Raw genomic sequence first — 141337 nt, 5'->3', positions numbered from 1 at the left:
ACAGTATAAAATGGACTGTATATATAAATTGTTTCTTCTTTGAATATTATTCTAAAATTAATAGATTAATGCATTTAATTACTTTTTTTCTAAAATTCATAAATTTAAATTAGCTAGCTAGACATGTGATGTGGCCAACAGTACTGCCAATTATATAGATGTATGGATGATGGATGATTCTACGGCCAGCTTGGTCAGTATCATGATGACATGCATGATTGGGTTGACACACTTCTATGCACTCCGAGATAACGGTAATGCGAACTTGAAAGCAATTAAGCAGCTATATAGCTCTATGTGTAGGCTAGAGCTGCAAACGACATATATTCCAAATTAACCTTACCTCTTTAATTACTGATAACCACCGCTTTATTCCTCATCTCAATTACTAACAACTATTTATAATTACCTAATATTCTAATTCCTTCTTTCATTGCTTTTTTGTTTCCCAAAACAAAGGAGATCGAGATCATCAGAAAGATAATATCGAAAGAAGGAAGAAGATCGAGTTCATAACAAGCCTGGAATTACAGTTAATTTCTATTTTATTAAGAACCAATAACTATATATATATATATATATATATATATATATATATATGTGCGCACATGATGATGGCGCCCAAAAAAACCAAAAATGATTCACTATTTAGCTATGTTTGAACACAAAGTCAACTCAATCCATCTCAAAATAATTAATTATAAATTCTATTACTTTTTAACTTTTTACAAAAAGTTAAACTTATCTCAATCTATTTCATATATTTTAAGGAAAAAGTTAAAGTCACTGAGATAATGTCCCGATGAATTCTCCCGACACTTTTATTTATTTATTTTTTACTTATTGATTAAAGAAGTATTTTTTAATGATTTTGTATTTTTAAAAATTTTTAAGGATATAAAAAAAATGAATGAAAAAAATAAAAAAATGTCAAATGGCTTTATCGGGACCCATTCTTGGGTTACACCCTCGATGGGTGTAGCACGACTCTACATTTAAACACATATCTGATCAACCTATTTAATTACATTCAAATATATTTTAATGGAACTTATAAAATACTATTATTTATAGATCAATTCAAATTATCTGAGATCATCTCAACATCCAAATGCAACCCGATTCGACTTTATTACAAGATTTATTTTATTAGCTAACATGTGATTAAGCATGCCAATCAGTCTGCTAAGAGGGTCAATAGGAATAAATGGAAAAAGAATAAAAAAAAAGAAGAAGCTATATATGTACGTGAGTAATTGCTAATACCAAGATATATATCAAAACGTACACTTAAATTTCTGTAACGAGGGAAAACCTAATTAAGCCGCATGCAAATTAATCGTTGAAAAGCTGGTAATTATTTAAGTTATTAACTGCAGCTCATGAACGTAGCACAGCTAGCTAGCTAGAGCCCTCCACAATCTTCAGAAATGTGTCTAGCCGTCTAGGTATACACATTAACATACATGCGTGTGTGTGTGGTGTACGTGTGTCCCTAGCTAGCTATCAGTTTCTGATCTCTCCAGGCAATGCATGTACTCCAATATCAACAGTAAGTACTGTGCAATTCTGTTGCCCTAGATCAGCAATATTAAATGAAATTACCAGGAATCATCAATATCAATACATAAAAGCTATTTATTCACAAAGATTTATGACCAACAAAATAGACTGTAAGAAATCAGTAACATTAATTATAGACCTGCATGCCTCCTCAAGTACTTTCCCTGAATCTTACCGACCCTTATCTTCTAATTAATTATTAACATGCTAGCTATCTACTATACTTCTTCTTCAACTTTTCCTTTTTTCTTTTTATTCAGAAATTAGCTTTTATCTTTTTTATTAAGAGATTAGAGTCAGTTAGAAAGAATTATTCTATTTAAAGGTCTTTATATCACATATTAAATATATATGATATATATAATTTAATTTTAAAAATAAATTTTAAAATCTAAATCTTACGAATCAAATTATGTTATGTAGATAGTGTGTGGTGCAAAAACCTTCAAAAATTCAAATAGCATTATTCTGACTAAGAATAATAAGATCAAGACAGGCTATTAATGATCAAAGAAAAATTTTATTCATCATCTCTATAATATATCACACTTTTTTTAAAATTTTTTTTCTCATACCAAATATGTGATATATGGATTATGAGTAGAAAAAATAATTAGTTTAAAAAGAATAAAAAAAAAGTGTAGTATGTGGGATGATGATCAGTAAGTAGCAAAGCTCTTGATAAAAAAGAAAAAAAAATGCTAGTATGCTGCCTAAGTTTGTCTCCTCACCTTGACCGTTTATGTATTTTATTTTATTTTTCTAATTTAATAATTAAAAAAATGATTTTTAATATAATGGGTTTTTTTTTAAATATATATATATATATATATATATATATATAAAAGGATCATTGCTGGGCTACTAAAAAAAAAAAAAAACCATAAACTGGCAAACATTAATAATAATGGTTAATGTCTCACCAAACACAAATTAAAATGGAAACGTCCGGAAATTACTGTCTCATACTGAATGCGTATCTACTGTATTTATTATAAATGCAATAATTACAGTGGGCTAAAAGACAGCGCGTAATAACAACCAACTCACGTCCAGACCGTGAACTCGTAATTGCTCATGCACTCATCATGTCTACCTATACGTACGTACGTACTTTCAAAAACTTAAAAAAAAAAAAAAAAAAAAAAAGTGGTTCGATCACAATTACTTTAAAATTAAAAGCTTGTAAGGACAGATTGATCACGTAATATTTTACGTGCATTGAATTCATTCTTATATATTTATTCACCATTTACTTCGTGTAAAAGATATGCTAGCTTTCAACATGCACCGTATAGTTAGTGGACATAATTGTCCCTCCCTCCTCACGAACATTCAATAAAATTTATGTCCCACAGCTTCATATCATTTCCCCCACCACCTAAGTTCTGACCAGAGTTACTTTCTTAAAGAAAAATTTTAGACATAAATTTTACATTCTGTACATTATTTAAAAATATATAATTTTATATTTTTATCTTCATATTTTTAAGTGGTGTGCAGGAATATGAAGCTTCTGTGTAGGATGACTCTTTCTTAAAAGCCGTTTTTTTTTTCCCAAATATCTTCAATCCGTAATTTTCACTTATTATTAAAACAAGCACGAGCATGAGTTTTATGGTGCAACAATTGGGCCGGGTACAGTACCCATTTCCTAGAGCCCAGACCATTGCAAATGCAAGCCATTGGGCCGAGTAAAAGTTATGGGCTCTAGTTTGGAAAGGGGTTCTTCCCTCGTTTCAGAGTGATGCACAGTGTGTGTTTGGTTCCTTCGAAAGTGATGCCCCTCTCTACAGCTAATTATCTCTTCTATCGACGAGTAATTAGATAGTCACAAATTTTGTTAAGCGCTATACATTCCTCTTGAAAAAGAATAGGGCTCAATATTAAAAATTAATTTTTTTATGTGAATATCATATTTGTTCACTTTTTTCAAAAAGCACGTCATTTGTGCACTTTATGACTACTGCAAACATCATTTCTTATCTTATAGTATATAAGGTGTACAATTATAATTAAGGATAAAATGGTGAATAAATATTGTAGTAGTAGTAGTAGTAGAGTAATGCTATATACATAATCGTTTTGAAAAAGAGGGAGATTCATTATTAAACAATTATTTTTTTTCTTATGTGGATCCAGTATTTATTCATTTTTTTCAAAAGAATTGCACAACTCTTATACAATCTACGACTACAAATATCATTTCTCTAATAATAATCGGTTATATCGTGTTTGATGATTTGTATTAGCTCAAACGGGGCAAATCAAAGAAAGACAACATGTCCGAACAGATAAGCGGGATTAACAATTCTAAAGGGCCCAGACATTCTTTCGCATTTATTAAGGAACATTGCCTAGGAACTCTGCCCGCAATCAGGTCCCACCAAAGAAGAGAGAACCACAACGCAACTTACCATGAGTTTGGGGTGGTAGAAAAGCAAAATTGGCCAACTCATGTTTGTTGAGTTCGTGAATTGATGATCATTGAATGCTGGAAAATCTTGCTGAAAGCACACAAACACATCTTTTTAACTAGATATAATAATATCGGGCCATAACTGCAAATGAGAGGCAGTAAAATCAATAATCAGTACAGATCTCGCTCCAAGCATGAAGGCAACCATTATCGTAATCAAAATTGCCATTGCTTTCGTAGAATGAAATATACATTAATGAAAGAATGCATATCTTTACTCACTAAATTGGAATATTTTGAATGAGCAAAAAGAAAAGAAAAAGAATTTCAATGGAGGTGGGTCGGGTACCCCTCAAAACCTACTGTTCTCTGCGCTGGCTAGAGAGTAAAAAGGACTCGAAAGCTAGCGAGCTGGCTGGCTACGGGTGGTAAGCTGCTTTATCTCTGCCCCACTTCCCTAGTGTATGTATATTCAGTAAAACTAAAAGTAGGAACAACCATTCTTCATGACTACCCTGATGCTGCTCGAAAGAATTAAGCTTCACCTCAATCTGCAAATGCCTCTTCCAGTTCGTGGTCTTTGAAAAATGGTTTCAGTAACCGTGTTACAGTGTTAGGAGTTCCAGAATTATACTTGAGTGTTTCAGATTACATGCTTCCTATCCTCCAAGTGACTTCTGCTTGTAACCATGCTTCATCCTTTCGAACAGTTTCTCTTTTGTTTTTCTCTTCTTGTCCATCTTCAGCCTATATCTCTCTTCCCTCTCCCTCTCATAAATTCCTTGCCAATGTACTTCCCCCGTTAATGGCCACAACCACATGTTGTGTGGATGGTCATCATCATCCGCAGCCTCTGCTAAATCCTCATCCATACTCTTCAACAAAGTAAAATTAAAATATTTCGCCCACATGAATCCCTTGCGTTGTTCGATTGGGTGCTGCTCTTCCAGTGAACCAGTGTGTGGATCTATATATACCATCTTCCTCCCACTATGATATGCCCACACATTGACCAGGAGTTCCAATATGCGGCAGTAACAGTGCTTTTTTCTGTTGATCATTAAACAAACCTAAGTGAGTTATATTAGGCTCACGCCAAGACCTGAAAATCAAATAAATCCATGCCCTTACTACTTGCCTCGAGCGCTGAGGATCCCAGTAAGCATATATTGTTTTCTGTGGGATTGGTGTGCAAGGAATCAAGAGAATCAGCAAACATCCTGCAATTTAGTAAGAAAACCTCAATTGCTTTCATTTAAAATCTGCCTTCAATATAATGTGTTTTGCTAAGATGAAATTGAAAACTGCAAGGTCAGATATTCCAGATCCTGATTCTCTGCAAATTACCGGGAAAACATGATGAATTCCAGAAAGGAAGGGGTTGGCATCACCCAGCTATGAAGAGCAGACCAGTGGCCACCATCTTCTGGCATGGGTGGTAGAGCTTCTACATGCATTGGCAATGCATACGTCTGGCGGAATGCATCTTCAAAAGCAGACCTATAAGCATATGAATTAAAAAAAGGTTAACACCCAAACAACATCCTTCTTCTATAACCAAACAAAAAAGAAAAGAAAAACACTAATGCTGAAATCACGGGCGGTTCCACGTGATTTTCATAGGCACACACACATGAACAGTGCCCGTGAACAGCTAGTTTACTTTCCACGGGCACAGTTCCTGCATGTGCGCCCATGAAAATCACGTAAAAACTGCCTGTGATTTTAGCATCTCTCAAAGAAAAAAGAAATGAGACCCATAATTGGGGTACACGGTACACAATAGTGAACATGGCTAGTCCAATTACAATGGGTTTGCGAAAATGGCAAACCACTACCCTTTTCTATCCCCAATCTAATCACTATTACAGAGAAGGTGGCACTTGCCCTTTCCATGCATGCTTAAAGCAACTACAGGGTTTAAAGGTCATCAGTCTGCAGCTTTATTGCATACATAATTCCAATGGCAACTCAAAACCATTCTATCATCAAACTGGTTCCAAGTACACCATTAGCAGCCATTACTTCACTTATATAAAACCAACAGACAACAAGACTTGCATAACCAAAACCGTCCCATACCACAGATGAACACAAATGGACATCAGCAGGTCAGACAATTCCTTGACCTCTCTGTAAGTAACAATCATATACAACTACTACTAAACACATGCCTGCAGTGTCCTCCATTTAAGATGTCACACATTGACCAAAAAGTGAGCACGCCATTACTTCCGGTAGCTCCATCCATGTTCAAGCGCACCCAAAAGTATATAACATCTCCTCTAGTGTTATCTTGTATTGTTTCTTCCAAAACCTTTTCAGCTTTTAAGGACAGTGAAGCCTGCCAAAAAAATCATTAAAATAACGCAAATGGTAAAATTTGAAGTAGAATATACCAAGGTTCAGCAGCATTTTTTGAAAATAGCAGAGTAATTTTTCCCTATGAAAACTTTTTTTTTTTCATTAAATGTTTTTCTGGTAATAGGAGAATAAAATTCTTCTGTTGAAAGGGTCACTTCAGATAGAAAATTTTGAAAACCTTTAATTTCATACGCATATCTACTTATCAAAAAAAAAAATTCATAAGCATAACTAGAAATAATTAAATATTCAAAGGAAAATTTTGCCACCACAAGAAATACCTTCCTACCAGCAGCACGCCATGATTGGAACCCAATCCAAGGTCTTCCGTGAATGTTATCCACCCTTTTTGCAATAGAGAACATCCCCCCAATCTCACAGAGAATATCCCGATAGTAAGAGTCATTCAAAATGGGAAGCCGCCCAACTGCATCAACATCATCTGATCTCAACCTCCGTCCTCTTGAAGACTGCCAGATTCAATGTTTGATTGTTTTAATATAAATGAGTATGAATCAAGTTCATTATAACAAATTGATCATTTTCAACTTCAACTTATATTTGAGAGAAAATAACAAACAAGTTAGTTTCATCAAACATTCACTGAAAAAAGGAACATTGAATGGAAAAATATTACCATACAGATAAAATGAACTCACAAGACTTAAACCACGATACAAAGAACCATGGTGCAAGAACGGCCAGGACCCAGCTCCACTGTAAATCTCGTAAATACACACCGGCTGACCAGTCCTCTCAAGCTCTCCCTCATCCCTTTCATTTGCTTCAAATTTAAGTTTTTCAGATCTTCGAGCATTACGATAAATTTCATCCCAATCCCAATGTTTCTCTCCACTCTTTCTTCAAGCTACAGATCAAGAAAATCAATGATTCAGCTATCTTTATTATTTTAGAAGGGGGAAAGCGGGGGGGCGGGGGGCAAAGAAGGCACTAAAATTATAAATGCCATACCTCCTCCATTTCTACCCTCTCATTTTCTTCAGAGCTCTCTATTTCCCTTAAAACATCCCAATCTAGTTTAGTGGGGATATCTTGTGGCAGAATCCCAGTTCCATTCTCAGAGGCATTTGTTGAATAAACAAAATTGGTGAACTCTTCTTCAAGGGCATGAACAACGCTAATCTTCCCAAAGAAAGTAGCCTTCCCATCACTGATTTGCTTCTCACCAGTACTCAATTCTATTTCCTTCCTGAACAGATTCCATTCCCATGCTCCCTGCTGAAGCTGAGAAATAGGAGCCGGCAGCATCGCATCTGATGAGAAATTGAGTACATTTTCCAGTATCCTTGCAAAACCAGTTACGCATTCTGATGCCAGCATGTTCTTAGCAAGCAGTCTTCCAGAGGCAGCAACTGCTTGAGCAAACTCGGAGAGTTTTCCACTTGAAATCAGGAGTGAGAAAGACGTCATCAAAGCATCAGGGTTATGTTTTGGAAAAAATATCCCATGCACACCATCAACAACCTGTTATTTCAAGGACCACCTCACAAATGTAAGAAAGAGAAATGTAGCAGCCCCTGTAAACTCAAGCAATCATTGAAGCAAGTGGGAAACAACTTGAATGAACTCACATATTTTCTGAAGATGGGCAAATCGGGTGCGATAACAGGGATTCCAAAGGTCATGGCTCGGATAAGCAAAGAAGGAAAACCTGTAAATCTTGGTTGGAAGCATAGAGAACAATGTCAGCCATTAATAACACACCGTTCGCATCACTATTCAAGCCATAGTGCCTTACAGAACCATGAAGAAGTCCTAGACGTGAAGCCACCCCTACATGAAAAGTTAGAGAATCAATTCACAATCCACAGAGAATACTCAAGCTACAAAATGATGTCATGGGATGAGTTGCAAACATAAAAGATTGACCATACACAAGGTAATTTCGATTGGCACTGTAATGTGATAAATTATCTTCATCTTTCCAAGGCTTCAATAGATTATTCTCTTTTCTTGTATATTACTCATTCAACAAAAAAGAAAATAATTATATTTTGTGAATGCGTGTATATATTTATTAAGGTACTACAAATGGTAAGTTTCTACGACCAAGTGCTTCCAGAATTTCCTTACTAGGCTTTGAAAACAAAAGAGATATTAAGCTGTTCAGTTTCACAAACCACTAAAGCTAAATAGACTGAATTAGAAACTAAATTTAAGCAGAAAATTGCATATATACATTGTGATCAAATCATAGACTAGTTGAAATGCATCTCATCCAATTAAAAAGTTGAGGCGAACTTTACAACATTGAGCTGCAATCGTTTAGCTTATTGGACAGATGCCAGCCATTATGCTGAATAAGGTAAGAGTGTCATTCACTTATTTGGAACGAGTGGCACTTACAGATTTAAAGAGCAGCTGAATAAGGTAAAAGAGTGATATAATAACAGTAAGAGCACAATCTATAATAATGCACCAATGAGCAACTGATACCTGTAAAGAATCATCATACCCATCAGTGGAATTACCACACAGAAACACAAATTTAAAGGAGCCTCCAGAATCATTTTTCCTTGCATACTTTATTAGCAGTGGTCCTATGACATGCATCGCTACAGCATAGTCCCATGATAGGTCATTGTAGAAGAAAGAACTTCCAATAACTAGGACCAGCAGATCATCTTTAGTAAATCCATTGTTCTGCCTTAATTGGTATTTGGACTGGGTCTTGCTGTAGCTTTCAGCAGCCCACACATCTACTGGTGATCCAGGAATCACGAAGAAGTTTCCAGTGTCAAGCACACTGTATAACATCTGATACAACAGGAAGGAAGAAATTAAAGAAACAGGAAAAGAATATCCAACAAAAATCCCTTTAGAAATGAAATGTGGTAGGAAGATATGTGTGTACATAAGATCGCAGACTTACCGGCAAAGTGAAATCTGGAAACACAACGACACTAGCTCTACTAAAAGCAGTTTTCCAATGAGAAACAAGATGCTTCCAATCCATTTCCTCATACGCAGGAAGACGATTTGCAAGTGTATCCTCTTGAATTATCCATACGAGTGGTACTGAACAAAAAGGCTCCTGCATAAGGCTGCATGCATATGAAACTCATCATAGCATCTTGACTAAAGTAACAGAATGGATATATTTCTTCTGTTTATAAAAACTAGAGAGAGAGAGATGTAACTGAAAACAACACTTCTGTCAAATTACACCATAGTCAAAAGTGAAACTAGAAGTTTCATGTTTCTTCCCATAAAAATGCACTTGCATTTAATGTCATTTGAAGTGCAACTGAGATCAAAAGTCCCAAAAGTTCATGTCATCAATCACAGGAAGTACCCGTATTTTGGAGATGTCTACAAAAGTAAATGGTGCAATGCCAAAGCACATCAAGCATAATACAATGTAGGCATAATACAAGAGAAGAAGTCTTGGAATAAGCTCTAGTGGACTAATAAAGAATCTCAACAAACCTTGAAATTGCCTCTTTCACTTCAAGAGAATCAACAATGATGCCTTCAAAACTGTATAAAAAGAACAGATCTTCAACATTCCATGCACAAGCAAACTAGTAGTCAATGATGTCAAAAGACGTCTCTGACCAAGAATAAATTGAACTTAATATAGAGCCATAAAGCCCCCTCCCCCCCCCCCCCCCCCCCAAAAAAAAAAAAAAAGAATAAAAAGCAAACATACATTAACCAATCTATATGACTATATCGCTCAGGACTTAAAATTGAAAGCTGTCCACCAATTTGTTCCCACATTGAACGTGCTTGTCCATCCTCTGTTGCAAAAATCTGTCATTGTGAGAATGCATAAGCTTTTCAGAACTGGAGGCTCAAAACACTATTTATATGTAATGCAAACTTTATTAGAAGCCCAAAGGGGCACAACCTGAGTACACAGGATGCATATAAAGGCTATACCCAAGTAGCAAGAAGAAGGAGAAAAGAAGCAAAATTCCTTGAAATCTAGTAGGCTGGAAAAAATTGTTCAGAACATTAAAAAGCTCGATGCCCCCAATTATATTTATAAAATGATATATCTTAGTGAAGGATCAGTGCATAAACTTTTACCAACACGCCCCTTTCACACCGAACTGCAACAACACATTAAATAAGTGTTTAAACATGTTTCTCTCATAAATCTAGAAAGAATTGATTGTACATACAACAGTGATCGTATAAATAATACAAAAATGTAAAAACCACTCACCTTAAGCACATAACCTAGTTTCTGTAAATTCTTCATCACTGTAATCAACATCAAGGACTGTGGATTTTTCTTCATGTTTCCTAAGATCTGACATTCATCCAAAAAAAGATTTTTATAAAAAATAATTCTTCATTAGTAAGTGCATAACAAGTACACAGGAAGTATATAATAGACATGCCTATCTAGATGATAAAAGATACAAGAAAATCATGTCGATTTAGCCCATTGAAGTCTATGGAGACAGTCTGAGATAAAAGAGTATTGATGAAAAATCTTTTGAGCTCCTCAGCTACCACATCCAAAAAAAGAATATTTGATTTATAAAGTGAAATCATCTTAATGCAGGAAAAAAGCCCCATGCAGAGTTTGGTTTTGAAAGATACTGATGCAGTTAGCCTCCACATTCTGGATCAATGAAGTGTTAAGCACTGAACTAACCAAAATTATCAATATCATCTACTTCTAAACCTCAAGATATTTAAGTTAATTAGTTCACCAGAAAACTGCATCCCAAAGACAAGCCACTGCGTGGTTAAACATACAGGTATGACAATAGGAACCATAAGGGTCTCAAACAAAGAGGAATTTTATCTGAGACAGCATTACAACCACAAATATCATAGGCACATGCTGGTTCCAAAATTTATAAACTTGAAGGAATGCTCCTATGATATCAAGATGTTTATTGACAGTTATGAAGGTCAATTCAATCAAATAGGTTAATTTTTATTTCAATTGACCTGCCATCGATATTGATTTCCAGTCTAGGAGGGAAATAAGTTAACCTTTTGGATTTACTTTTTGCTTTAAAAATAAGTTTACCTTTTGGATTTACTTTTTGCCTTAAAATTGCTTATTTCAACAACAATCCATGGTGACCCTCCTTTTCATTTTTTGCCCGGAAAATAAGCATTTTTCTGCTATAATTGTAACTTATTTTGAATATTAAAAATATAAAACCCTAGTGGCCTTTGCAACTTCCTTACTATATAAGGACTCCATGTATTACAAACTAACACCAACCATTTTGCTAGGGTGGTCATAAACTTAGGAGATTTACGCAGCCCAGTTCATATTGTAAAAACCATTATCATGAGACATTAAGTCAAAATTTCAATGTCTTATCTTTGTTTTCAGTTTTCCCAGAAACCAAATAAAGCATCAATGCGGGTTTGAATTTTTCTTTTTGATTAGTAAAAGAATTTTATTGACGAGACCTAGGCATAGCCAATGCGGCTTCGAGATTCCAACGCACTAACCAAATATATGGGAAGAAAGAAAAATTCCATTCTAGGAGAACTGAAGTCGCAAATACTTATAAAAAAGGACTGAAGCCACAACTAGCCGTTATTCATTTTCATCGATAGGATGGTTGAAAAAACACTAGTATCTGCAATTGGCTCGTGAATGAAATTTTCTATCGAGAAGCAAATAAAGTTCGAATCAAATAATGAAAACAAACTCCACGCCAAATATAAAATTCCAAAACCGAACTCACTAGAGCGAGCCTCGGTGCCCTAACCCCAATCCTCGGTTCCGATCGCAACGAATCGAGTCCATCTCTCCGCGAAACCACAGCCGACACGAACTTCAACGTGCTCCCGAACCTCAATCCCTCCCTCAGAGACCTCCCTCTCTCGCTGCCCTGCCTGAACACCGACGTTATCGAGCTCTGCAGCACCATCGAGGCCATCGCGAACAGGAACACCGCGATAATTACAACGGAATAGAACGCCGACCTTCCCTTAAGCCAGAGGAAGCCTTTGCGGTTGAAACGGCCGTGGTGAGATCGGGCGCGGTGAGGCGGCGAACGATCAGAGTCAGACTTGGAACGGTTGTGGTGGTGGCTGGAGTTCCGCTTGAGAGGGAAGCGATCGCGGATGGACTGGAAGGCCAGATCAGCGCCGGAACCACCGACACTTCCGCCATTGTGGAGGGAGTCGGATGGAGATAAGTTGAGTCTCATGCGAGAATACTCTCGAGAAAGTGAGGGAAAAGGTCGAAGGAGCTTAGAGACGGGAATCGGAAGAGAGTGTTGAAACGGGACTTGTGAGAGTTGGCGTCGGAGTTCGCCAACGACCAACGTGAATGAATGAACTCAGACCTCGATTGTCGAGATAGTTTAGTAAAATAAAATATTATTTAAATATTATTTTTAATATTATTATTATTTTAAAATTTAAAAAAATTAAATTATTTATTATATTTTATACGTTAATTTAAAAATATTATAAAGATAAAATGAAATAAATTGATGTGATTTGCTTTCTAAATTATTTATCTTTATTTTTAATTATTATAATTATATTTTTAATTATTATAATGATTTCATTTTCTTTTCGCTGTTCTCTTGCCACTTTGTCTGTGTTTATTTTCTTGGAAAATCAACCTTCCACAACGCGCATATAAAATACAAGCTGTCATAGCGCATCATCCACTTTCTTTATTAATATACGTTCATTCATTTTAGAAAGAACAATTCTATTCACCTGCACCGTCAACTTATTTTTATTTTTTATTTTTCTCTTCACAGATATATGATATAAAGATAAAAGTAGAAAAATTATTTTAAATAAATAATATTTACAATTTTAAAGTGTTTAAATTTACACATTTCCTTTAAAACATAAATATATTTAAAATTTACATAAAAATTATTTTTTTAACGATAGACTTTATTTTTTTAAAAAAATAAAAAAAAAATATGCATAATTTGCACCTTTTAAAATGGTATCTAACACTACTTTTTATTTTAATTTGTAAAATTTAAAATTTATCTTTTAAATTAAATTTTACTTACTAAATAATATTCTGCACAATAATTCTTTATTTATTCATACCGAAAACTTCTTCGTTAAAAGAAATTAATTGTTTCTCAAACACGAACGCTGAACAAAATTTAAAACAAATATCTATTACATTTATTGTACTTAAATATAATATTTTATAAATAAATATAAGACTCGATCTGAGATTAAAATTAAAAAATAATAAGGGTGATTAGAATAAAATTTTTTTAAAAAAAATCTAAAGAAATATATACAAAATATATACAAATTCGATTAATTTGAACAAAAGAATTCTGTAGAAAAGGACTGGTTCACGATAATTTTGAGTTACAGTTACATCTCCAACGTCAGAAAGAGCTTCCAACCCAGAACAGCAAAGTTTGTTCCACGGAAATACTTTCTACAAAGGCTTCTCGCTTTATTTTGTTCCATGGAAATACTTTTATTTTCTTCCCACTTCTAATTTTATGGTGGGGGCAGGAGGACTTCATGCTATTATTGGTGACATTATACAGCTTGAAATACCTTCACCATTTACTGCAAATCATCAGAAAAAGCTTCAAGCAACTGTCTTATTTTCAGTCGTTCATACTTTGTGAGATCAGGATCATCACCGGTCAACCTCTTCCTCAGCTCCCCACTAAGACTCTCTGGATTATCATCAAACACCTGCAAAGGAGAAAAAAATGAGATCACCAATGGAGTAAATACTATACTAGCTTTACATGAATAAAATGAATCATGGATGATTTTGAGAATGGAGTCTCCGTCCAAAGATCACTTTGTTTTCATTTGCAGACCACTTCAAATAATCCCTTTAACGATAACATACAAACAATCCACAGGATGCAAAAGCTCATTTCTTCGGGCAAGTTAGATAACCTTCTCTCCCTTTTTTTCTGGGTATCATGGCTAGAAATTTGGAACTTACTTCCATGTAATTGTTAATATGTCCATCTTTGTTGACGGAGGTTAAAAGCTCATTCTTACTGCATGTCCATTCACCATCAACAACGTACTTGTACTCGTAGCGTCCTTCCTGTTGAAGCAAATGTCAAATGTTAGCACTTTTTTTCTTTTCTTTTTTTTTTTTTTTTTTTTGTTTTTTTGTGGTGAGGGTGGGGGGAGTACGTGCATCGGGAAGAAAAAAAATTGAGCAAATCCAAGTTAGATTATCCAGAAAGGATCCCGAGCAATTTTGTGTTCGTGATAAGTGTGTGTATAAAGAAGAAGATCCAAATTTTACACGATCAACTCCAAAAAAGACAGCCTAACATATGTGCCTGCAAAATACAACATCTTGAGATGAGGTTCAACTGGTACAACCGAGGATGATTCTAGGTGCATTTCTTGAGCACAACTTTCGATATCATAATAGAATCATTTCCATAGCTCTTGCTTCTTGAGTTAAAAACATGTAGATGGTTGGTTGCACACCACTTGCTAACACAAGAAATTTGACTCAATAATGCGCCAACATGCAGAGGACTTGCAAGTTTTCGCCTTTATAAGAACAAATACAAGGCCTATCATGAAATACACTTACTGGCAATTCCCTCCTGAGAATCCACAAACCCTGTTCCTCATCAAATTGTAAAGGCGATCTCTGCAAAAGGTTCACAAGACAAAAGGATTTGTTAAAAAAGGAAGCATGAAATCATAGCCCTACAAGCTTTAACATGAAATATATCATGATTCTAATGGTAGAAAACAAAGCAGCTATGCCAATCCACATCCTGAGGACTTACTAGAAGACCTTTCTCCATTTGTCCTTTACATTGGCTAGACAAAACAAAATAAACAAATTTGTATGTTGCTACAACAGAGTAGCTTTACTAGTTGCCCATACATGAAGACGAAATACTTTCCAAGGCAAAAGTTCCTAAAAGAGTGACATCCACATACAAGACACTCATAGATCAAAACAAGCTCAAGAATTTCCATATTTTACACAAGCCACGCAACCCTTTTTTTAATGCTTTAATCAAGAATCCCCGAAAAATTGTCGTAAGTCACAAAACTGATAGTATGTAGATGACCATTACCTGACCCCATCCAATATCAAGTCCAGATATTTCAACCGTTGAGCAATTAAGATCTTTCCATGTTAGAGTGACAGCCTTCTTCCTGAGGCCTGTAAGCTTTTATGATGAATGAGCATGTAATTAAACATCACACATTCAGAAATAAAAAAAATGACATTAAACATCACACAAGAAATCACATTACCAACATAATATTTTAAATTATGGCACTCAGGAAAATAAAAAATAAAAAAAATAAAAAAAAAAGAAGAAGAAGAGGAACAGCGCTGCTGAAAAAACAGACATTATTTTCATTCATAAATTTAAAACCTCCGCTGCATACCTACGTCACCACAGTGTACTCAATCAATGACTAGCATTAAAGAAGCATAGAACAACCTAATGCTCCTCATCAATGTAAATATTGGTAAACATCATAATAAACTACAGAAAACCAGTTATCACTCCAAAGACAGGACTATCATCAGGATATTTCAAAGCTAATCTCATTTTAAAACAAATACACAATATGATACACATGTTGCCAGTGAATATTTGGAAAACAAGGAAAGGTTTGAGCAAATTTTATTAAATAAAATTCATAGTGAATAGTGCATAATCTACTTTATGATTTGTGTTTATTTGGTCAGCACTGAAAAAAAAACTGTATCAAGTGAGAATCCAACTTGAAATTTTGCCAATGACCATGTTCGATAAGGATGATAATAATTCAAAAAGTTCAGATACCGGAATAAGATTTAAGGCCACTACCGCACTCAGTAATATATGAGAAGGGAGATATGACTCACAATATCAGCAGCCGCATTTTTTACAGCATCCAGTTTTGGGAAGCATGACCGCTTGCTCTGAAGGCCAGAAACAATGAGATATTTCAGAAACATGGTGAAGATTTGAGGCTATCAAGGCATTCATTGGCCTCTTTTATCATAATCTTCAATAATTTACGGATAATTATTGAAGTTAACAACAGCAATAACTCAATAAAAATGTCACCAACTCAAAATTTAATGAGCTTGGTTAAGAAATCTAATATGCACCCACTTCCTGTCATGCCTATGGAAGTCCGCAATTAAAACTTATTAACTGGATGTCTGCTATATTCTTGACATAGTACATACAAGTGTGCAGAATATTCACTAATAAGAAGATACAAAACAGTTTTAAAATACATTAAACAAATAAGTGTTTACCTGCAGCAATTTGTGAGCTTCACCAAGTCTATAGCCCTGAACCCAGAACATGTATGCCAACTGAAATTCAAGACAAAATTTTCAGAACAATATGAATGAAAAATCAATCATGGATTGGTACAGATGTAGAGATAATATGGGTAGCCCTTCATGAATGTGATGATGAGTATTTAAAATTAAACATTACAAACAACCCTTAACATCCACAATAGTTCCAGAAGATGCCCGAGATTAGAGCTAAAATAAGAATGGCCGGTCAGAATGAAATCACATTTAAGGAATGAAACTGACATGCATACCGCAACTGCAGGAGCTCTTCCAAGTCCAGCAGTGCAATGTATATATGTCACACCTCCATTTCGGTTTATCGCCTTGTATAATTTGCTAACAACAGCCGGAAGCCGTTTCCGTAAATCAAATGAATCAAAGTCCCTGCTACATCAAACATTAGGGCAGTACAATGTAAAGAATGGCATGAGCTCACATGCACATCTACGACATGTACACAAAGCACTGAAAGAAGCAATAATTGCTACGTGCACATACACGGTATAAATAAGAACCAAACCAATTTTTCACATAAAGAGATTTTAGCACCGAGCAGACACATTGCACAATAAATATTTCAGGCAGATCAACCATAGCAAAAATTTTGAGCTAGAAAAAACACGTTTGTATGAGAAAGTTTAGATGATGGGCCAGCTGTAGCTCTTCTATAATGCTGAAACTGCCATACAACAAAGAAATGGCTGGATAAAAGTGTTGACAAAGTAACCATCTTTCAGTATAGGAAATTAAAATATCAGCACAAGTACCATAAACTTTGATGGGTATATCCATTACTCGACACAACCAACCTTATCTCAGCACGCAGGTGTTCAATGTCATCATATGTTTTAGCATACTCTTGTATGGCAGTAATGTCAACCCCAAAATATCTGGATGCACTGGTGAAGGAATTTGAAGTATGTATCTTGCTCAATCAAACATTCCAGTAGCTATCTCGCACACTCCATCGTAACCAATTTAGCAATTAATATTTGATGTAAAAGGTATACAAGCAAACAATTATAACCTCCAATGGAACTTAACAAGAAAATTTGTTTGGATACTCCAAGTCTGGATCTTGCTGCAAGCAAAAAATAGTTTTCACTCCAATACCACGAAGTTTGTCTACATCTTTGGGAGTCTGGAAATTAGCAGTGGCAAGAAGCAAAAATCATATGGTTTATTTAAAAATGTAGAATTATTCACATTATTAAACTTTTTTTTTAAAAAAAGGATTACCTGTAGGCATGATCCCACAATCAAGTCTGGACGAATGAAGTTGTAGTTCATTCCTACTTCATGCCTGTAGGTCAAGACTGTAGCAGACTTTGTTAGAAGGGAATAATGAGATACAACTAGGGAGACTCAGAGAGAGAGAGAGAGAGAGAGAGAGAGAGGAAGCAGGAATGCCAAGGTTAGGCAAATATACAGATTAGCCAAGAAAATCACAGGCACCTAGACTGCCAGAACATCTTTTTTTATTAGCATTGGGTGTTTGAAACAAAATCTCAACCAATCCAAGTGGTGCACAAGCCCTTGGAAAGGACTTTCCCGCAAGTGCAACTCAGGTAATTCAAGGGGAACCACCAATCTGAAGGCCCCTAGAAATTGTTTGCTTAGACTTGTAGAAAGCATACTACCAAGACCAAGGCTCGCACCACTTGAGCCAATCCATAGAGGTTGCCAGAATATCTTAACAGTTAACACAACATGAGGATAATATAACTTTTCAGCACTCATAGCCCAAAACTTCTATTATGCAAATCAATAAGCAACCTCTAATATGTAAAGACAATATACGTTAACCAAATTGTCTCGTGAAGCTAGAAAAACAGCCAAACTGAACTTACCAGCACCCATAGCTTCTGTCATATTGTTACTATATGTGTCTGACTTTTCCTCCTTTACATTGGCACCACTTGTCTCAGCACTGGACGTGGGACCCGATATTGCCTACGAAAAAAGATGTCAATGTTCTTCTCCATCAAAAGCTTGAACGCAATCAAGCAGCATGGTGACTGAAATATTAAAATCCTCACTTCTCACTGGAAAGCAAATTATGGCCTCAAAAACCATAAGTCATGCTCAAAGCAACTATCTGGTACAATTGAGACACAGCACCATCAGTTCATGACTGTTTCACATGAGGTTTTCATTAATTTCCTTGCACAGGCCACAAATATCCTAGCAATTTGTGATGCATGATTATTGATCTGATAGGCCGATAGGTTATCTCAAAAGACAGATTTCTACAATACAAAGTGGAAACTAATTTCCATCTAAAGAACACATCGTCCCATTCTAACTACTAGCTAAGAAACCTACATAAGCCGCAACCCCTTTTATGCACCATATAACAGAGAACTATGTCCCAAGTCATATGGGGAAAAAAAAATGCACAATGGATCGCTCGTCCCATCCTTCATGGGGGGAGACTCCAAAGTAAACATGGGTTTTAATGGTTTGCCCATGTATTGCACCATGAAACCTACCATGTTATGAAGGCCACGCACTGTTGTAGAAACGTCAAAATTTGGCTCCACCCGAATCAACCTGAAAATGGCTAACCCTAAAGGACACTAAGACCCAAAGACAGTGTACTACTCTATCCTTATCATATAAGAACGTGTTTCCAGAAGCAGACAAAGCAATATTCGACCAAATCAAAGATCCCCAAGATATTTCAGAAAAAAAAAAAAAAAAAAATACACGATCTAATACCACACTTAACAACATCATACATATATCAAACCAAGAAAAAAAAAATCTAAAAGTACAACCAATAAAAGAAACTAAGAACTGTTACAAAACCAAACCAGGAAATATATTCCGAAGTTACCTTGACCGTCATACTTCGTTGTAGACCAGCACTACTCATCACTCCCTGCATTAAAGAATGGAATTTGCCATGAGTACATAGACACATGCATGAATACAATTATACTAGTAAATATGGATTTATGCATATATATATATATATATATATATATTGGAAACACGCGTAGGTGGTAGAATTTGAGTGTACCAGTGTATTGACAGAGCAGGGAGTCTTTCTCCAATGGCCTTTGAAGCTTTGCAAGGGCAAGGCAGAGGATCTGAAATTGGAAAAGAGGAAAACAAACAGAAATTTTTAAGAAAATAACGGATAGAGATATGTTGAAAGGCAGAGAATCAGAGGATGAAGGAAATGTTTAAGCAGACCTTGGAAGATTCTGAAGACAGTTCATATCTGATCGGAGAGGAATGAGAAAAAATCTAGAGAGAGGACACTGTGCTGAACTGTTTTTTTAAGTGAGATTTTTATTCTGAAAGTTTTTATATAGGCGTTGGGTCGTGGAGTAGAAAACAGAGCACCTTTCCCGATATTCTCCGGAATGCCATTCTCTTTTCGCTCTTTTTACTAAATTTTGCAGTTTGGGCCCTGGGATGTAAGCTATTTGCGATTACACCTCCCGAATTGTTTTCTTGTGACACATCCCACCCACAAAGTTTGTTTTTTTTTTAAGAAATCTCAACCACAAAGTTTGGCCAAAATTTTGAAAAGAATTTATTTTTATAAATTTAGTTAGCAATTTTTCAACAATACTAAATAATAAACTCTTCAAATCTATCATTATTCTATTAAAATATTAATTTTGACCTTTTCATTTATTTTAATTCTAATTGTAATTTAAATATTTATTCATTATTTAAAAAGTACAAATTAATTTTTTAACGTTCATATTATTCCTAACGGATATAATTTTTTAACAATCTTTTGTTACAACGGTCATATTCTTTCAACTGATTTATTTTTTTAACAGTCATATTTTTCCAACGATTATATATTCACAATGGATATATTTTTTCTACAATATTTTTGCACTGGAGGAATAGCAGGCAGCGGGAAGATAATTGTTTATAGTGAAAATAATATTTAATTAACCCAAGGGGCTGGCCAGATTTGGCCAATAAATAAATCTTGGACTAAAATTACTGTTCATTTGTTGAATCTATTATAGTAACTTTTTGTGCAACCTAGCTAAATTTTAATCAAAATTTGGCTATGTTGAATCCATTACTAGTGCTCTTATATTCTAGAATACATGATTTGTAATCATAGTCCAAAATTAGACCTAATTATATTCAAAAAATTATATTTATAAGCCGGTTTGGATCACTTATCCAATAAAGTGCTTACATGACATAATTGGATTTGAAAAATAAATTTTAAGATTTGAAACTAATAAATCAAATTTGATCATTTTAGTGGTGTGAATAGTATACTCTACACATTAACTTGAAAATACAATAACTCGTTATATTTGGCAGGAATATATATAGTATCCAAAAATAATCAATATATCTTATCAATTAAGGTAGACGCCACATCAAAATATGTTAAGAAGATGGTAATTAAAAAGATAACAATAGTATTTTTCATCAATTGTATGCCCAAGCTATTACTTATTAAATAAGTTGTTTTCTTAAATAATAATATTGTTATTATTATGTGGTTATCAACAAAAGAAGAAATAAAAGAAAAGGCAATGGGACATCTATATCCATGCTATAAGTTTTCATACAGTATGAATTCAAGAAAAAAAAAAAAAAAAAAACTGTTTTTAATTTCTATCAAATCTATCTTAAAATAAAAACAACTTCATAACTTGATTCATAATTTGAAGTAATATGTCTAACAGATAATTATCCCAAAAAAAAGCCTTCATTCAAGAGTTGATAATTACTGTCCAAGTTGTTAAAATTATCTAAAGGCATAGGCTAATAAATAATGATATTTATAGTTTTAAAGTGTGCAAGCTCTGCACATGACTTCTTTTAAAAGAAAATTGATAAATTCGGGTTCTACATGAAAAAAAATTATTTTTTTAATTATAGACTCTACTTATTTTTAAAAATAGTATACGGCACTTGCACACCTTAAGACTATATTTAATATTACTCTTGTTGTCAATAACTTAGGGTTGATCAAATGTTTGGGCAGGCTTATAAGGAACTCAACCATCTGGAGTTATATCCACGAGCCTTTAAATCCGTTCAATAATTTTGACCTCATTCTCTCACCTATCTTTTCGTCTCAAGCGAGGGACCTCTAAAGTTTGACATCACATTAGTACATAAATAATTAGAACCAGCAAATTAAAAGACTTGGACGACAAACAAAACTTCATATTCACATGCCTTTGATCGAGTATATTCATAAAACTACATCACAAGAACAATACAAGTCCAGCATAAAACAAGATTGGTCGAAACAAAAAGTTCCTACAACTTGCATACAATCTCAAAAGTCCTTAGGGTTTCTTGGTGGCACGAGCTGCTCTGTACTTGGCAGCATATCGGTGAAATAAAGTTAGTGCATTGGTAGTGGCTTGCGCCACATTCAGAACCTTTCCCTTAATCGTGGCCTTCAACTTACCCATCTTGCGCGCAGGAAACTCGTCCAAACAAGTGCTTACATCGGTCAAGGCAGCACTGACCCATGTCTCCACATTATTAATGTGCCAAAAGAAGTCATCTCCGACAGGTTCAAGTCCCAGGTGACGAAGTTCTTTAATAGACTGGCTAAGTTGCTGTATACTATCATTGATTTCAGCCAGGCAATCTTTCACAACTTGGTACCCCTGATCTTGCTTGCCTCAAGTTCCTTAGCCACTTTTAACATGTATTTCCTTGTGTAAAAAGCACGGTAAATGCTCACAGACAAGGCAAGGCGTGCCAGTTGCTCTGGACTTTGTATGCTAGTAGAGTTGGCATAGCTAGAGAGGTACTTTGTACAGAGAGCAGGGTACCGGGTGGTGCGGCACGAGGCCTCGATGTAGGCCCTTGATCGGGAACGTCTTGCAAAGGCTGGTTTTGCCATGGTTGATATGAAAAGGAGACTGCATAAAAGCTTGAGCAGCAAAGAAAGGCCTAGTCTGGCCATTGTAGTTGCCAGTTGATGGCAAATGTGATAAGAACTATATCAAATTCAAAAGACTTTAATTGGAGGAAGTGACATGGATTTGGAAGCTAATTATATAGAGATTGTTGTAACATGGTGTACATATATTTAATTAATTAACGTGCAATTTACGTGCATTACTCACAAATAAATAATGGTCCCAAAAAAATTAGCGCTATTCCATTTGCATCTGGTCGGTCAAATTAAAACAGATTAGCATGATCAAGTACGCATTGCTTAGAATCTTGGGATCCTAAGATAGAAGTAACAGATCTGCCTTAATAAAAATTAGCTGGACTAACCCCAAGTGGGTCAATATCCACCCTTATCTAGTATATATATGCAGTGTTTCATGGACAAAGCACGTGGGAAATGCAGGTCAATGTCTGTGTTTTACGTTTCGGTGTCCGACTTTCTAGCTTAATAAGATAACCACGAACATCAGGCGAACAAATTCCGAAATTCAAGGTGCAATAAAGGAAACATTTTTGTAGTTTTTTAGTCATAGATCGATCTCCTCAGTCATTTCCCATTATTTATCATCTTTTAGTCTGTCATCAAATAATTTGCAAATAAATAAATAATACAAAAATTTCTTATCATCGATAATAAAATAAATAAATAAAAAATAAAAATTGAAACGATAATTCATAATGAAACGATAATGTATGGTATTCGTATTTCTCTAACGAAAGGAAAAAATAAAATAAAGGAAGTTATTGGGTTTAAGTTAGGAGGTTCTAGAGAACTATAATAAAATTTCAACGATATCCCGTTTGAAGTTATACATGGCAATTGGTGGCAAACTCCTTAATAACGTGGGGGCAAAGACTAAAGAGTGATCTTCTAACACAAAATACCTAAGGTCCACTTTTCCGTTTGTGCAATTAAACTATTCAAAATCAACCACATTAATATCCATTAAAAAAAAAGATATTGCAATAACCTCTGAGATCGTGCCTGTTAATCTGGTTGGATTAGCTAGGATGGGGCGGCAGATATAGCTTAACATTGAAAGAAAAACTAATAATTACTATTATATTATGTCATGAACTTGTTCTTACGTCGGACCAAACAAAATGTAAATTAATAAGATCAAATCTCAATCTATTTATACAAGTAGTTCGTTGTTACAGGCAAATATGTTTTTGCACCTAAATAGTCACCACAGTTCACCTAGGTGAAACCATTGACTCGTACAGAAGCAGTTTGCAATACATACCAACTAATGTAAAATCACCTTCTAAATCATACACTGGCTATGGTCAATGCAACTGCAACAAGTATGACACGATGTTCATCAACACACTCTTCTTCCAATTTTCCATTTAGGCGTGAATCTGCGAAACGAGTTGTGAATCTGCCAAAACTATCATGCACGCAGGAAATTAACAGCTCATTCCCATCTACTAATCAGTTATTACAATTGCAGAAGATACACACACAAACACAATATAATATAGGAAAAGCAACACACAGACAATATCAAACACATCGCTTACACATCTGGACAGAGATTTGCATATACATGCCAAGTCATTCAGCAACCCTCATGCCCGAGAGATAAACTTGACTCTGAATCACACTGCCCCCAATCCAGAAACCAGGCATAACCATTAGCCCAACCTTTGGCTTTTGATCACCGTCATCCATGACCAAATTCTTCACAACACTTTCCATATAAACGTCCGAGAACTCGGTCCCTCTCTTAACCTGAAAGACCTTAACATTGGGATCAAATGAATAAGCCAGCCTATGCAAAAGCCAGACTGACTTCGAAAGTTTTAGGAAAGCCTGGTAAAACGGAGTCCTTGGATGCCCACCCCCATTAAATAATTTCTCTGATCTAAATTTCCAAAGAACGAAACCTCCATCTTTGGGTGAACTACCACTAGGTACTTGCTCCTGCAAAATTTCCCAAAAATGGAATCTGGATTTTGGCCTAGCATGTCCAATGGATCCATCTCCTTTAGAGAAAGAAATTGGTGGAAGAAGCTGTCTTTAGTGACCGTGAGATCGTCCGATTTGACAGAGAAGCTTGCTTGCTGAAACCCACTGAACATTCTTTGGCATATATGGGATTCAAATGCATATTTTTTATGAGCTCTTTTTGCATAAATGACATTAGGGTCAATTGAGTTTGCAGCAGCATCAAGATCCCACCCAGCTGCTTTCATCATGTTGATCAATGGCTTAGAAAAATCGTGAATGGCTTTGAAAGTAGCTTCTACAGCAGATGTAAACAGGTCAGGGGATAAATCTACAGGCAAAAATCCATTTTCATCTGAGGAACCTTCTGATTCTTTTGTTGACAAGCCCCTGAGCTTAAGATTCTTCTCCAGTTTCGCCCGCCTCTGGTTCGCCTCATCAATCTGATGCTGCAACTGAAGAACCTCAGAATCTTTATTCTGAATTTCAGACTGAAATTTCTTTACCATAACCTCATAGGTTTTCAGCAGGCTCTGTTGTTCCTGGATCTCTGCAGCTAAGCGGGAGTCCTGTGGGGCAACACATACTGGCTTGGGGTTTTTTTCCCTGTAAAAGTGCTTGAGTTCAGATAGGTTCTTCAGCTCAGAAATTACAAGTCTATCAGCAGCTTGAATCTTATCAGGGTCATAGGGAGTATGAGCAGCTTGCAGTTGTATGTAAGCTGATTTCAAGGAGGAAATGTTGGTAAAAATCTTGGATATCAGGGCCTCCACAGCTTCGGGATTCTGATTCATGGCCTCTTCCATAGGTTGTGGGTGGACCTTCTGGCTGTTGCTCTCACGGAGTTGGGAATCTTTTGCCCCAGTGGGTAGCATAGCGACTTCCAATGATGGGCTAATTTTTTAGGTTTCCTTTGGAGAGAACACCAACGTACAACCTGCAAATTCCCACAGAAGTGTTATTGGCACCTGTTGAAAGCCAAGAAAGTTATAAAACAAAAGCAAAGCAGTTCTTCCAAATATGAGGGCACGGCTGATGCATACTTATGTAGCAGCCATGTCATGTGGATTAGGTGGCTACATTGCAGACCAATAGTTTGTTTGAGTGCAGCCACATGAAAATCATTTCAAAACTATTTACATAAAGCAACGCTTTGTTTTAAATATGGCTAAAGAAGGCTGCTTCTTACTAATCCTGATCCTTTTCTGGAGCTCAGGAGTAACCTTAGACTGGCTTTGAATGCCATCAAAGGAAACAATGAAGTTCGTAAAACTTTAAAATATAAATGCAAAACCTTTTAGACAAATGAACATCAACCACAGGTAATAGATAAAATCTTTTACCGAAATCACAAGTAAAATCGTATCTTATGTAGGTACCCACTACGCCAAAAACTCTCCATTACATATCACTTTAAACTCTCCATTATCATTCACTTTTGTAAGTACGATACAAAATCCAGTAAACTAGCTAAATTATACTGCAGAAGGAAAGATAAAAGGGCTGAGCTGCCTACCTATAAAGACCGCAAACGAGGCATAGAATTTCTTAGCAAGCATACTACCCTTTAACCTGAAATTTAGCGAACAAATAAATAAAGAAAACATATAATTCAATGATTTGCAGCATATACACGAATTTATTGTGTAAAATCATTCTCAAATTCCATTCTTTCCACAGCAGCTGATATGAATAGGAACAAAGCGATAATTCATCCGTTTGTCTTCCAAGAATGTGCTAGAAGAAGAAACGAGAAATCCCTTTTTTTTTTTTTTGAAAAAAAATAAGATTCGAATCGACAAAGACTACATTTTTCAATCGAGCCTAACGAAAATTTTCAATGCAAAAATAGTCGATTTTTAGATCATTTCTACTGGATAACAGACGGGGGATTTGAAGTTGATATTTTACCTAGTCGGATATCTCGCCAAAGTAAAGACAACAGCAGGGCTGCAGGGGTGAAAGCTCCTTCAATGTTTAGCCTCTCTCTGACAAATGTAATTTATGTAAACCCTAAAACTAAAGGGAAAGTATGCGATTATTCCTTTTCCTTTTTCTCTTTCTTTCTTATTATTATACTTCATTCCATTTCTTTACAGTACACTTTTTATGTTTATCAGTTTATGATTACAATTTACAGGACTTATTTTCTTTCAAAAAAATTATATAAGATTTTCATAACTCAGAGAAAAAAAATATATATATATATATATATATATATTTTTCATTTTCGAATATACTGCCTGGAAAAGTGACAAACTCAAAACAAATAATAAAATAAGAAAATCCATGGAAATATTTTATTTCATAAGGTATAATTTTTTTAAAACATATTGGTATGGGAAAAGAATTTTCTCTTTTTAAGCTGGATCGGAAGAATTTTCTTTAAATCAATCTATTAAATTATTTTGGAAGAATACATGTTTCTCATATATTTATAAACTAAAAATCTAATTTTCGAGACTTGAATCACTTGTGTGTATTATATACACACACATTAATTAGAAGTTCTGTAAATTAATTTCGAAAATAATATACCGAAATTATACACACACAAATAAGTATATTATTTTCGAAATTAATATACTTATTTGGAGATGATTTAGATTTTATTCCTATAAACATAATAAATATATGTATGTTCCTTAAATCCTCAACAAAATCGCCTTTTATATATTTTGGATAAAGAAAGAGTTATGTATGAGTAGTGATAAACATACAATATTTTATATAATACATTATAAAATAAAGATATTTTTATAAAATGATGTTAGTTTTATAAGTATTTTACAAAAATATTTATTTTTTTAAAATATTTTTATATAAAGTACCGTATAAAGTGTTGTGTGTTTATCATTTTTCGTACCGAAAACACCATCATATGTCATGATTGCACATCATTACTTAGTCTGCACCATTAATGAAAAGTAGAAAAAGGAGAGAGAAAAAAAAGATTATACCCTCAAGCTGGAAACAGCATTCCTATTGCCTTCTAATTATCAATATGTGAATCGTTAATTTTACTGTCATTTTCTCAAGGTTTGTCTGCTTTTCCTTTCGGCTGGAGATGAAGTAGAACGTGCAACAATATCATTACTGGTTTTAACGCAAATCCGGACAAATAAACCCTGTTTTTTTTCTGAAATCAAAGGATTAAATAATGTTTGGTATGCTGGAAAGCATTTAAATTGCAGGGCCATGGGAGAATGTTAAATTACTGTTGAAAGGAAAACAGGGTTTTTATTATAATTTTTAGATCTTGGCAGTGAGTTCTCTGACCAGCTTGGCAGCAACCATGGCAGTCATACCATCAACAGTGTCGCGCTGAGGGTTGAATTCGACCACATCTGCAGCAACAACGTTGCCGTGGAGACTCTGGAGGATGTCGAGAACATCACGGAACGAAAGACCCCCTGGCTCAATATGAGACACACCTGGAGCAAATGCAGGATCAAGACAGTCCACATCTATGGAGATGTACACTCCTTCGACACCTTCCCCTAGTTTCTGTCCAACGACAAAGTAGACACTTAAAATGGAAGGTAATTATTAGGTTGTCTCGACACGTCATATTCTACAAATAAATTCACAAATTGATGTGGCTTCATAGAATTTGTTAGATCTACTTTATAATAAAAATAATTTTATAAACTGACGTACTATATCAAGTCACATCAGTTTATAAATTTACTTTTATATAATTCGCTAAAGTATTTTCCATATAAATAACTTTAATTATATGAAATGTTGTGATGAGATAGGAATGTCTATTTTCTATGAAAGATACATGTAATATAAAATTCAGGGCTCTAACAGGATTTATGTAGCGGTTTAGGCTTTCACAAGACAACTTATCTGCAATAGGATTTTAATGACATTTTCACAAGACACCTATCTGCATTAACGTGCATAGATGACTGCTGCAAGGCAAAAATCCCGACTTTTCATAGTTCATATCTACATTGTCAATTTATAGGATTTTATATTTTTCAAAAATTAACATAGAATGTATATTTAATCAAATCAGGAGAAAAGAAAAAAAAGATAAGCGGAGGCAGAGAGAGACCAGATTTTGCAAAAGGTGGCGATCTCTTGAAAAGGCTCGCATTTCAAATTGCTCCACTCCAAATCTTTTGGCTTGTTCACGCCAAAATAGCAGATTGCATTCAGACATGGGGGAATTTGACCGGATGCAGACGTTTGCCAATGAGATCTTCCAGAGAATCTTGTATAAATCAACAGTCAAGGACACTAAGTGTTAATGATAAGGTCTTAATGCTGCAGTTTTTTATTTTTCTTAATCAGCACAGCAGCCATCCGGTATGAGGCAATCTTAACAATCATTGTTCCTTATTACTCACTACGTTTTTAATCCCTTGTCACTGATATTCAAAGGCTATATCTCCTTTGATGATTATCAGATTCCAGGACTAGTAACACAGCCAACAACTAATCGCACCCAAGAAAATGAGGCGTGTCCTTTGATGATTTTACTTGGAGTCGAGACCATTTGAGAAATTTGGGATGCCATTGCTTGGTTTTCCATTTGATAAGGTTCTGCAGAACAGGGAGTCTGGAACATGATTTGATTTTTATGTTCTCATTGAGACAAAGGGCCTAGCTACATCCGTCTTATTGATCAGTTCTTGCATTTGATTTGATTAATCTCAATTTTCAGCTGCAGATGCCAATACTTGCAGATGACTACGTCAATATCTGAGCTACACTAGGCATGTCATTTGACACATTAACTAGAGGACCAGTTTTGACAAAGTCATGTGCAAGAAAGTTATGGCCTTGAAAATCAGGATGTCAAATCAAACCACTCAAATAGGTATTTGGGTCAATATAAATTATGATAACGAATGATAAAAGTTAAGTTTACCTGCAAAAGCCTCCGCGTAAAATCACCCTCCATGATTCGGGCAAAAGAAGAAGCATGTGAATACTTATTTCCTTCAAAGGCATGATAGAGATCCGGGTGGCCATCAAGATGAAGAATATCTACAGGACCCCGAGTTTCTCAGAGACAGCTCTGACAACAGGAAAAGATGTTGAGTGATCACCACCTAGAACTAATGGGCGCAGTGGATCCTGAAAGAGTAGTATCGATGTCATAAAGATTGGGGTTCACCTATACAAACTAAAAGGTAGCTGCCAATAGATAATGCTTTGTCAGTAAGATCAAGGCCAAACGCTTCAAACATTTTATCAACACAGACTTAACCAATGAAGCATTCGTGGAAACAGATCTATTTGGCCAAAACAAGAATTTGTAAAACAAGCACCATATCAAGTGGAAAAATATCAGTTTACCTCCCTCGCCTTCTACGGTTTTCATAAACTTTTCGTCCCGAAAATATTAGGTGTTTCACACTCTGCACTTTACATATCAGTTTACCGGAGGAAATTTCTTAGATGTTAACACAGAATCTCTTATCAATAACGTCATAACTGATTGAAATGGAACCTTATGGCTAGATCAAAAGGATAACTCACCTCATCCATAACTAGCTTAACAGACTCACTAATGACATTCATCAATCTGTCATCATCGACACCACAATCTCGAATTTCTTGAATTGGGACATCTCCAACATCAGTTAGGATTCGTGGGTCACTTAATTCTTTCCCTGCATTTTCCAGTATCAATGTCATAGTTTATTACATGTACTCTCAAGTGAAGTTATAAGCCAAGCAGGAAATATTCACAAAACATCAGATCTTAACCCCATCCTGTGATATAGAGAGAGATTTCTGGAGAACATGAATCAACAACTCAAAACAATAAAAACAGCACCATTAACGTTCATCAGCATCAATTAGGGATACATGTTCCATGCAAGTCGTACCTTCGTCGGTAGTTGAGTTTGTGCTACCACACCAGATGGCTTCTCTTATGCGAGGAGGTGCAAATGCAGGCCCTGAAGAAATGACGAGTTATGTCCTAGAGGAACTCCAAGAAGAGCTGACGATGCAGCAACGCCTCCTACAGCACGAACGAGCTCTCCCTAAGCAATACCGACATTAAACTTTCTGAGATTCTAACTTTGTACAAGGCTCATAAGTAGAGAATTTTCATATACATCACTAGTATATATATGCGCATATATATATATATATATATATATATATACACACACATACACTAGCAGTGGAGCAACGTGCTAGACATGTTTGACTAGCTGGGAGAAATTCTTTTTTAAAATTAGTGATGTCCACACAAAAGACAAAAATAATAGCTACTTTTAAGATATAAGGGATATATCATTCAAAATTAAAAAAAAAAAATATATATATATATATATATATATAAGGGATGTATATAGAGAGAGACACCCAAGACAAAACAGTTAGTAAACAATCCAACTTTTGGTTATCAAACTTATCTCAACTTATCATTACAATTTTTTTAAAATTCAATATAAAATATAATAAACAATTCAATTTTTTCAAATCACAAAATAATAATAATATTAAAAAAATAATATTCTAATAATATTTTATCATCTCAACTCAACTCAGTTTAACATTCAAACGCAACCTTAATAATGTTTGTAACAAAAAGACAAGAGCTTCACTGATCAGGGAAATTAACATGTACCTTAAACTTTGCACTCTCACGAGTAAGGGCAAGGGAAGCATCAATAACACGATCTTGGCCCTTTTCTAGCAAAGTGGCCGGGACATTTGCAGCATTTAGTTTGCGCAAGCATTGAATTCCTCTCTGCCCTATGGTTGACATGTCTGTGAAGAGATTATTCAAACAAAAACTTATTGCGAAAGCAAAGAAGTTAACGTTAAACCGATAACCATTAGATCAGAACCTAAATATACTCTGGAGATGGCATGACATGTCAACTTATAGCAAGTTCTTTCTTGATAAGGAAATAGACATGAATTACAAACTAAATAAAGTCAATCAAAAATATCTCTGCTCATGTTTGATTACACAGATTTTTTTTTTTTTTTCAAAATTTCACAAAAAAGTTTTCAATTTAAACCAAATATTGCTCAAATCTCGAAAAAATGTTCTATTTCAACATTTCCTCCCATTATAAACTAATCATTATCCAAGCAACAAAATCATTATCCAGCTTCACTGACTGCAAATCTCAAACTCCAGTACTGTTTCGGTGTTCCAATCTCTTCGATTAGAAAATGAACGCAGAAAGAATAAAAAACAAAAAAAATAAAAAATGCCAGAAGAAATGGTAGAAGTCAGATATATAATTGAAGGTAATTTGAAGTGGGGTTGGATCAGCAGTCTTTATCAAAAGCCAAGGCAACACAGTTCCTCTGAGCTTTTATCCTTATAAGCATCCAGATGGAGACAGAATTTTATTATTATTTACAAACTGGGTGATCAAAAGAGGGACAACGTTTGTACCTCGGAGCTTGAGAGTGAAAGAGCAACCGAGGGTGAGTCGAGACTAATTTCTGCAGGAGTTGGCCGGGGTTAGAAGCCTTCGATTCTAAAAGGAAGAAATTACAATTAAAACCATTGACGATGGTTGCAAAGTCCACGGTGAAAAGTGGAAACTGACCTGACCAGCACTTCTGTCGCATTGGCCTACTGCGTCATGAGTCATCCACTCCCAAGTCCCAAACGTCCAAATCAATGATCACGATCTAGTTCAGAAATTAAAAGTTTTCGAGATATCTTTTAATGTAGATAAAAGAATGTTCATATTAAATTTTTTAGCGTAAGAAAAATAACGACAATGCATGGGAAGCCGCGGCGACCAACGGTCGAGCTCGTTAAACAATATTACATATACCCCAGAAACTTCATAACTATTTAGCTGTAACCCTTGTCGCACTGGCACACATCAACTGTCGTCCCACAGAATGGCCATTCTCTTTCATCCGTTTCTCTCAGTACTGCCGATCGATCGCCATATTCAAGGTTGAGGCCCGAGGGCTCCAGCTCGACGTCTTTCTGATTTTGTTTGCTTAATTAGCTTCCTCCTATTATATATATATATATATATATAATATATATATATATATATACACTCTAATCTTTATCTATATATAGTTTTGATCATTGTTGCATGCGAGGGTTATTGCTGTTCATGATCAAATGCTTATTATAAGAAAACTGTTTAATTGTAGTCAGTTATTTTCTGTGAAAATTATGACTATTTCTTATCAAAATAAAGTTGTTTTCATTGCAAATAATTCATCACAAATGCTTGTCTTTCTTCTAATGGCTCGTCGATTGATAGAGCTGTCCAGATTCTTGGATGATTTCTTTATTCTCAGTTTTAAAGATGATTGGTTTTCTAATTTAGACTTAATTTCTCTCAAAGAATATTTTGTCTTTAATTTTAAGCCTATGTGTTGAAAGAATATCAAAATTCTTGGATCTCTTTATTTCTTCCTTGTTTTTAATAATATGGAAATGTTGGGTCTACTACAAGATCTAAAGATTTGCTCAAGAGCCTGTGAAATTTTTGAAACTGATAATTCAATAAATGTGTATATATATATATATGTATGTGTGTGTATCTTATATATAATAAGCGCCAATGTCAACAATTTTCGTCAATCTTTTTTTTTTCCATTTTTGACCTTAGTTTTGTATTTGTTTTCCGACTTTTGTTATCTTCTTTTGTCATTTTCACAATTTTATCCTTCTGCCGTCTATATATTTCGTTTCCATTTTTATCCCTACTGTTGTTACTAAATTCCCATCGATATGTACGTTCATTTTATCTTCTCATTTGGTAGTTGTTTCTCGATTATGTCTCTGATTCCATTCTAATTGAATTTACGATTTTATCTCTATTTTTCCTCGAGTTTCCGTCATTCATTTTATTTTGTTTTCCACGACTTTCTCGAAATATTTATTTTCCATCTTTATCAGATTCTAAATCTCAACCGATATTTTTTCTCCAATTTTTGTTCTACCGTTTTCTACCTTTCTTTTGTCTGCAACTTTATTAGATTCAAGATCACTCTTTCATATTCCACACCTCTTTGACCGCTTTATTTTCCTTCATATTTATCAGACCGCTTCTTTTTCCTTCATATTTATCAGATTTTCGGTTTCTTTACATTTCTTTACCGTTTCTAAAATTTTTTCCCCTTCTTTTTTGTTGTTGTTTACCGATTAAACTTTTCAATTTTTTAATTTTAAAATTTCCCACCGCTTAGACAACTACTATTAGATAATGTACTTACTTTTTTTACACCGCATCCACCGTCTGTACTTAGGTATAAAAGCAATTGCGATTTTTATATTTCCTACTGTTTGCAATCTGATAAAATCACAAATCTAACTTCTGCCTTCTGAGTTCTAAATTCTATCAACTCCGCTCTTTCATTTGTGAGTTTCTTGGGATAAATTATGTATGCTTGTGTTTACTTTTATACTCAGTTAAATATGCTTCTATTAATAGAAATGTTAAACATTTATGGATTTGATATTTTCAAATTTCTTGCCTCCAATAATTTCTATGCATGCATCAAATAATACATACACATATATGTCAGGAAAAAATTAGTGTCAAAAAATAAAAATAAAAAAATAAATAGATGTACATAGTATTTGCAGCTGTGTAGAGAACTAAATAGAAATAAATATGTTCATCTGACAAACAAACAATATTATACAAAATAAATTGGTAACATAATAGAAATAAATCTAAATAAATAGATGCGCATAGTATTTGAAGTTGTGCAAACAAATAAAAAGAAAAAAATATGACTAAGAAAGATGCTCTTACCTAAGAAGAAATCTGATATGTAAAGATGTGCAGAGATGTGTAGGGAAAAATAAAAAATAGAAACGAACATATATTCATTTATGTACAGATTCACAATAGAGGAAAAACAAATAAAACAAAGATCAAACAGAAACAAAAAATAAGCATCTGAGTATCTGTTCTAATGAAAAAGAACCAACAGAAACCAAAATCCATTTATTAATGTACAGATTCACAAAAGAAGAGAATCCAACCAAAACAAAGTCAAACATGTGAATATTTGTTTAGATTTATAGAAAAATGAACATCGCAGATTAGAACACATCCTCTTCAGGCAAAATAAAACCAATTACAAAGAAAAAAGTACATTTACCGAAAATGTATGAATTTTCCTACGCTTCCATGAAATAGTACATACACATGTAGTAAGAAATAAACCAAGGGATCTGAGACAAAACTATGTCAAGACATGTCCAAGTTCAAAAGAGATTATAAAAATTATGACTCTGCAGAACAAATAAAATAGAAAAGAATCAAACTTTATATACAAATGCCAATCAAAATTCTTCAAACCCATAATAAAATGTCTAGATATAATAGAGTTTATAAAGATGAGCAAAAAAATAATCTGAACTAAAATTTCACTGATGTAATAGAAACAAAAAAAAAATTAGACCTAAAAAATAAAGAAAACATTAAAAAATATATATAGTACATCACATTTGAATAAAAAATTCAAAAATTTATACTGAACTGTCTACAATTCTTTAGATGGGTAAAAACAAAACACAGATGAAATAAAAACAATAGCAATAAGAAATATGAAAAATAAGTGAAAAATAATCTAAGTGTGTCTAACAAATCTGAACTAAAACTTCGCAGATCTAGACTAGAAAGTCCAGATCTCTAAAGTTTTTAAAGATAAATAAAAATAAATTCGAACAATAGATCTAAAAAATAAATAAACAAATTCATCAAAGAGATATTTTCAGACGATTTCAGAAACAAGAAATAAATATCAATCCAGAAGCCAAAAAAAAAAAAACCAGCAAATCTGAACATGGTCTCTTCAAGTGTATGAAGGTTTGTTCGGATCTTTACGAAAATAAGAACAATAGAAAGAGAAATGTACATCAACCGAAAAAAGTAAAAATCTAAATAAATGGTAACAGAAATAGATTAAAGAAACAAGAAATACCAAACCATTACATGTCAGACGCAAGTAGAGATTTTTTCTACAAATTTGAAAAATCTCATATTCGCGAAGTTTGAAAGAAATGTGCGAAGAAATAGAATACACAGAGAAATTTGTGCTTTGTTGTTGAGAACAACGTGGAAGAAGAGAGACGGTACATATGGGAAGGAAGAAATGAGAAGAGTTGAAGAGAGAGAGACGAAGAGGGAGAGGAATAGAGCGAAGAAAGCTCTGGAAGCAAGGGAAATGAGGCGCTGCGGTTGTAGCGTGCTATTTATAGTGTCGGGTGGATTTAGGGTTTCTTGTCCCTTCAAACGGTGTCGTTTTTACTCCTCAATATTCTTCTCACATATGAACATGGGCCAAGTTGAAAAGTATAGAAAAAAATATATAAATAAACAAAAAAAATTAGGATATTAAACAACTTTTATTTGCAATCTCACAAATTGTATTCGTATTATATAGTTATTTTTGTTTATATTGTATGATAGTTGTTCATAGAATTCGAATAAAAAAAATATTAACAGATTATATTCTAATATGTTAGTATAGCTTTATTTAACAAATAACATTATATTATTAAAATGATTACATCATCTTATATAATATATTTCTTTACAACAGAGATTTTGGTTTTGTGACTTTGTGCTTGTCTTCTTATTCGCTAATCGGCTCTATTTCCACTGATCTTTTATTTGCCCCTATCTCGAGGTACGTTTTATTATTGTTCATACAAATAGATGTTATTGTCTATATTTTATAATATTTAATGCATTTATTTGTATGAGGCATTTTGCAAATATATGGAATTGTGATTATTAATTAGAATTGCTCATTATTTGTTGCATATGTGTTAAGATTTTTAATTGTAAATAGTTCAATATTATAATAATTAATTTGATTTTTATATTAAGCATATTTTATTGATTGGATGATATTTATTTATGTTTTAAATATAGATAATTGTAATATTATTTATTTTTCAAAATCTTTCTTTTGTACTTGTATGTCTGCACATTTGACAGATTGTTATTCATTTCTTGTTAGTTTCTGAAATTGCTGCGACATTCTTATCTCGTTGTAAAAATGTCAACTGGTAGGCTGATTTTATTTAAAAAGAATTCAATTTTTATTAAAACTTTTCTCATTAATTTCTATCTAACATTCTTTAAAATTAAATTTTGAAGAATATGAAAATAACACCATAAAATAATATTAGTATGGTGCTCAATCGAAGGAGAAAAAAGAAGAAATATATCGAAAGAAGAGAGAAATGTAGTGACAACAAGAGAGAAGAGCAGTGATAGTGTAGCCCCGTGCAGGCAAAACGAGAGATAAGAGGGAAAAAAGAGAAGGGAAGAGAAAAGCTTGGAGAGGTAGAACAAAGAACGGTCTGAAAAGGGACTATGGGTCCGTGGAGATGAATTTATAGGGGAGGAGGGAAAAACCTAGGGTTTGTTCTTAGAAAACAACATCGTATGCATTTTAGTTTAGGAAGGGAAAGTGGGTTGCATTCTTGTGGTTTTTTTTTTTTTTCCTCCATACACTATGACATTTTTATAAAAATTCTGTTCAACTTTTTTTTTAATTAAAAAAAAGCAAAATAATGATGTACAACATTTTATTTTGTTTTTTTAAATATATATTGTATCTTTATCTTATTAATCATTTTCATTTAATGATTTGTGTTAGACATTTTACAAATATATGAAATTGTGATTATTAATTAAAATTACTCAATATTTGTCGTATGCTTCTTTAGATTTTTAAGTGTAAATAGTTTATTATTATATTAGTTTATTTGATTTGAATATTAGACATATCTTGTGATTGGATAGCATTTTTTTATATTTTAAATATAGATGAATGTTTTAAAAAATATAAATTTTTATTTCTCTGCTTTATGTATACATATATACTCATATCTTTGATATGTTGTCAAATGTTTTTTAGATTACATTCTGAGATTGGCGCAGGATTTAGAACCTTTTACAACTTTATGTCGATTGGTAAGACGATATTGTTAAATGCAAAAATATATTTAAACATTATTAACATCATTTATTTTCATTTTTATCTAACTACTTCTATGAATAAACCTTGAAAAACGTGCAAAAAATCCAATAAAAAAAAGTTGGTATGCTGCCCAATCAGATGAGAAAAAATAGGAGGTCCGTCAAAAATAAATAAAGAGATATGCCGAGTCGAAAAAAATTTGAAATAATAAAATTCAAACGCAAATACAGTCTCAGCATACTCTCTTCTTGTTCAAACGACAATAAAGTCATTTGTATAAAAGAGATTGATTCGTTTTCGAATGTTAATTCTTCTGAAACTTCAATGCTTCATCAACAAGATTTATGTTCTGACAACATAATTGCATCTACCCTAATATTGAGCGATCAGGTTTATTCATAACTATCTTTTATTAAAAAATATTTCCTTCATTTGTTTCCCTTTTTACCAATAAATACTAAAAAAAATTATTCTACAAGTTAATTATCTATATGAAGAGGGATTCAGTTTTGAGAAGATGTCAGAATTTTGTTCGGGACTTCAGGTAAATTATAAATTATCAACTTCTTGCATTTCTTCTTACATCTATTTGATATGCTATCCTCAATTATTTTATTATTTTGTTTTTTTATAGGAAAACAACAAGACAAATTTGCACCCTAATGTGCCTAAAAGAATAGATTGATTGTTTTAAAACTTCTTTCCAAAAGTTTAAATCATTGTAATATATAGGTACAAAGTACTTATGTGTAGTTATAAATGTATTTGTAAAAATTGTTATGTTATAGTTATGACTATTTTTCAGATAACATGTATGATCTTTTTTATGATCAGAGATAAAATGTTAAAATATATATGAAACTGTCTATATATAGTTAAATTCAGGAATTTATATATATTTAAAATTTCATTTTTTTTCATTGTGAATTGACAAGTAGCCAAGTAAAATTTAATTTATTATCATACATGTAAATTTGTCGGATATTACCATCTATTACATTTCATAACTATATTTTTTTATTGTGTTTTACAAAATTGTGTTTGAAGCCCAAAGAGAAAAAAGAAAAGTCAATCTAATTTACCCATGCCTGAAATCAGCCATAAAGCCTAATCACCCAAATTACAAAATGGTGTCGTTTTCAACACAAAGTCGTATAACACTTCTCATCTCATTTGAAGAATGTCGCCGTTTTGATTAAAATAAAATCCTAATTCTACATCTACCACTATAACTAAATCGTTATTCATATCTTATTTCATTTCGTCTATTCCAAGAGCAAAACCTATTAAACTCTGGTGTGAATAAGGATAACGAAGATCAGGAGTAAAACCCATTCAACTGCTTTGATACCTAAATTGAGATACTCGATGATTATAAAAGTTAGCCACATATATTTCAAAGTTGTGACTTAGTTCTTATAAGTCATTGTATTATAGTTATAAACATTATGCAAATCATGTGTATAATATGTATTGTAAACAAGAAAAAAATTCTGGAAATATAGACATAAATTTGTCCATTTATAGTAAAATTTTTATGTTATGGTTATCAATATTTTGCACATAACATATGTGATTTTTTTATGATCAAAAATAAAATTTTAAAATATAGATGAAACTCTATCCATTAATATTTAAAATTAAGAAATTGTACGAATTTAAATTATCATTTTGTTGTTTATTGTGAATTGACAAGATTTGTTATATTTTTTTAATTGGGCACACGTGCAATGCACGTGTTTGCCCTTACTAGTATATATGTGTGTGTATATATATATATATATATATATATATATATATATAAATGTGAGCCATTTTGTTGAATAAATTAGACTGATCTACATTGTATATGGGAATGTCATGTCACCTCCACAGCGAAGTCGGCCACATTGTATTCAAGGATATAAGTATATAGTTATAATATTAAGTTATTGTATATATGTTACACGATATTATAAATAGAAAATATGCAATTATAGATAATAAATAATAGTTATAATATACAATATATGTTATTATTAAGGCCTAGTTTGAATTAAAAATTAATTTCAACTCATTTTATCTCATCATTATAATTTTTTTTAAATTTTTACATAACATATAATAAGCAATTTAACTTTTATTCTACTATTTACAAACTATCTCAATTTATATCTGAATTTAAACCACTCCTAAATATGTTGTTAATGATATGATTAATTAATTAAAAAGAAATACCATCAACTTATGCATGCATATGCATCTCCAAATATTTACATAGTTATAAACAGGATCTATGTAAATTTGAAGATAAACTATTCACTCTCCAAAATATTTTTTTTTCTCTAGAGTGTGGCTACTATGCCACCCCCCATCTTGACTGCTGGGCATGCCGTCCAGCGTAAATTTTTTTTTTTCTTTTTTTTTTTCACATTTTTTTAACATATTTAGAAAATAAAAAAAATATATTAATACATTTAAAATCATTTCCTTAAGTGTACCTCGTTTGGATTCACAATCTATTTCAACTTATCTCATTATTATTTATTAATTTTAATTCATAAATTTTATTATTATTTACAATTCATCTTAATTAATCTTTAAATTTAAATGAAGTAAAAAAAAAAAAAAAAAAAACTTGATCAGCAGTCAAATGGAGGTGTCAACTTGAGCGGGCGTAGACTCTCTCTTTTCCCTATCCTCCCTTTCTCTCTATCTCGACAACCCCCCAACGGGATTATTTTCATCCCGATTTGCACTCCCTTCCCCTTCCCCCCCAAACACGGTTACCTCTTCTCCATCCCTCTCTCGGCTCGAACAATCCCGACGGAAGATCAAACCCGTGCACCTCTCTCTCACGACGGTTGTCAACGGAGCTTGCGACGGCTTTGGACTCGTCACGGTTGCATTTCCCCCCCCCCCCCCTCCCCCCACCCAAACACGGTTTCCTCTTCTCCATCCCTCTCTCGTCTCGAACAATCCAGACGGAAGATCAAACCCGTGCACCTCTCTCTCACGAAGGCTGTCAACGGAGCTTGCGACGGCTTTGGACTCGTCACGGTTGCATTTTCAGGTATGAAAGCTTTCCTATGTTTCTTCACAGTTTCGATGCTGCATTCCTTCTCGGTTTCTTGGTTTTAGATTAGGGTTTCGATGATGCTGGTTTTAGATAAGGGTTTCTTGGTTTTTTATTCTGGTTTCGATGATTATGGCTATGCATTTCTCGTGATTTTCTGTTCTTGCTCGCTAGATTCTGTTTCTAATTTTCTGTTCTTGCTCGCGTGAATCTCATGTGCATCTGGTTTCGATGATGCATATGGTTTCGATTATTGCCCCAAAACTATGAGATTGAAAACAAATCTGTTGTTGTCTACAGGAGACGTTTATCTTGTTCTGGGTCTTCAACTTTGTGTTTGACTGAAAACAGAAATAAGGGCTATAATGTTTGCCCATGCCACTGTCATCTTCATAAATCTGTGATCATTTCACCTTTCAATAAATTCTTTTCAAGTTCTTGGTGATTGAAGTTTTTTTTTTTTTTTTTTTTGACCTTTTGGTTAAACTTGGAGAAAACTAATTTTTCTTTTTACCTTAAACTTGGAGAAAACTTGCGACGGCTCTGGACATGGAACTTGACATGGAACTTATATCAAGTTGATTTTGATACATGGAATTTGTATTAAGATGAACAGTACCTTGATTTAGCAGATCACCTAGTTGATACATGGAATTTGTATTAAGGTGACATGTTAATATGTGCTGTTTATGAGCACATGGGATTCATTTTTGGTATATATAAATTTGATGTATTTTATTATATATGGAATTGCTAAATTTGGATGCATGAAATTGTATTAATATATGTACTGGATGCTATGAAATTGTATTTAAGCAAAATAATAATAATAATAATAATAAAATAATAATAATTTATTATTGTTTTGTCTCAAATATACATAAGTCAATGTGGGAATTTTACTTGAATGGCAAAGTAGATATGCAAAAGAGGTAATTTTACATATGCATATACATAGACCAATACTAATATTCTAACACATGTTTATCATTCACAGAGGCTATCTCCCGGTCAATCATTTTGGTCCCTGTTTTGATCACTAACTTAAATTTGAAAAATTAACTGACGTGGAATTAACTCATTTTCTCACCTAAGCATTGGCTCATTTGTTTTTACAGTTTATCTCAATTCATCTTATCTAATTATTACAACTTTTTCAAATTTTCATACAAAATAAAATAAACAATTCAAAATTTTCAAATCTCAAAATAAAAATAATATTAAAAGAATATAATATAATAATATTTTATTCAACTTTTTAACTTTAATCTCAACTCATCGCAACCACAAAAACAAACGATGCAATTTTCAGCCCAATCCTCCGAAAACCCTTCTCAGTACTTTGATTTTTCCTTTTTCCTTTTTCCTGTGCTAATTAGTGTATTGAGCTCTTTGGGAAACTATTCTGTCGATCCAAAATCCTAAACACCGATCGTGGCACATAAGCCTTAACTTCCTCAGTTCTCCGTCTCCCATTGCCGTGCGTTGCCTCCTCCCCCTCAGCCACCGACGACGCTAATCTCTTTCTCTCGCTCGACTTCTTGGTATGTTCTTTTTTGGATTGTTTGAGTTTTGAGTGTGAACACAGAAAATCCTCACCGCAAACTTCTGTTTGCTTTTAACACTGACTTCAAATATATAGAAAATCGCAATTGAAACATGCACACATAGAAGTTTACATATGCCATACATCTTCATCATTTTTTTAATCTCATGAAAGAGTGAAACAGATCGAAGAGTGAGCTATGGTAGGCCAAGAGAATGTCAAGCATCTTGAAGACTGCTCAGTGGCCAAGTTAGTATATTTTCCCCTTTTTCTTCCCTTTATTTATTTTTTCCTTCGCATTTTTTCTTCTTATCTGTTTCATAAGACTATTTGGGTTTTTACATATAAAAAAAAAAAAAAAAAAAAAAGACTATTTGGGTTTTTCTCAGAGCCTGAAAATGATGAAAATATGATGAAATTTTTGTTGTAGTTACTTATCAAGGAATATTTTGTTTTTGGCTGTTTGTTGGGTTTTTACACAGTTCTGTTTATAAGGATTTACATCATGATCTTTCCTAAATCTGTATATAAACGAAGATTCTATTGCAGTTTCTTCTCATCGAGTGAGTTCAACTTTTATTTTTGTGTCATCCATCCCAGATGAGCATATGAACATAAATATAATAATAGACTTTTTTTTTTTTTTTGTATGCTTATTATTAATTTATTATAGATCTGTGTGTCATTAATATAAGATGAAATGTGTATATCTTGAACATCTAAGTTATATGAATCGAACCTGAAAACCATAAGTAACCCTCAAGATTAGTCATCTAGAAACCGCCACTGAAGTCTTTTTCCAATTGCTTTGCTTGTTCCATCCTTGCATGACATTGGAATGAAGAAAATTAGAAATTCTGTCGAAATTTTTATTTTAAAGCTCTTGAGATGTTGTAAATCTGTTTAATTCTCGGACACATGCCCAACCTGCTTTATATCAGTCTTATTTTTGTTGTTTTGCCCTCTCACATAGTAGATCCAATTCCCTTATTTATTTATTTATTTATTTTTAAGTGTTGTTTTGAATTGGAATGTAATGAGCTTTACTGAATGTCAATTGCTCGCAGCGCACTGGGAACATGGGTTTTTTCAGTAGCAGGGGCTTTACTTGCAATTCCAGTGGGTATAAAAAGGAAATCTCTAGCACCCCTTGTGTTCTTTGGCACAACTGGTACCATGCTTGATATCATCATGGGAATTACTGCCTGTGAAAGAGAACATGCAGAACGCCAAATGAAGCTACTAGAAGATCAAAATTCTGCAGCTGATGCTTCTCTTACCGAGACAGTATCTGAGTCTTGACATCAAGCTGATATTTCCATATGCCTCACGTTTGGCAGCTGTCAGTTTGTTCGATTTGCTTGGCCGTAAAAGACAAAATACTTCTTCGATCGTCCTTTGTTGAAATAGTATCTCTTTCCTTTGTTTTGATTTCCATGCTCACTTGTTCATTGTCTTAAATGTCAATCTAGAGTTGTTTGAAGGGAAATCTAGAGTTGTTTGTGGTGCAAATCCTACTAGAAATGAACTGAAAGACTTATATCAGTTAATAATTCGGTTTATACAGAAGTATTTCTTCTGTATACTTCCTGTGTACATGGCCTATTTCATTCATATCAATAATATTATTTCTTACTTATCAAAAAATAATAATAATAATAATTCGGTTTATATTTCATTGATTTATTTGGAAGTCTGGAATAAGGTCATGGTTTAATGAGCTGAAATATGCTCCTGTAGGTGATTTCTACGCAATTATTGAAAAATCATTGAAGCACTTTAGAACAAGTTGCTCAGGTGTAAAGTGGGATGTCTAAGTAATTTTCTGAATGGTTAGCATATATGAAAGTGAGTAATGCTAGATGCTCCTTCTACTCTTATCTCACTACACTTTCATAACACTTTGTAAATGTAACACCTTCCATCATCCTTATATCATCTACTATTTAAAAAAAAAACTCGTACGTTGATGCGCAATGCCACCTCATCATAGTGAGATAAGAGTAGAATGAAAGTGTAGTATGCAAAAATTTCCCACAAAGATGTTATAACATGAATTCCTCAAGTTGCAGAAGTGAAATGTACATTGGATCGTTTTGCTCTCAAGCATGACATCAACTTAGTAACCATTCAAATCTCCAATTTTCCCAATTAAAGCTGGCTCCCTAGACTCATTTGTTGGGAGGAAAATCTTGAAAGCAATTTATCCCCGAGCTCCATGTTCAAGAGTTATGAGCAATGACAGTTTAAAGTTTCTAGGGTCAATACTCATGAAGGCTAGCTGTTTAGTGTTACTATCGAGATTTATTATCCGTATACCGGACCACCTGCTCCTGCTCTAGCCAGCTAGAGAGGGAAACGGAAACCTGTATGAGAATGAACGTGTTTTGAAGACTGTCTCGTTACTCGTCTTAGTTTTGCAGATGCTACTTCGTTTGGTGGCTTTCCTTCTGCAAATTAAATTTAGGTGGCGTAAAGAAGCATTAAAACTTCTGGGTGACTATTGGGTCAAAGTTTGAACCACAATGCAAAGGACCTCTCTTCCTTCCTAACCAAACTTCTGCAATTTTTTGGAACAAATCTTCAACACAGAGTGACAGAGCAAACCATATATATAACCAACCCTCCACCAAACTTCTTGACCCACCACCAACTTTTCAGCAACGGATCGCCTTAAATTTGGACGATCCATGCCATTGCTGGATGCATGCATCTAATTTCAAATTAGAATTAAAAAAAAGAAAAAGAAAAAGGTAAACTATATAGTATACACACTGTTCATTGATCTGTCGCAATGCTGCCATTTAGTCTAAGAGAAATACTATTCTTTCATATGGTTCTTATTATCTTTAATAGCAGTCACTTGAAAAATGCTAAATCAATCAATTTGATCAAGAATATCAATATTTATTTAGATTAAACACCATTTTTGGGGGTAAATTTAATAAAATAAAATAAAATAAAAAATCAGAAATTCAGTAAAATTAAGTACAAATCAACAACTTAATCTGTCGTTGTCTGACCATACATAAATCAACCAGCCTTTTTTAGTAATGTGGAATGGGTTGTGTACAATATTTGTATGCGGCTTCCGAAAGAACCTATGCTCCAACCAACATCTCACGCACCCACCCACCCACCCACCACTAGGATCTGATAGCCGTTGTAGAATCAGATGCTGACTATATATAATTAGTCGGTGCTTCCAAAGCAGTTAATATTCTAACATTCTTATGTAAATGTTTCTGTTTGTAAGTTAGAGGACACGTTATTCTGATACATTTGCATATAATAGAGGATGTGTCATCACCAGCTTGTTTATAAAAATAAAATCATTCTTCTTTGTCCTGTATGTATGTATATATCTATATTCAACGTCTCTCAAAGTTTATCAAAAACAAATTATACGTTTAAACGTTCAAATTATTTAATAGATAAATAATAAAAATATATATAACTATTTAAGTCTCATATACTATTCTTCTTTTTTTTCAACTTTTTAGATTAAAAAGGTTCTGTTGAGGAATTGGTTTGAATTTATACAATTTATTTCCTGCGACATATTAAAGAAATTGGTGAAAAAAGAGAGGGAGCGAAAAAAAAATTAAAAAAAAAAAAAAAAACGAAAGGCGGAGCATTTCCTACCCACAGTCGACGGCTCTGATGTCTCCCACTCTGAATCCAACGGTCAGTTCTCTCTACCCGTCATGATTTTTTGACGTATAGACGAGAAGATACACGAACTCTCACGGATAAATCGAACACCTCGGACTCTCCATCAGCCATTTATAATTGTTACTCTCTCTCCCTCTCTCCGTCTCTCTCTCTCTCTCTCTCTCTCTCTCTCTGTGGTTGTGAGTTATGGCTTCCACTTCATCACTGACCCTGCCTCAGGCACTCCTAGCCCGAGCCATTTCCCACCACCATGCCTCCAATCCATCCTCATCTGATCGCGTGGTCTCTCTCCCCATTCACGCTATCCCTACTTTCTCCGGCCTCAAATCCTCACACTCAAAGTCATCGACCGGAGTCCACCACCGCCGACGACGAGTCTCCGACTCTAGCCTCCAGGTACGAGCCTCCGTCGCCCAGACCCCCACTGTCGACAAGACCACCGATATCTCTTTGGTGGAGAAGTCTGTCAACACGATCCGGTTCCTGGCCATCGATGCTGTTGAGAAGGCAAACTCGGGTCACCCGGGTCTTCCCATGGGCTGCGCCCCGATGGGCCATATCTTGTATGACGAAGTCATGAGATACAACCCCAAGAACCCCTATTGGTTCAACCGTGACCGCTTCGTTCTCTCAGCCGGCCACGGCTGCATGCTCCAGTACGCTCTGCTTCACCTCGCTGGCTACGATAGTGTCAAGGTGATTATTACCTAATCTTTGTTTCTAATTTTTGAGAGGAATATTATGCAGCAGCTGCTATTCACTCCCACGCTCCGCAACTATAATTTTTTGGTGTGGTAGGTGTATGGTGTTTTTATTTATAGAGTGTGGGGTGGTGAATAGTGGATTATAAGAATTTTTCAATTTTTAAAGGATCTATCGGGAGTTTTCATCGGGAAATTACGTATGATATATTTTTTTGAAGGATTTTGGGGCTACCTTTGTAAGCGTGTTTTTCTCTCGCTCTCTGTCTCTCTGGATTGGGTTTGATAATAGTAAGATTCTGATACACTGTGTATTCGGGTACTAAGGTCTTATGAATATAATTGCAAGTCGATTTCGTGACAAAACGTTACAAGGTTTTATGAATATTATCATTTGTACACATACTCACACACACAGCCTTTGTTAATTATATTTTTAAGAATAAATATTTGATTCTGTATGAATTGAAAATATTGGGGATCCACTATCAGGAAGAAGACCTGAAGAGTTTCCGTCAATGGGGAAGCAGAACCCCTGGACACCCCGAGAACTTTGAGACACCTGGTTGTGAAGTCACAACTGGTTAGATCCTTCTCTCCAAATTTTAGCTAATTGATCAATTTTTCTATTAGTCATTATGACAGCATCTTCCTCGCTTTTTAATTAATCTCTGTTGTTTTCTTTTACTTTATGCAGGTCCTCTTGGGCAGGGAATTGCCAATGCTGTCGGTTTGGCTCTTGCTGAGAAGCACTTGGCTGCTCGTTTCAACAAGCCTGACAATGAGATCGTTGACCATTACACGTAAATACTCTTTGTTTTCCATTTCATATATAGTTTAAGTTACAATGCCTTATCTTGTTCGATTTAAAAGTATCTGCGTTTGTTTTCTCTAGATACGTTATTCTGGGAGATGGTTGCCAAATGGAGGGGATTTCAAATGAAGCTTGTTCCCTAGCAGGGCACTGGGGACTTGGGAAGTTGATTGCTTTCTACGATGACAACCACATTTCTATTGATGGTGACACAGAAATTGCGTTCACTGAGAGTGTTGACAAACGTTTTGAGGGCCTTGGGTGGCACATTATCTGGGTGAAGAATGGAAACACTGGCTATGATGATATTCGCGCTGCCATTGAGGAAGCAAAGACTGTGAAAGACAAGCCCACTTTAATCAAGGTTAGAAATTCCTGATATGTTGATTCTTATGGTGCAGTGCAGTTGGGATTGATACAGAGAGGAGATCATTTCTTTATATACCAATGCACTGATATATTAGTTTTCATGTTCATAGTTATTTGATAAGTTCAACCAACTATGCCTTAAGGTTGCTCTGCTTCATACCATCTGATGGGAAGGGTATTTGTGGAAGTTGAGGCAGGGTTCTGTTGGCTCTTACACCCTTCTTCACTTGCAATCTCTAAATCCTGAATATAGGCTTCAACTATCTAGTGGATACATTGAAGTCATTCTTTATTTGAGTTCTGTAAAAGAAAGGCCAAGAGTCTTGAGTTTGATGTGCTTGACTTCGTTTTTCATTTGCGTGCTCTCAGGTGACTACAACAATTGGCTATGGGTCTCCAAACAAGGCAAACTCTTACAGTGTACATGGAAGTGCACTAGGTGCCAAGGAAGTGGATGCTACTAGGAAGAACCTTGGATGGCCATATGAACCTTTCCATGTGCCTGAAGAGGTTAAAAAGTGAGGACGCATGGATATAGATATCATTGTTTGTCATACTACGGGGGGAATTTGGTATCAATAAATTTTTTTGGACTTTCTCAGGCATTGGAGTCGCCATGTTCCTGACGGTGCTGCTCTCGAATCTCAATGGAATGCCAAGTTTGCTGAATATGAGAAGAAGTACAAGGAGGAAGCGGCAGAGCTCAAATCTATCATCTATGGTGAACTACCAGCTGGCTGGGACAAAGCACTTCCTGTAAGTAATGATCATTTTGGTTACTCTTGATCTCTTCTTTCGGGGCCTGCCTGCTTGTTTCTGTCACATGATCCTAAAATGGGCATGGATGTTCCTTTGGCGAGTATTTTACACAACATTTGATTACATAATTAGCTTCTGCTTTTCACAAAAAAAAAAAAAAAAAAAAAAAGACCATAGCATTTATATTGGTGTTGGCATATGTAATCTTGTAACTCGGTATTCACATAGACTAGCCCATATTGGAAGTACAGATCGATTATGCAGGTTATCTTATATATTATTTTTTCATTTCTATTCTCCAGACATATACTCCAGACAGCCCCGCTGATGCCACCAGAAATCTGTCTCAGCAATGTCTTAATGCCCTTGCAAAGGTTCTCCCGGGTCTTCTTGGTGGCAGTGCAGACCTTGCTTCTTCCAACATGACATTGCTGAAGATGTTTGGGGACTTCCAAAAGAATACGCCAGAAGAACGCAATGTTAGGTTTGGTGTTAGAGAGCATGGAATGGGAGCCATTTGCAATGGCATTGCCTTACACAGCCCTGGGCTGATTCCATATTGTGCTACTTTCTTTGTTTTCACCGACTACATGAGAGCAGCTATCAGGATTTCTGCATTATGTGAAGCTAGAGTTATCTATGTTATGACTCATGATTCAATTGGACTCGGAGAAGATGGCCCAACCCATCAGCCAATAGAGCACCTAGCAAGTTTCCGGGCAATGCCCAATATTCTGATGCTCCGTCCAGCAGATGGAAATGAGACTGCAGGAGCATACAAGGTTGCAGTCCTTAACAAGAAGAGACCCTCTATTCTTGCTCTCTCTCGGCAAAAGCTTCCCCAACTTCCTGGAACTTCTGTGGAAGGAGTTGAAAAGGGTGGCTATACTATTTCAGACAATTCTTCAGGTAACAAGCCAGATGTTATTTTGATCGGAACTGGTTCTGAACTGGAAATTGCTGCCAAAGCGGCTGAGGAACTGAGAAAGGAAGGGAAGGCTGTTAGAGTTGTTTCCCTCGTTTCTTGGGAGCTCTTTGATGAGCAATCCGATGCCTACAAGGAAAGTGTTTTGCCAGCAGCTGTCTCAGCTAGGGTTAGCATCGAGGCTGGGTCAACATTCGGGTGGGAGAAGATTATTGGAAGCAAAGGTAAGGCAATAGGAATTGACAGGTTTGGGGCCAGTGCCCCGGCAGGGAGAATATACAAAGAGTTTGGTCTTACTGCAGAAGCTGTTATTGCTGCAGCTAAAGAACTTAGCTAGGCTTGGCTACTTGTCATGAAAACTTACCCTTTGACAAGTTGTTTTGGGTTGGTACATTTCCAAGACATGTTTTATGCCACGGTCTCTTTCTCTTTTATGACAATAAAAGGCCAGATTAAATTTTCTTCTATTATGGTTCCTCAGTGGAGCATATTGATTCAAAGAGAGATTAGGGTTTATGAATTTACGCAAATTTGTAACAACTCTTGGACCTGTCTTGAGTTTTGTAATGTTATGTTGTTGTCTTTCAATTATGAAGAATTTGGCCAAATCCGGTAGCCTAGTTGGCTGTTGGCTTTAGATTTCCCCCTTGTCCCCCAACCCCACCCGAAAACATCCTGCAGATAAGTGGGATTGGACAATCGTTTAAAGCCATTAGAGGAGTAGGGCAGTCCATCCCCTTCATGAACGGAAATGTGTCCAATTTCTAAAGTTTGTGGTTGTTGAAGCTCCTGTCCTCAGCCTACCTATCCACATTGACCTCTACCACCAAAAGTTTCTTAAAAAATGTATGGAAAGTAACACTCAACTCTAATGGGGGTGGGTATCTTTCCCTCCAACATCTTGGCCCGAATTGGCGGTTAAGTTTGTTGACGAAAAACATTACTGATTATAGGTAGAATTTGGGCATATTCAAATATAGGTACCAATGAACTTCGGCGATAACTTTTAAATCTCGTTTGTTTTCATATATGAGATGAGATAAAATTAAAGTTAAAAGTTAAAGAAAATATTATTAGAAAATATTTTTTTTAATATTTTTTTTTGTTTTGAAATTTAAAAAAGTTGAATTATTATTTTATTTTATGTGATAATTTGAAAATGTTGTAATAATTAGATGAGTTAAGAAGAGTTGTAAAAACAAACAAATTAAAATTTAAAAGTTCTTCATTTTTTAAATAAGATAAGATGAGATGAGTTTGTCATGAGGTCTTTAGTGAGTAAGCAAGAACAATAATGTAAATGGCTCTTTTATTTATATTGAAAAGTTCTTCATTTCTTAAATATGTGAAAATACTTATTTAATTATACAGTTAAGTGGGAAAGAGTATTGCTACGTACTTAACATCTTTTTTACTATTATCCTCTCATAATTCTATAATTATATGATGTAATATTAAATTATTGAAAATTATTTGTTACGTTTCATTTATGTATTAACCTTTTGATGCCATTAATGTTGAGGGGATAATCATTTTGCTGCGATCTATCGTTGGTCCATCGAGGTAGTAATGTTGTCATTCTCAAATGACTTCTGAAGTACTCTTGCATCAATATTTACAGCTAGATGCGGGGGAACCCAGCTTTAATCAGTTTAAACTGATCATACAAGAGATGTGATTTTGCTGAACTAGATGTGATTTCAACCATTAAATGCAGTTTTTTGTGTGGAAAAATGATATGAGCCATACAAGTAACCGTGGGACCCCAGCTTTTAGCCGTGTCATGTTGTCTTGCGATAGGGTTCTGTAACCTGGCTATACAACCACCTTTGAAAGCTCCAGGGTAGAAAACTGATTGCTTTTCTTGGAAAAGAGTCTATATTCTTCAATTCTTGCAATTGCTATCTTTTTTCTAGTTCCTTGTAGTCTCTAAATTTGATCTGTTGCTATGTTTTGGACACGTTTAACCAATATTATTATATCTACGAGATTTTCCCAGAAGAAAACACCTTGCTTTGCTAATTCCCTGATATTGAATATGAACAAAATGCCATGACTCTTGCTCCTGTTGTTGCACTTTTTGCTGATTTCTTACATTAACTAACATGCATGGTGGGTTGGCTTAATCGCTGTTTCAGCTGGGTCGATCGAGCTACAGTTGAAGAAGAAGCCCCAGAGAATCTTAATCTCACTTGCCGCCTGTGCATGGAGATGTTCCTGCCACCCGTAATGCACCGGGAGGAGAACATTCCCATACTTGGTTCTTTTAAATAACTCTCCCACTTCTTCTTCATTTAAAGAGGATGATCATTATACTCGGTTTTATTTATTTATCCTGACTTACGATGGAGGAAACACATTTAAAAAAATAAATTAAATAAAATAAAAATAGAAAGAGGATTTGGAGTTATAAAGTATAAACACCAGCTTCTTAAAATGTGCAACTTTTTTTATATTTTTCTCACCGGCCAAAGCTTCACACGATTCTCCTTGTCTGTAGCAATTTTCTTGCTTACTTGTCGCAAATACGAACAGGAGACCCAACAGTGAGTGGTAATCATGACAAAATACACATCTTGATACTCTTCATTAATATATATACGGTAGAATTTAATTTATAATAAAAATTTAAAATTAAATTATTTTAAAAACTATATCTTGTGCATCAACACAATATGTAGAAGATTCAATAACGAAGTGCAAAAATATATTATATTTTTTTAAAAAAAATTAACATCAATGCAAAAAACTAGACCAGTACTCCCAAAAAAGATAAAAACTGGACCAGTACTACTTTCAGTTGAAATCATGAACCGGGTTCCACCATAAACCTTTGTTTTAGGCTATGTTTGGCAAGTGAGAGTATCTCACTATTATTTTTTATTTTATTATTATTTTTTACCTACTTTTTTACTATTCATTACTTTTTACCTATTATTCATTATTCTATTATTACTTTTTCACTACTTTTTCACTATTATTCACAAACATTCTCAACACTTCTCAGGTATTCTCACTACCCATGTAGCGCCCCCAATCCCCCTTATATAAATACACAGGGATCGAGACGCCAGGATGGTGACAACACGGTCACACATCCCAACGAAGTGCCAGTGTGTGTACATGCAACAGTGTACAAATAAAATAACGCAGCAGATAATCAACTAAGTACCAGAATTTATTTACAATTAAACATCAGTAAAAATTTAAATAGCAGTTATACAGTCATCCATAAAAATATAATACAATAGTTTTCAAATAAACAAATGAGTGATCCCAGATCACTCATCAAGCGGAGCCGTCTCCTCAGGCTCGCCCTCCTCCTCCTCATCTGCATCAAAATCTGTGTTACCACAAAATGATATCGCAGGTAAGTATGACCTCAAATAACAACGTAATATAAAATGCATTAAATGCAACTAACATGCATGCACATGATGAAATATGCATTTTTCCACAAAACATCATTTTCCCCGAAAATAATAATTTTTCAACACACGCCAAAATCTCATTTTGGCCCAAAATATCCGTAAAACATTTTCCCAGAAAATGATTTATCCAGAAATCCAACTCGCACTATTTTTCCAGAAAATAGTGAAATAATTCCAAATGCACCATGCATTATTTCCATATGCACCATGGCCTCCCCTATGGACCATCCGCACGTCCTGGCTTCGTAGCGGTGCTCAGTTCCGCGCTCACGCTACGCAATGGCCAAGCACCCACGCTACGCAACGAGCGATGCCCAGTTCCGCGCCCAACGCGTACGTGGCCAGACATCCTCTAGTCCCCGCCAGCAGAAGGACCACGGAGTCGGCACGAGACCATCTCGTCCGATCTCATTGTCGCCCGGCGACAATCCAGGGGACATTACTCAGTATATTTCGCTCCCGAGTAACCAGAGGAGCTCCACCGAGTTAATGCCCCATCTCGGCTTGGGGTCGTGATACACACGCACCAAAAATCCATTCTCACATGAAAACCCAGTTTTCATAAACACATGAACATAAATGCAATACACAAAAATCCAGTTTTCTTTTACAAACATGATCATGCATGAAATAATGAAATGCACATGTACCAACACAATATCCAAACCAACAATTACCAATCCAATCAAATCCAACCAAACAACTCCAATCACAAATCTATCCGACCCCCGAACTCCTCGGACTCAGTCCGGCATGCTAAAAAAATACAGTGAAATGGGTTAGTGCAAAAATACATTTAAATTACGAAAGTTCTTTGGAGAAATACTTACAGTGCAATATAACAATTTCTGAAGGATCACGAAGTTGAAAAATGCGACGTTTGAGCAACACCACAGTGTAAAATACACTGTGGCCGTGGGTCACAAATACCAACTTTCAAACGGAGGCAAACGAAGACCCAAGATTGATAGGGTAGGGCCTAGGGAGGTCGGTGAAGCTATTGATGGTGGAGGTTGGTCGTGGGTGGCGGCGAAATGGGAGGTAGAAGACCAAAATGCCCAAATCGAAAATGTAGATGGTGGAGCTTCACCGGTGGCGGATCGGAGCTGGGGTTGGGTCTAATGGGTTGCTAAAAGGTCGATGATGATGTGGTAGGAAGATGGTGGCCAATGGTGGTGTGACGGCGGCGCTGGAACGAATGGTGGCCGCGGCTTTGAAGGGCTACTGTGGTTAACGGCGGCGCGGATGGAGGTGAGGTTGGTGGGGTGAGGTCACCGGCTGCAGGGGAACACAATGGGGTGGGCGGTGAAGGCCACCGCTGGCTCACGGCGGCACTGGCGTGAAAGTGGCCCGCGGCTTCGAGGGGTGCGTGCGGGTTACCGGCGGCGAAGTAGGGGTTGAGATTTGGGGGGTGAGGTCGCCGGAGGGAGGGGGAGCTGGTCGGCCGGGCGATGTCGCGCACGGCGGCGCGACGGCGGTGGGCTGGGGGAGAGGAAGAACGGACGGAGAGAGAGGGAGGGAGAGAGAGGGAGCTGGGTCCGCGCGCACAGGGGAGGGGAGAAATAAGGAAGAAGAAAAAAAGAAAAGAAAGAAAAGAAAAGAAAAGGAGAGGAAGAAAAATGGAGGGAAAATAAATGAGGTCCAATCCTCATAAATGGGTCACAAAAATGATCAAACGGAGATGATTTTAAAACCACGAGTTAAATAAAATAATTTAAACGTAATGGTAAATTCAAATTGAAATAATTAAATTCCACAGTAATTAATTAAATATGAAAAACAATTTAAATGCACAACAATAAATAAATATTAAGAAAGCACATAAAAATAATTTTCACCAAATTAAAATCATAGAAATAAACTCATTAAAAATCCAACTAATTTTAAAATAAGAGAATAAATTTTTAAATAAATAAAAATAATCATTTAGTAAAAATACACTAAAATACGGGATGTTACAACCCAAACGTAGCCTTATCCTCTCATTCAATGAGGTGGATGAACTGTTTTCACATCAAAAGGCTATGAACAGTACCTTAGGCTTTTGATTTGTTACACAAAATCAAATCATCTCATTATATCTCATCATTACTACTTTTTCAAATTCTAGCATAAAATATAATAAATAATTTAATTTTTTTAAATTTTAAAATAAAAATAATATTAAAAATTTATAACATAAAAATAATTTATTTAACCATCAACAAAATATGAAGTGCATGACCAAACGAGATTGCCCTCCTCAATCCCATTGTGGATCTATTAATATTTTATACGTGATAGTGCCGTATTTTATGAACTCGTGAGTCATCGAACGTGATGCCATATTCTTTAACAAAAGAGGAGTACTATTATACGGCCTATTTTCTTCCAATTTTTTAGTTTTTTGTTTTTCCTCAGATCGCCCGTACATGGGGACGGTGCTATTTGCGGATAAACCTATTTTTCTTTTGTTTATTATCTAAAAACAATTAATTCAACTCTTTCAATGCTTATGTCATGTCATGCATATGTTTTTTTCTTTTTTAAATTTTGAATATTTTTAGTAGCTTACATGCAAATTAAGCTAATTATTTTAAAGAAATAATCTTCCTTCCAGCCATGAAATATTCGGCTATGGGACTGGAGAATGGAGATATCTATTTCATGATATCCGGTTTAGATTCATAATTCATCTTAATTCATCTTATTATTATTCATCAATTTTAATTTATAAATTTTATTACTATTTATAATTTATCTCACTATTATTTATAATTCATCTCAATTCATATTCGAATCTAAACAAGATATAAGAAAGGAAAATAGTAGGGAATGTGGGGCATAATTCTGGGCTCTTTCTTCAATGTCACTCTTTCCTCATTTTGAGTCGAGAAGCTTGCATAAGAAGAAAACTGTGATTCTTAGGATAATCTCTACAGAGTACAGACTACATACATGCATGCACCCACCCACCCCACATGCTGCTTTCTAGGCTTCCTTTTGCTTTCAGCCAAAGTTTATAAATGTGAACACTGAGAGAATCCTCTATGTGTCTCTCTCTCACACGATACTGTGACCTGTTTCCCATAGCATTTACTCCCATCTCGTAACAGCCAACCAACCAGACCATTTAATAAATGGGAAAGAAAAGCTAAAACCCAAAAATAAAAATTTTCAAAATGGGAGAAAAAACTAGAACCAACCATGTTGTGCTGATGTTTTTCTTCCTTTGTTTTTTTTTCTTTTTTAGAAAAAAGAGTATTTTTTGGTTCCTTCACGGTAAATTAATATTGGTTTAGAATATTATTATATAAAAAAAAATATTATATACAGTCATGACTTATGGTTTATGTAAGTATCGCACACTTATTTTGAAAAGAAACTAAAGTTTATTATTAAAAAATTAATTTTTCATGTGAATCTTATATTTATTTAATTTTTTCAAAAGTACATATTTTATAACTGTAAATATAATTTATTCAATAAAAAAGAGAAATAATATTTGTAGTTATAAAGTGTGTAAGTGTTACACAATCTTTTTAAAAAAATAAGTAAATACGAGACCTACATAAAATAAATAAATTTAATAGTAGATCCTATTTTTTTCAAAATAATTATGTAATGTTTATACACTCTATGACTTTACGTAACATTAAAAAAAATTACTATTCATTTAACAAATATTGATTGCCAGATAAAATAATATTATATTTATAAAATAATTCTATTTTGGATCAATATATACACCAAAATGTATCCGAATATGATGACTATCGGCAGAAAACAAAACATATAATTAAAGGTTTGTGAAGATGATGAAATCAATAATTAGGTTGTTTTACGTGACTAAGAGTACTGTTACGGGTCCGGATTCGGAATTCAAAAAGTTTACCGAATAGTATAAATTTTTTTTTTTATATATTTTTTAATTATCATAAATATTTTTAAAAAAAATAAAAAATTTACAACATTATTAAAAAATATTTTTTTAATCATTTGTTAAATAAATAAAAATAAAAATCCCATTCGGGGAATTTTTGGGTCCCGAATTCGGGACCAAAGCATTTCTCAAAAAGAGTATGTTTTCATGATCATTTGCCGTGTCCATTGGTATCAAGCATGGCTTATTCAGCGTGACGCGCAAAAATGGATTAATAAACTTTGACGGCGTGCTTAAAGGCAAGAAAATAAAAAGATAATATTTAAATTTTAATCATTTTTTTTCCTTAAGCAAACAAACTTCATTAAAATAAAAGATGATACATGTTAGGGGTGGGTTCCCCAACAAATACTCAACACAACAACTACAGTGAAAAAGTGGTGATAAAAATGAAAAAATAAAAATAAAAGTTTTGAGACTAATTTTTTAGTCATTATCCAAGCCTACAAAAAAGATACCGTCTTAAGAGACGTTTAGAAGGTTAGCCACCACTAGAAACAGTATAAGCGGATGTACTGTAATCTATTATCTTGAGATATTTTTTTGAGAGATCCTTAATCTCTTTAACAAAATCACCAATTAGAGAAAATAATAATCCAAATTGATCGACATCAGAAGAGCGAATATGCTGCGGAAGTTTGAATGAAATGAAATAAAGAGGAGGTTTGAATGAAACAAATAGAAGAGATAAGAGAGACAAACGAATTGTTAATGCATTAATTAGGATAAGATGGACAAAAATAATGTAATTCATGAAATGAAAATGGGGTTTGAATGAAACAAATTGAAGAGATAGGAGGGTTTGTTTGTTTGGTGGTTGTTTGTTGTGTTTGTTTCTGTATTTTCGACTTAATGTCAGGTGTTTTTTGTTGGTATTTTGTTTGTTGAGTTTTTTTTTTAAGAAAAATAAAGTGAACTAGACTATTGGACTTATGTCCATAGCAATGTGGGTTCCTCCCTCCTCCGATTAGGAGGATAGGTGTTTTGTTTACTTCTCCTTTTTTGGATGATGGAGTTTGGATGCAGGATTTTTTTTTTATCTTTATTTTATATAGAGACTAATACTCTCTTTTGAGAGTTTTATGAAGTTCTGACAATGTCCGTCGTATAATATTTGTGTACAAAAAAACTTACAACAAGAGTTAGTTTGACTTGTAACTTGAATCACAGATGTAACTTCCTTATGAATGAAATGATGTTTATTTCTTATAAAAAAAAAAGAAAAGAGGGACAAACAAATTGTTAATGCATTAATTAGGATAAAATTAGTTAATCATCTAAATTTATAGTTCATTAACTTAATATGGTAATTTTAAGTAACACTATCGTATCATATTAAAAAATTAAAATTTAAAACATACCAAGGCATATGCCTAGCAGCTTTATGTATTATAATATTATGAATAATGTTGTATACAATAATATATTATGTTAACGTTGTGTATTTATTTAAATATATATATATAATTTACCATTAAAAAATTAACTTTTTATGTATATCTTATTTATTAGTTTTTTTTTTAAATAATACACAATACTTGCTTATTTTACCACGATAAAAAGTTATTGTATTTTACCACGTCTGTAATAATATTTATTGTACTAATATATGAGTAATGCTAACTTGCTCCAGCAGTTACTGTTAGGCATGACGCCTAGACAAAATTTGTATATTTTATTTTTTTCATTTTTTTTTTCACATTTTATCTTTAAATATTTTTAAAAAATAAAAAAAATATTAATAACCACTTTCTTAATCTTTAATCAGTAAGTAAAAAAAAAAAAAAAAAATACATGATGAAGAGAGATGAAAAGGAGACAAAGTTTCTATGTATATATTAGCGATCTAATCTCATAAATGCAGTTAGAAACAATTAGCGCAACACCGCCATAAATGTCAATTTATAACTTCAAGAAAATGGAAGTCCCAAATCTCCAGGATCTTCCATTGGTTGGAGAAATGATATATGAAAATAACACAAAAAAAATAAAAAAAAAATAATGGTTGGAAAACCCGGAAATCCCTTCATAATTAGCCTCAAAATCTCATCCATACCATACAAACTCCTTGTGACTGTCACCACCACATTTCACGTTTCATAGATTCCGAACATTAAAATAATTCCTCCCAAAATGAAGAACTCCCCTACAAAAGTTGCTTGAATAGAGGGGTATATAAATTTGGGAGGCCCCAATTACATGGCCTCCCCACCCAACCAAATAAAAAGCAATGAGATAGAAAATAGGAAAAAAAAAAAAAAAGAAGGAAAAAATAAAAAACAGAAGCTTTTGATCGAGGTTGTTTTCTTCCAGTTAAAACTAAGATCATAAAAAAGTCAACAAATCATTGAGCTCCCTCTAATCTTCCATTAATTTGGCTCAAGTTTTGATCTTTCTCAGCAGGAAGTCCAGCACCACAACCAACAACAGCAACCCATGCCTCCAGGCTCCAAAGAAGCCAGAAAGATTCCCCCCCAAACAGTATTCAGAAAAGAGCTAAAAGGAGCACAAACACCAACCAAAGCAACCGTCTGTTCACCCTCACTTTCTCTATCTTCAACACTATCGCCACAAGAATTCTTCCTCCAACCCTAATCCATTCCCTAACCCCCAATTCAAATCCCAAAAACGCCCCACCTGGCATAAAGACCACCTGATCGAAATCTGGGTTATAACTCCAAACCCAACATTTTCCCTAGAAAATGTCCCAGCTGAAGCCAATGTCCCACCTCGACAACATTCCCTCAACTCCAGGAAAATTCAAGATGGACAAATCCCCCTACATTCACAGACTCCGCTGGCACTCATCGCTCGCCAAGCTGACCTTCTGGTCCTTTGTGTTCCTGGGCTTGATCTTGCTCTTCTTCTTCAGATCCCCATCTTCTTCACCTCTACCCTCCGATCCTTCTCGCCGTTCTCTCAGGACCTTCAACTGGGGTGGAGCCACCTGGGAAAAACGTGTCCGCTCCTCCGCCCGACTTCGCTCACGTAACGGCATGTCGGTGCTCGTAACGGGAGCTGCTGGGTTCGTCGGAACCCATGTATCCACCGCTCTCAAGCGCCGCGGAGACGGCGTGCTCGGCCTCGACAATTTCAACGACTACTACGATCCGTCATTGAAACGAGCTCGCCAAGCGCTTTTGGAGCGCACCGGCGTGTTCATTGTTGAAGGAGACATCAACGATTCAACGCTATTGAGTAAGCTTTTCGAAGTTGTTGCATTTACCCATGTGATGCATTTGGCTGCTCAAGCTGGAGTGAGGTATGCCATGGAAAATCCTGGCTCTTACGTGCATAGTAACATTGCTGGTCTTGTTAGTCTTTTAGAGGTTTGTAAATCTGCAAATCCACAACCCGCAATCGTGTGGGCATCTTCCAGTTCAGTTTATGGACTTAATAGTAAGGTACCCTTTTCGGAAAGAGACCGGACCGACCAGCCTGCTAGCCTGTATGCGGCTACTAAGAAGGCCGGTGAAGAAATTGCGCATACTTACAATCATATATACGGCCTTTCACTTACTGGGTTGAGATTTTTCACCGTTTATGGTCCGTGGGGGAGACCCGATATGGCCTATTTCTTTTTCACGAAGGATATATTAAAGGGGAAGTCGATTTCGATCTTTGAAGCGGCTAATCATGGTACGGTCGCTAGGGACTTTACCTACATTGATGACATTGTGAAGGGGTGCTTGGCGGCATTGGATACCGCAGAGAAGAGCACTGGGAGTGGCGGGAAGAAGAGGGGCCCAGCTCAACTGCGGGTTTTCAATTTGGGGAATACTTCACCCGTGCCTGTTTCAGATCTTGTGAGCATTTTGGAGAGGCTCTTGAAGGTGAAGGCCAAGAGACGTATCATGAAGTTGCCTCGAAATGGGGATGTCCAGTTTACTCACGCCAATATCAGCTTGGCTGAAAGGGAACTTGGTTATAAGCCCTCAACGGATCTGCAGACGGGCTTGAAGAAGTTTGTGAGGTGGTATCTCAATTACTATTCTGGTGGGAAAAAGGCTGCCGGCTGAAAAATTCTTTTGATTTCGTTGGTAGGATCCTTTGAATTCTGTTCATTATGATTCTTATGATTGTTTTCAACATTTCTATGTTCGGTGCACGATTATCTTCTTTTCGCTTATCTTAATGATGCCATATAATGAGGAACCTTGTGCCCTGCATTGAAGAAGTTTTGTGGTTGGTGGTCATTGTTCGGAGCACTCCTTAGCTGTATCAAAGAGAACCCGAACCATCTTTTTCTTTCTCTCTTATGTAATTTCTGTAGCTTCGGCACTGTAGAATTCGGGACTGATAGAGCATCTGCTGATTGGTGGACATTTATCATTTTTATGAAATTTAATAAAAATTTACACAATAGTTTGCCTTATGTTTTGTAAATTGATGCATTGGATTTCCTTTCATTTAAAAGTAGGGCAAAACAGAGTGACCATCAAAACATTACCCTATTTTTGGCATATACACTTAATGCATCTGCCCACACCACATTGCCTTGTTTTTATGTCCATGTGATTTACTGGCCGTAAGTCACTTTGCTTATTGGTCAATGTGGCATGATTAAATTTATATCTTGTAGCATAGTGATTCCTGTGTTTGTACCCTAAAAATGATTACTTAATTACGAAGAACTCATATGTTAGAGACGAAGTTCTTTTTACGCTATCTTGAGAATCAAGGGGAAAATTATCTTCCTTATGGCTAAAGCTGTAGTCTTTACTTCTCTCCTAAGTTTAGGTACTGTAGAACAAAAAATAAAGATAATTTGGTTTGAGTTCCAATGCCTCTTGCAGTTTTTTTTTTTTTTTTTTAAAAAAAAAAAAAAAATCCATGGCGTATTTGGTATTTTTACCCCCATTATTTTTGTATAATCTCTTTGTGTATGTAACAAGTCTCTTTCTCCAAAGGAATTATGAGTATGGTACAGTTTCAATATAATACCTGTTTTCTCTATTAGATAGGCATTAACTTCACGATCAGAAAACCCAAAAAATTTTCACTGAGCAATGCATTTCAAGGTCAATTTTTTATGTTGGTCATTTTTGAGAATCAATTCAGACATGTTTGTTCAAGACATGTTGCTTCTTGTCCGATTGTTGTCTTTTACAACAGTCTTGATGCAGTTTAAGGTGCAGTTTTCTCTCTTGATTATTATCCTTATTTATTTATGGCCATATGTTTGATTTTGGAATACCTCAACGCACTTATAGTGTAAGAGACTGTTTTTCACGTTTTACATTTTCATAACCATGAAACTTTTGGGAAACTATACACTGTCGGATTTAATTGTTAAGTCTCGCCAGAACCAATATCTTGGAGGATTTGAGCAGTCTCCAGAATAGGCAAGTCCCGTAGCTTAATTTGGTATATATACAACCAGTTACCCAACGAGAGGAATTGCCCTTTTTGTAACTTGATTTTCTATCGAACTCTGCCTAGCATGCAAAATTAGTTGGGTTCCATGGTTAGCAGGAATTGATAGATACGGCCTGTTACATGCCGAGAGGAGTTGATTTGAACTAGACTTTCTAGTGAACTCTGATTGGTAGTTCTTAGGGGGAATAGTCTCTAGGACTTCAAAAGAAAACTCACTTGGTTGATTTGAAGGTAAATTCAGGTTTGAGAATATAGGAAAGGCATGTATTTTGTTAGTTCGGATGTGGATTAAAGATTGATTTAATTCTTGGGTATGCCTTAGCAATGTAAACCTTGAGGTTTCATATTTTCTTGGTTGATAACAATTAAACGCATGCCTCTCTCTTTTTCATTCCTTTCTTCAAAGGACATGCTGGACTGCATATATCTAACTTGCATCACTTCCTCCAAAATGACATGTACTACCAAAACAGAAGGCTGACATGCATCACTCTCTAGCAAAACCACATGATCTACTTGGTACGTAGACCTGTACTTGTAGTGTGGGAATTGAAAGAGTTAAGTTGATTTGGCTATTATCTCTCGCTATAGAGTGATTTTTGCTTTTGCTCCTCATATTTGCCACTTTGTCCTCGGTTATATCATCTTATCACCTGCCTAATTCCTTCCCCAGCCTTATTTGCTACGGCCTTAAATTTCTGGCTTTGCTGGTGGAAGCTGCTTTTTTTGCCTCCAATTAAAATAAATGGATACAAGTTATGGAATTCCGCAGGAAAATGCTATTACAAAATAAGATTTTAATGTCCCATGGTTGCGTTTGTTACAAAATTGCTTTTACAAAATCTTCCTTGCTACGGGAAAATGGATAAGGTGTTAGTGAACTTGGGCTACCGTCTTCTCATGAAGTTGAAGAGGTAAGTTCTTTTAATTCATGGATAAGCTGGTATGGTTCCTCATGAGCCTGGAGCTGTCTCGGACCTCAAAACCTCCAAAATTAAAGCTTTCTTGATTGTAATGAGAGGCTGTGTAGTAAGAAGAGGTGGAATTTTATCCAACTCGTATCCCATTCCCATCCACCCATATTGTATTTTTAAACAAATTTTCTATTTTTTTTAAGGCGATCATGATGGAAAATTACGGTGGTTGGTTATCCATACGGGTTGAGCGGACTTGACAAGTGGGTGGGCCAAGTTGTGGGCTTGCGTTGCCCAGCCGATTGTTAGAGAAATTGAAGTTTCGTGCAACTTCAATTGATCCGCATGCACAAGAAGAGAAAGAAAACAACACACAAGAACACACCAAAATTTACGTGGAAAACCCTCCAGTGTAGAGGGAAAAACCACGGGGCAAATTCCGATCAAATCCACTATGATAAAAAATTGACTCAAGTCTTTGCCCAAAACTTGAGTACTGATATACAAATTGGGATATAAATAATAACATTGATAATAATCCACTCTGAGGAGCCCCGCCGGTCGCTGTCATCTTCACCTAAATCACCATGACAGCATCCCAATTTGTATTTTCCATCGGATCGATCGAGCAGGCTAGTACCCTCTTTTCTTTCCTCTTAATTTCCACAGTAGAGCCTTGTTCTGACTGATTCTACGGGTTAAAAAATCAATCAGAATTTCACGTACGCATCAATTAATAGAAGTTTATCTCGAAAGACTTAAATATCACGTACCTTTCTGCATGCCCCGTGATGCTCCACATGAACGTGGTTTCTTGGCCAGTCTTCTAGCCTCTGGCTTTGGTGCAGTTCGGAAGTCAATCACTTGAATTTTCCTTTTCTTATTTTCAATCTCTTTGTAGGATTGACGGAGATTTCTTGTCGTTGAGTCGAGCTTCAACTCCATATCCACTTCATCCAACGTGCTCTTTGATTTATCGGAGGACTTGGCCGGTACTACTACTTCTGAAATAATATTATTCTTCCCTTTTGGAGCATTTTCCTTCAAAGCTACTTCTTTGAGCAGCTGAGGTTTCTGATTATTTGGACACTGCTCATGCTTAGGTTCAGTTTGGAAGTCGGTGCTCTGAATGGCCTTCTCTTTCTTCGCATTTTCAATATTTTCATGATCATAGGCTTGATGGAGCACTCCCTTTGACGACTCCAGTTTCAACTCTGGATGATTCGAATTAGTACTGGAGGTGTTCTTTGACTTATCGTTGACCTTAGCACTGAAAACATCTTTTTTGAGCTGCTTTTGCATGTCGTTCCCGTGACGCTCGGGTTTGTCCTTCTCGAGAAGTAGACCCGAAGGATGTCTTGGAAGCGCGAATAACTCCCAGTTGGGCTTCAAAACTTCTATGACCGTCAGCATTTGCTTGCCGGTCCTACGTGGCTTGGGTTTCTCCATTAGATTTCCATCATCATCAATATCGTCAAAAAACTTGAGGATATCGATCCCGGTCGGGGCGAAGATCAGAGCCTCTTCATCGAGTGGTGGACACGGAAGTGCACAGTTCATATCCATGCTGTAAAAAACATAGAGATATAGCAATTTAACGACATTGATCAAACACATCAATAATCCACTGGGAGAAGTCCAAGTCAAATATAACTCTCTTCTAAGATTATTCAAAATTCAAAATCCCATCAGTATGTACGGCGCGCATAGCTAGCTCGAGCGCGAGCAAAGATAGATATATATATATATATATATTCAAGAAGCCATAGCCAAGGTCAAAGGACTTTTATCAAATTTATATGGGGAAAATCTCTGTGATCATATTGAATCGTTGATCATTAATTTGTTGAATTCTCAGTTTCAAAATGCATGTTCACTGATTCTCTTGAGCAAACACTTTGACCATGCAGTATAACTATGATGATGATATTCGAAATTAGAACAAGGACTATCGAAACCCAAGAATGATTATATATATTCTTGAAAACATAAAGAAACAAAGATTTTATTATATAAATTGATCTAAATACATCCAAGAATCTTGATCTTTAACTCTCAGTTTCAACAACTTCATGATTCTTGAGCAACTTAACCCTAGATCATGCAGCATAACAACGATCTTGATATTCAATCTTAAGAACAAGGACTAAAGAAATCCAAGCATCTTGATATATATTCTTTAAAAATATATAAAGAGAAAAAAAAAATCTACAACGTAAAGTCCAAAGAAATCCAAAAATCTTGATCATGAATTCTCATTTTCAAAGAGTTGACTGAATCTTGAGCAAACCGGCCTAGATCATGCAGCAAAGCATGAACCATCTTGATATTCTTAAGAACAAGGACTAAAGAAATCCAAGAATCTTGATATATATTCTTTAAAATATAAAGAAAATACACATTCTACAATCTAAAGTCTAAGGAAATCCAAGAATCTTGATATATATATGTTTCAGAACAAAGATCGGACTATAAATATAATCAGAGAAGCCATAACCAAGGTCGCGAAGGACTTCGATAATTTTTGATTAATTCTCAGTTCCAAGAATGTCACTGACTAAAGAATCTTGATATATTTTCTTTAAAGCAAATATTCTATAACACAGAAAATAAAGAAATCATGCATGCAAGAACCTCGATATATATTCTATGAATGGTGACGAACATTTCTTGAAGAGCAAAAACGCTAACAATGATCAAAGCCATAGATAATATCAAAGGAGAAAGCAAACATAAATGCATGCATGAGAGAGATAATCCTGTGAGACCTCAACCTTGAAAATGGCGATCGATTAGTGAGACACACGAACGATCGAAGAGCTTAATCTGGAGGTTTGGATTTTTGCGAGACGAAAGTAATTGGTTTGCATGTGAGACTGAGGAATAATGATGGCGTATATATAATATGAGGTTTCTGTGGCCACACACGGTACGTATTTATAATGTTTAACGGCCAGCTCGAATTAATATCGTTGGTCGTTATCTTTTACATCTATTAATCATAATCTCCTCTCGTTTGCTTTATCTTTTTTTTTTTTTTTAGAAATTGTATTTTACTACATTTAATTTTGAAATGTCGATATACTACTTATAATTAATCCTTTGAAAAAAATGAAAAAGATCCTTAATTCATAAGAAATTCAATAAATACTTCAACGAACAAGCAGGAACTCTTAAGGTTGATTAATTTGCTTATTTTTGGTTCTATTCCACTTCAACAATAATGCTACATGACACGTAGTACTACCATGCTTGACATGGCATATATATATACGATTCCACGTTGCAAATTAAACTGTAGAGCATTGCTATTCATAAGCCCATACACCACACACCATAATTTTTTTTATTTTTTTAAAATTTTTTTAAAGTTTTTTTTGGTTTTATTATTCTTAAAATAATTGAATTATTTTACTTATAATCCATATATCACACGTTTGATAAGAGAATAAAATTAAAAAAATCATAAAAAAGGCTTAGGAATAGAATTTTTCTAAACTGTATGAATTAAGTAATTAAGAAATATAATTACTGCAAATGCAATATCATTTTCATCCTTTATATTAACTCATGCCATGCATATAATAAGTACTATTTCAAAGTTCCATTAATTAACATCCTTATAATTTTTATTTATTTTTTAATAAAAAGCTGACTGAGTCAAAATAGATATATTAGCTTGAAGTACAGCTTATAGCTAGGAGTCATAATTTCATATGAAGTACGAAAAAGAATTAGTGCTCTTTGAGTCAACGGAGTTTTTCGGTACGTGCATATAATATACACCTAGGAATTACTAACACAAGGTTGGGTCTCAAAAGAATAGCATCTTAGATTGTAGAGAAGATGAGGACCAAACTTTTATAAGACTTTCCGAAACAAGCAGAAATTTTGTTTGATAAGCACAATATGCGTTTCGGAAACTTGATAAGACACGGGTCTCGTGTATTCCATAAGTAGTCGAGTCGGAGAGAGGCCCGGCCCATGACTATGTGGATGGATGGCTGAGAGCTTGGTTTTTATTTTTATTGACCTTTTTCGTTTAGCTTGTTCTTTTATGTTTTCTTTTTACTTTTTCAAGATTAGTTGTATTATTTTTATTTTAAGCTTAATCTTGTCGCTCACAACTGTTTTAAAATTTTTAAAAAAAAAAACTCAGAAAATTTCATCTCGAACTTTGAAAAAAAAAAAATAACAATTAAGTGGAGATGGGTGCATCCATAATACTACACCTCTTACAAGAAAGAAGAAGGGAGAACAGGACATTAATCAAATGCACTCGACTGCCAAATTGTTCCACCATAACATTTATCCTGACAAAGTTCTTTGAATTGAAATCTGGAAAACCAAAAAAAAACATTGCAAACTGAAAGTCCCTCGTCCAAGAACACATCCATGGGAGCATCCAAACCTTTTCCAACCAACATTTTTCCTAAGCCACAAGAGTGCTGGCTGTGGTAGATTCACTGCCAAAAGAACCAATGAATAAGTATTGTTGCAAAGCGAAGCACAAAACAGAAACACAACATCCAATTGGAAAACATATACATTGTGACTAGGATCATTCCAAGAGAATTGAAAGACCATGTAATCTTTAACATGTACACAATTCATTCTTGACACCATTAATTCAGCAACTTCCACATGCAGTAATTTGAACGCTTAAAATACATTCCAAAAAGCGATCTGTGAATGCAGAAAGCATTAATGCACAAATAATCAATTACACATCTATAGCCAGTAGCCTTTGAGCCAAATGGCATGCGTGAATTGCTTACCAATCAAAAATAGAAGTTTTTCTTGGTAATAGGACAAGTACAACAGAACACAAAACCGAGAAAAACATATTGCTGGCCATAATGCCATTCATAAGAAGTCCACGTGATCAATCCTGGTTAAACCCCGGACCCTGTACCGCGTCCCCATCCACACGGATCAAGTACATCATCAGTTTTTCAACAATGGGACTTGGCCCCAATAAACTGTTTGCACCCAAGGATTAGAACCTTAGATTTGGACAGAGCATAACAACAAGACCAAGGCCCTTAACACCTAAGCCAATCCCTAGGGGTGATCTGTCCTTTACATCTCTACAACCTTTATGCATTTATATTTGAGAACTTGCTGCTTCTCTGATACAATGTTAATGTGAATATATAGCTGGCCATTGATAATACTGCTACCCAGTCAATTCTTTGCAATTCTAAAGCCTCTATGCATTTCTATTTGAGAACCTGAAGATTCTCTAATACAATGGTAAAATAAGTTGAAATCAAAGATAAACGTTCATATCCACCTACAACCAGGGGAACAATAGGACCAGTGATTATCTAAAAACTTGTAGAATAGCAAGTATGGAAACTTACTATTTCCATACAGGTGGCAGCTTCTTTGTCTTCTTGTAGTAGCGAGCTAGGCGATGGATCCTGCTCTCAACCAAAATCAACCTAAACTTGGAATCTTTGTCCTTCCTATTCCTCTCCAAATGCTTGCGGATCGAGACTGCTTTCTTTATGAGGTGGTACAGATCCTCCGGAATTTCAGGAGCAAGTCCTAAGATATGAAAAAAAATGTAATATAAATACACTAAGATTCCCTTCAGATCTCGAAATAGAGCACACAGCAGGATGGAAATGACAAAAATACAAACCATGGGCCTTCAATATACGCAAAATCTTGCTTCCAGTAACAGTCTTCACCTGAGCAATCCCATGAGAATCCCGAAGAATAACACCAATTTGAGATGGGGTCAGACCCTTCTTGGCAAATTTGCAGATGTTCTCCTCGACCTGAAAGATCAGACCGAAACTGAGAGCTATAACATACAAGCAAGAATTTGAGATTTGTTTCACTAAACATGGGAGACGTCACCTTCACTCACAAATTACTAACAAGCCTGGGACATTCTATCATCAAATGTTAAGACATTATCAAGCATTTCAAAATGCATCCCCTTGCCTTTTGAACTCCATTAAGAGCCTTTCTGACAATTCTCTCCTTGTGTCGCATTAAAAAATTGTTTCATAGAACAGGAAAAGAATTTTATTCGAATCGCTACTAACATATGAAATTACTCTGCGAGTCATTCTTTTTAAAATAAGAGTTGCTACCTGTTCCTCATAAAAGGCATGATATAACCATGATGAACAAATGCTGACAAAATTTCAGAACAAATGCACAGCTAAAGCTCAACATCTAGTCATACATCACATATTACGAAGATGGTATGTACTTATTTAATCTCAATGCAACGATAGGTTCACTTTGATGAAGCTAATTTGAAATATAATGTAATGAAATAAGCTAAATTCCTATTCAAAATATTTTGGAGAACAAGTACAGACCCTAGAGTTTCAATTCCTAACAAGAAAAATACTTCCATCAAAAGTTGCGAATTCTTCAATGCATTTTCTTGTCGAAAAAACAAACTTACACTATTTTCATATCGATAGAAATTCAGTTCCCGTAAAAATATATTCAGAGAGCTCAAATAAATAAAGCCTGGTGCAACTATTTCTACTCGCTCATATTCTCAGCCACCAAGCACACCGTAATTCAGTCACAAATAAATCGAAGGGGTGGGGTTCTCACATCCTGATAAGAGATCTTCAGCCAGCTTGGTGGTGTCCTCTTGTAAGGGAGAGCAGAAGCCGAAATACCCTTACTGGGAAAAAAATAAGAGTGAATTCAAACAAAAAAATAAATCAAATCAACAGTTTACAAAGACGTTTTACATCAAAGAACGAACCCTCGACTGTGCATGCGACCCATGGTGACGACGAATGAGTATCTCTGGCTCTCTAGCTGTGCCTCTCTCCCTGTGTTGTGCTCCTCTCTCCCTGTGTTGTGCTCAGAGAAATCCCAGGGAAGAAGAGGCTAGGGTTTTTATCGTCTTAGACAATTGCAATGGAGTTCCCGGGTTATGTTGGGATTCTTGTCCAGGCCTGATTTGTTGGGCTGCTTCTTGGCCTAGTGAGTTTTCGATGTATGGGTCCAGTCTTGGTCAACACCAATCCACTCCTTGGCCCAAACACCCGACCTTAGGCATTTAAAATCTCAAATTGGCAACTTTTTTGAGTAATTCTGTTTATAATCGTAAAGTGCGTAAGTATTATACAATCATTTTGAAAAAGAATAGGGTCTATTATAAAAAATTAATTTTTTTTCATGTAGGTTTTGTATTTACTCACTTTTTTTTCAAAATAATTACCCGACACTTACACACTTCACGACTGTAAATATCATTTATCTTTTCCTAATATTTTTAACTACTCTCAAAATCTTTGGGTTGGTATCTTTAAACCCCAATAATGCAAATACAACTCTCCTAGGAATCACATAAACAACTAACAAAAATTGAGCAAGGTGATTGTCAAAGAGGATTTCTTTATAAAACCATAATAGTTCAAAGAGTGGTGCTACTCTATTGCTCAGAGTGCACCGCTCCATCTTACCGCTAATTTAAAATTTTGTTTTTTTATTTTTCTTCAATTATTTTATTCATATTTTTTTTATCATTTTAAAATATTTTAAAAAAATATAAAAATATATCAATACACTAATAATCGCTTTCTTAACTATTAAGTAAAGAAAAAAAAAATTAAAATACATTAGATGTTAGAATGAGAGAGCAAATAGAGTGGACAAAGTAGCATTTTTCTAGTTCAAAATCCGCACATCTTAGATGATGGGATGAATGATTGGCGAGTTCATTCCATCATCCATCTTCCAGATTTCCTGCTAAAGAGATAATGTGAATGAATATTCAAGAGATTATGTATTGACAGATTTGAAATGAGTCACAGCTCCTTCACTACCCTACACCAAAGGGTCATGAGGTTTTCTCTGTTGATTCATGCACAAATAGTAAACACAGATATGGTGGAAGATGGGTCTTGTCTAACAAAACAATTATGAGAAGGGAGAAAATGAAAGGGGGAGGCCAACTCATAAAAGTAGGGGGGGTTGAGGAAAGTGAAAAAGATGGGATCTTGTCTAAGAATTAGTAGCTCCAGCCTAGGTAGTTGCAAACAAAAGTCAGTTAGCAATTTGTCTCACTCCTGTGGTTTGTTTGTGGAAGAGAATAAAGAAAACATCTTCAAGACAACAACTTAAGAGGAACAAAAAGAAAGCTGTAAGAGATTCATTTTCAATGGCAAATGAGCAATCCATCCAGCAAGGATGTGAGAAGATAACCGATCGAGTTCCTTCGGACAAAAGGTTAAATGATAACCCCCCATGTATTTATGCCTAAGTGTCTGAAATGATGGAAAATGGAGGTTGACCCGTCAGTTTTGTTGTAGTTATTAGGATACTGTGAGAATATTTTCGACATGTAGACTAGACTATGATTTTGTATACAACATACGCCACCATAGTTTTCTATCCTACAGTGTTTTTTTTTTTTTTTTGTTTACAAATTTATAAATATGAACATATATAGGTTCTCTTACAATAAGACACGTAGACCTCACTGAATATTTGACCATTAATATGGATTAAAAATATAAGACACGTAGCAGAAGCTTAATGGTCAGGGTGTAAATTGTTGATTTTGATAGTTTAGGATGCAAATTTAAAAAAATGTGATAATTCATGGATATAAAAATATAACTTTTATTGAAAAGAAAGACAAATGATTCCCCGGACTGATTTGAATTCAGAAATGAAATGATTTTAAATGATAATATGAGATGAGATGAAACACTTTCTAAATCTAAATAGGACCTAAAAGATAAGTAATTGCAGTGATAATTAGAGAGGAAAGAAGGTAGATGAGAATGCTTCCATGATGTGGCTTGAGGCTGACTACTTTCTTACTAATGAAAGTTTTGAAGTTCTGATAAACAAAATTAAGATGCTGGAATTGTGTTTCCCTCTCCTCTGCTCTGAAATGAATGGCAGAGCCAGAGGGGCAAACATAATGCAGTCCACTGGAAACAAAAAAAAAAAACATTTCCAGCTAGTGTGGCTGTTCTGGTATTACGGGTCACTCGACCTCATTAAAGTTGGTAATGGAAAGCACCATCATGAACAACTTTTATGAGGATTGCATCATTCTGGCTTTGAAAATTAACAACAATCGCCTAACAACTCTCTCTGCTCTTTTGATTTTACCCAAATTTTCTCTCTGGTTATCATTCAAGTTATTTAGCCAGTCATTATCATGCTTATTTGTAATTTAAGCTACCTTAAATTAAATGATTTTATTATGCTCATGCTAGGCTACTTTGATTTCAAGAATGGAAATATATATATATATATATATTTTATTATGGGTTTTGTGATTTATAATCACACTAGTTGATTTGTCGCTAATCAATACGCTTTTTATTTAATTATCAACATATATATATTTATATATATATATATATATATATAACTATTTAAACTATTCTACATGAACCAATACACCTAAAGTTGGAAAATAAAAGACAACAACTCCAAGTAACGTTGCTTTAAAAAGTTTTGAGGGACTAGCGGGTTTACAGAGAATATAATATTTATTACTTGTGTTGTATATAATTTTTAAATATGCATGTATTCGTTATTAAATAGTGTTAGTATCATTATTTTATAAAAAGAAAGTGTTATAGACATAAAAATGTTATACAAAATTAAACTCATAAACTTACCTGGTTTTATGTGATTCATTATATTTACTTTATTATAAAAATAATTTTACAATCTGACAGATCAGATCAAGTCGCGTTATTTTGTGGATTTACTTTTATATCATTACTTTGTAATTAAAGTATTTATCTTTATAAAAATACACTCATTTTTAAAGTGTAATATATAAAAAGTTGTGACAAAATTATTTGTCTATCGTTACCATTTCAAAAATCAATATTACCTATCACGTACATTCCCAACAGAAAAAAAATCTATTCATCATCTATTTTTTTATCATCTTCTGATTATTTCATGATGTGGCGTTGAATGATTTATTAAATTCATGGGATGATGAGAATGAGGTTGATGAGTAGCATTACTCTTCTCAAAATTCTGATCTGTGAATGTCGGGAAAATATATGTTTTGGTCCCAAACATTAGTTACAGTTTCACTTTACCGCACGTTCATTTCACTTCAGAGAATTGGTATTGGACTCATCAAATGAGTATCATCTTTAAAATTTAATGAATTTGTATTTAAAATCACTATATTAGATTCAGCATATACTAAAATCTTCAGTTTTGAACTACAATATATTTAAGTTCATCTTTAAATTTGAAGATTAACTGTTCATACTTTATAACCATTATTTTATTTACTTAAATTATTATTTTTTAATTTTGAGCTACAATATATTTAAGTTGAGAAATAATAATTTAAGTATCAAATTAAAGTATTAATTAACATATAGTTAATGTAATTATAAAATATGAAAAAAATAAATTAAAAATATTATTATTAAAAAAATATATATTTTAGACAAATTTGATGAAATCCCACATACACTACGTCCCCACGGTTACAAACTCACACTCTTTTTTTTTTTTTTTTAAAGAAAATGACGATATTTCAATTTTATTGATAATCCTTATTTTTTACGAAGAAAAATTATAGCTACAACCAAATGAGGTTACAAATATTCGAGAAAACCAAACCCATGCATCAAAAAAGATGAAACAAAGCGACCACAAAACTAAACAGTCAAAAATGTTCATAAAAAATTACAAGCCCAAGAAAAATAAAAAGAAACAAATTAAAGGCACCTGCAAAAGGAAAAAACCAACAAAAATTATCAACGAGGAAAAGTTCATGAAAAAACGAGGAAGAAAAGTTCAAAAAAGGCACCGTCATACTTTTCCCTCCGATCTTCTTCCAGTTTCCTACAAAGTTCAAACCAACTATATCTGTTCTATTCTGAGGTTGGAGTTCTCTCTCGCATACCGCTCATGACTTCCAAACCTTAAAACCCAACCGAAAAAAAAGGGTTAAGAATAGAGAACTCTCGATCGGGACTTTCTCAGAATATTTCAAGTCGTCTTCACTCTTCCACAGAAAAACTTCCAACCTTTCCTACAAGCCTACACAAAAACCTCGAGCTTTTAATTCCTTCCCATTTTTCTTCAAACATGATTCCTTCCTTCAGCCTCCTCTCCCCTCTCTTCTTCCTCTTCCTCTTTCCCTCTCCGACCATTCCCTCACTCACCGAGCTTCCCACTCTCATGGCCATCAAGGCCTCTCTGGACCCTCAAAACGAGTTATTGGCTTCATGGATCCCAAATACTGACCCATGCAGTGGATCTTTCGAAGGCGTGGCCTGCGACAAGCAAGGCCGCGTGGCCAATATCTCTTTGCAAGGGAAGGGCCTCTCTGGTACGGTACCTGCAGCCTTGGCTGAGCTTAAAAGCTTGACTGGCTTGTACTTGCACTTCAATGCTCTTACTGGGACAATACCAAAGGACATTGCCCGGTTGACCCAGCTCAGTGATTTGTATCTCAATGTCAATAATCTCTCCGGGGAGATTCCTGCCGACATTGGCAAAATGTATAATCTTCAAGGTTAGTTTAATGTCCAATACTGGATAAAACATCTAATGGAAAGTAACGAAAACTGGAGAAGATTGCATCTTTCCATCGTTTTGACTCTCAGTTTCTTTCCTCAGCATATCATATTTGGGTCTTCTTAAACATTGGAATCTAGATCAGGTTTAGCTGTGTGCATTGAAAGCTTCAATATTTGCGATGTCTTTTATCTTGTTTCCCAATGAAACAAATAAAAAAAAAAAAAAAAAAAAAAAAAAAAAAAAAAAAAACTAGATAGAACTACATAAACACTTCACCGAATGAAACAAATATCAAAATCCAAAGATAGAACTACATCTATCAACCAGTGATATTGAAACTGCCCTGAAATTCAGCAGATTCAGAAACTTATCTCCACCCATTTAGCAAGTCTTGCGAACTACCTCTCCAAAAAAACTAGATCAGTTCCCAGTGAAGCTCATAATTTCTCACTTTGATTCACAAATACCACACTGAAACCAAAAAATTTTGAAGAATTCTGAGAGGGGTATTGATGAGGATGGTTCTTTCTTTTTGCTCATTCGTTCCCTCTTGCCTGAGAAATATTTCCTCTCTTGCGTCGTCACTCGTGAGCTGTTGGAGAAGATAGAAGAATCAAGAAAGTATCTGTTTTAAAAAATAAGGGTAAAATGGACAATTCACGCAGGTGAGATGGAGGGTGTGCAGGGTTTGTTAAGTGGGAAGGCTTCTTAAAAGAATTTTTCTTTGAATTATCTTGTTTTATTCACTGGTTTGGGTTTAAACTGGTGTGGTATTTGCGTGTCCTGGATCATTTATGATCTCAATTCTCGAGACTCGGTATTAAGCTAGAAACTGGGCGCAGTGAAAAAGGTTTTCAATCTTGTTCAGCGCACGCTTAATGCCTCGTCTATTATAGTTCATTTGTGTTTGAACTTGTGATGCCCATAGCCTGAACTCTTGTTTCTGAACAGAAATTTTCTCCTAGTCATGTGCAGAACAGGATGAACTCATTATTTATGTTTAAAACCAATAACTTAGCTCCTCTAGTTTGAACAGCATCTTCAAATTTCAGGGTTACCCAAAGCTTAATAATTAACTATAACCGACAAGTTCAATTTTCCCCTGTTTGCAGTTTTGCAGCTGTGCTGCAACCGGTTGACAGGGGGCATACCAACACAAGTGGGAAATATGTGGAGGCTCAGTGTTCTTGCTTTGCAGTATAATCATTTGACCGGTGCAATTCCTGCAAGTTTGGGGAATTTGCCGATGTTAACGAGGTTGGATTTAAGCTTCAACAGGCTTTTTGGCCCTATTCCAGTAAAATTAGTTAATGCTCCCATTCTAGAAGTTCTTGACATACGAAATAACTCTCTCTCGGGCATCGTCCCTTCAGGTAGCACGATCCTGCTCTCTGACATGCTCTTGTGCTTCCTGTATTTATGTATTTTCGAAAATCAAGGTGAAATTCTTAATTTTAATTTGATGGCCTTGTGGATGAAAACGCAGCTTTGAAGAGACTGCATGATGGATTCCAGTACAAGAACAATCCAGGATTATGTGGTGTTGGGTTTTCTAACTTAAGTATTTGCAAAGCTACAGATGGTTTAAACCCAAACAGACCAGAACCAATTGAACCTGGCAATCCTTCTACGAAAACTCTCCCTGAGACAGTGCCCTTAAAGTCTGAATGCAGCAAAAATCAGTGTCCACAACCATCAAAACCCCATCAAGTTGGTGTAGTTTTGGTGGTCATTGGAGTTATAATCATTGCTTTGGCTGTCAGTGGAATATTCACATTTACCTGGTACAGTGAGCAAAAACAGAAAATTGGAAGTGCCATTGACACTTCAGATAGCCGGCTTAGAACTGACCAGGTGAAGGAAATTTATAGGAAGAGTGCGTCACCTCTCATTAGTCTTGAGTATTCTAATGGATGGGATCCAATGGCTAAAGGTCGAAGTGGGTTCTCTAAGGAAGTTCTTGAAAGCTTTATGTTCAATTTAGAGGACGTGGAACGTGCAACACAATGCTTCTCAAAGGTTAATTTGTTGGGGAAGAGCAATTTCTCTGCTATGTATAAGGGGATACTTGGAGATGGGTCTGTTGTTGCAATAAAGTGCATTGCCAAGACAAGCTGTAAGTCCGATGAAGCTGAGTTCTTGAAGGGGTTAAAGATATTGACCTCATTGAAACATGAAAATCTTGTTGGGCTGAGAGGCTTCTGCTGTTCCAAAGGCAGGGGGGAGTGTTTTCTTATCTATGATTTCGTCCCAAATGGATGCCTGTCAGAGTATCTTGATGTCAAGGGTGGCAGTGGGAAGGTTCTTGAATGGACCGCCAGAGTATCTATCATTAATGGCATTGCCAAAGGTCATCCTATCATCTGTCTTCTCGCTTGATCAAGTTATTTGTTGTGTGCGTCTCTGATTGGCTGAGAAAATAGGGGGTGGGGGTGCTTTTTAACTTTCACAATATTTGCAATCTGTTCGAAAAATAACATTTAACAAGGAAAAAAGTTAGAAGTTTTAGAAATGGTCTCCTTAGAAGTTAGAATTGGCACATTCATCAGCTTGTTTCAGCTTTGTACCAGACACGCACACATGGCAGAGGAATAGCATGGTCACAAATCAAACATCTTAGTGGGTACAAATTATTAAAAAACCTAGGCGGTTTTGCTTCTCAAAACAACAACTATAACCTCGAGAATTATTTGCTGTATTTCTTGTGAGGAGTGGATTCATCACCTTGTTCTACATTGTAATTTGTGCATACTCAAACTTGATGTCCCTTCTTGGCCAGGTATTGGATATTTGCATGGAAACGAAGGAAACAGACCACCTATAGTTCACCAGAATATATCAGCTGAGAAAGTGCTCATTGATGGGTGGTATAATCCTTTGCTCTCAGACTCGGGCCTGCACAAACTCCTTGCAGATGACATTGTCTTCTCCACGCTCAAAGCCAGTGCGGCCATGGGATACCTGGCTCCAGAATACACAACCACGGGCCGCTTCACTGAAAAGAGCAATGTGTTTGCATTCGGTATGATTATATTTCAAATCATTGCTGGAAAGCGTATAATCACCCAGTTGATTCGCCAGGGGGTAGAATCGTGCAGATTTGAAGATTTTGTTGACATGAACCTTGAGGGCAAGTTCTTGGAATCAGAAGCAGCGAAACTCGGGAGAATAGCTCTACTTTGCACCCATGAGAATGCTAAACAAAGGCCATCCATGGAAAGTGTGATGCAAGAACTAAGTGGCCCTATTGGTTCTTGATTATCTCTTTTGCTTTGTCGTTCGAAACAAAAAAAGGAGTAAGATGAGGTTGTTACTAACAGCCTATAGATGCCCAAGCTCTTAGGTACTAATGTTTCCTTCTAACATCTCAGTTATTGCTCAATGACTGGACTTCTGGTGAATGACTGCGGGTTTGGTTTGTGTAAGAGCGGGCGGAGGATATGAAGTGATATTTGTGGGAGAATTTAGCCTTTAATTATTTGTATTAAACTCTAGCCATGTAAAATACAGATTTCCTCTATTATCTCTTCTTTTTTTTTTTTTTTTTTGATAGAGGGAATCCAGGTTTTCCACTTGGAGAACCGGATGATATGCCATCAGACTCTTGACTCCTCTATTATCAATATTATTGTTGTTCTTTTTTTATCAGCAATATTTGAAGATTTTGTTTACTTTCTGTTAAGAGCTTTGGCGATGGAACGCGTTATTGGTGGTTCAACTGGGAATGAAGCCGGATCAAGCCTTTGTGCCTTACCTATGTTGAATAAAAATGCAGTGAGAATAATCTTGGTTGATGAGGAACACGCCTCTTCAAAACAAGTTTTGTGAATAATTTCTAATAACCTCCATTCATCCTCCCTTACAAAGTTATAGTCCTCACGTTATTCAACTAACCAAAAATAAGCATAATTAGTAAATTAAATACTAATTGATTTATTCCAAAACAGGGCAACATTGCCAAAACAGTATTTCCTAGACTTGCTGGACGCTCCTTCCTTATTCATAATGCACCTTCCTTATTTGGTCCCCGTAACACTTTCTAATAGAACTTTTTGCTATGGCATATTCAACAGAGAACGACCAAATCCCTTCCCCACAAAAAGTTTGAAAAAAAAAAAAAAAAAAATCTCCAATCAAACAGGGAATCGACATATAAGCTTTCATGTAGAATTGTAGATACTTATAATCAATGTGACGCGAAGACTAGCGTCTATAGACAGTTGACTCTAACAGATACTCTGGACATGGCAGTTTGTGCTAAGTGTTACAGGTGGGGTGACATTTTACAAGGTTGCATTCAGCAAATAACTCGTTATCCACAGACAGGTGATCCAACTCAACTTCTACAATGGGTTGACCCTGAACAGGGAATTCACAAACTATTTAACATGGTATATATCTCTGTAACTCGAGGGTGGGACTTATCTTGCACAAAAAACTCATGGACAGTTCCATCGAGTTCAATCGAACTGCAACCGGGAATTTTTTTCAGGTTTCTTTCTTTTAGCATCATCCTAACTCTACTCACATCCTTCCACATACCTCGGCCAGCATACATATTAGACAGAAGCACATAAGAACTTGGATTACAAGAATCCAACCTAATTAGATGGTTAGCTATGGGCTCCCCAATATCCAATTCTTCTTCATTTTTACAGGCACTAAGGAAAGTCCTCCAAATCACATCATTTGGCTCAATGGGCATTTCCTCTATTAATGTCCTGGCTTCTTCTATACGTCCAGCACGGCAAAAAATGTCCACCATGCATCCGTAGTGTTGCAGTTTTGGTTTCACCTTGTGAAATCTTCTCATAAGCTCAAAACACATCAGACCTTCCTTCACTAAGCCAGCATGGCCACAAGCATTTAAAACTCCGATGAATGTGATATCATCAGGTTTTACACAAAGCTTCTCCATCTCCATGAGCAAATCAAAAGCCAATTCACCCAAGCCATGAATGGCGAATCCACCAATCATAGCATTCCAATGATCAATGCTTTTTTCTTCAACATCCTCAAAGACTGATATAGCATTCCCTATGCAGCCGCATTTAGAATACATATCAATGAGGGCAACGCCAACATTTCCATTCAAAGAGAACCCATTTGCCTCTAGATAGCGATGTATAGAAACCCCTCTTTCAATGTGTCCTAACTGGGCAATTGCAGAAATAACAATCAACAATGTGGCATCATCAGGTAACATTGCACTCCTACTTTTCATATCATGAAATATTTTTATAGCTTCCAAGCAATAACCATTTTGGACATAGCCAGCCATCATGGCATTACAGGCAACAACATCTCTTTCTGGCATCCCATCAAATAGACTTCTAGCTACGTCAACATTTCCCACTTTTGCATACCCATCGATCATATTTGCCCAGCTAATCACATCCCTTTTTGGCATCCGATTAAACAAACGATGAGCATCTTCCATCTTCCCATGTTTTACACACCCATCAATCATTGTGTTCCAAGAGACCAAGTCTCTTGCAGGCATTTTCTCAAACAAATCCCATGCAATGTTAAGCCCGTCTTTAGACTGCGCATACCCACTAGTAATTGAATTCCAAGTAATCAAATTCTTCTCCTCCACCGGCATACAATCAAACAAATCGCGTGCGGATTGAATCATCCCACACTTCACATACCCGTTGATCATCGAATTATACGAAACAGAGTCTGGCTTTCGCAATCTATCAAATAATTGCTTAGCATATCCAACAAAGCCGCATCTCAAATACCAGCCGATTACACAATTCTGCAAATACAAACTCAAGCCCATTCCCATCTTCTTCAACAGCCCATGTACCTGCATTCCTTCCTTCACCAAACTCAAACGGGAACACGCTTTCAACACCAAAGAGAAAGTAAACTTGTCCACACAAACCCCATTCTCAAGCATCAAAGAAAACAAAACCAAAGCTTGTCTTGGTTCAAACCCATGCGAATACGACTTAATAACCGCATTCCAAAGAAACGGGTCACCGTGTTCTCGAAGAATTCGAAAAGCGTGACGCGTAAAGAAGACGTAGCGAGCGAATTCAACGACAGGCGCTTGAGGTGAAGAAATGAAATTGAGGATGATTTTGGTGGTGAGAGGAGTGTTTTCGATAAACCCAGTTGTTAAAAGCCTTGCATGGATTTGCTTTACATCGTTTACAGTTTTGCATTTCGGGAGGAGGATGAGAGTTGGGAGGGCCGAGTTCCATGGCTGAGACGAGTTTAAGCAGAGAAGCATGAACCTGAGGATGTGAGCTCTGAGATGTAAAGTCGAAAATCCAAGAAACTGAGGGAGGGGACTAGCAAGTAGTTCTGCTTTACGTGCTTCAATCGTGACGTGGTACGATTAAAAATTTGAGAAATTCTATTCATTATCCTCACTCCACACGCTACATACTATACATTACACATAAATTTTTTATTTTTTTATTTTTTTACTTATCAAATATGTGATCTATAAATGATAAGTAGATAAAATCAATTAGTTTATAAAGAATACAACCAAAAACTTTTTTTTAAAAATTAAATAATAATAATAATAATAATAAATATGATGTGTGATTTATAAAAATGCTGAGTAGTAAAACTCTTTATTTTAAAGTTTTGCTTCCCTAATTTATTTATTTATTTTAATTGCATTCCCTCTTGTAACTGCATATAGATAATATTTTGAAAAGAATAAAACTAGTCTACTGCCCCAAATTGACAGCTCAGTGAAATTATTATTATTTTTTTACTTAATGATGAAGGAAGTGATTTTAAGTATATTGATATATTTTTCTCATTTTTTAAAAATATTTAAATACATTACAAAAATGTGAATAGAAAAATAAAAATAAAAATTACTTTTGCAACTATTGGCTACTCTTGGACGCTAGAGTAGTCCCGACTCTTTTGAAGATGGCGTTAAACAAGACACCGGTGACCAACCCATCTTCAAGTTTTAATACACAAAAATCAGCGTCTGGAATCTATTACAACTTAAAAAAAAAAAAAAAAAAAAAAAAAAAAAAAAAAAAAAAAAAACACTAATAATTTTTAGCATAATTGATGTAAAAAGCTTTCAGGAAGTGCAAGTTGCAAAATTTAAATTTGTATGACTACAAGTGCAAACGTTGTTCACACATTAAAAAAGAAACAAATCTTTTTATCTGATGACTGACTGCTTGGGATGTATACGGCATATTTATTACACTCACATGCCATTAGGCTAAATCCATATCACAGAATGATGCAGGCATATTTCTATTATTGAGATTAAGATATATCGTGAGTGAATGTATAAAAACAATACACTTGATTGATAATCTCTATCATCAGCTAAAGGCCCTGAGATTGATTCTATATTTCTGATCAATAATACAACAAAGCCAGAGCTACATGCCTATATAAGTAATAAGCGTAGCACACTGCATGAAAACCTTGCTGCCCTTCTCCTACCCTCTCTCTCAACTCCCTACTGTTATGACCATAAGAAGATGCCCGGCTTAGTGAATGAATGTGTTAGGAGCCCAGTTACTTGTAAGCTTTTCTGTCAATCATGATGTTAGGAAACAGTTTCGGAAGCTCCATCTCTATTCTCTTACAGGGATTAATTGTGGATTACTTGCAAATCAAAGTTAGGCTTTGATGGGTATTCAAGCCCCTGCAGTACTAGCATCCGTCGTATATCTTCATCTGAATAAGCAGGGATAAACCAGTATTGCTTGTCCATCCCAAAGACCTGATACACAGACACCAAACTGAATGTTCAGAGAAAAGCCATAGGATTCCTTTTAAATCGATGAATGGTGAACAAATCAACTTGCGTTCACCGTGCCATAAAGGATTTTGATGCTTTCAAACTTCAACATTATTTGCTAAGTAAGTTCTCTCTCTCTCTCTCTCTCTCTCTCTCTCTCTCTGTCTTTTTATCTCTCTATCTCTGACAGACAAGGTTTATAGTTATAAACATGTGATGTATGACTATTATTACAACAACCGCACCATTAAATTTCTAAAGAACCTTATACTGATAACTTGTAATCATAGCTCCATATCCCAACTGATCAAAAAAAAAAAAATCCTGTGCTTATAGATTTATCGTCCTAATTATTTTGACCCCCGCCTTTTCCCTTTTCAATCGCAATGAGCCTGTCATGAGGATACAGAAATTCTAAACAAGTATAGACACTATAGTTTAGCTTTTTATTACTTGGAACTAGAAGTCACAACCAACTTTGAGAAGACATTTCCATCTAGTTTGTTTGTTGAACAAGTTAAACGAGGATGTTATAAAAGAATATGTCGATATTTCGTAAATTGTACTAACCTGTTCAAAATTTTTCTTCTGACCAAGGTCATAGCGCCATTTGGAAGAGGTTTTCTTCTCAAATGCCTGTTCACGAGATAATAAATCCATCAGAAACAAAATATCTGCTGCACCCTACTTTTGGGAAAGATGCAGAGTTCTAACAAGGCATGGCTACATAAGACTATAAACGAAATGAGTCAATATTGGCCTATGCATTTAGTAGATGTTATCTTTCTTGGAGGGATTTGTCAACCTATTTCAGACTTCTTAAAGGATTCATTGCATCATCTACGAGTGCTACGTTTCTTGTAGCATTCAGGAAAAGTCCCTCCCCACTATAATATAATGCAGCTATAAATTTTTTTTAGAAGTTAAAAAAAAAAAAAAGCAGTAATCCCAAAAATGCTAGCAATAAATACAAGGGTTTTCCACAAGCCCACAAAATCCATTATCAAATGTATAATTTTGTATAGTCTTGGCACCTTTGGAAAGTAGGGTGAGTCAACAAACAAGAAAGGTGGCCAGTTCATACATTTTAAAAGACGACAGAAGCATCTGAAAATCCAGCATCACTTGTGGTATCAACCACTAAGAACTGGATCCATTATCAGTACGATTCAAGGAACATCTCTCCATTTAATATAGGTGCTATCCCATCAGGATGCATACTAGTAGTGGTCAAAGGGCAGGTTTGGGATGAGCTGTAGATTCGGATGCCTTGGGTTCGATTCTGCTTTAGAAGTTCTGCTATATTACCTAATACACAGTTCTGACAGGTGGAGCCATATATCTGGGGTTTACTCTCTCAGAGTGGGTTCAAAGGACCCTATCTTGAGAGGTTCCACATCATCAAAAAATTAATATAGGATTTTTGCCAAATGCCCAAAGGACCACCACTATCAAATTTCTAATTCTGCTTTAACAGATTCTCAATCCACTTCTTTTCGCATCTCTTGCAAGTAGCTTAGAGCATAGCCTCAATTTAAGGAAAAAATAAATAAATTCTTAAATGTAAGCAAAATAAAATACCTCAATTGTTGTGGTGTTGGCGGCCACCAACCGTATGTGCATTAGTAGAAACATCATAACACTCAATGCAAAAGCAAGATTCAGGACTGTAAATAAAGCAAAGACAATTAAGAGAATGTCGATACAATTAACTAAACAAGTTAGAAACATGGGCTACTCGGGTCTTACCGAAGGCAAGAAAAGTGGTTGCAAGGGTGCTAGGAGTTCCAGGTATTTCTCCACCACGGAATAAAGCTCTTAAATATGGAAGTAATGACAATGTTACAAGACTTGTCTCGAGAAATGTGTAGAACTGCATTGAGATTTAACATAAAAAATCCCAAAATCATCATTTTCAATTAGGGCGTCAAAAGAAAGCATAAGTGGTGAAGCCCTGCAAACTTTGTTATTATCTAATGAGCAAATAAACACAAAGAACAAATTAATCAAACAAGTGGAAAACAAATTGAGTGTTACTTTCTATCATAATAGCCATTAATGTGTGCCAGGGCAGAATTAAACATACTCACAAACACAGGCCTACAAACACGAGCATCATTCCAAAGTGGTCAATTGAACTGCGGCCACTCAACCATACCTGGCTCTGCCCCTGTTCAAGAGGCCCTTGAATAAAATAAAAAGGCAGTGAAAGTCTATTTTAAACCTAGAAGTTTTAAACCTAAAACCATAGAGAACATGGCGAGGCTTTTCTGGACATGTGAGAGTGAGCCGTCAATGGTATAATGTCAAGAAAACACCAAAGTCGTGGACAGAAATAGCACGAAAGACTAAAGGCATGGATTATAAAAAGCCAGAAACAGAAGAATAAATGCCACAGGCTCGGATTAAGGTACTGGGGAAAGCATCAGCTTCAAGTAATAAATAAATGACTTATCAGAAAAAAAAAATATTGAGAAGAAGAAAAACAAACGGCTCAGTTATGCGTATTAAGAAGATTGAGAATGGCGTATTAATAAATCTGAAAAACAGCCAAATTTAGAACGAATAAACATACCAAGAAAAGAAGGAAATACTTGTAATTTAATGCCCCAACACAATTAACAACCCACACACAGTGATGGTCCATCTTCAACACACATCGCCCACCTGAAACGTACAAAACAATGCAACTTATCATCTCTGAAAACATTTAAAATATGTGCATATATGGAGAAATTTGAAGAATGGGCATTGGGGACTCACAAACAGAGCAATGATGGCATCGAGATGGTTTCAACTGGTTGCACTTCCGACAGAATCGGATTCTATGATTCACGGGATCTGCAGGTAAGTTACTCAATTCTGATCCATTCAGCGGGTCGGCTTCCCCTCTCTCCTCATCGATAACAGGTTTCCAATTTGGAGGTATACTTCCCGGGTCGGTCAAAACAACGGAAAAGTAACTCCACAGTAGCATCACCAACTGAATAATCATTACAAAGTTCCCATTTTATGGCATCAGTTTCTTCCATGCACCGAGTCTGATGCCATTTTTTTACAATATTCTGAACTGTAAACATACATTCATGAAATCTAGAGAAAAAAAAAAATCAAAGGGCACAAACAAATGAAGGGAAAAAAACAAAAATTCCGTAAGAATGGTAAATGTGCAAGAAGCGGAATTGGTCAACGTCATTCCCAAATTTTCCAAATCCAAAATGCACTTGTTTTCTAAAAACCCAGAAACTCAAAACCCCCGCTTTTCAAACCCACACCATTAAAAAAATGAATTTGAAGCTTACCAAGCAGTGGAACAAGATCAAAATGGCAAGAGCAATGAGAGTGTCGAGGCCACCATCGTACAAAGCCGGGCCATAATTAGTCAAAACGACAACGTAGTAGGTCTCGCCCACGGACCCAAGAACCAAAAAGATCATGATCGAGCCCAGGCCTCGCAGTGCCGTACAGAACCGAAACACGTTCCATGCCATTGCAGCTCCAGATCTATGCATACTCGAAAAAACAACTAAAATAACCCAAGTGCTTCCCGCTTTCCGTGTCTTTACTTTCTGTGATTTGTCGAAGCAAGACCACAGCTTTATGCTTCAAGAACGAGCTGGGAATCTGGGAAGTGCATGATCAACAAACAAGAAAAATAAAGAAAAAAAGGTCCGTAATTCTGTGAAAATTTTTGTTTTTTTTTTAGTGATGAGTGTGCTTTTTCTTTCTCTCAAGGTGATTTGGGAGATGCTTTAGGTGGATCCGAGGGTGGGTTAGGACGAAGGAATCTGAAACTTCAGGTGGGGAGGGCCAAAGAAAGACTGTTAACATGGAGTAACTCGAAAGCGTTTCGACTCTGCAATGGTCAGTTTAAAATCACCTCTTTTACATATTCATTTTGTAATCGAAGCAAAACTTTTACGTTAGTTTATGTATGTTTGAGACAAAATTATTTTATTATTATTAATTTTTTTTCTAAAATCAATTTTTTTTATATATATTTTATAATTAGCATCCACTAAATATATTTAACATTAATAATACAAATGCAATAATAATAAAATATTATTTATTTTTATATATTATATTAAAAATATAATAAAATAAAAAAATATATATAATATATTATAATAATAAAATGAATATACAAATAAATATTTGTTGTGTTGTTGAAGGAGTGAGAAGTGGAAAGTATTGTGAGAGAGAGTGGGAAGAGAGAAATGATGATTAAAAGATGTTTTGTAAAATGAATAGTAACTCTTCAAATTTTGATAAATACTATTCATATCTAGCTAAATATATAGATATGTATAAGTCAATGTAGATAAATTTAAACTCATATTATGTAAATATGACTTTATATATATATGTATAGACCAATATGAATACCCTAAGATGCTCCCAGATGCTCACGGCTCGTCACCATCTAGAGTCGAGACCCTGGGCCTGGGGTAGGGGTACATAATACATTACTAGCCAATAAAATATGGAAAGTGATTCGGATATTTTAATTTTTGTATTTATTAATAATTAAAGAAGTCACAATTAACAGAGTTGTATGAGAGATTCTGCTCATCATCTTCATATTATATATAAATTTTTTATTTTTTTTTCTTATTAAATATGTAGTGTATAAATGACAAGTATAAGAAATCAATTAGTTTAGAAATAATAAAACCAACAAAATTTTAAAAATTAAAATAAGTGTAGTATGTAATGTGAATGGATGATGAATAGTAGAGCTGTATATATTTTTTTAATGGTTAAAAGTGTTAAAAAATATTTAAAATAAATTAAAAACAAGATATAGCCATTAGCATTATCCTTAAAATATTAAGCGGAGCTATTATGGTGCTCATATTTGCCCACTGTAAGTTACCACTAAACCAAAATTAGCTCTTTGATTTTTTTTTAATTTTTTTATTCATATTTTTTTATCATTTTAAAACATAAAAAAATATAAAAAAAATAATCAATACACCAATAGTCACTTTCTCAACTATTAAGTAAAGAAAAAAATTAAAAAAAAAATTAAAAATACATGAGGTGTCAAAATGAGGTGTGAAAATAGTATTATTCTAAAATATTTTCTAAAATTTTTATACAAAGTTTATTACGAGTAGAAATAAATATAAATGGCTTTATAATATCTTTTTTTTGAAAAATTTATTGGAACAATAATAGTTTTAAATATATTACAAGATTTTTTATCTAATATATTTATCTTTTTCATTTTATTATTAAAAAATTTAAATATCAAAGGGATGGTTAAAAATAATTTTCATCTCATTTTATTTCTAAGTATAATTTAAATATAAATATTTTTAAACTAATCATTACAATTTTTCTAAATTTTTAAATAAAAAATAATTCAATTTTTTTAAATCTTTAAATAAAAATTATATTTTAACAATATTTTAATTTCATAATATTTCTTATTTAATTTTTTCTTTTTTCTAAATTTAATAAATATTAAATTCAAATTACTTGACTACTATTTATAAATTATTTTATTAATATTCATTAAATTCTAATTACATCAAATTTCCGGAGCATCTCCATATTTATATTTTTTATCCTATAAGCTGTCAAATCTCACCGAACTCATGACGTTCACACCAGAATAAATTACAAGCAAAGGAAGAAGGAGTCTTTGGATCATTACTAGAAGTATAAACTATTTGTGCGCTTATGTATTTCATAAACGCAGAGATCAACCAGAGAGAGTGAAAGAGATGGAAGGAGAGGAAGGTAGATCGGTATGCGTGACAGGAGGTACAGGATACATAGGATCATGGCTGATCATGAGGCTTCTTGAGCGCGGCTACAGTGTCCGAACTACCATGAGATCCGACCCAGGTAAAGCCACTTTCTTCCCAGGTCAAACAGGCATGTTTCATGAAATCAAGGCGGGTTTCTTTGGATAATTTTGTGAATGATGTTTTGCTCCTCGGGTTTTATTATTTTTCAGACTTGGGACCTGTTTAGGGCTGTGTTAAGAGTTTTAAAACGGGATTAAATAATCTTAAAAACTCTTTAATAGAAAAATTAAATTGTTTGAATGTTACATATTAAAGTACTTTTTAATCTCAAATAAGTTAAAAAGTACGTTTGAAGAAAGATATCAAACATGTTTTTTCGGATAATTCGGAATGTAATTAAATCTTAAAAAACTCTCAATGAGTTTATAGTTTTAGAGTTTATAGCTTATATCTTAGTTATTATTCTAATACTAAAACGTTATTTATTGTTTGATAACTATATATTTAAAGTACTTTTAAACATTTTACATTTCTTTATAAACAAATTAAAAAAGTACTTTCTGGATAGAAATGATCATTATTTATTTCTTAAAAATTATGATCATATTCTTAAAAGTTTTAAAATTATAATTATCTGAAATTTGTATAGGTATTTTTGTCCATTAATAGTATTTTTAAAATTCTAATTTTGTTCCGCATTATCCAGAAAAGAAAGTATAAGGAAAAACATTATGATACTTTCATACTTTTTAATTTATTTGAAATTAGAAATTACTTTAATACGTAACACTCAAATAACTTACTTTTTTTTTAAACTATTAGCTAAATCCAAACATGCCCTTGGCCCCTTAGTTTATCATAGACGAATTTGGTATTATAATTTCATCGCTTGAATACGTGGACCAGGGCACACGAGAGACATTGGCTTCCTCACTGGTCTACCAGGAGCATCGGAAAAGCTCCAAATCTTCAATGCAGATCTCAGCATTCCAGAGAGTTTCAGTGCAGCCATTGAAGGATGCATCGGCGTCTTCCTCGTTGCTACTCCGGTTGATTTTGAAGACAAAGAGCCAGAAGAGATTGTGACCAAAAGATCGATCGATGGAGCATTGGGCATCTTAAATGCATGCCTGAATTCTGAGACTGTGAAACGAGTCGTATATACTTCAAGTGCAGCAGCTGTTTTGTACATAAATGGCGAGGACGTTGATGATGAAGCAGATGAGAGCATTTGGAGTGATGTAGATTTCATCAAAGCACTAAAGCCATACGGAGCTTCGTATGCGGTTTCCAAGACATTAACTGAAAGGGCAGTTCTTGAATTTGGAGAAAAACATGGGTTGAAGTTGGATGTCTTAACAATAATCCCTTCCCTTGTTAATGGACCCTTCATTTGCCCCAAGTTGCCCAGCTCCGTTAGCGTAGCATTGGCTATGATCCTTGGTATGCATTTTTTATTTTGCGAGTTTACTTTTTTTATTTTTTTTTTATTTTTGTGACGTCTCTGTGGCTAAAATGCTTCTCTAAAATTTATGATACCATATCACTGCAATAAAAAGGGATTTTGGGTAATTTAAAGGCTTGCATACACTCGAATATTCCTTGTATTTGTACAAAATTGTTGTTCTCAAATTTCACCAAAACGAACTAATTTCAATTTCATATCTCTACAGGTAAGGAGGATGCATATAGTTTTCTTGCGAGTACTGCATCTTCAATGGTGCATGTAGATGACTTGGTCAGAGCTCATATTTTTCTCCTTGAATATCCTAATGCGAAAGGAAGGTACATTTGTTCGTCAGATGGAATCACAATTCAACAGATGCCTGAATTTCTTGCTGCCAATTACCCAGAATTTCAAATGCCAACACCAGAGTGAGTGTCATTATCTTTCTCCGTATCGCTTAGAAACTGATCAAATGCTACTTTCCATCGACCTCAAAGTTATCTGCTTGGTTTTTTGGTTCTTTTTCTTTTGTGCAGTTCATTGAAGAAATATGGAGGTTCTAAAATACCAGGGCTTTCATCAAAGAAGCTTTTAGATTCTGGGTTCAGATATAAATATGGTGTCAAGGAAATGTTCGACGAAGCAATTCAATGTTGTCGAGAAAAGGGTTATCTTCAGTTCAATGGTTAATGAATTATAGATTCTACCACTAGTTTGTCAAATAAATGTAAGGAGCACGGTATCTTGGCCGGACATGATATGCCCCTTACCCCCACTAGATTTGTGTCTTAGGCTTGCATTTGAATGTTGGCTTTATCGTCTATTAAGTTGGTCTATCAATCGTGAGTCATGAGTACTCAAAAGAGAACAGCAATTTATTTTGCATGTATGCTTGATTTATAAATTAAAGTAAGTTGATATATTTTGTAGTCATTTCCAAGAGGAAGATTACGTGGTTAGCTAACTTATCTAAACCGTAGTCATTTATAATATATACTCATGTAAATGTAAATGGCAGTCGCTCATCTAAAAAACTGCAGGTTGCAATGGCTGCCGGCCAATATACTTACCTCCTTGGCCTAATTAATGCCAGTCGCCTCTTTCCATTTTGTCATATATCATCGGGAACCATACTCCTGTGAATATTTTTCTCACCCCCACTCTCCTTTTCGCCAATGATGATATGCCCATTGCTGGTATTTTTTAATCAATAATATTTATTAATAACTTTTCTTTTAAGAGATTATAATTACCTACTTTTTTTTAAGAGGTCATTACCTTGGTTTCCTTCACTTTTTTTTTTTTCTTTCTTTTTTCTCTTTTTCTTTTGAGGAAGACTTGCAACATCATTTACTTTGACATTCAAGTGGTTAACCGAAAAAAAAAAAAATCCAAATGTTTTAAGATTAACGTTGGCTGCCCAAAGCCCCGCTTAGATATTTCACATGATTTTAGATAAAAATTAAATAAATATTATTTAAATATTATTATTATTTTGAGATTTAAAAAATTAAATTGTTTATTATATATTGTATAAAAATTTAAAAACAGAAATTAAATTTTTTAGATAAGATGAAATGAAACTGTTTCTGTATCAGGTGATCTCGTTTGTTTTCATAGATGAGATGAGATGAATTGAGATAAAAGTTGAAAGTTAAATAAAATATTGTTAGAATATTTTTTTTAATATTATTTTTTTTTTAAAATTTAAAAAATTAAATTGTTTATTTTATTTTATATAAAAATTTAAAAAAATTGTAATAATTAAATTAAATAAATAGAAAAGTTTTTTTGAAAACAAACGAAATTAGAAATTACCTGTTGCTGTTAGGTTGTAAAAAAAAAATCCACTAATACTATTCATCATATTGTCTTTTCATTTTAATTGCCCAAGCCGAGCCGTTTGAAATTACGTTTACTTTTCAAATTGTATTATTATTCATAAAAGGTTGGCGTTGGGTCTCTTTTCGTTCTGGTGTTGTTTTCTTTCATGTAGAGAAAAGCCGAGAGAAATAAAAAGGGGCGTACGTAGACATATTTTTGAGATTATTTTTAGACAAAAGAGAGTTGCCTTTTTAGTAGGATTTTGGACTCAACCAGAGTACGTTTAAGTTATATGACGACTAATTAAATTGTTGTATTTTAAAAGAGACAAGTCAAAAAGAAATTTGTTGCATCGGGTCATCTGAAACTTTATCCATTGTAAAGAATAGAGGGCTTGAATTTCTTTAAAAAGAGAAATATTTATACAACTCAGTTCAAATTGCTTTCTTTTGAATGTTAATTTAATTATAATTTTTATTATATTATTATATATTTCACTAACACCCATGACAGCACTACGTTCCAAAAGGTGAAAGAGTTCTGAGGAAGTAACCCCCAACACCGTTTCAGCAAGTTCTGTGCCATTGTTGTTGTATTTCCTTGTGTTTTCCCATTGTTTTTACATATAATTTCTTAGATCTCAGCATAATTTGTTACATTTAAACTAAGATTTAATTAATGATTTTTATTAATTAAATCTTTATAATTTGATTAACTACAATATTATTTTCTAATAACTAAAAAAAACTTTTGCAGACGACTGGATTTTGCCAGTGACCGTTGCCTCTTTAGTTAGATATTTATTACATGTTAAAACGTACAAATTTCACGCTATATTTTTGAAAAAACTAAAACCTATTATTAAAAAAAAAATTTATATAAATCTTAAATTTATCTATTATTTTTAAAATAATATAAAAAGTTTACACATTCTAAAAATACAAATATCATTTATCATTATCCCATCTAAGCATGTCTGTATTCTTTTCAAGGAGTCAAAGCTCACCAAACGCACGACTTTTTTTTTTTTTTTTTTTTTTTTTTTTTTTTTTTTTTTTTTTTCTAATCAAACGCACGACTTTTACATCCGAAGAATTTTCGTTTAGAGTTGGACGCTATAATGAATTTTTTATCTTATTTTTTAAATTACATCATTAAAATCTATTTTTTTTATTTTACATTCTTATTGTTATAATATATCAATTTATCTATTTTTTTCATATTATTTAAATATGAGTAATACTAGATATAGTTTCTATTGGAGATTGTAATACAAATTTAGACAATTTTATCTTTAAAATTTCAAAATTATCTTTCTTAAAATAATTATTTTCTTATTTAATAAAATGCATATACATCCAGTCCTTAAGTATGAAATGCAAATAGAATTTCTCTTTAAATATTATACTTTTTAATATTTTTTATTCATTTCAAATATTTTCTCTAACTATCAATGATATCCTCAAATATTTTAATATTTGTAACATCTCTTCATATACAATGTCATATAATTATATTCTATTTTAAATTAATAAAAATTTATAAACTAAACTAAAATATAAATTAATTCAAAAAATAAAAAGAAGAGATTATACTCTTTGGTTAGATATTTATTACATGTTAATGCTAAATATAATCTTAAAATCTTAAAACGTATAAATTTTACGCTATATTTTAAAAAGAAAACAAAATTTATTATTAAAAAAATTATATGAATATCAAATTTATCTATTATTTTTAAAATAATATAAGAGATTTACGCAATCTAAAAATAGAAATATCATTTCTCATTACCCCATTTAAGCATGTCTGTTTTCTTTTGAAGAGTCAAAGCTCACCTAACGCACGACTTTTACATCCGAAGAATTTTCGTTTAGAGTTGGAGAACTATAATGGATTTTTTATCTTATATTTTAAAATTTATTATTAAAATTTATTTTTTTATTTTACATATTAATTTTTATAATATACTATAAATCAATTTATTTATTTTTTCTTCATATTTTTTAAATATTATACTTTTTAATATTTTTTTATTCATTTCAAATATTTTCTCTAACTATCAATGATATTCTCAAATCTTTTGATATTTGTAATATCCCTTTATATATAACGTTATATAATTATATTCTATTTTAAATTAATTCAAATTTATAAACTAAACTAAAATATAAATTAATTCAAAAAATAAAAGGAAAAAATTATATAATTAAAAGAAGATATTAATTCAACTTTGAATTTTGCCTTTAACGCCCAGCAAAAAAGAAAGTGTAGGAATGAGAAAGAAGATTTGAATTAAAAATAAATGAATTTTGAAAAAATGAGAAAAATTAAATAGTAGGAGAGAGAAACTAATTTAAAATATTTATAATGATAAATAGTTTCATCTACATCTAGCATATTACTATAACAGAATGTAAAATAAAGGATGAAATATAAGATCTATTTAAGAAAATTTCTTTATATTAAAAATATATATATATAAAGAAGGTCAACTACTTGTTTGGTTAAAATACTTGCTTACTGATCTCACAGTTTCTCATCCCAACCAGCTATATTTCATTGTGATAGCAAATATGCCCTGCACATTACCTCCAATCTCATTTTTCATGAGAGGACCAAACATATTGAACTAGATTGTCATCTAATTCGGGACAAAATTCAAAAGGGTCTCATCTCCACTGCATACACACCATCAAACTCTCAACTGGCTGACATTCTCACCAAAGCTCTTCACTCTCCATCTTGCAGGGAGATGTTAGAAACAAAACAGAAGCTGCCATCACAAAAATCCACCTCAGCCATGAGTCCCCACAGCTCAACAAAGGCCCAACAGTAACACAAGGATGATTCTAGAATAAATAAACTGTAATTCTGTTAGAGATTTTCTGTACAGTTAGCTAGAGAATCAGATTCTTTATTCATGTATATAATTACTATAAATAGGAAGTTCTGTACATGGTAAGAACGTGAGGAATATTAATACACAGAAGTAAATTTTTTGTAATCTTATTCTTCTCCGTATTCGTTCTGTTCTCTCAAGCTTTACCAAAACCTTTATTTGGAGTAACGCAAATATCATCAAATCTCTAAAGACAATACCCGCTGCTTCGTATGCGGTTTCCAAGACATTAACTGAAAGGGCAATTATTCTTGAATTTGGAGTAAAACATGGATTGGAGTTGGATGTCGTAACAATAATCCCTACCCTTGTTACTGAACCCTTCATTTGCCCTAAGTTGCCCACGTCTGTTCGCCTTGCATTGGCTATGGTCCTTGGTATGTATTTTTTCTGTCGCAACAAAACATCAATAGAAAATAATAAATTCAAGATGAAGAACATCATTATTCTTTATTATTTAGTAATGCAGAGTCAAATGAATTCTTTGGAGGTGAATTCCATGTATATGGCCATAAGAAGACCAGAAAAAAAAAATTAAGGATGATAAAATTTAGAGTAATGCTAGGTGCAAAGTCTCAAATCGACAAGTTTCATACAAGTTATTTGTAAAAAAAGTAGGTCGTACTAATAAATAATAGTATTTTTTACGCTTTTTTTAGGTGGGATGCATTTTTTTCCAAGATATTGCTTGTCTATATGGGACTGGTAGAAATCATTTGACTAAAATTTATAATAAAACGAACGTCCCTACGTGTTTCACTGTCTCATCTCTTATATATTTCAAATATTTAGTTATTTAGATCTTGGAGGCACATTCTGGTACTGCAACAAAAAGGAATTTAGGGTAATTTAAAGGCTTACATACATTCAAATCCTTATATTTGTACAGAATTATTGTTCTCAAATTCCACCAAAACAAACTAATTTCAATTTCAAGGAAGCATATAGTTTTCTTGCCAGTACTGCATCTTCAGCAATGGTGTACCTAGATGACTTGGCCAGAGCACATATTTTTCTCCTTGAATATCCTAATGCGAAAGGAAGGTACATTTGTTCATCAGATGGCATGACAATTCAACAGATGTCTGAATTTCTTGCTGCTAGTTACCCAGAATTTCAAGTACCAACACCAGAGTGAGTGCCATTATCTTTTTTCGTATCGTTTAGAAACTCAAATGCTACTTTCCATCGACCTCAAAGTTATCTGCTTTTTTTTTTGGTTCTTTTTCTTTTCTGCAGTTCATTGAAGAAATATGGAGGTTCTAAAACACGAGGGTTTTCATCAAATAAGCTTTTAGATTCTGGATTCAGATATTAATATGGTGTCAGGGAAATGTTCGGCGGAGCAATTCAACGTTGTCGAGAAAAGGGTTATCTTCAGTTCAATGGTTAATGAGTTAGTAGTTTGTCAAATAAATGTAAGGAGCACGGTATCCTGGCCGGACGTGATGTGCCCCTTACCCCACCTCTAGATTTGTGTCTTTGCATTTGAATGTTGTTATCATCTATTGAGTTGGTCAATCAATCGTGAGTTATGAGTACTCAAGAGTGAACCTCAATTTATTTTGCATGTATGCTTGATTTATAAATTGATGCAAGTTGATATATTTTGTAGTCATTTCCAAGAGGAGGATTACGTGGCTTGCTAGCTTATCTAAACCATAGTGTTTATAGTATATACTCGTGTAAATGGCAGTCGCTCATCTAAAAAACTATAGGCTGTAATGGCTGCCGGTCAATACTTCCCTCTTTGGCCTAATTAATGCTAGTCGCCTCTTTCCATTTTCCATATATCATTGGGAACCATAGTCCTGTAAACTGGTCCATCAGTTCTTTACTCCTTTGTCTTCCGCCATATTTTTCACTCCGACTTACTATCTCGTTAAAGTCCCCCATTACACACCATCCCATATCTGCTTTAGGTTTAAAGGATGCCAATAATTCCCATGACTATCTCCTCTTGCTAGTCTCTGGATAACAATAGAAACTCGTTAGCATCCACTTGGTTTCCTCAATCCCTTCCACGCACCATACATTTATGTGCTTTTGAGAGTAGTTTATTAGTTCTACAGCTTCCTCTTTCTTCCACATCATAATCAAACCTCCACTGAACCTCATGGGATCCACCACTGCACACCCTTCAAAACCCAATCTCTTCCTCAGAAAGCTGGTTTTTCCTGTTTTTATTTTTGTCTCCATCAAAAACACAACATCGGGTTGCTTCTCCTTTACCAGTAAGCAAAAGGCATGAACTGTCCAAAGGTTTCCAAGTCTCGACAGTTCTAAGTTAATATTTTCATTGTTCTTGGCAAGACTGCTTAACAGCCTCTGCCAATCCCTGTATATCACCATCAATCATACACCCCCCACCTTGCTTAACTCTCTTTGAATCTCCTGCCTTCATCTCCACTCTCGCCCCTGCATACACATTTCTCTTTTTTCCACCAAATCCTGCCTCAGTTTTTTCTCTCATACATTTCTCTCTTGCTCTACGTTTCCATCTCCCCTTAGGTGTTGTTTTCCTTTCTCCCCCTTGTCTATCCTTTTCTCCATCTTCTTTTTCTTCATTAATTTTTCCTCCATAAAATATTTTCTAATATTTTTATACATTTATTACGGGTAGAAATAAATATAAATGACTTTATAATATCTTATTTTTAAAAAATTTATTGGAACAATAATAATTTTAAATATATTACAAGATTTTTTTTTCTAATATAGTTATCTTTTTTATTTTATTATTAAAAAATTTAAACATCAAAGGGATGTTTGGAAACAATTTTCATCTCATTCCCTTCCCAAATATCGTTCAAACACAAATACTTTCAAATCTAATCATTAGAACTTTCTCAAATTTTCAAATAAAAAAAAAATTTAACTTTTTCAAATCTCAAAATAAAAATTATATTCTAGCAATATTTTAACTTTATAATATTTTTTATTCAACTTTTTCTAAAATCTAATAAATACTTAACTCAAATTATCTTACTATTATTTATAAACTATCTTATTAGTATTTATTAAATTTTCATTCCATTCAATTCCCCGAGCATCACCTAATTAATCCAGTTCGTTGTGATCCTCCTTGTAACGTATGGAAATGAAGCAGTGTACGTAGTGTAAATCAAATGGGCAGATCAATGGAAATGGAGATAGACTGTTATTTCATAAACTCATAAGCTGTAAATACACAAGGTGTTTCGAGGACCCAGAAAAGAGAACCAATTTCTCAAGATTCCAGAATACCCACCACAAACGACTACCTACAGTACATATACTGGGAGGGACCCCTAATTGGACAGCAACGACTAACGCCCTGGGCCAGTTCAGAAACTAAGGTACTCAAACAAATAACTAAAGCTGATAAACTTTGGGCCAACATCACAAATCCAGCCCAGTAAAACAAACTCAGTAACTCAATCAAACAACAAAGAAGACAAATTAGCTAGAGGCCCATCAACCCGGTCAACGTTAATTGGGTTCATTACATAATCATATCTGTATTTTTTATCCTATGAGGTGTCAAATCTCGCCCCGTACACACCAGAATAAATTACAAAGCAAAGGAACAAGGAGACTTTGGATCATTACTAGAACTATAAACTATTTGTGCGCTTCTATATTTCATAAACGCAGAGATCAACCAGAGAGAGTGAAAGAGATGGAAGGAGAGAAAGGTAGACCAGTATGCGTGACAGGAGGTACAGGATACATAGGATCATGGCTGATCATGAGGCTTCTTGAGCGTGGCTACAGTGTCCGAACTACCATGAGATCCGACCCAGGTAAAGCCACTTCTTCCCAGGTCAAACAGGCATGTTTCATGAGATCAAGGCGGGTTTCTTTGGATAATTTTGTGAATTATGTTTTGCTTCTCGGGTTTTATTATTTTTCAGACTTAGGACTTGTTTAGGGCTGTGTTAAGAGATTTAAAAAAATTAAAAAAAAGTACTTTTTGCGATAAAAATTATTACTATTTGATTTTTAAAAAATTATGATAATATTCTTAAAAATTTTAAAGTTATAATTATCTGAAAATTTTATATAAGTATTTTTTTTATTAATAATATTTTTAAAATTCTAATTATGTTCTACATTATCTGAAAAAGAAAGTTTAAGGAAAAATATTATGATGCTTTCATACTTTTTAGTTTATTTAAAATTAGAAATTACTTTAATACATAACATTCAAATAACTTAATTTTTTTACTAAAAAACTTTTAATACTATTTAAACAAATTTTTAAAACTATTAGCTAAATCCAAGCGTGCCCTTGGCCCCTTAGTTTATCACAGACAAATTTGATATTACAATTTCATCGCTTGAATACGTGGACCAGGGCACACGAGAGACATTGGCTTCCTCACTGGTCTACCAGGAGCATCGGAAAAGCTCCAGATCTTCAATGCAGATCTCAGCATTCCAGAGAGTTTCAGTGCAGCCATTGAAGGATGCATCGGCGTCTTCCACGTTGCTACTCCGGTCGATTTCGAAGACAAAGAGGCTGAAGAGATTATCACCAAAAGATCGATCGAGGGAGCATTAGGCATCTTAAATGCATGCCTGAATTCTCAGACTGTGAAACGAGTCGTATATACTTCAAGTACAGCAACTGTTTTGTACAGTGGCGAGGACGTTGATGATGAAGCAGATGAGAGTGTTTGGAGTGACACAGATTTCATCAAAGCGCTAAAGCCATACGGAGCTTCGTATGCGGTTTCCAAGACATCAACTGAAAGGGCAGTTCTTGAATTTGGAGAAAAACATGGGTTGGAGTTGGATGTCGTAACAATAATCCCTTCCCTTGTTATTGGACCCTTCATTTGCCCCAAGTTGCCCAGCTCCGTTAGCGTAGCATTGGCTATGATCCTTGGTATGTATTTTTTATTTAGCTGCAAAACACCATGCAATACATGATTTAAGATAATAAAATTATCATTATTCTTTACCACATGATCAAATTTTACAAGTTGACTTTTTTTTTTTTTTTTTTTTTGTGTGATATCTCTGTGGCTAAAACGTTTTTCTAAATTTTATAATACCACATCACTGCAATAAAAAGGGATTTGGGATAATTTAAAGACTTACATACACTCAAATCCTTGTATTTGTACAAAATTGTTGTTCTCCAATTCCACCAAAACGAACTAATTTCAATTTCATATCTCTGCAGGTAACGAGGATGCATATAGTTTTATTGCCATTACTGCATCTTCAATGGTGCATGTAGATGACTTGGCCAGCGCACATATTTTTCTTCTTGAATATCCTAATGCGAAAGGAAGGTACATTTGTTCGTCAGATGGAATCACAATTCAACAGATGTGTGAATTTCTTGCTGCCGGTTACCCAGAATTTCAAATACCAACACCAGAGTGAGTGTCATTATCTTTCTCTGTATCATTTAGTAACTCAAATGCTACTTTCCATTGACCTCAAAGTTATCGGCTTGTTTTTTTTTTTTTTTTTTTTTTTTTTTGTTCTTTTTCTTTTGTGCAGTTCATTGAAGAAATTTGGAGGTTCTAAAACACGAGGGCTTTCATCAAAGAAGCTTTTAGATTCTGGGTTCAGATATAAATATGGTGTCAAGGAAATGTTCGACGGGGCAATTCAATACTGTCGAGAAAAGGGTTATCTTCAGTTCAATGGCTAATGAGTTATAGATTATACCAGTAGTTTGTGTCTATGCATTTGAATGTTGGCTTTATCGTCTATTGAGTTTGTCAATCAATCGTGAGTCATGAAATTGTAATTTATTTATTTTCCCTGTCAGATATAAATGCTTGAATTATAAATGAATGTAACTTGATATATTTTGTAGTCATTTCCAAGAGGACGATTACATGGTTTGCTAACTTATATAAACTGTAGTCGTTTATAGTATATACTCATGTAAATGACAGTCGCTCATCTAAAAAACTGCAGGTTGTAATGGCTACCAGCCAATACTTCCCTCATCGGCCCGATTAATGCACGTCGCCTCTTTCCATTTTGACACACGTCATTGGAAATCATAGTCCTAGGAATTTTTTTCTCGCCCTAACTCTCCTTTTCACTAATGATGATATGCCCGTCCCAGCAATGCGTTCCAAAAAGTGAGAGGGTTCTGGAGAAGTAACCCCCCAACACTGTTTCAGCAAGTTCTGTGCCATTGTTGTTGTATGTCCTTGTGTTTTAACTTTTTCCGTTGTTTTTAAGGCGGATACAAAAACAATCTCAATCCCTTTCATCTCATCTCATCATTATAACTTTTTTAAATTCTTATACAAAATATAATAAATAATTTAACTTTTTCAAATACCAAAACAATAATAATACTAAAAAAATAATATTTTATTCAACTCATCTAAAATCATCTCATTATCTAAACCAGCCCTAAATATAATTTCTTAGATCTCAGTATAATGTGTTACATTTAAATCAAAATTTAAGTAATGATTTTTATAATTGCTGTTGTGAAAAACAATGACAGACAAACAAACGAAAACACAAGCATGTCAATCATACGATACAAAATTAACGTGGTTCAGCAATGTATCTACGTCCACAAAGCTACAGAAGATTTTATTGTACTGATGTCTCGCAAAATACACTTTATGGCAAAATCTCACGTTCAAAACACTCAGGCCGGTGCACTAAATCATTCATTAAGTACATATTTATAATGTTATAAGGACTTATCAAAAAAGATTTATAACGTTATAAGGCAAAAATTGTAATGTTCACTTTTATGCGTTATTCGCTCTAAGTGTTGAGCGCGGCTCGAGCGAGATCTTTATGTGATGTTTGCTTAAGTGACACTTAAACGAACTCTCTGCCTATGTTTCGCTCAAGCCACCTATTGCGCGAATGTCAAACGAATTTTTTGTTTTATGCCTTTTCTAATTGCAAAGAGTGCCAACAATTTTCCATTTTTTAGGGAGGCGGGGGGAGGGGGGGGGGGTGAAGCCCTCGTACCCCAACAAGTATCGGCCCAAGCTTCCTTGAAAATCTGCCAAAAAATATAACGCGTCTTTATCGAATCGGGTCATTAAATCGAGCCGACACACTAACAAAAATCAGGCTCCACAAACCCAACAATTGGAGGACCACATTGTAGAGAGATTATAATTTGAAGAACTACAATATTATTTTCCAATAATCAAAAGAAATATCTTGCAAACAACTGGATTTTGCCAATGACCATTCCTCCTTTGTTCGTATATTTATTATTTAGAGTAATGATATACGTGGTTTTAAGATGTACAAATATCGGGTATTCCCTCTCAAAAAAATTGAAAATCACCACTATATAAATTATCTTTCAATAAAAATCTTGAATTTATTCAATTTTTTTAAAATGAGCCCACAATGCTTCAATAGTCGGTAAGTTGAAACGGGATGAAGGCATAAAAATTGGATTAATCTAAAGCATCGTTTTCCAACTTTAAAAGTAGAACTAATTATGCTAATTGTATTTTTTTATATATATAATTAACATCTATTCCATTATTATTTTTTGATGATTATATTTGGATGTCAAGATCACCACAATTTATCTTAAATCAATTATTAATGAAACTCACTATTTTGCAAATTTTCATAAAAAGTCAAATCTATCTCAATCTATTCCATTCATTCGAACACATATCTCAACATATTTACAAATACATCTCAACGGGATCCATAAAATATTATTATTCACATATCATCAGAGATTACCTCAGCATCCAAATGCAGTCTTAAGATTTGTTTGGCAACACAACTGTCATTAAATATTCATAGATATTTTCAAATATTTCCTTATCAAATTAATTCAAATACAAAACACTTTTCAATTTCAAATTTTTAATTTTTTTATCTAATCATTACAACATTTTCAAACTCCCAAACAAAGCACAAAAACTAATATTACATTTTTCAAATTTCAAAACAAAATTTATATTAAAAAATTATATTCAAATAATTTTTTTTATTTAATTTTTTTTCTCCTTTTCCAAAATCTAATAAAAAATTTTAACTCAAACTATTTTGCTATTATCCATAGATATACTGAAATATTTTAAGTACCTACACGAGCGCTAAAAAAATAAAAATGACCTCATTTACTTACTAGAACAATTTTCTTATTTCACGTGGCTTTTAGGTCTCATTTGGGAATCCATTTTATCTCATTTCACTTCATTCGACTTAAATATCACTAAAATATAAATACTTTTTAATTTCAAATCTGTAACTTTTTTTATTTAATTATTACAATCATTACAATTTTTTAAAACTTCTAAGCAAAATACGAAAAATAATTCACATTTTTTAAATTTTAAAATAAAAATAATATTAAAAGTAATATTCTAACAATATTTTAATTTTATAATATTTTTATTCAATTAATTCTTTCTCATTTTTCAAAATTCAATAAAATATTTTAAATCAAATCATTTTAATATCATTTTCAAATTATTTTATTATTGTTCACAATTTTAATTTCATCTTCTTGCCAATACGAATATTTGCAAGAGTGGTGCTACGTACATAATAGGACTCCCTTGCAGTCCAAATATAGGAATAGACTAAAAGGCCCTCATTTTTATCATGAAATTGACCAAAACAACCTTATTTCTAAATAAAGAAAAAGTCAGAAATCTGAACTTTCCCTCTCCCTCTCTGTGCCGTGCATCTGGCCTCTGGGTCCTCCACTGCCATATACAAAGCTTAAATTGTTTTTCTTTATTTTCCAGCAAATGTTCGTCATGTCCAAAACACGGGATGAGTGTATATTTTGCTAAGCATCAATCTCCTCTACTGTAAGCTAATGAATTACCTATCCTTTTTTTAATTGTAAATGACTCATTCACATCAACAATCACCCATTCTACTAATATGGACATGTTGATTCTGCTATATTTTACAAAGACTATCTGTTTTTTTTTTTTTTTTTTTTTTTTTTTAAGTATTTATGAGTAATCTTTTCTTGACATGCATTCATGCATGGTTATTCTGTCTACTTAGACTGGTATTTGACATCTTAACATATTGGTCATCTATTCCTGAAGATTTGTGTAGCTTTTTATTTCTTAATCCAGGCATCATTATACATATTTGCAGTTCTTTAGATTGAGAAAAGTTATAAATAAATTGTTGAGAAAACTTACTTTTAAATTTGGATTATTGTCTTGGAAAAAATATATAAATTGTTGAACAATTAATGAGAAGCCATGGTATCTTTTCTTCTCCATTGGGCGGGCCCATCAGCAAGCACTCTCAAGACATAGGCAGGAAAGCTAGAAAAACACCATGAAACCCATTCACAGATTTTTACAAACAAGTAGAGTGCACACTGCCCTTTAAAACAACGAATGAAAATAGAAGAGTAATAACCCAACAAATTTAAAACAACACCAGGGAACCCATTCACAGATTTGTAATAACCCAACAAATTGATCGACGAATTGTGGAGATGTAAGATTACATCAACAATATTGTGTAAACTTTCTTTTGATTGTGTAAGGTTACAAAACAGTTTAAACTGTAATCGCCCCCTTAGAATATCAAATTGATCGCCCCCAACAAATCTTACATCTTCTCACAATGACCAGGCATCGATTAGAAAAGAAAATAGAAGCTTACATCTACACCTTACAGTCTACGGCGAGAGAGAGAGACACGCATGGGCAGACTGGGTCCTCTCTTGAGGAAGGGGAAGGCGACGTCAATGGGCCAAGGGAGCTGCGAGGGCGACGTTCCTTTGCTCTGCTCTGGATTTCCCTATGGAATTTCACTTCCTTGGTTCTGCTACGTGAAGCGCTCCGTTTCATCTATTTTTCATTTAGGCCTCCAAAGCAGTCCATGCCCGTGGACTGCAATAAGAATTGCTCTTATCTTTTTTAAAAATTTTAAACATAAGTCTTATATTTTTTTATCCACGTAATTAAAATAATTTCACACATAATTATAAATAAAATAAGATAAAAGTATAAACTAAAATATTTTTAAGTACACGTGTAAGGTGTGAGGTGGGCACTTATTTTTTCTCCCTTAATCCATCCAACGTGATCGCATGCTCGCTCTGTCGCTCCTCCAAGCGCATACAAACCATAAACCCCACAAATTCCCCTTTCCATTTCCCATTTCCCCGAATCACAAACCGGGTCACGATATGGATCAGGTTCTTACAGTTATGGTCATGTCGATTCTGCTCGGCGCTGTAATCGCCCTCTCCTTCTTCACGAGCTACTTTGGCAAGCGAAGATCAGAGGTCCAGTCTATCGCGAAAGCGGAGTCCCAGTCGGATCCGAAGAAGCACCAGAGGCCTCCTCAACCCAAGAAGTCTCACTCCAAAGCTCACTCCCATTCTGCCGCTGACAAGGTAAATTCGACCTTGAATTCTCTGTCTGATTCCCGAGAAAGCAAAGGAGTGAAAAGGAAGAGGAAAATCAGGACAAGTAAAAGAAAAGCAAATGTGGAATATTACGCTTATATGTTTTACGATCAGTGTGCTTCAATTTAACGTTTTCCTTTGGATGTTAATTGAAGGATCAAAACAAACGGCATCATCCATTGGATTTGAATACTTTGAAGGGTCATGGCGATTCGGTCACTGGGATATGTTTTTCCTTTGATGGGCGAAGTTTGGCAACAGGTTAGTTATTCCTTCGATTTTCGGCTGCTGATGTTCATAAAAGAACTCAAGATATTGGTTGGAGAACCCCAGAATATGAGTCTAGGTATCTGGTGGATGAAAAGAGTTCAACTGAAATAATGTTTATTGGGAAATAGGAGATTGCTTGTACTAGATTATGTTTATTCTCACTTGAATTGTTATAATATGACCTTCTCATTTGACTAGTCACCCAGTAGCCATCACTTGTATTTATATGCCGGTACGTGTTTATACTTTTTATATGGTAAGGGCTGAGTTTTATTTGAATCATTTAATTTCTATCGTATAAAAGGTATATTTTTTTTTTATACTCATAACTTTTATATCCATGTAGCTTGCGCTGATGGAGTGGTCAGGGTGTTCAAGTTGGAGGATGCTTCAAGTAGAGGCTTCAAGTATGAATTGCAAATAAGCTTGATGCAATAACAGATTCACCTCAATATCAAAGATGCAGGTGGTTATTTTTCTTGCTTTTTTACTTCTCATATTCTTCGTCATTTTTCCAGGTTTCTGAGAATAAATTTGCCTGCTGGGGGCCATCCAACAGCAGTTGCATTCTCCGATGAGGTGTCATCTATAGTTGTTGCTTCTCAGACGCTTACCGGTTCTTCTTTATACTTGTATGGAGAGGAAAAGCCCAAAGCTTCTAATGAAACTAAACAACAACCCAAGCTTCCTCTGCCAGAAATTAAATGGGAACACCACAAAGTTCATGAGAAAAGAGCTATTCTGACTCTTGTTGGAACCACTGCAAGCTTTGGAAGTGCTGATGGAAGTACAATTCTTGTTTCTTGTTCAGAAGGTATTATCTTGTCTTTTATCCAGGAAAAAATGTATTTCTGTTTGCTTTTGATGATAAAAAAACTAGCCATTGGCTGTGGGTGGTCAAGTTGTAACGGTTCTACTTTTTAAAACAGGCACTGATATCATGCTTTGGCATGGAAGAACTGGGAAGATTTTGGGAAATGTTGATACAAATCAGTTGAAAAATAACATGGCTGCCATATCACCAAATGGGCGTTTTATTGCTGCTGCAGCTTTTACTGCAGACGTGAAGGTGAGTGTCTGTGTCTCTAATTTATGTTGATCAATCTGTGATTTTTATAGGTTCTCATATTGAATATGAAAAATAGGGGTTTTAAAATATTTTGTATCATTTCAAGATTGCATCATCATTTTCATGCGATCGAAACAGTTGTACAATAGTGTATCATGTGTTTCACTTGCAGGAAAGTCATGCACAACAGTTGCAATGGTTTTTAATAGCGTCTGGCATATACCATGTTACCATCACAATGCTAACATGCCAGAATAATTTAGTCACTATGTCTACGAAGAGTTTTATTAATACAATGGCTTGAATGATGTACATACATGCCTATACAAAATTTACATAGCAAGACATGTACTGTCAATGAATTGGGAATGTTGTGCTTGGGTATATCTATTAATTCCTCCATTTTTTTGTTTAAAGAAAGTCTTGCTGGAATTAGCCATTAGGAAAGGTTCAATAAGTGGAGAGAACAGGAAGATGTTTACCAGTAATCGTTTGGTTTACACAAAAACTTTGTGTGGACCTTTCATACAATGCACTACTATGCGGGAGAAAATGCACGTAATTCCTTCTGCAATGCAATTTTATCCTGTTTCTAAGACAAAAGGAATGTCCTGTCCAAAGTGTTTGGTATGTATACACTGCATGAAGATTTGAGTGTCCCAGACATGGAATCTAGAAAAGGAAGACTTTATCTGATAGCTCATGTCAACTACTGGACCGCTCTTTTCACTCATAACTTTCTTTCGCAGGTCTGGGAAATTGTATACTCAAAGGATGGTTCAGTCAAGGAGGTTTTAAAGGCTATGCAGCTTAAAGGGCATAAGGTTGTATAGTGATAAGTACTTCCCAATGTCTTCAGAGAGCTTGTCTGCCCTTGTCTTTTCATCCTTTTTCATTTTTCCCATTTTCCAAACTTATATTCATGAAGTTTGTTTAACTTTAGGTTACATATGTTTTAAATGGCATAAGAAAATCCAGCTAATGTTGAGTGCAATTTCAAAAATATCGGCTTTCCAGAGATTTGTTCTAATTATAGCTTGATGACCTAATAATTAAATTGCTTCTTATGTCCGAAATTCCTTTCTTATTTTTTCCTTCTGATGTTCAGAGTGCAGTAACTTGGTTATGCTTCTCTCCTAACTCAGAGCAAATCATCACAGCTTCCAAAGATGGTTCTGTTAGAATTTGGAATATCAATGGTGTGTATATATTTCATGCATATTTCTCCTAAGCTCTGTACTTGTTCAGGAAAAACTTAGTCCTTCTCAACTTGATCTAAGAATGAGTTAGAGATTGAAGGAATTGGGTTACCCCGCCCCTTCTAAATTGCTTGTATTGAATCTATACTCCCAATGGGAGAAGTAAAGGAAGGACCCATGGATAAAGACATGAAGAGGCATTTATAACTGTTTCTAAATCTTTAGTTATGATTTGTATGAGGGAGATTGAAGCAAAATAGCCATTAAAATTACGTGCTTGACCTGTGTATTTTTACCAAGTTTTTCATGTACTCGAGCCAAGACAATCATCTCTCTCTTGCTGTCTCACACACACGCACCCGCGGGGACAAAATATTGATCTTTAATCCACTGAGTGCACTGTAATAGCCTTTTAGTAAACACATGTATGATGGTAAATCAAATGATGGGTGTTAATTGAAGTTGCACCAGAGATTGATGCATATGCCTGGATAGAGAGAGAACATTTCATCAAATGAGCAACTACATTTTTCAAATACGAAATTCTCAATGTAAAATAGAATATTAGCATAACAGTTAGAACAATTTCACATTATGCCTTAAGTTATCAAACTTTGGGTATTACTTCTTTGTTTCTGTACTTGTAGTTCTTTGATATTTTCTGTGCTGACCATTATTTATCTGTCCTCTTGAAGTTCGGTATCATCTCGAGGAGGATCCAAAGACTCTGAAGGTGTTTCCGATTCCACTTCATGATTCAAGTGGTGCTACTTTACACTATGATCGTATCTGTATATCCCCTGATGGAAGGATATTGGCAGCAACCCATGGTTCGACATTGCAGTGGTTATGTGTAGATTCTGGGAAGGTTTTGGACACAGCTGACAAAGCACATGATGGTAATTAATTAGTTGGATGTTTTTCTTCTTATTTTTTATTAACTTTTGCCTACTATTTTTTAATTATAAATCTAGGTAATGAAGGAAGTTATTTTTCTCCTATATTACACCAAAAAAAAAAAAAATCTCCTATACTGGATAATATATAAATTTGTGGCTAGCATGTGAATTTTGATAAGACGGTCGCACATTAATTCTTATGTTTCCTTTAGCCAACTATCCTCATATGTAACTGCTGTGGTTTCAGTTCTAGTTAGGTTCATACCAGTGATGTTATCTTATTTCATGAACTTAATGCTTGCATTTTGATTAATATATTTGTGTGAATTGATCTTCAGTGATGTACTAGTGGTGAAAGTTGTAGTTGGTGTCCTATATGCACTTTATCAATTTTTGTGTTCATCAGTAAAAAATGAATGTCTTTTATCTATATTTGCTGATGAATATTCTGCATCTGGAATTTGTTACTTAATAATGGTCATAGACATTGTTGTTCGACTCAAACATGTAGCCCATCTTTGTCCTTCTATGGAATAGCAATTGATTTTTCTCCTGTAGCTCTCTAAGATTTCTACGGATTTGCACTTGGGATAACTTTGTTTCAAATAATAGTGAAGTCATTTGCTTATGAATCTTATATTGACATCACTCTATCATGCAGGTGACATCACATGCATCTCATGGGCACCTATTACCATTCCTATGGGTAAATCACCTTCCTTCCATACCATATGTGAATTGCCTACTCGTTTTTCTACTTTTCTGTTATTGAAACCAATACGACTTCAGGCATTAGCATACACATCCCAGAAAGTTCTGTGGAAGCCTCTCTTCTTTTCTTAGAAGATCTGAAATCAGTTTGGCCCCATTCAACAAGATGGATTGCCTCTCCAATAAGGGCAGTTTATGCCAGATGAAGGCTTGAAAATTCTGGATAAGAACCCCTCTATGAAAAATTTCTCCTCATTTTTTACCTATAAAAAAAAAAAAAAAAAAAAACTACTCATTTTTGAAGTCTGACTAGTCTAAATAATCTTTGTCCACTAATGCTCACTGTCATCATTTAAATTCAAAATATGATTTGTTGATCTCTTTCGATTTAAGTGCAGTAATGCAAAAAAAAAAAAAAAAAACTTCATAGATGATTTATATAGTGATGGATTTCAATATAATAATACAGAAGAAAATTCAATGGAAGAATCCTGTTGAATAGCAAGTCTTGATTGGATAAATTAACTTGCCCGAATTCGTTGATGAAGTCTCTTTAATTTATGTACCTTTTTTGTTCATTCCTTAAAAGAGATGTATGGATGTAAACGACATACCACTTCCATATCTTCTACAGGAGATGGACAAGTTTTGATTTTAGCAACGGCCAGTGTTGACAAGAAAGTGAAGTTGTGGGCGGCTCCATCAACCCACTGATCCTAAAGGAATCGGGAATTGTATGAAGCGTCAGAAGAAGAAGCGTTGGATCATACATAACATAGCATTAGCTAGCTTGTCTAGTTAGTAGTTATCAACCTTATTTCTTTCAAGAGCTGAAATTTACATCATCTATACAAGCTACACACGCTCTAGGTGCTAGGTAAAATACAAGGCATTCACTTTTAGGAGCATAAACTTGAGAAACCATAATTTTCTTTTTTCAGTTGTATTGTTTAATTGTGCTCAAATTTTGGTAACAAAGTTCTATGAAAGACTTTGGAGGTAATGTTTGAATTGTATTTCGCCGACTAATGTTTTACTGGCACCACACCCACCCCCGCCCGCCAAGGCCACCAGGATTGAACATCACTTACTTCCACTGAAAACTCAAGGAAAAATAAGCTTCACAGAATTTAAACTGAGCAATAGATCTCCAACTTTACGAAGTTCATTATCAAGTACTTTATCAACGTACTTAGATTATTAACAATTTTTTTAAAAAACTATAGTATCATATGTATCAAAATGGTAAACGAAAAAGATCCCCTCTCTCTCTCTCACCTTGGAAAAAATAATGTTACTTTACCTTCTCATTTTGACTATTCATTTTTTTTTTTTTTTTTACTTATTAATTAAAAAAGTAACTATTACTGTATTGATATTTTTTTATTTTTAAAAATATCAAAAAATTATGATAGGGATAAATAAAAAAATAAAAAGTATGAATTTTGCCTAGGGAGCGCCTGGGAGCCGGTTTAGGTATAAAAGAGAGTTTTACACCATTCAATCATAGTTTGACAGGTATGAACTTTAGAGAATGTAAAATAGAATTGGTTGTAGGATAAAAACGTGAAGAATGTGTAGGGTTTCTCCCCTCCCCAATTCCTGTGTTTCTCCTCCCTCTCTCTCTCTCTCTCTCTCTCTCTCTCTCCCCCCTCCAATCATGATGGGTAATATGTAAATTTTTTTCATATATGACAAAAAAGTATTCACTATTAATTGTTGGCCAAATCAAACACAATACATGAGGAAAAGAAACAAATATTTTTTTACCGTGATTTGTCTTCTCTACAATGATTTTACAAGTGTATTGCATGGATATTGCTATTTTCCTTATCATTATTGAGGTTAACCTGGGCGCCCCTTTGATTGAAAGAAGATAATTGTAACACTTCCATAATCTGACAAATATTAGGGAGGAAGAGACGAAGACCAAATGGGCTGGAAGGAGAAAAAGATTAACCACTTATAGGAATTAACCAACAAAATTGATTTCTTGTACTAGAGAGAGACAAAGAATAGATGGGTAGGAGGGAGAAGAAATTGATTCCTTGCACTGGAGAGAGAGGCGAAATTAACCAAGCTCAAAATCGATTCCTTGCACTGGAGAGAGACAAAATTAACCCATTTGACTGGAGGGAAGATTTACTAGAGCTGGAAATGAGAGAGACTGAAAGGAAAAGGAAACCCAAGTTAAAGAAAAACGAACGACTCAAGAGAAGATTGTGAAGAATGGGTAATATTCTACAATCGCACTCACAGTAAATAAAATGAATTTTTTATGTGTTTTCTTTTTATTAGATTGTGTAAACTTCTCATTTACGCCATAACCGGTTTGAAACTTTTCTCTTTTGCCTAACCCAGCTGTCATTATTGGCTGCGGCAGCCTAGCATTATCCCCCAAAAAAAAAAAACAAAGGTTCATGTACAAACACGCGCACCCCCTGTAATCGCTTGAATTGTTCGCTTCAGTGTGCGGAAGACACGGCCACGTGTGATCTGTTCCCGCAAGCTCGAATAATCCCACACCGAGAGAATAAGAGCATACGAAGTGAAGGCTGAGTTATAAAAACGAAACGGAAGGCAGAAGCATAGCATACCTTTCTCGGCCTTTTGGCTAAGATCAAGTGTAGTATCTGTTCTTATCAGTTTAATATCTGATACGTGGCCCATCGGGTCACACGATATTAAATTAATTTTTTGAGGGGGAAGGCCCATCACAGTAGCTTGCTGCTGGGGTCTTCGAGCGTCGCCTGTGCGTTGCACTACTGCATAGGCCTGGCGCACCCCACCCAAACATAGTCCAAGGTTCTTCTAAAATCTATTGCTAATCTAAATTGTTGGGCAATAGGTATAAATATGTGACAACCCCATTCTAATGGCCAGATGCTAGCGAGAACGATCAAGCCCATTTTCGAAACAGTTCATATCGTGTTAGCCATTCAGGCAATATTTCTAAAGGAGTTGCAAATGGATCTGCGGGTTCACCAATTATTGATGGTTCTAGAACCGCTAAACCTACGTTACATGCAATAGTACCTAGAATTACTACTGGAAAAATATATAAAAGATCATTGGGCCATGCGGGTTTTCCTCTTTTCGGATGGTAAATATTTCTCAGTGTGAATAGCTCACTTACATAATTTCGTTCTCGGATGTGATCTGAGAGAGCTCGTTCTAATTGAACTGATCTATGGGCCTCCATGACAGTCATTGCTGGAGTTTGCCAGTAGAACCGGGAAGCAAATAGCAAATATTAAATCGTAATCACATCTAACATTCCATAGCGTTTAAGGCTTAAAAACTGGGGTAAAAGTTAATTTACTGAATATAATTTTTATCCAAATAGTCTAATACACGAAACTTGGTATCCCAAACGGGCAACAAGGCTGCAACAATTTCCACCCCGGAAATGCGTTGTGTTCAAATTGGGAATCGTTGAAAAGCTAATAAAACTTGGATGAATAATGAGAGCGCCAAAAGAACCATCATGACATTAACATAAAAGAAACCAGCTGAACACTTGACAGAAATCAGTCTTTCCTAAGTTCCATGTATTCACGACGAATTCCTTCAGAATTTAGGATGACAATTTCAAGATTGTCTCCCTGTTAAACATCCAGGATTGTTAGAAAAGAGAAATAGACAATCCTCACAAAAAAGGGTGGAATTGTTGAGAAACATAAACTTACAGTGTAGATATCTCTTTCAGTTGCAGATGCAAAAACAGTTTTGACCAAATCCACTGCTTCTGATTCAGAAAGTGGCGTAACAGCATCCTGAAGATCATAGTTTTAAAATTCAGGCCTATATAACATATAGATGCTGATGTAAACGCATAATTTAAGCCGAAAACAAACCTGGGCAGGCAATAAGAGAGGGCTGGGAGACTTCAGCTGGTTATCCAGAAAGGGCATGATGAGTGTGGAACCAGAACCTTGGGAACTATATCCAACTTTCTCATAGGATCCAACAGCATCGTATGTGAAGACACAACCCTTTCCTGTAATTTTAAAAAGGTTTTTGTTAATAAAAACAGAGGGCATGAAAATGACATTCAAGCTAGTAGTGTTTTACCTTCGCTGTCAAGGCCACCTAGAACATTGAAAGAATAGTAAGGAAAGAAACGTTTATAGTAAAGGGTATTAGAGAGCAATTGAGCCATTGCAGGGCAGCTCATCTGCTTGTTGTGTTGGTGCTGATAGATCTGCATTCAAGTAAGGATATCAATGTGATTAGGCATCAGAAACCAGAATCACAAACGTCAAAGCATACAGACCTACAACATTAAATCAATGATTCACTTTTAGTCAGAATACAAATAAGTGCTCATGCTTCATGAAGCTGAATGCTTATCTTTCTATGGGTATATGGCATATACAAGCTCTTCAGAAATTAATCCAGAGGAACTTCAATATATGATCTTTGCTATTACCCACCCACCCCTAACAATACTTCGTTCTCAGCAATAAGACTAGTGATAGTTATCAAAATCTCATCTTAAACTTTCTGATTAACTTGTAGATGGTTAGCGCCCCCATCCAATTATCCATGAGTGACACCATCACCAAAAGTCAGTAGTTCCTGTGAGTGGAAAGCAGTCTCACTAAGACTTTATTATGAGCCATCTGCTATAAAAAGCTTCTTATTTCATATAACTATAGGTCTAAAATAAACTAAATTATTTTTCAGTTCTCACTACTACCCATGGGAAAAATCTGCAGAAATTGACTCTTATCAGAAATACAGAGAAACCTTTCACCCCACGTCTTTCCACATAGCAATCCTATTGCAAGCATCCCTTAAAATTTACAAAGAAGCAAAAAGAAGGCATCCGACACAAACCAAAACAGAAGCCAAAACTACAAACAAATGTAAGTTATGAGATATTTAGAAAGTTGAACAAATTTGGCCATGCTTAGAGTCTGGCTCAAATATATGGATATAACTCTACTCAAAATGGTATGCTTCCGCCTTTCACTTCTTACAGAATATATTACAGCACAGTCAGTATATAGTTAAATACTTTTGAACCTTACCAAATGCCTGGCTGCCAAGAGCTTTTGTAAAGCTTTCACATCGGCTTGAAAACCAGAAGATGCCATTACAGATTTGTCCGCTCTGCAAGGTCAAGGGAAAGAAAACTTTTAAGAGATGAACTCATTGTACAGGAACTGAGACAATTGATCTAAAGCCTCTCTCCACCTCCATAACATTAGCACCTTCCTATCAGGTGCAAAGAATCCACAAAAAACGAGAAAAATGAATAAAAAGTTCTAATTCACAGTTGAGCAACAAAATTGATTTCAGTCACCTGCGCCCACTGAAACACTGATCGATATTTCACAAAACATACACCATGTTTCCAAGAGCTTTTTTTATTTTTAATTTTTTTATATAGGTAATCAAGAAATTTATTCATAAGCCATATTTCCAAAAGTGAAGACTAGAAAAATTCCCTAGTCCACGAATTGTGCAAAGCTTTTCCCTTTTATCCTTCACTTCTCACCCAACCCAACTTCATTAAAATTCCTAAACATTTGCGTCCTTAAAAAATCACAAGAATCCCACACTTCCAATTGCTTTTCCAATTATTAAATGAATCCATTTTTTGACAAGTGAGAAATTTATTAAAAAGCGCAAAAGGGGCAACCCAAGTACCATATTGAGTAAACTCGATAATTACAGAGGATGAAACTCTAAAACACTATTTTTCCCAAAATATCGTGCCAACTCAATCCGAAATTTTCTTACTTTTAATGACAGTGAAACGATACAATCACACACGTGGAAACCAATATGAGCTCCAAATGTCATAGCTGAAAATCAACTTTACACACCAATCCCAATATTTTTAATGTATCACAAAAGAAAAAGAAAAAAAAAATCTCAAAAAAACTAAAAAGTGCAAAAACAAAAAACAAGAAACTATAGGGATAAAGGAACCTACAATTTGCAGATTTTGGAGTAATCGCGGGTGAGAATATTGTAACCGCTGGACATGCGAGTATCTGCAGCGACGACACAGTAATCGGCTCCGGCGATTGCAACACAGGATCTGTTGCACGTATCAAAGATCAATAGCGCCAAACAAAAATCAACAGTGTCGTACGTGTGGAGAGAGAGAGAGAGAGAGAGAGAGTTACCCGCCATTGTTGTCGTATGGAGACCAGTTGGAGTGCTGCTTCGTCATCGCTTGTTGCTAATTGGAGAGCTGAGAGAGGACGAGAGAACTAGAGAGCTAGGGCCAGAGAGAGAGAGAGAGAGAGAATAATGACCAGACCGGCTTTACATCTCAAAGCGTCTCTCTTTCGTCTCCTTCAAGAAAACAAACCAGTCAGTCTGGTAGTCCATCACTTAAAACGACGCCGTGGCATCTAAGTGGGCCGTTGTGAAGTTGGGCTAGGAACCGTCTAATTGGCCCAATTAGTGATACAACTACGAGTAACTTTATTATGGCCCGATCATATCCTTTAAAGGCCTTAAATTTTGTTTTTTTTCTCGCTCTCCTTTAAAAGAAAAATAAACTCAGGAAAAAAAAAAAAAAGAACGGAGAGAGAGAGAGAGAGAGAGAGAGAGAAGGAGAGACCAGAGAGAGACAGTGGTCTTGACTGTAACGAAATTCACTAAAAAAGGAACGGAGAGAGAGAGAGAGAGAGAGGCAGTGGTCTTGACTGTAACGAAATTCACAGAGTATACACTGGATTGAAAAGTTCGAGCCGACTATCAGAAACAGAAATAGTGTAGTGGTGAAATCACAACGCGAGCATAGACAGGAGCCGCGAAGCTCAGGAAAAAAAAATAAAAAAAGAACAAGAAAGAAGCAGTGAAAACACTGGGAGCAAGAGAAGAAGACAAGGGCCATGGTGACTCTTTGGTTATGGCTATTTTCATTCTTCTTCCTTCTAGGTCTGCTATGCACCCTCGCTTTCCAGGTAGTTTTGCTTCCTCCACCAACTTACCTTTTCCTTTTCTATTCTTAATCTTTCTTCAGTTTTTTATTTTGTTCGTTATACCAACACAATTCTGTCCCTATGCTCATCGTTGACAATGCTGGATTCACAATTTTGGGTATTTCATTAGATTGTTGTGGGAAAACACAAAACAAATGCTTTAAGGAATTGCAATTTTTATGCAGTAGAACCATAGTACCATAGGGATCGTGATTCATTACTACAGATGGATAATTTTGGATCCGCTTATAAGGATATCATTATACCATCTATTATTGTGTTAGAGGATTTGTGATATTGAGATGAAGTGAAAGTAAATTTTGGAGTGGAATGTTAATTGTTAAATTAAAAAATAGCACGAGCGCTGAGCATTTTAAGTCAAATACTAGGCTGACAATTATGCTTTGCTTTCTTTACTGGTGTTTGAAAACTCCAAGAAACTGAGTTTTGAAGATGTTTATTGCAGCTTATGTGCTTGGTGGACCTTGAGTATGACTATATCAATCCATATGATTCAGCATCTCGGATAAACAGGGTTGTTTTGCCTGAGTTTATAGCTCAGGGGGTCTTGTGCTTCTTCTTTCTTCTTACTGGAAATTGGCTTACGTTTGTGTTCTCTCTCCCATACCTATGTTACAACGTGAGATTGTAAGTCTTCTTCTCACCCACTCCTATAACAACATCGTGAGTCAAGTTAAATTGCTCCGGTTGGAAAGGCACCCGACATGACTGGATTATGCGCTTTAAAACTTGCCTTCATGTCAGTTAAGATTTTGATGTAAGTTATACTTTGATAAAGTCGAGTATATGGGCAATACATCCTGGTGTTAGCTAATTGCAACTGGGAGTAGCACGCATATTTGGTATTTAGATTGGGGATTTTATCTTATAATTACGGATGCATTATGGGAGACTGCTTATCACATTCAGCTGAATTGAAAATCCTTCTACTTTGCATCGAGCGAACTTAGTTAAGGATTTTGAACCTTTTTTTAGCAGTACATGTTTTGCTCTGTACTTTGAGGCCGATAAGTGAAAATTTTTCATCTGTAAGAAAATGAAAAGAAACAAATTAGACAAGGATAAGGGTTCAAGTCACAGTCATTTATCCTTACGAGTTATCAGCTACTGGCATTTCACTGAAGATCGATAACTTGTTCTATACATTTTCTTTTGTGATATAAGATGAGTATCATCCTTCATTGCAACAGTCAATTATCTACGGTTGTGCATTTTCGTTTGTGATATGTTATCTTACTTGTAAAACAGAATTATCTACAAGTACCTGGCCTTGGGTTTAATTAACAATGAAGATGTCCCGCCTTTTAAGTGCTTGTCCCTGACACTATCCTCTCTGATAATTTCATGTTAAAAGTACCTGTTTCATATCTCTAGTATGCCATTATTCTTGTCGACTAGAATATGAAAGGACTTGGAAATCCTTTTGTTTTGTGCAATAGAATTTGAAACAAATTGCACTTCCGACTTTTAATTTGAAAGCTTTCTTCAGAAAGGTATAACTTCTTTAAAAAAACATCGTGTTATCAGAAAATAACATTAGCAATTAACAGCGTTTACCCTTCTGCCATACATCATTCTAATATGGGTATTGAAATTAAAACTTTGAATCTTGCACTAGTTCGGTCTATTAGTGCCCTGGCACACTTTGCTTCATTTATTTCTTTTGACTTACAATTTAAACAAAGTAATGATGACTTTTAATATAATGATAATTGTTCTCAATTCCTCCCCCCCCCCAAACTCATGATTCAAGCATTCATTCATGCAAAGAATACCAGTCAGTAGTCTTTCCAACTCCCAAGACCCATTTAATTTCTTTGACGTGGGCAATTTCAGATTTGACATGAGGTAAGTCTTCGTTGATGTGAGGCCCCAGATTAAACATTGCATCTGAGATGATTTATAACATGTTGATCAGGTACATGGAGCGGCGGCACTTGGTTGACGTAACTGAGATCTATAACCAACTGAGATGGGAGAAAAAGCAGCGGTTTTTAAAGATTGGCTATGTCATTCTCCTATTCTTCCTTTCTCTATTCTGGTATTTTGCTAATCTAGGTTCTGGTACCCTTGGTTGCTATTGTCTCTTATAGAGCAATTTTGGTGAAATTGTGTGTTCCCTCCCATTCATGTAAAATCTCTCTTAGGTTGCTTTCAAGTATTTCAGTGGAAGATGAATAATCAAGGAGTGCTGCTCCTGACGGGCTGGCTGATGTAAGTTTATAGCATTTCTTGATTGTTGTTTCACAAAGTGCTTGCCTATATGACATACAGATGTAAGTAAGAGAGTCAATTCTTGGAGTCATTAGGAAAGGGAAATGGAAAAGTATTTCCTCATCATATCACATCATTTATTTTGTGGCTGATACGTTTGTTTTGAAGTATGGATGAACTGTTCTCTAGAATTTTACTCTATGATTATAATGCGAGATATAATTATGTGACAAATGATAGGTATCAATAATTGATCACCCATTGGCAACTGCCAGACATCTTGATGGAGGACCTGAGACAGATTTTTGGGGATCATTCTCGGGATTAAAGTAGATTTGACCAGGATTTAGACACCTCATTGGTGGTTGTAATATTTTGTTGGCAGCGTCATTGATGCACCATTTTTTCCATGCAAGCAGTCTTCCTTTCTTCAGTTTTCCATTTAATGGCTTGGCCTTTTACTTATTCTTTAGAAACAACACTAATAGGTGCGAAGAAACAAAAGCTATAGCGGTAATTTGCATATGGTACTGCCGCATCGTGCTTTTCCAGTTTCCTGTCTGTTATATTTTCAGAGAGTTGAATGTATATTATGAATATTGCTACCTCAGGAAGAGTAAAGACACTTGGTTCTGAGTGGCATATGGTTTGAGATTCTTCATATGTAATATAAAACCATAGTATTGCATCGTTGCCAAGCAGAAAATAGAGAAGCATTCACATCAGAGGGTTTTACGTAAGTACCGTCGATGAAGCCAACCTTGTTCTTGGCTGTTAGTGCCATTAGTATTGACCTACTCCAAGTCTGGTAATTCTCTCCAAGAAGTGGCTGGGATTCAAGCAGTGAACCAGGATTTTCTCCATGATGGAGAAAATAAGGATTTTGAGGATCATCAATTAAAAAGGATAAAGAAGAGGAAGGAGTAGCCATTGGAGAAACAGAAGCGAGAAACTTTAGAGATTTTGCTCTGATACCATGTCAAATTGGATTGGGAGTAAAATTGACTTCTTGTATATTCTTGAATCAATCTTACAGTATATATACAATGTGAATAAGGCGGAACCGACTTAAAAAGTATTTTACAAATCTTGAACTATTTACAAATGAGAAAGTTCTAGAATCTTATGCTGAGCTGGAAGTTGTAATAAAATTGACATGATGAAGCTTTGCATTTCATGGTATAACTTTCGCTTTTGCATAGAACTGCTTCTATCGCAGTAACTTTGGTTAACAATTAACTTCATGCTTCCATGCCAAAGAATTAAACAACTTTTAGGTTTGCTATGACTATAATCCACCAAATAATATTTTTCATGCTTCCATTCATCTCTTGAGGTTTTTGGTGAACCAGATAATCCCAGACTTCTAGTTTGGATATTGAGAATAGTATTTTCAGAATAGCTCATTACTATTTATTATTTTATTATTATTTTTATTATTATTTAATATTTTATTATTAATTTTTTACTATTATTTATAGAATATTTAAAAATATCTCACTATCCAAACGCAATCTCAGTTCTCTAACAAACATATTCTGATGGCAAAAGTATTATCTTTCCTTTCCTTACAGAATATTACCAAATGAAAAGGAAACAAAACTGATAAGTACTGAATGAGTCAATCTCCAGGTGTTTTGTACCCATCTCACCCACTCTTCAACTACTTCGATTACACAGATCGCTAAACATTTGAACATAAATTATCACTCCCAGCTATAAAATTAAAATTACGGCCGATATTGTCAACATGCATTTACAGATGGACTAAAAAAGCATACAAGGTGTAACATGAAAGAGTAGAAAGATACAAATAAAGAATGAATGCCCATCATTTCTCATAAATTATACGTCTGTGGATACTTTCAAGCCAACATAACAAACATGAGTGGGTACATGTATACAAACATATGATTAGGTCCCACCAAACCATCTAAATAATGAGTAATATTATATACAGTTTCAAATGTAACAGTCTTGTATAAACTCCAAATATAATAGTTTTGTATAAATTTTTTGTAAAAATATAGATCCCATCAAAAAAAATTGAGTTTTTTCACATTTTTCATAATGATGTCTACTTTTTATAAAAATTTTATACGAAATTTATATATTTAAAACTTGTATATATCATTTCTCCTGTACTCAAATGTCAACTTTAAGAAACAAAACAAAAACCTCGCTCTGGAAAGTTGTTCATCTTTTTAAGCCTTGTTCTAGAAAAAAGGTATCATTGGGGACACAAGGGAGAGAGGAACGAAATTTCTTTTTTTTTTTTTTTGGTTTAGCAAATGACTGGAAAAAGGGCAGGCTCATGAACATTGATTATGGATAACGATGTTAGGATATGGTCGGCCGGGAAAAAGCAGATGTATGACTACTGACTAGTCAAAGCGGAGATGGGAAACCTAAGTGTATACTTAAATCGGTATTTTGAAGTACAAAGGGACAAATAAACAAGACTCGACCAAAATTTCAACCGTCCATCATCCATCAGCATGCGTTTATACTATACTCTTTCCGTTTTTTAAAAGTCAAGCATGCTGTCCATGCCACGTCATCTCCGTAGAGGCTTCAACCAACTTGCTCTTCTAGATATCGATGACCAATATTGTTTAACAAGTTTGAAATTTGTGTTAGGAAAAATCTAATGGTAAATGGTTTTACATATTAATATATATATTTATTTAATATAATTAGTTAAAAAATAAATTTTATTACAAATAATATTAATTTAAATTTAAAATATAAAAATATTAATACTAATATATAAATTTATACATAAATTTATTTGTATATAACAAAATTCTTTGTGTTACTCCAATTGGCAGAGCCAATACAAACATCCTACTTATTTTTTCTGCCTGGCCACCAAAGTTTATACAACATATATTTCTAAAAACATTTTGAAAATTAATAAAAACACATGAATAAATTAAACTTGTTACATATACTGCGTTAATTATCTCCGCATAGGAACGTGTAATATGTATATTCTCTTGAAAGGAAAAGATGAAATATACCTACATAAACAATAAAATAATTTCGACATTTTCGTGTAAAATCATATGTACGTAACATTTCTCTTAAAAAAAAAAAAAAAGAATGTTATGTATCAGTCATTTTTTATTCTCATATTCTATCTCTATAATTTTTTCATAAAATATAGAGTGACGAGTAGTGGTAGATGAGAATAATTTTTTTTAAAAAAAATATATACCCAAATTAATAACATGTGTACATCAAAAGATACAGGTAACCCTAAGATTTAGGTTACGTTGACATGGGTACGTCATAGTACTAGAAAAGTCACCAAGATATATCCATTTTGTTATAAAAAAATACAGAATAGAACATTACTGACCAGGGCAGCTGGCTGGTCATTTGTCATTGACCTTGGACATTGGCTTGATTGCGAAGGAATTAGGACTTAGGAGTTAATTTGTTCAAAGTTCCTGTAACATCAATTTAATATAAAACTACCACCTTTGTGGTTACTCTATCTCTAACCCACTCATGTATTTTTGTTTGTGAACTATATATATATATATATGTATATGTATTCATTAAATAAACCTTAAACTTAGCTCGGACAGTAGACTTTTTAAAATAAATAATTATTCTTATAGGGCATTCTGATTGTACAGTGCTTTTTTCTTTCACTCCCTTTGGATGTTAAATTGAGTTGAGTTGAGTTGAGATAATAAAATATTATTTTTTAATATTATTATTATTTTAAGATTTGAAAAAGTTAAATTATTTATTATATTTTATATTAAAATTTAAAAAAATTATAATAATAAGTTGAAATGAGTTTACGAACCAAACAAAATCTTAACATTGTATAATCATGGCAGCTTATAATATAATCCTCCCCACAAAAATGGGGGGAAACAGAAGTAAACTCTACGGGTTTTTTTTGCTTTTGGAAAATATTTCCTTTTTCCCCGTCTTTTTACATTTTCTTTTGGATTAAATTTTTTTTTTTTTTTTGTTACCCTGTAATGAATTTTCTCACTTCATCAAGATATTGAATTCCAATTGATAAACCTCGATCAAGATTTTCTTTTTTTTTTTATATATTATTTGGTAGATATTATAATGTGTAGAATCTCGTAAATCTTCATAATAGATTAACAATAATCACTTTCTTCATATAATAAAAGAAAAATGATTCATATAATCTTAAATTATGCAAATCCGCACACTCCATTTAAAAAATAGGAAAAATTTGGGATCCAGGTAAAAAATTAATTTTTTCATGATAAAATATACTTTTTTCAAAGAGAGCAAGACTTACACACATTAAAACTAATATATATATATATATATATATATATATATATATATATATATATATATATATATACACACACACTAATTAGGCATCTGAGACTAATTATAATTGTCGATAAATTGAACTCCCAATTAAGACTCAATTAAAGATAAACCCCAGTGAAGTGTTTGGGGTTTTATACTCTTTTAAATCATAATACAACAATTATTCACGGATCCATTCATTTACTATATACATGCACATCCGCATCGTCATAACAGTTCCTAATTAGAAAGAACACAGAACTATCAGGACTTGAATCAAACATGCACCAACCCCCATCCTAGTAGAAAAACAAAAACACTACAGGGGAGGAGAAATCAAACAAACAAACAAACAAGAAATTTACAGCAAATACAAATCCAAACTTGTATTCTTTTTGTATATATGTGAACCTAATTGTGATCTAGTAATTGGCTAGAGCTGGATACTTTTGAACTCTGTAGCTGCCATGCAAACCAGCCTCATACATCAACTCCTCTCTGCGTTGCCTATAGTTCTTGGCTATGAATTCCTTAATTCTCCTCTCCAGATCATCCTTATCTTGCTGATCATCTTTGCTTTCAAAGCCATCTTCGCCGCCATCATCATCATCATCATCATTGTCTTCTTCATACCCATCATAACCATGATTATATTCATGGTCGACGTCGCTATCTTCGTCGTAATATTCTTCTTCCCATGTCGTTTGATCTTTTGTTGCTTCATCGGCTTCATATACTAATAAATGGGAAAAAGAAAGTAACCAGTTATCGGTATCTTCTGCTGATGGCTTAAGATTCCCGCGAAAGATTGTGATAATGATGACGTTAAACATGAAGAACACAACCACCCGAATAGACTTTTTCACAACGATAAACTCGTATGTAGAAAGAAACATGTTATGTTGTTTGGAAACCGAGAGTGATAAAGATAAGAAGATCAAGAGGATGAGAAGGAACAAAAGACACAAAAGAAGTACAGGCAAGGAAGCTATCTTCATGCCCTTTCAATACCCAAGTTGGTTTCTGTTGATTCTCATTGATGAAAAGGAAAACTGTCTTTTCAGTTTATATATAGAGCCAGTTGGAGAGTTTTTTCATTAAAAAAAAAAACAATAATAGAGGGAAATTTTCCCAGAAACTTACTAGAAGGCTTCTGAAAAGTAAGAAGTATTATTTAATTGTGTAAAATAGTTTAGTACTACAAAGTCGTTAAAAACATTATTGAGAGACCAATAATAATAATAATCCTTAATTTTTGCCATATATACAAGTAGACTTTATCGCCTACTTCTTGTCATTCTTTTGACTTATATATTGTCTATATTGTCTTGTGCACAAGGAAACCTTCGTTGTAGAGTAGGATGAAATTTCCCAGCACTCTCTTCCTATCAAACAGAAAACGACGCTGAGAAAAGAACAATAAAAGAATATGCCAGAGAAATACAAAATGATATTTTTTTCTTCTTTCCTTTCTTTCGCAGCTGGAGGATGCTTGGTGACGCATAAAATATACGGGATAGAGTTCGTGACACGAAAGAGAATCAAGATAAGAAAGTAAATAGAATGATTTGAACTAAAAGATATGATTATTTAATGAAATATTAAACTTGTTGTCTAAAAGTCATTGTTAAGTTGTTCCCGGAAATGAACTCGAAACCAGAGTTGTCGGCAATTGGCACAACCATATAATGACCATTTTGCAGAGGGGCATGGCGCAGCAGAAACTTGTGGTTTTATTATTTGCTCTATAGCCTATGAGCAGCAGATACTTGATCATTTTTATATATAATGGAATGGTGATCTACGGTTTCTACTTGAAAGTGTAACAATAAATAATAAATACTGATATATTCTAATGACCAAACTTCGTGAAGTTGAATTGTAATCATTTTGGTTGGGAGAGAATTTGGCTCAAAATTGAATAAAAATTTGAAGAAACAAGGCCTTCACTAGGCTCCAGTGAGAGACAAGTAGGTGCAGGCTACTACAAGGCCTGCATAGAGATCACGTTACAGGTCTCATGAGATGTTCAATCAACTGAGGCCATATGATCTCTACGTCGGTTCCTGAATCTTGTCTTACATCTGAATTTGAGCCTTACCTTTATTAAGGTCAATGATGCACGATTTTTTGAGGGCCTTGGCCATTGATTTAGAAAACTGTGGCAATTTTACTTTCTGCATGAATTGCTTAGTTAAGGACTTCAAGAAGTAGAAAAATCTGTCTGACAAATCTAGTCCTAAACAGGCAAACCAGTTGCAATTGAATCCAAAGATCTTACTCATAGCACCTGCAGAAACCTTCATAATTAGCCTACAAATCAGATATCCTACCTGATCAGAAACGTATCAACCTATTTGGAAGTTCAGAAACGGTTACTCTACTTCCTCCTATTACAACAATCAATAACTTTCAAAGACAGATCTAGATATTTGAAGCAAGACTCGTTGATGCATTGTAAAAGATCAAGATCAGGAAACAATATAGTCAGCAATTGACTTCCAGAATAATCCTTGATTGCAGCTAATCACGTTAATTTCCAGGTAAGGATATATTGATATCAGTTGTAGAGTTTCTAGATTCCTGCATAGTGTGCATGATAGGCCAGCTGTCTCGTCGGAAGGAAGAAGAAGCAAGGTTTGGTATTGGGGTGCTAGAATTTTGCTGTCCATTTCCTCCCAGGCCCTCCTCATTTTCAGCATTGAAATCAGGTACCATAGCCGCTATGGTGGTAGCTGGTGTAACAATAGAAGGGATGTTCTCATTCTTCAGCTTCTTTGGTTTCTGCTCATGCTGGTTGCTTGGTAGAAAACTACCCACCACGACCTGATGTGCTCCGATAGAAAGACTAGGTAAGTATTCCAAGCCACGAATCATTTCAAGCTATGCATGTAACTAGCGTTTTAGGTAGGTATTCCAAGCCATGAATCATTACAAGTTACACATGTAACTAGTCATCATCCAATCAAAAACTAGAGCTTCTGTTTCGTTCAGGCATGTTGACCATATCCACAATGATTACTTGTGCATACACTCAAACATGCCTTCTTCAGTCATTTTCTCTAGATGTTATGCCAAGATTGATAGATAATGAAGGCAAGTCGACAATCAAATAAAAGATCCAGATAATGCACTTGCTCTGAATAAAGGGCTGGCATGAAGTACAGATTAATTATCCCCTGAAAAAATTATAAAGAGAACTTCAGAAAAGTCTTACCTGCACTGGACTAGCAGCTACCAGAAGTCCAGCAACTCCTCCCCCGACAACACGACCATCAGGGCTTGCCAAAGAGACACTCATCCCACCTGACCTGCTCCTTGTTCCTTGAGTCTCTGTAGGAATAAAAGATCCAGACAAGGAAAGTATCTCAAAACGTCCCTACAACAAGAACAGGAAGATATCTTAGATATGTGGAAGAGATTTTTTTTTTTTTTTTACAAGTAAAAATATTTTTTTTGATAAGTAAACAGATTGAGATAACCATTGAGCTATAAACAAGTTGATTTTTTTTTTATAAGTAAAAATATATTAACATCAATAGGCGTAACCAAACGTGGAAGAGAATTAGGGCCTGTTTGGATACTTAGAATAGTAGTAAAATAATTTGAGTAAAGATGTTTTATTGGATTTAGGGAAAGGAGAGAAAAAAATTGAATAAAAATATTATAAAGTTCAAAAATTGTTTGAATATGATTTTTTAATATTATATTTGTTTTGAAATTTGAAAAAGTGGTACTGTTTTTTCATTTTTTGTGTTATGTTTGGGAGTTTGGAAAAGTTGTAATGATTAGGTAATGATTAGATGAAAAAGTTGAAGATTTGAAATTGAAAGTGTTTTGTGTTTGAGTGATGTTTGGTAAGAAAACTTGAGAACAATTGTGTTGCCAAACGGACCCTTAGATTTTAATGCAGCCATGAAGATTTCTTCTTTCTTTATTTTGCTTTTCCAACCATATATATTTGCCCCAGTAATCATAACCATAAACTACTACAAAAACTGATTTAATCTGTCTACAGTTTTTTTTTTTTTTTTTTTTATAAATTTCTAAACATCTGCTTCTGCTGTTTACTGTGAACTAAGCTCAACCCAAAACTTTCTTTTTTGATAAGTAAGCTCAACCAAAAACTTGTGTTGATGTATATATGTCCCCAACCTCTTTCTGCTTCAATTTGTTAATACTCCCATCAAATTTTTTTTTTTTTTTGATAAGTTAATACTCCCATCAATTCTACACGCCTAATACAAACTCCTTGGGCTCTTCTACGTAAATATGGAGGGAATATATAAAACCTAAGATAACATCGGTGTACAAGATGATAGTTGGCACCTCTCTCTTCAAGAAGGTCAAGGAAGATGCAGGATGAAAGGTGGTTGTAAAGTGTCCCTAGTCATATTAAGTGGTTCCATTGTGTGCAGGCCTCGCATAATAAAACTAGGTAACGGGAGTATAATCAGTTTCTTTATGTGAGGCCTTATTTCATAAGATTGTGTTTTCAACTCTGATAAAGTTTCAATACATGTACATAACAAACTAAGGGATATTTACATTGAAAAGCAAAGAGCTTGGACCAGGCTTGGCTATAAGCATGATGTGGAGAGAGAAAATCTGCGCTAGCATATTGGTTATATGATAACAGATTAAAGAGGTAGTTTTGCACCCCTCTTGCTCCCACTTTACGTGCTTGAACAAAAATTATCACTTGCATAAAAATTATGCCTAGAGGTTGAACATTCGTTTCCAGAGGTTCCAAAAAGTCATACAAGTGTAACATGAAGAATTGACAGGAAAGAGTATAGCCATTCAACTATTTAGAATTAACTCTAAACGAGATGAAAATAATATGCATGAATTTCCAGATAAAGTTTTTCTTTTCATAAGTTTAAAAATGGAATGATTAAGTGCCACACCTCATATGTTAAAGTACCCCCAGAAGAATCAGGCTGTCGAAGTGTAACATTTGAAATTACTCCATTAGCAGATAAGATGCAAATAGCTCGAGGTCCTTGTTGAGAAAATGATATAACCTTCATTGTAATGTCCTGTTAACACAAAAGAATGCCCAAGAAAAGTGAAGGTAAAAATCCAATATAAGAGTCTTCAATAATTTTTGGGGATATGAAGCAATAGCCAGCAATTACGAATTTTGAGGGAAATTTGAAAATTAGTGTTGCACTTTGGCCAGTACATGATGATGAAAGCAGTATAGTTAACAATACAAAAAGAAACATTAATTAGAGTAATAAACGGAAGAAAGTGTAGTTAAATTTGTTTTTATTAAAGCTATTGCATCTACGTGATAGAGAAAGCTAATTTTGTAGGAACTTTTAAAGGAGAGACTACTTGAATTTCAAGAAAAAAGACTAAGAAATGCTAAGACTGATTATCAATTTATGTAACAGATTTGGGATCTTTATAAATGTATTAACAGATTTGGAATCTATAAGAAATTAAGAGAAATACTTGGCATAAGCTACTTGGGAGACTAACAACTCTAAATCCTGCCGGCTTTTTCTCATTGGTACTTCACTTTGACTTCCTTAAGTTACTATAAAAGCTTAATTATAATTAATACAATGCATAATCTCAGAATGGGACTTTAGATCGCAATCAATCTTAGGTATGTATAGAAATGAATGTTCCCAAAAGGATGAAAACAATAGTAAATTTAATTGAGATTCTCCTGTCCTAGAGGAAAAGGACCATCGAAAAATGCATGGCGCTATTCCCAAATAGTAAAAAGAACAAAAACAAAACATTATATATAAAAAATGCTTAAAGAACATTGCATAGTCACATGTTCCACTGTAAACGAAGAAAAAGTTAAAAATCCCCCATAGTATAAAACAACTTTCTTCAATTTTGATAAGTCACACGACTCTCATGCATTCCAAAGATGTTGGCATACATTTAAACAATGATGAATCAAAAACAAAATTACATTTAGTAAATGAAAGCTAAGTTTTTTTTTTTTTTCTCACTGATTAAACGTACCTCGCCAGCATTGACAGTGATGATATGGGGCAGGAAACCTGTACCAATGGAACATGCATTCAACTCTCCTACAAAACAAAATGATTGAATTATATATTTATGTTAGATTATACATATGAAAAAATTGGGGCGAAATAAAGCAAGGTTTCAACATTCTCTGATATCCTAATCAACTTCCATACAAAATCTAACTGTATACAGAAAAAAAAATGGCCTCATCATGCAAAACAATGCCCAAGGCTCAATAATCATCAACCCTTTTTTAGAAGAATTATTAACCAATAAGAAAATTCTTCCTTTTTTATTTTTTGAAGGAAAGGGAAGGGGGGAAGTTTAATGAAGTTGATTGTGTAGTAAATAAGGAACAAACTTGGATCATAACTTCCCAAGGACAGGTAGTGCCTCTTCTATGCATTTTCAGATAATAGTTCTAAGGAAATACGTTCTCATACTAAAACTGATTTTGAGTTTTCTAGTTTAAAATGCATCTACAACAGTATCATATTCCTTTAAGCCATGCTGAAACGCAACAGACCCTTTGATAAATTTGTTAAAACCCCATAAGTTGACAGTTTCCAAGCGAATCGGAACTTCATTATCTGAGGAGGTAACAGCATATTTCTGCAATTTTCCAAGTCAAACCAGGGCATCTTGTTATATCCCAAGAAAAAATCCAATAACGAATCTTAGCCTCAAGGAATATTCCCTCACCCATACAGCAACCCAAAAAAGCCCACCTTTTATTCCAGAAATATACTTCCAGATTTCAACAAGAGCATCTCTAAGGTCCCACATAAAGCTTTGCCCACTATAATCAAAGGATGATTTCATGTAAGGAATGTTACAAAGGAAAACTTGGAATTCTTCTAAATATTCAAGAGAATAGTTCCAAACTTCAGTGGGGAGACTCAAATCCTACTCTAAACAGCAGTTCTACTAGCAAAATCAGAAACGAAGCATAAAACTCGTCAAAAGCGAAGCAAAAACCGGCAGCTTTTCACATGAATGATAAGATATTAGTGACAACCATTTTGCCATTATTAGTAAAGCAACACTTTCAGATCTATAACAACACGCCACAAGTTGAATAAGAAAGATGGCTATAAAAGGACCCATTACCAAAATTTTCCATTCCCATTTTTTTATGCTGTTTGTACTCCAAACCACTAGGCCGCACTTTCCCACGCTTCGTGGCCGAGAAGTTGCCTCCAGGTGGAGCCGAAGATGAAATTGGCATTGGTGATAATGCCGCAGTGACCGACCCATCCGGTCCATACTTTCTTGGTCTACCTCGCTTCTTCTTTCCCGTTGTTCCGGCCAATCCCACGCTAACAGGTGAATCCGCAGCCACTGCTGGGGAACCGGCAGCCGGATTCTGACTCAGGTTTTCGGTCCTCGGCGCTACATGATAAGCCGATGGAGCTTCTGCTCCTATCACAGTAACTCCGGTGCTCATGCCGTCTCTTGCTTCCATTCATAAACCAACAGTTTCATAAAACCACCACTGGCGTTAACGAGTTTGATATTCTACAAGTCAGACACTCACACGAGCATCTGCAACAAAGGAATCCATCAAGAATCAGATAATCCTGGATAAACATAATTGTGCTTTCAAATTAAAACCCTTTGTCCCTCTTTTCGGAAAATGCTAACGAAATATCCTCTCAACAATTTGTTCAGCCTTCCAAGACCTAAACCAGCAGCTAAAACCAGAAATCGAACAAGTGATAAAAGAAGAAAAGAACGATGTCAACAGCCAGAGGTTCATTAAAGTAAGTGGAAATAACCTCAAGCTTATCACTTTCCTCGAGGTTTAAAAATAATTAAATTAAAAAAGCAAAATTACACTTCAGACTGTTAAACAAAAACCCAGAAAGAAAATAAAAATGCACTCATTTTTTCCTTCTGGAAACCAAAAGTTCAACCCAAACGAGAGAGGGAAAAAAATATCAGAAACTAAAAACAGAAAAGACATACAAATTATTATTTTCAAAAATCTTCAAAGATCAGAACTTCAACAATAACTCCTTGGGAGCGAGATAAGAACCCATAGGAAACAAAAACTATCATTATATTTTTTAAAAATAGAAAACTGGTTCTAGCCAGAAATCAACAGCACGAAGAAAAAAACCTTGTCCTACCCAAAAAAAAATAAAAAATAAAAAAAATTGGCGAACAAAATCAAATCTTTAGCCCCAAATTATTTTAAGCTATATACATAGAAGTTCGAACTTAAAAACTACAGAATACAAAGATCATGACCTCTGACTGTAACTCCCACGCTCCAAATAATCCTTTCAACACAACAACTTAAACTGTTCTGTGTCAGACCCTTTTCACATTTGAGCTCAGATAGTGCCCTTGAACACCCAAAAAAAAGTTCAAGAAAAATCACAATAACATATGGAGAGAAAAAAATATAAGTGTTTGTTTACTGAGAAAATGAAACTGGCCGCCTCTGAATTTCAGGCGTCGAAAAAAACGGCAAGGCGGTATTCTACAGGTTGTCTGAAAGCAGACGTAATTTAAGCCAGCAAAAAATAAAGTGAAAATAATTAACCGAGAAATGAGACCAATAAGAGTTGGAAAAAAAAAAATGCTATTTTATTGTGAGAATAAAAAAAAAAACAACAGCAAAAAAGTAGTAATTGCTGAACCCGATAAAATGAAATATAGTTTAGGAAACTTTGGCGTCCGTGAGGGAAATGTGGTTTGAAAATGGGCAAAATGTCTAGTATGGTAAATTCGAGAAAAAAATATGATAGATAAAAGGAAAAAGAGTAAATAGCTTTTCTTTTTCAAAATTGGTATGTTTTGCATTTAATTTATATTTTTTTAATTTCTTAAAGCTGCAAAGGTTGTGTTGGGGGGCCAAACTCTTTTGTTTGCCGCTCACCTGAATTTTTTTTTTTTTTATTATTATTATTGGAAATTAGAGATTATGATTTGGTTTGGTTTGGTTTGATTTGATTTGTTTTCGTAAATGAGATTAGTTAAGATAAAAGTTAAAAATTAAATAAAATATTATTAAAATATATATTTTTTTAATATTATTTTTATTTTAAATTTTTAAATTTTTTATTTTATTTTATATGAAATTTTAAAAAAATTATAATGATTAAATTAGACGATAGTAAAGGAATAAAAAAAATTTATGAAATTGAAGGAGTCTTATATTTTAAATGTTATGCCCTCGAAAATGACAAGAATTACGAAAGACGACACTAAGGTGAGTTTGGATTTCAAACTTATTTTAACTCATCTCAACTCATCATTACAATTTTTTTAAATCTCAATATAAAATATAATAAATAATTTAATTTTTTTAAATTTTAAAATAATAATAATATTAAAAAATAATATTTTAATAATATTTTATCATCATAATTTAATTCAGTTCAATATCCAAACGCAGCTTAAAAGTAAAGAGTTGAGCTGCTTTTTCTTTTTTTCAAATTAAATATATTTGCATCAAAATAACTTTGATTATGGATACGTCTTTCTTTCTCACAATTTTTATGATTTTTTAAATAAAACTTATTTTTTTGTTAATTGAATCACACGGCAGGAATGACCCAACGAAAAGCACTTCTGGAGATGGAATTATTTTCCCGTTGAGGCATTTTATTCGGCACAAATAAATGGGAACGTGCCGTGCGTATAACTCTGGTCAAGTGGTGCACAAACCAATACACCTTTTTACAGACTCTCCGGTATTCAAGGTTTCTTTTTTTTCTTTTTTTTTGACCTTTTACTTCATAAAATCTTATTGGCAGGTGAGATTAGGCTAAGCTCCTCCGCGTGTAAAGCCACGTGGTCGTAACGATACTGGGTAGGTGAGCCGTTAGACCGGCAGCGTTAACACACTTGTCCGAGGTTGCCTCTCTCTCCGACCAATGACTCCAAAATCACCCATCTGGGCCTGCACATACCCCTCCTTTCAATTAAAAAATATAAACACACCTCACTTTTCATTATGTTTTACATAATAATATTTTAAAATTAAAGATAATTTTTTATAAAACTAACATTATTTATAAAAATATCTATATTTTATAACATGTATTATAAAATAAAAAGTTTTAATCATCATCCTCACACCACACAACATACATATACAACATACATACTTTTTTATTTCTTTATTTTTTCTCTTACTAAGACTACGTTTAGATATTGAGATGAATTCAATTATTTATGAATAGTTGTGAGTTGAGATAATTTAGTGAATTTTGTAGAGCTCAACTAATGAGTTTATATATATTTGGATGTTAATATGAGTTTAGATGTATTTATGATAAGTTGAAAAAAATTGTGGATCCTATGTGGTAAAGAAGTGTTGAGTTGAAAAAAATTATGGATTCCACGTGTAAAGAAGTTTTGAGTTGAGTGATATTTAGTAATTTGAAAGTTTTATATTTGGATGTTGGGATAGATCTAAAAGAAAACCCAATGCTCATTTAAAGATCCAAACGAAACCTAAATGTGTGGTATATAGATGATGAGTAGAAGAAATCAATTGGTTTAGAAATAGTAATACAAAAAAATTAAAATAACTATAGTGTGTGAGAATGATTAACAGCAACTGTATCATTATGCAATATTTTAAAACCAATATGTATTAAGATTAAATTAGAAAAAGAAAATGAAAGTTGGAACCTATATTACTCATCAAAATCAAGATGAGAACTATCAAATGTTTGATTCATCGAGTGAATTAATTGGTTCTGGCTGCAAAATACGATCATAAGAAGACGTTAATATCATTGATTCTAATACTTTTCGTAGAATAAGGGTGAGTTTGGATTCTAAACTCATTTTAACTTATTTCAACTCATCATTATAATTTTTTTAAATTTTAACATAAAATATAATAAACAATTTAATTTTTTAAAATTTTAAAATAATAATAATATTAAAAAATAATATTTTATAATTTCAACTCAACTCAAATCAACTCAGTTTAACATCTAAATGCAGCTTAACTCTACTCTGACTATCTTCACGTTATCATTTGGAAAAGACAAAAACATGTTGAGAACTAAAGATGAAAATATTCAAAATCTTTGGCGACATGCGAAGAATAATGCCCATTGTATTGACTATTGACGCGTCACCAGCCGCTGAGAAAGGAGTGGAGGGGATCATGTTTTAAAGATCTAAGGGCGGGAAATCTGCTCATGTCATATGTCTTAGTTGGACTTACAGAAAAAATATTTATAACTGTGAATTGTCCGTTAACATTTACATATTTTAAAATTATATGTAAAATTACTCTATAAAAATAACAGAGATATATGAAGTTCATGCAAAACCTAAGCGGTACATGAGCTATGGATGTATAAGAACAAGTCGCTGGATTCAGGAATCAGCTGGCAGGTAGTGAGAATTTGATAAAATCAACATTGGCCAGTTCAGTCCCGATTTAAACTAGGTTCAAACAGGCGAGTCGACCAATATAATTTATATATATATATATATATATATATATTTTTAAGTACTCTGTTTCACTCACGTGAAATGCGTTGTCGTTTTACACATATCGTTAAGGGTGCAAATCGGTTGGTCCAATGATAGACCCATCATTTTTCCTGATGGAACACCCATAAGGACCAGACTGGACCAGTTCGATCCGGCCTACTTTTAAAAAAAAAAAATCAATCAATAAAAAAAAATGATTGAAAATACTAAATTAAAATTAAATGATTTATTAATGTGGATTATGTAACTAACTCAATAAAAAAAAATATTTAATATGGTTAATGATAATAAATTAGATGAGAATTATATTATTAATTTATATAATTACTACATAATTAGCTAATTGATATGATATATTAGTTAATTGATAGAATATTAGCAAGTGTTAATAACATATTTAAAATTTTATATTATTAATAGTGATAGGTTAGACGAAAATTACATAATAAATTGTACAATTATTATACAAATAATAAATATAAAATATTTTTTATTTTTATTTTTCATTCGGTCCAGTCTGGGGTGGAAAAACCTTGGATCGAGACTGGACTAAAACTTTTTAATCCTCTAAAACATGGACTGAGACTGACCGATCTCAGTCTCGGTTCGGTCCAGTCGGTTTCTCTGGTCTGGACCGACTGTTTATCACCCTTACATACCATTTTAAAACAAATTTAAAATGAAACGACACCGTTTAAACCAAACGACGTCGTTTGGAATTAGAGTTTGAATTCCCCACCCCTCCCTATTATTCTCCCGATCTCATTTCTCTCTTTCACTTTCTTACTCATCACCTTCTTTGTTTATCATTCCTCTCTCTCTCTCTCACGCAACACGGCTGCGAGCGTGTGACCAATGTTTCCTCTGTAAGATCCTCCTTGTACACTCCAAAGAAATATTTCATGGCGAATAGCAGGTGTTTGTGAATCTTGGCGGACAGAAAGATTTCCTTCATAAGTTCCTTTGTTTCCTCTTCATAAGTTCCTCTTCGACCTCTGTCAATCAATGGTGTTTGTGAATTGGTGATGATTGCATTCGAGTGCTAAGTTGGAGTAGGTAACCCAGAACGATTTCATGGCAAACAATAGGCGCAGTTGTTGACATTCTCTCCATTCTTTGTCTCGCAGTGCCACCGACAACATCGGCAAATCGATCGGATTTACACCGAGATCAATGTTGACGGTTTTCTCCCTTTTCACCGACTGTTTTCGGTCGAGATTTAGGCATTTTCTCCTTCTCGATGCGGTTTTAATTTTGGACCAAAATCGCATCGATACCTTCAATTTTCAGCCCTAACATGAGCCGCACACACTTGCTAGATTATGGCAATTATTAACTCATTTTATAAATCGACACATGAGAAATACGGTAGCGTGGCACGTTACTCATTTTGTGGTCGAAAAATGATAAATCAACTATTTATTGATCTAATAGAGATAAAAATGAGTAACCAACAAAAAAAAAAAAAAAGAAAAGAAAAACAATATAAACAAGGGCTCCCTCCTAGAATAGACCTCCCTTCGTCTCTGTTGGCGGAAAAAATAAGGAACTATTTAAATAGTGAGATGAGTTGAAATAGTTTGTGAATAGTAGTGAGATTTGTGAGTTGAGATGGTTTTTAAAAATTTTGTGTGTTTGGATTGGAAGTGAGATGAGATGATTTTTAAAAATTTTGTATGTTTGGATTGGAAGTGAGATGAGATGGTTTTAAGTTGTTTGAGAGGAGATAGATGTGGGTCCCACAAATAATTGCATAGTATTTGTAATAATTTTGTTTTAAATTTATAAATTACCTATCCAATTTTATTTTTTATAATATATTTCATAATAATATTATAAGATGACAATATTTTTATAAAATCAAATTATATAAAAATATGTCAAAAAAATATATTTTTTATTTACAATATTCTTAAATAATTATTCTGATATTTATAAAATCATTTTATTTTACCATTTTATTATTATGAAAATCATGTTTTCTCCAATTCACCCGCTGGAAGAGTTGAAGACAGAGCTTGTCGTGTTGCTAATTTGAAAAAAACTGAATGTTTTCTTCTTTTTCACTGGTGTTCTTAAAAGTTGCTAATTTGAAAGTTTGTCATGTTGCAAAGACATTAGAAATCATTTTTGAAATCTCGGGATTTGATCGTTTGGATGAGAGTTGGTTTCTCTATACAGAGTGAGATGAGATGAAACCTATATCCAAACCAGGGCTAAGATTTCTAGAGAGAGAGAGCGCACAATAGGCTCCACTAGTAATCCACTCCGCAATGTGTGCAATTAGGTCTCGTTTGTGTAAATGGGATAAAAGTTAAAAACTAAATAAAATTTTGTTAGAATATAATTTTTTAATATAATTTTTGTTTTGATATTTGAAAAATTGAATTATTTATTATATTTTGTGTGTGAGCTTGAAAATATTGTAATTATTAGATGAGATAATTTATAAAAATAAACTAGGCCTAGAACTCCATAAATCATGGAGCATAGGCTTCTTTTTTGACCACGGGTGATCATGCAGCCTTGGCGAAGCCAAGTTGGCAATATGCATAGCATACATATTTTTCTAACATCAAACCACATCTGTTCATATAAATATATATTTTTTTATTTTTTATATTATATTTTATATTTTATATTTGATTTTTTATATTATATATAATTTTGATATATAATATATATAATTATATATAAAATACTCTTGTATTATATGCTAAATTACTAATTAAAATGACATTAAAATTTAAAATCCTATATAAATAACTATATATTATCACTATAATTTATAGTATTTGTAGTTATACTAATATAATATCACTATATATTATAATATATAATATGCTATATATATAATATATTAAAAAATCAGACTAAAATGGATAAAATCGAAAGTATTAATTTAAGGATGTAACCAATACAATATCGTTTCATTAAATTTCAAAATGGGTTTATACCATTCTAAAATATGTCCAAAGATAGGGTACACCTGTAGCCGAAAGGTGAAAGTTTGGGGTCTTTGCTATGGATTTTTTTTGTTTTTTTAAGGGTTGTCTTTGCTATTGATTGATTCCGTATAATTCAAAGCTCAGTTGGTTCGAATTTGAAAAAGGTGTCGTCCTAAAACCACCAAAAGTAAAAAGGCAGTAACACCTAGGCAGACAAATAGGAAGACAAACAATCGTAGTCATTCAACATCCTACACTTTCCGGTCTTCCCCCAATTTCAGCAGATTTTTATATGCTACCGAATTGAGAGATCTAGAGTCTTATGTATAACTTCGGCTCCGAGACAGATCCATCCTACGTAGAGAGTAATAAGTTTAGAGACGAACTACTCTCTGACTTTTTACACTAAAGCAATAAATTCAACCTTGGAAATAAGTCCAACTTCTAAGACCTTTTTTCTGGGCTTCTAACTTTTCAACATCCCTGTACAATTTGGTAAAATAAGATATGACTTGTTACAGTCTCAATTTGAAACAATTACCATGATTATGGCAGTTTTGGAGTGGGTTAAGACATAAAATTTTTATATAATTTTATTTTATTATTATATATTTTTTTAAATTTTTATATAAAATATAATAAATAATTTAATTTTTTCAAATCTCAATTCATATTTTTTAAATCTCAAAATAATAATAATATTAAAGTTTCGTTTAGAAGTCAAACTCATCTCAACTCATCATTACATTTTTTTTTAAATTCTAACATAAAATATAATATAAACAATTCAATTTTTTTTAAATCTCAAAATAATAATAATATTAAAAAATAATATTTTAACAATATTTTATTATCTCAACTCAACTTAACTCAATTCAACATCTAAACGTAACCTAAAATACAATATTTTAAACTCTCAAACAAAACATAAAATTCTTATCCCACCTTCAAGCCTGCCTAATTTAAGGGGCATTATTTCTCAATATACATGCAAACACATGACAATAACTTTCATTGTGATTATGGACAAAAATGTATATCAATTTTCATGTTAATGTAATTATATTGTGGACTGAGTTTGAGAACGGTAAAATCAGATATATTAATAAAAATATAATATTTACAGTCTTAAAGTATACAGATTGTACATATTTTTTTTATATTATATTAAAAAATTATTACATGATAATAATTAAAAATAAACAAATAACATATTTTATGCATAATTGGTATTATCTACCATGCAATTGTCGATTTAAAATAACGAGAAATGATATACCTTTTTTTTTTTTTGAACCATACAAATGATATACTTGGGTATTATCTATTAAGAGTTTCATGGGCAATAAGAACGAAAAAGAAAGAAAAGTAGTTGAATGGATACAAAAATTTTGGGCCAAGAAAGTTGAGGGCCATTACAATCAAGAAAAATGCTTGGTTGCCATTTAACTTGGTCCTCAAAAGTGCTCTTAGTACATTTTATTTTTTTATTTTTTTAAAATATTTTAAAAAATTATCACTTATAAATTTGTGTATAATTTTTTAATTATTACTTTTAAAAACGAGTAATATTAGATATAATTATAAATTATATAAGTATTACGTATTTTTTTTATAAAAATCAAATTTTATTATTAAAAATATAAAATTTTCACATAAATTTTATATTAGTAGACAATATTTATGGGATTGTAATTACAAATATCATTTCCACCGAAAACACAGGCATCACCCTTGCAAATATTCATCCGCAATCATCATAACGGTCAACTCATCCTAGTAATCCAAAACATTTGTTGTCAGCCTATGAATTTTTAAAAGTGTTTTATTTTATTTTTTCAGTTTCAAAAGGTTTTAAATAACTCTTCGAAAAAAATGTCAGAGACAAACTGAACGAACCGGAACACACGCAGACACAAACATCAGAAACATAAAACTTCACATTCTATCTATCTCACTCACACTCCTCAGTCATCACTTTTCCTCTCTCTCTCTCTCTCTCTCTCTCTACCTCTCCCTCTTTTCCATCTTTCCATGAATCCCGACGAAACCGAAGACCTCCTCTTCTCTCACCACCACCTCAACCCCCATCATCTGGACCCACCACAACAATCCTCTCGGATCCTCCAATCCCAGCCGTCCATTCAGCATGAATCCCAGGACGACCCCGCTTTCTCCCTCCCCGAAATCGCCCTTTTCCGCTCCTCCCCCTCCTCCTCTCCTTCCTCGTCCTCTTCGTCCTCGCCTAGCCACTGCTCCTCCAACTCGACGATCCAACCCGCCCTGGCCGCTGTCCCCAAACTCCATATCAGCCCCGAGCCCCACATCTCGTCCCAGTTCTACACCTTCAATTCGGAGTCCCACTCCCTGATGATCCGCTGCCTCCTGGAGCACCGACTCGCCACCCCGGCTGAGATCCGCTCTGCCACACCCGGGCCGTCCTCAAGTCCTGGCGCGCCGTCTGGAAGGACCGCAACGAGGACACCGCCTACCTCACCGCCTGGAAGCGCATCCAGGACAAGCTCGCCGCCCACGTCGACCCCACCACCGGTAACCAATTCCTCTGCTTCAAAAACAATTCCCAGCAATTCGTTTCCCATATTAACCAGTGGCAAGATATCGTTATGACTTTCCACTCCGACACCGATATCAAACACCTAGGGCTTAAAGAAACTATTGAGAGAATTAAGCAGGCTTGGACTGTAGGTGCCAAATTTTACGGCATACCTGAGAGCTACATCAGGGTTTGTGTCGCCGCCTGCCCCGTGTGCTCTGCAGCGTCGTCAGGGGGTTCCTCCGCTGCTGCGCGAACTAAGCGTCGTAGGTTTGAGTACACGGAGTCCTTTGATGTGCCGGCGAAGGAAGTGCCTAATAAGCTTCAGCAACTGGCTGCCAAGCATAAGGTTGTGCTGTGCATCAGGCAGAAGTATATTAGGTATAAGCCGTTTATGGCGGAGGTGAAGGATTATGCTTGTCATAGGGCAGGTGAGCCTGCCGCGAAGAAGTCAAAGATTCTGAAGAGGGAACCTTACGCGTCCAAGCGGTGTGGGTGTGGATTTCGGATCAGGGCTATTGTGCCAATTGCGAATTATAATGAGAAGGATAAAACCTTTGTGTATCAGGAAGAGGGGATGGCGGTGTTTAAGCTATATGCGGTGCATACAGGGCATGAGCCAGGGCCGTTGGATGGGAATGCGAGGATTATGCATAGGGTTGTGGGCATAAAGGTGCTTTTTTGATGGACCAAGAGACGGTGTACGGGGTGAGTGAGGAAATGGAGAATGAGGGGTTTGGGTTGATGGGGAAGGATGATGGGGATTTGCAGTTTTCAGTTTTGCACCAGGTGCAGGAATTGAGAACTGAGGTTGGGTTGCTAGAAGGGAAAATTGCAAAACTCCCACATGAATTATTGGGTTCGGTATCTCAAGAATTGTGTGAGATTGTGAATAAAGTCAGAACTGTGGGGGAAGAGAGTTTGAAGACAATTGGAATGATCCCGCACAAGCCGCATGCAGATGATGTGCTGGTTGGTGAGAATGATCTGGTGCATTGGAGTGATCATCACCATGAGCGTATATATGTGGATGGCAAGGATACAGATTTGATTGATGATGATGAAGACAGTTTTGGGCGAACTCTTGGTGATGTTGTTCCTTGGGACCAGTTGAGGGAAGATTGTAGGAGTCAGAAGGATCTGATGAGCGAGCCTTGCAAGCCTGAAAAGTGGTTGAAATGCAGTGACTTTGATGAGAAGAGCATTCTTGATTGTGAAGATACTAAACTAACCAAGCCCAATAGGCACGATGAGGCTATAGTCACAGATGTAGGTCTTGTCGGTATACAGGTTGATAGTTTCTACCAAGAGAATCCTAAATGGTATGATTCTCCTTGTGGATTGGACTCCAGTGCAGATTGCGAGGATAGTGGATTTAGGCATGGCGAGATTGTGTAGAGTCAGCAGCATAATTAATCTACTCTAACTTGGTAGTGGATTTTTGTTGTAGCCATTCATCCCTTCACACCGTCGGAAGAGGGTTGTACATTAATGTATACAGAAGACTGGAGCTGCTCACATGTTTTTTTTTGGGTGTCTTTGCTGCGTGTGGTTTTGTAAAGTATATCTCAAATGGGCTTTCCTGCACATATGTGTTTTAACTCTTCTAAACGACTTTCTTGGCCTTCAGATTTTTTAGGTTGCTTTTGTCTATGATGCACATTGGTGACTGTTTCAATCTGTTTTCTTCTTTCAAATCCTTGTATGTATGACATGTCTTGTCTTGCTTCCACAATTCTTCAGGCATTATGTGGATTTATTTGCCTCTCTCTTTTATTTGCATCTTCATATGCCTCTTTTTCTGAAAGCTCAGCTGCCTGTCACTTCATAGTTTTTCTGCTTGGCTACAGTGCTTAACAAACAGTTTGATGCATTGCTGCTTGGTTAAGCTTGTGCAATTTGTTGTGGAGGTTGCCTTTGATCAACTGGTCAGTATCACCCTTTAACATGCATTGAAATCTGTCTACTTTTGGTCTTTGATCATCTACCTGGGCATATGGTACTAAGTTTTTTTTATTGGCATCGGGTGTCCGGAGCAGCGTCCCGACTAATCCTGGGGTGTACCAAGTTAGGAGGTGATAACTGCACTAGTGTAATAGTGCCTCGTGTTTTTGAGCATCTTATCTTTGATGAGAACTGAGAAAAAAGAAAATTGGCATAATTATCCTCTCTCCTACAATTTCATCCATCTCAAATGTTATATCATATCAGTCTCTCTCCTACAACTTCATGTATCTTGTGTTATTTTTCT

The 141337-nt window shown here is 34.4% G+C and overlaps 16 protein-coding genes, 2 long non-coding RNA genes, 1 other non-coding gene and 4 pseudogenes across 21 annotated transcripts; 11 read left to right on the top strand and 12 right to left on the bottom strand.

The window, feature by feature from the left end:
• Positions 1–4091: 4091 nt before the first annotated feature.
• On the bottom strand, positions 4092–12647 carry LOC121246631. Its single transcript, XM_041144840.1, is given in 16 exon segments — positions 4092–5031; positions 5121–5202; positions 5330–5482; positions 6157–6326; positions 6628–6816; positions 7006–7187; positions 7190–7214; positions 7319–7831; positions 7939–8018; positions 8021–8142; positions 8805–9124; positions 9240–9411; positions 9797–9847; positions 10020–10123; positions 10542–10628; positions 12040–12647. Coding segments are annotated over 16 exon segments (3108 nt in total). The 5' UTR covers positions 12508–12647; the 3' UTR covers positions 4092–4641.
• A 974-nt stretch (positions 12648–13621) lies between these two features.
• Positions 13622–19916, bottom strand: LOC121247043 (phosphoglucan phosphatase DSP4, amyloplastic-like). Its single transcript, XM_041145375.1, has 14 exons — positions 19815–19916; positions 19639–19708; positions 19453–19497; positions 18464–18566; positions 17853–17929; positions 17678–17754; positions 17423–17503; positions 16865–16997; positions 16566–16625; positions 16164–16220; positions 15376–15471; positions 14877–14936; positions 14262–14369; positions 13622–13999 (listed from the first exon to the last, which is right to left on the bottom strand). The coding sequence occupies exons 1-14, from the start codon at positions 19838–19840 to the stop codon at positions 13865–13867; spliced, it is 1128 nt and encodes a 375-aa protein (XP_041001309.1). The 5' UTR covers positions 19841–19916; the 3' UTR covers positions 13622–13864.
• Positions 19917–21907: 1991 nt separating this feature from the next.
• Positions 21908–22583, bottom strand: LOC121245795 (annotated as a pseudogene).
• Positions 22584–23945: 1362 nt separating this feature from the next.
• Positions 23946–26570, bottom strand: LOC121246646 (annotated as a pseudogene).
• Positions 26571–27665: 1095 nt separating this feature from the next.
• LOC121247567 lies at positions 27666–31231 on the bottom strand (annotated as a pseudogene).
• An 8854-nt stretch (positions 31232–40085) lies between these two features.
• Positions 40086–40808, top strand: LOC121246947. The gene is made up of 2 exons (XR_005937195.1): positions 40086–40252; positions 40411–40808. It is a non-coding gene; the product is annotated as an uncharacterized LOC121246947 (long non-coding RNA).
• A 954-nt stretch (positions 40809–41762) lies between these two features.
• Positions 41763–43448, top strand: LOC121247666. Its single transcript, XM_041146068.1, has 3 exons — positions 41763–42009; positions 42196–42260; positions 43079–43448. Exons 2-3 carry the CDS (start codon positions 42211–42213, stop codon positions 43311–43313), a joined length of 285 nt encoding a protein of 94 aa, XP_041002002.1. The 5' UTR covers positions 41763–42009; positions 42196–42210; the 3' UTR covers positions 43314–43448.
• Positions 43449–45765: 2317 nt separating this feature from the next.
• LOC121246997 (transketolase, chloroplastic) lies at positions 45766–58267 on the top strand. 2 transcript variants are annotated; one of them, XR_005937201.1, is made up of 9 exons: positions 45771–46382; positions 46880–46970; positions 47085–47190; positions 47283–47565; positions 47940–48088; positions 48173–48326; positions 48632–49642; positions 52625–52628; positions 58244–58267. XR_005937201.1 is itself a non-coding variant. In XM_041145328.1 (7 exons), exons 1-7 carry the CDS (start codon positions 45873–45875, stop codon positions 49589–49591), a joined length of 2253 nt encoding a protein of 750 aa, XP_041001262.1. In that variant the 5' UTR covers positions 45766–45872; the 3' UTR covers positions 49592–49842. The 2 variants fall into 2 exon arrangements, 1 of the variants encoding a protein (XP_041001262.1); XM_041145328.1 differs by lacking the exons at positions 52625–52628; positions 58244–58267 and having other exon boundaries at positions 45766–46382; positions 48632–49842.
• Positions 58268–58950: 683 nt separating this feature from the next.
• On the top strand, positions 58951–60982 carry LOC121246996 (UDP-glucuronate 4-epimerase 3). The gene has a single exon (XM_041145327.1). The coding sequence runs from the start codon at positions 59310–59312 to the stop codon at positions 60624–60626; it is 1317 nt and encodes a 438-aa protein (XP_041001261.1). The 5' UTR covers positions 58951–59309; the 3' UTR covers positions 60627–60982.
• A 6179-nt stretch (positions 60983–67161) lies between these two features.
• LOC121246995 (40S ribosomal protein S13-like) lies at positions 67162–69828 on the bottom strand. Its single transcript, XM_041145326.1, has 5 exons — positions 69649–69828; positions 69492–69564; positions 68551–68689; positions 68267–68453; positions 67162–67366 (listed from the first exon to the last, which is right to left on the bottom strand). Exons 1-5 carry the CDS (start codon positions 69669–69671, stop codon positions 67333–67335), a joined length of 456 nt encoding a protein of 151 aa, XP_041001260.1. The 5' UTR covers positions 69672–69828; the 3' UTR covers positions 67162–67332.
• A 3838-nt stretch (positions 69829–73666) lies between these two features.
• On the top strand, positions 73667–77943 carry LOC121247072 (LRR receptor-like serine/threonine-protein kinase RGI5). The gene is made up of 4 exons (XM_041145406.1): positions 73667–74412; positions 75530–75790; positions 75904–76767; positions 77197–77943. The coding sequence occupies exons 1-4, from the start codon at positions 73983–73985 to the stop codon at positions 77673–77675; spliced, it is 2034 nt and encodes a 677-aa protein (XP_041001340.1). The 5' UTR covers positions 73667–73982; the 3' UTR covers positions 77676–77943.
• Positions 77944–78226: 283 nt separating this feature from the next.
• On the bottom strand, positions 78227–80726 carry LOC121247073 (pentatricopeptide repeat-containing protein At2g45350, chloroplastic). The gene has a single exon (XM_041145407.1). The coding sequence runs from the start codon at positions 80659–80661 to the stop codon at positions 78790–78792; it is 1872 nt and encodes a 623-aa protein (XP_041001341.1). The 5' UTR covers positions 80662–80726; the 3' UTR covers positions 78227–78789.
• Positions 80727–81688: 962 nt separating this feature from the next.
• LOC121247538 (probable protein S-acyltransferase 14) lies at positions 81689–85998 on the bottom strand. Its single transcript, XM_041145891.1, has 7 exons — positions 85467–85998; positions 84928–85147; positions 84740–84831; positions 83914–84037; positions 83746–83831; positions 82735–82800; positions 81689–82146 (listed from the first exon to the last, which is right to left on the bottom strand). The coding sequence occupies exons 1-7, from the start codon at positions 85674–85676 to the stop codon at positions 82015–82017; spliced, it is 930 nt and encodes a 309-aa protein (XP_041001825.1). The 5' UTR covers positions 85677–85998; the 3' UTR covers positions 81689–82014.
• A 1826-nt stretch (positions 85999–87824) lies between these two features.
• LOC121247877 (vestitone reductase-like) lies at positions 87825–90293 on the top strand. The gene is made up of 4 exons (XM_041146340.1): positions 87825–88023; positions 88833–89369; positions 89600–89801; positions 89910–90293. Exons 1-4 carry the CDS (start codon positions 87900–87902, stop codon positions 90061–90063), a joined length of 1017 nt encoding a protein of 338 aa, XP_041002274.1. The 5' UTR covers positions 87825–87899; the 3' UTR covers positions 90064–90293.
• A 7377-nt stretch (positions 90294–97670) lies between these two features.
• Positions 97671–99956, top strand: LOC121245076 (vestitone reductase-like). Its single transcript, XM_041143365.1, has 4 exons — positions 97671–97884; positions 98439–98972; positions 99273–99474; positions 99599–99956. The coding sequence occupies exons 1-4, from the start codon at positions 97761–97763 to the stop codon at positions 99750–99752; spliced, it is 1014 nt and encodes a 337-aa protein (XP_040999299.1). The 5' UTR covers positions 97671–97760; the 3' UTR covers positions 99753–99956.
• Positions 99957–104098: 4142 nt separating this feature from the next.
• LOC121247225 (transducin beta-like protein 2) lies at positions 104099–109620 on the top strand. The gene is made up of 10 exons (XM_041145599.1): positions 104099–104444; positions 104612–104717; positions 105073–105133; positions 105245–105540; positions 105656–105795; positions 106545–106619; positions 106904–106994; positions 107690–107893; positions 108555–108599; positions 109239–109620. The coding sequence occupies exons 1-10, from the start codon at positions 104136–104138 to the stop codon at positions 109316–109318; spliced, it is 1407 nt and encodes a 468-aa protein (XP_041001533.1). The 5' UTR covers positions 104099–104135; the 3' UTR covers positions 109319–109620.
• Positions 109621–111197: 1577 nt separating this feature from the next.
• Positions 111198–111393, top strand: LOC121247969. The gene has a single exon (XR_005937368.1). It is a non-coding gene; the product is annotated as a U2 spliceosomal RNA (small nuclear RNA).
• A 513-nt stretch (positions 111394–111906) lies between these two features.
• Positions 111907–114927, bottom strand: LOC121246287 (proteasome subunit beta type-1). Its single transcript, XM_041144391.1, has 7 exons — positions 114748–114927; positions 114552–114659; positions 113641–113722; positions 112679–112808; positions 112462–112604; positions 112294–112380; positions 111907–112209 (listed from the first exon to the last, which is right to left on the bottom strand). The coding sequence occupies exons 1-7, from the start codon at positions 114792–114794 to the stop codon at positions 112135–112137; spliced, it is 672 nt and encodes a 223-aa protein (XP_041000325.1). The 5' UTR covers positions 114795–114927; the 3' UTR covers positions 111907–112134.
• A 223-nt stretch (positions 114928–115150) lies between these two features.
• On the top strand, positions 115151–118445 carry LOC121246288 (protein cornichon homolog 4-like). Its single transcript, XM_041144392.1, has 5 exons — positions 115151–115536; positions 116021–116202; positions 117494–117616; positions 117723–117789; positions 118030–118445. Exons 1-4 carry the CDS (start codon positions 115465–115467, stop codon positions 117754–117756), a joined length of 411 nt encoding a protein of 136 aa, XP_041000326.1. The 5' UTR covers positions 115151–115464; the 3' UTR covers positions 117757–117789; positions 118030–118445.
• A 3783-nt stretch (positions 118446–122228) lies between these two features.
• On the bottom strand, positions 122229–123187 carry LOC121246846 (transcription elongation factor spt5-like). The gene has a single exon (XM_041145148.1). It carries the CDS (start codon positions 123105–123107, stop codon positions 122532–122534), a length of 576 nt encoding a protein of 191 aa, XP_041001082.1. The 5' UTR covers positions 123108–123187; the 3' UTR covers positions 122229–122531.
• Positions 123188–124365: 1178 nt separating this feature from the next.
• On the bottom strand, positions 124366–130792 carry LOC121246845 (AT-hook motif nuclear-localized protein 1-like). 2 transcript variants are annotated; one of them, XM_041145146.1, is made up of 6 exons: positions 130366–130792; positions 129223–129657; positions 128104–128171; positions 127020–127151; positions 125327–125488; positions 124366–124935 (listed from the first exon to the last, which is right to left on the bottom strand). In XM_041145146.1, exons 2-6 carry the CDS (start codon positions 129575–129577, stop codon positions 124642–124644), a joined length of 1011 nt encoding a protein of 336 aa, XP_041001080.1. In that variant the 5' UTR covers positions 129578–129657; positions 130366–130792; the 3' UTR covers positions 124366–124641. The 2 variants fall into 2 exon arrangements, with proteins under 2 accessions (XP_041001080.1, XP_041001081.1); XM_041145147.1 differs by having other exon boundaries at positions 130539–130690.
• On the bottom strand, positions 128414–129207 carry LOC121246847. Its single transcript, XR_005937171.1, has 2 exons — positions 128815–129207; positions 128414–128724 (listed from the first exon to the last, which is right to left on the bottom strand). It is a non-coding gene; the product is annotated as an uncharacterized LOC121246847 (long non-coding RNA).
• Positions 130793–138422: 7630 nt separating the features above from the next.
• On the top strand, positions 138423–140893 carry LOC121246183 (annotated as a pseudogene).
• Positions 140894–141337: the final 444 nt, after the last annotated feature.

This window comes from Juglans microcarpa x Juglans regia, chromosome 1S, assembly GCF_004785595.1.
Source record: "Juglans microcarpa x Juglans regia isolate MS1-56 chromosome 1S, Jm3101_v1.0, whole genome shotgun sequence".
NCBI lineage: Eukaryota > Viridiplantae > Streptophyta > Magnoliopsida > Fagales > Juglandaceae > Juglans > Juglans microcarpa x Juglans regia.
Note: the sequence above shows the minus strand (reverse complement) of the source record. Positions and strands in the feature narration are given on the sequence as shown.

Coding starts and splice junctions, on each gene's coding strand:
- LOC121247043 (XM_041145375.1), bottom strand. CDS start 19,840: ATGAACTGTCTTCAGAATCTTCCAAG. Junction 15,472..16,163: donor AAAATGCGGCTGCTGATATT/GTGAGTCATATC, acceptor TCATCATAAAAG/CTTACAGGCCTCAGGAAGAA. Junction 14,937..15,375: donor TTGATATTGGATGGGGTCAG/GTAATGGTCATC, acceptor AACCTTTTGCAG/AGATCGCCTTTACAATTTGA.
- LOC121247666 (XM_041146068.1), top strand. CDS start 42,211: ATGGTAGGCCAAGAGAATGTCAAGCATCTTGAAGACTGCTCAGTGGCC. Junction 42,261..43,078: donor GAAGACTGCTCAGTGGCCAA/GTTAGTATATTT, acceptor AATTGCTCGCAG/CGCACTGGGAACATGGGTTT.
- LOC121246997 (XM_041145328.1), top strand. CDS start 45,873: ATGGCTTCCACTTCATCACTGACCCTGCCTCAGGCACTCCTAGCCCGA. Junction 46,383..46,879: donor CTGGCTACGATAGTGTCAAG/GTGATTATTACC, acceptor ATCCACTATCAG/GAAGAAGACCTGAAGAGTTT. Junction 47,191..47,282: donor GAGATCGTTGACCATTACAC/GTAAATACTCTT, acceptor TGTTTTCTCTAG/ATACGTTATTCTGGGAGATG.
- LOC121246996 (XM_041145327.1), top strand. CDS start 59,310: ATGTCCCAGCTGAAGCCAATGTCCCACCTCGACAACATTCCCTCAACT.
- LOC121246995 (XM_041145326.1), bottom strand. CDS start 69,671: ATGGGTCGCATGCACAGTCGAGG. Junction 69,565..69,648: donor GGTCGCATGCACAGTCGAGG/GTTCGTTCTTTG, acceptor TTTTTTTCCCAG/TAAGGGTATTTCGGCTTCTG. Junction 68,454..68,550: donor GCGTATATTGAAGGCCCATG/GTTTGTATTTTT, acceptor TTCATATCTTAG/GACTTGCTCCTGAAATTCCG.
- LOC121247072 (XM_041145406.1), top strand. CDS start 73,983: ATGATTCCTTCCTTCAGCCTCCTCTCCCCTCTCTTCTTCCTCTTCCTC. Junction 74,413..75,529: donor CAAAATGTATAATCTTCAAG/GTTAGTTTAATG, acceptor CCCTGTTTGCAG/TTTTGCAGCTGTGCTGCAAC. Junction 75,791..75,903: donor CTCGGGCATCGTCCCTTCAG/GTAGCACGATCC, acceptor ATGAAAACGCAG/CTTTGAAGAGACTGCATGAT.
- LOC121247073 (XM_041145407.1), bottom strand. CDS start 80,661: ATGCTTCTCTGCTTAAACTCGTCTCAGCCATGGAACTCGGCCCTCCCA.
- LOC121247538 (XM_041145891.1), bottom strand. CDS start 85,676: ATGCATAGATCTGGAGCTGCAATGGCATGGAACGTGTTTCGGTTCTGT. Junction 84,832..84,927: donor ATGCCATCATTGCTCTGTTT/GTGAGTCCCCAA, acceptor TGTACGTTTCAG/GTGGGCGATGTGTGTTGAAG. Junction 83,832..83,913: donor AACCACTTTTCTTGCCTTCG/GTAAGACCCGAG, acceptor CTTTATTTACAG/TCCTGAATCTTGCTTTTGCA.
- LOC121247877 (XM_041146340.1), top strand. CDS start 87,900: ATGGAAGGAGAGGAAGGTAGATCGGTATGCGTGACAGGAGGTACAGGA. Junction 88,024..88,832: donor TACCATGAGATCCGACCCAG/GTAAAGCCACTT, acceptor TACGTGGACCAG/GGCACACGAGAGACATTGGC. Junction 89,370..89,599: donor AGCATTGGCTATGATCCTTG/GTATGCATTTTT, acceptor ATATCTCTACAG/GTAAGGAGGATGCATATAGT.
- LOC121245076 (XM_041143365.1), top strand. CDS start 97,761: ATGGAAGGAGAGAAAGGTAGACCAGTATGCGTGACAGGAGGTACAGGA. Junction 97,885..98,438: donor TACCATGAGATCCGACCCAG/GTAAAGCCACTT, acceptor TACGTGGACCAG/GGCACACGAGAGACATTGGC. Junction 99,475..99,598: donor TTTCAAATACCAACACCAGA/GTGAGTGTCATT, acceptor TCTTTTGTGCAG/TTCATTGAAGAAATTTGGAG.
- LOC121247225 (XM_041145599.1), top strand. CDS start 104,136: ATGCTCGCTCTGTCGCTCCTCCAAGCGCATACAAACCATAAACCCCAC. Junction 106,620..106,903: donor TGCAGCTTAAAGGGCATAAG/GTTGTATAGTGA, acceptor TCTGATGTTCAG/AGTGCAGTAACTTGGTTATG. Junction 108,600..109,238: donor ACCTATTACCATTCCTATGG/GTAAATCACCTT, acceptor TATCTTCTACAG/GAGATGGACAAGTTTTGATT.
- LOC121246287 (XM_041144391.1), bottom strand. CDS start 114,794: ATGACGAAGCAGCACTCCAACTGGTCTCCATACGACAACAATGGCGG. Junction 113,723..114,551: donor TACTCCAAAATCTGCAAATT/GTAGGTTCCTTT, acceptor TTGACCTTGCAG/AGCGGACAAATCTGTAATGG. Junction 112,210..112,293: donor CTGAAAGAGATATCTACACT/GTAAGTTTATGT, acceptor GATGTTTAACAG/GGAGACAATCTTGAAATTGT.
- LOC121246288 (XM_041144392.1), top strand. CDS start 115,465: ATGGTGACTCTTTGGTTATGGCTATTTTCATTCTTCTTCCTTCTAGGT. Junction 115,537..116,020: donor TATGCACCCTCGCTTTCCAG/GTAGTTTTGCTT, acceptor TGTTTATTGCAG/CTTATGTGCTTGGTGGACCT. Junction 117,617..117,722: donor TTCTTCCTTTCTCTATTCTG/GTATTTTGCTAA, acceptor AATCTCTCTTAG/GTTGCTTTCAAGTATTTCAG.
- LOC121246846 (XM_041145148.1), bottom strand. CDS start 123,107: ATGAAGATAGCTTCCTTGCCTGTACTTCTTTTGTGTCTTTTGTTCCTT.
- LOC121246845 (XM_041145146.1), bottom strand. CDS start 129,577: ATGGAAGCAAGAGACGGCATGAGCACCGGAGTTACTGTGATAGGAGCA. Junction 125,489..127,019: donor GGGGTACTTTAACATATGAG/GTGTGGCACTTA, acceptor TTCTTGTTGTAG/GGACGTTTTGAGATACTTTC. Junction 124,936..125,326: donor TAGCTGCTAGTCCAGTGCAG/GTAAGACTTTTC, acceptor GGAGCACATCAG/GTCGTGGTGGGTAGTTTTCT.